General features: G+C 42.6%; 7 protein-coding genes across 18 annotated transcripts; 6 read left to right on the forward strand and 1 right to left on the reverse strand.

Moving 5' to 3' along the window:
• Window positions 1–1,312: 1,312 nt before the first annotated feature.
• On the forward strand, window positions 1,313–11,520 carry ewsr1a (EWS RNA-binding protein 1a). Of its 3 annotated transcripts, none has more exons than XM_052521081.1 (16): window positions 1,313–1,434; window positions 2,015–2,051; window positions 2,207–2,261; window positions 2,419–2,545; window positions 2,769–2,970; window positions 3,328–3,638; window positions 3,728–3,914; window positions 8,254–8,291; window positions 8,862–8,879; window positions 8,954–9,087; window positions 9,198–9,327; window positions 9,475–9,594; window positions 10,225–10,393; window positions 10,484–10,578; window positions 10,682–10,919; window positions 11,150–11,520. In XM_052521081.1, exons 1-16 carry the CDS (start codon window positions 1,419–1,421, stop codon window positions 11,187–11,189), a joined length of 1,917 nt encoding a protein of 638 aa, XP_052377041.1. In that variant the 5' UTR covers window positions 1,313–1,418; the 3' UTR covers window positions 11,190–11,520. The 3 variants fall into 3 exon arrangements, with proteins under 3 accessions (XP_052377041.1, XP_052377042.1, XP_035627998.1); XM_052521082.1 differs by having other exon boundaries at window positions 3,328–3,611; XM_035772105.2 differs by having other exon boundaries at window positions 1,314–1,434; window positions 8,972–9,087.
• A 4,100-nt stretch (window positions 11,521–15,620) lies between these two features.
• Window positions 15,621–34,112, forward strand: LOC118385189 (oxysterol-binding protein 2-like). Of its 4 annotated transcripts, XM_052521083.1 has the most exons (15): window positions 16,146–16,289; window positions 17,245–17,371; window positions 17,591–18,446; window positions 26,324–26,574; window positions 26,835–27,003; window positions 27,315–27,438; window positions 27,698–27,767; window positions 28,217–28,351; window positions 28,452–28,697; window positions 28,810–28,930; window positions 29,081–29,184; window positions 30,866–30,961; window positions 31,044–31,228; window positions 31,426–31,646; window positions 31,808–34,112. In XM_052521083.1, exons 3-15 carry the CDS (start codon window positions 18,125–18,127, stop codon window positions 31,948–31,950), a joined length of 2,187 nt encoding a protein of 728 aa, XP_052377043.1. In that variant the 5' UTR covers window positions 16,146–16,289; window positions 17,245–17,371; window positions 17,591–18,124; the 3' UTR covers window positions 31,951–34,112. The 4 variants fall into 4 exon arrangements, with proteins under 4 accessions (XP_035628001.1, XP_035628004.1, XP_052377043.1 ...); XM_035772108.2 differs by lacking the exon at window positions 17,245–17,371 and having other exon boundaries at window positions 15,621–16,289; window positions 18,241–18,446; XM_035772111.2 differs by lacking the exon at window positions 17,245–17,371 and having other exon boundaries at window positions 16,140–16,289; window positions 18,162–18,446.
• A 4,213-nt stretch (window positions 34,113–38,325) lies between these two features.
• Window positions 38,326–49,004, forward strand: LOC118385190 (solute carrier family 35 member E4-like). 6 transcript variants are annotated; one of them, XM_035772116.2, is made up of 4 exons: window positions 38,330–38,527; window positions 39,017–39,143; window positions 41,032–41,645; window positions 46,483–49,004. In XM_035772116.2, exons 3-4 carry the CDS (start codon window positions 41,051–41,053, stop codon window positions 47,001–47,003), a joined length of 1,116 nt encoding a protein of 371 aa, XP_035628009.1. In that variant the 5' UTR covers window positions 38,330–38,527; window positions 39,017–39,143; window positions 41,032–41,050; the 3' UTR covers window positions 47,004–49,004. The 6 variants fall into 6 exon arrangements, with proteins under 6 accessions (XP_035628006.1, XP_035628009.1, XP_035628005.1 ...); XM_035772113.2 differs by lacking the exon at window positions 39,017–39,143 and having other exon boundaries at window positions 38,326–38,527; XM_035772112.2 differs by lacking the exons at window positions 38,330–38,527; window positions 39,017–39,143 and adding an exon at window positions 40,210–40,512.
• A 2,155-nt stretch (window positions 49,005–51,159) lies between these two features.
• LOC118385192 (smoothelin-like) lies at window positions 51,160–63,146 on the forward strand. Its single transcript, XM_035772119.2, has 8 exons — window positions 51,160–51,442; window positions 54,932–55,098; window positions 60,690–60,765; window positions 60,921–61,046; window positions 61,415–61,469; window positions 61,585–61,705; window positions 61,878–62,029; window positions 62,332–63,146. The coding sequence occupies exons 2-8, from the start codon at window positions 54,955–54,957 to the stop codon at window positions 62,477–62,479; spliced, it is 822 nt and encodes a 273-aa protein (XP_035628012.1). The 5' UTR covers window positions 51,160–51,442; window positions 54,932–54,954; the 3' UTR covers window positions 62,480–63,146.
• Window positions 63,147–63,614: 468 nt separating this feature from the next.
• Window positions 63,615–73,738, forward strand: LOC118385193 (inositol polyphosphate 5-phosphatase K-like). Of its 2 annotated transcripts, none has more exons than XM_052521085.1 (13): window positions 63,615–64,521; window positions 66,297–66,899; window positions 67,393–67,500; window positions 67,685–67,793; window positions 68,054–68,170; window positions 68,668–68,843; window positions 69,305–69,416; window positions 69,714–69,823; window positions 69,940–70,150; window positions 70,355–70,492; window positions 72,136–72,201; window positions 72,343–72,447; window positions 72,560–73,738. In XM_052521085.1, exons 1-13 carry the CDS (start codon window positions 64,442–64,444, stop codon window positions 73,028–73,030), a joined length of 2,406 nt encoding a protein of 801 aa, XP_052377045.1. In that variant the 5' UTR covers window positions 63,615–64,441; the 3' UTR covers window positions 73,031–73,738. The 2 variants fall into 2 exon arrangements, with proteins under 2 accessions (XP_052377045.1, XP_035628015.1); XM_035772122.2 differs by having other exon boundaries at window positions 63,616–64,278.
• A 17,747-nt stretch (window positions 73,739–91,485) lies between these two features.
• LOC118385194 (S-adenosylmethionine synthase-like) lies at window positions 91,486–98,080 on the forward strand. Its single transcript, XM_035772123.2, has 9 exons — window positions 91,486–91,783; window positions 94,376–94,453; window positions 94,659–94,781; window positions 94,916–95,028; window positions 95,143–95,286; window positions 95,485–95,703; window positions 95,885–96,067; window positions 96,263–96,396; window positions 96,579–98,080. The coding sequence occupies exons 1-9, from the start codon at window positions 91,693–91,695 to the stop codon at window positions 96,679–96,681; spliced, it is 1,188 nt and encodes a 395-aa protein (XP_035628016.1). The 5' UTR covers window positions 91,486–91,692; the 3' UTR covers window positions 96,682–98,080.
• A 203-nt stretch (window positions 98,081–98,283) lies between these two features.
• On the reverse strand, window positions 98,284–113,960 carry LOC118385195 (prosaposin-like). The gene is made up of 12 exons (XM_035772124.2): window positions 113,805–113,960; window positions 113,479–113,534; window positions 110,445–110,519; window positions 108,102–108,227; window positions 107,884–108,003; window positions 107,659–107,739; window positions 104,034–104,217; window positions 103,767–103,909; window positions 103,595–103,675; window positions 102,753–102,863; window positions 102,455–102,525; window positions 98,284–98,761 (listed from the first exon to the last, which is right to left on the reverse strand). The coding sequence occupies exons 1-11, from the start codon at window positions 113,857–113,859 to the stop codon at window positions 102,490–102,492; spliced, it is 1,068 nt and encodes a 355-aa protein (XP_035628017.1). The 5' UTR covers window positions 113,860–113,960; the 3' UTR covers window positions 98,284–98,761; window positions 102,455–102,489.
• Between the last annotated feature and the right edge of the window lie 19,491 nt (window positions 113,961–133,451).

Consider the following 133,451-nt stretch of genomic DNA (forward strand, 5'->3'; position numbering starts at 1 on the left):
GATTGGCTATTATGTTATGATTTTTTTTATCAAGGGAGGCCAAATGCTCGCTGGCTTCCCTTGCAATCAATGCTACGGGCGGCAACAATGTCATACTCTTTTGGACCAGACAGCATCAGATAGTTGTTGTCAATCATGATCAGTGACGTTTACTCTCAGACATTGGGCGGTCATTATTTGCAGATGATGGGGCCTTATGGGAGAGGGGAAGAACTGCTGTACATAGTCAGGAAGGTACAGGAAGTAATTTGATGAGGTAGAGCTGCGGGGATTCAGATTCTCTGTCGAGAAAACTCAGACAGTGTTCTCTACCAGGAGGAGGGTGTGAGATGAGGTACGCTTGAGGTTATATGGGAGAAACTTGTAGAAGGTGGGGTCCTTCAGGTTCCTTGGGGTATACTTTAACACTGGACTAACACAGTGAGAGAGTGGTGGGAAAGTGTAAAAAGGTGCTAAATGTGACGGGAAAGGAGTGGGGGGCTGGGCGTTCCTCATTGAGGACCTTGTAAAGTGCATTCAGGAAAGTATTCAGATCCCTTTTCCTTTTTGTTATGTTACAGCCTTATTCTAAAATTGAATCAATTGTTTTTTTCCCTCACCAATCTACACACAATACACCATAATGATAAAGTACAAACATGTTTTTAGAAATGTTTGCTAATTTATCAAATTAAATATCACATTTACAAAAGTATTCAGACCCTTTACTCAGTACTGTGTTGAAGCATCTTTGGCAGCGATTAAAGCAGTGAGTCTTCTTGGGTATGACGCTACAAGCTTGGCACACCTGTATTTGTGGAGTTTCTCCCATTTTTCTCTGCAGATCCTCTCAAGCTCTGTCAGGTTGTATGGGAAGCGTTGCTGCACACTTATTTTCAGGTCTCTCCACAAATATTCCAGAAGTCCGGGCTTTGGCTTTGCCACTCAAGGATGTTCAGAGACTTGTCCTGAAGACACATCTGAGACTTTAAATGTGATAGGAAAGCATCCAACAGGAAAGTGTGATTATTTCCAGGAAACAGAGACTGTGGAGCATGTATTGCTACAGTGTGGGTAGTATCCGAGGGAAAGAGAGAGACTGAGATCTAGTATGAAGTAGAACGGGATACAGGAAATTAGTTTAAAGAGTATATTAAGTAGAACCTCGTTAGATATCGTCTCAAATATTGTATTATCTTTTTTAAGAGTAACGGGGCTGGCAGGTAGGATTCATTATCTCCCTGTCTCTGTCCCACACTCCAGTGCAATAGGTGGCGGTAATGCACCATATTGTTGTATGCCAACCGCCGATAAACCCCCCCCACAACGAACAAGAAGAAGACCGTCCCTTTCAGTTTAGGTCCGCCTTCGTTTAAAACCAGGCCAGCTGCGCGTGCCTGAATAGAGAGAAGAACATTCTGTGAAGACCAGACATTGAAATGGCATCAGCAGCGGGTAAGGATTGTGAAACCGTATTAATTCGTCTACATATCAGTTTATCAATTTCAATATTAGGTATTAGACATGTAGGCAGCAGTTAAGTACCGTTATGTGCAGTGGGAGCCATTTATCTACATTACCTTCTATGGGGGAGGGGTTATTTCGCTAGCTTTTAATGCTAGCTAACTAGCTATAACTGCTATTGCATTTTGGAATTACATTTTCAAACCCCCAAGCCTATAACTGTTTTTGAACAGGTTGGGAGTTATTTTCCCGTGAAACTTGCATCTCATTCCTCTAGTTTGCTAGTTCTAACTATAGTATTGTCCGATGGCTCTTACTAGTTAACGTTCGCTAGCTAGCTTTTTCGTTAGCTGAGCGAATGCGCGCCTGTTCTAACGTTAGTTGGTAAAACAAGCTGATAAAGGCGGCCATTTCTTGAATTGAGCTTTGTTTGTCAACTAATAGCCAGGTTTTGGAGACTGCATTTAGTAATCACTTAGTAATCTTGACATGGTAAAGAATGAAAAACATGTTCATGATGCCATTTATTATCAAAATGGAACTGTCCTCATGGTTATGTTGTATTTTGCAGACTACAGCTCCTATGGACAGGCAGGAGGCCAACCGGGGTAAGTGTATTCTTGCACTGAAAAGCTAATGTATATAATTTAACTGTTTATCGCGTTGATAATCCCCGAACATTTGTCTGACTCGACGACAATTGTTGTATTGACGAGTCAATGAAGATGGTGGAGTAGAGGCTAAGGCTGTTTTATTTTTGTAGGTATGGCTCCTATGTGGCTCCGCCCTCTCAGGCTGGCTATGGACAAAACACACAGGTAGGCTACTTTTGTTCTGACCAAAGCCCCTTTCCATAGCCCCTAGGTTTTTAGGGTTCAATGATCTGAACGGACTCAATGAATTAACACAATCTGAAGCTTCTCTCCTGAGTTTGGGGGGTTGGATTATCGATAGTTGACATCTGTTGTTTTTCAGCCGAGTTATGGCCAACCGCAGGGATATGGGTCATACAGCCAGCCGACTGAGTCAACCTATCCCCAAGGTGGTAGCATCTCAAGTGGCTACGCTCAACAGGGTTACAGTCAGCAGCCACCCACTGCAGGTGGTAACTTCTGTCTATTCTGATAAAAACATGAAATTAAATGAAATGAATGATTAGGTGTTTTTTTTTAATTAGTCCGATGTGTTAGCTGGGGCAAAACTGACACCAATCAGGCCCTCGGGGACTGGAATTGCCCACCCCCTGCATTAGCCCCTAGTTTGTTGTGGGGCAGCTGGGGCTTGTGTACACAGTTTAACACTGACTTTTGCTTTTCTCCTCTCAGCTGGTTATGCCACCACTCCTGCTGCCCCCCAGGGTTACAGCCAGCCAACCCAGGGGTATGGAGCTGCAGGGTATGCTGCAGCCCCTGCTGCTGCCACCACCACCAGCAGCAGCCAGGGCTCTTATGGGGTCCAGGGTGGATATGGAGCCCAGACTGCATACCAGGGATATGGGCAGCAGCCGACCGCTGGAGCACCACCCGGGTGTGTCTTTGAGCCCTCAAATTTCACTCTTAAACATTTGCTTAACTGTCAGCTCAAGCTCCTTTATCATATTAACCAGTATTCTGGTATGTGCAATTTGGCAGGTACTTTAATCCAAAGTAACTTGGTCACGCATGTACTGGGAATCTAACTTAATGATCCTTGGCGGGGGAGTTGGTAGTATCCCACCCATCAAATAAGATGTTACTGATCATACACATTTAGCGAGTTATTAACATATGTAATTGCGAGTGAAGCCAAATGCCATTTATTTACTAATCTGAGAAAGACCAAGCTGCATTATGCCATCTGGAGGTTTGACCCAATTTCTCTTGTCCTCATCTCCTGTCCCCACAGCTACAGCACCAGCAGCCAGCCACCCACCAGCTATGAGCAGAACTCCTACTCTCAGGCACCCCAGCAGGGCTCATTCTCCCAGCCGCCACAAGGTGGTGGATACCAGAGCCAGCAGAGTGGCTACACCCAACAGGGTGTCGGTTACCAGGCGCCACAGGCCCCTCCACCCCAGCAACAGGCCCCACCTTCCAGCTATGCTCCCACATCCGGGGGGTCCTACAGTCAGCCACCTGCCAGCCAGTATGGACAACAGGGTGGACCAGGAGGCAGCTATGGTCAGCAGGGTGAATATAGAACACCTAGCCAGTACAGTAAGTCTTATGGCATTGTGTGATTTTATACTGGTTTATCTTCATAGTTCTTAATTGTGGTGGGTCCTAACTGTCTGCTCTCTCCCCAGGCAACTACAGGCAGGATCATTCCAACGGACGGGGCTACCCGGGGCCAGAGCCGGGTGGATATAGGGGCCGCGGTGAGGGCCGAGGCATGGGTGGGGGGGAGAGCCGGGGCCGCGGCCGTGGAGGGTTTGACCGCGGTGGGATGATGCGTGGTGGCGGCATGCGTGGTGGAATGAGCAGAGGCATGGGGTAAGTGCTCGCCCATCCTCTCACTTCATCAAACCTTTTCTTCTACAGGAGCAGAGTGAGGCCTGCACAGGGCTGAGAGTGGCACATCACCCCTCACTGGATAGGGCAGTTAGTCAAATTAACCTCGGCAGAAAGGCATGATATCTGCTGTTGGAATTATGTGGGGAGTTGAGGCATAGGATGTAGGTTACATTTTATACTACACTGAACAAAAATATAAATGCTGCTTGTGAAGTGATGGTCCCATATTTCATGAGTTACTATAAAAGATCCCAGAAATGTTCCATATGTACAAAAGGTTTATTTCTTTCAAATGTGCATACATTTGTTAACATCCCTATTTAGCATTTCTCCATTGCCATGCAATTGGCCTGCTGACTGCAGGAATGTCCACGAGCTGTTGCCAGATAAATATTAAATTATGTCCATGTTAAGAGTGCCCCATAGTGGGGTGATGGTATGGGCAGGCATAAGCTGTGGACAACAAACACTAAGTTATCTGAGACCAACAGATGGATATCTGTATTCCCAGTCATGTGAAATACATAGATTAGGGCTTAACACATTTATTTCAATTGACTGATTTCCTTATGAACTAACTCCTTTTGACTTTTTTGCGTGTTGTGTTATTTTTGTTCAGTATAGCTTGATGACCACATCCTTTAAAATATAATGTGAAATCAGTCATCACCCTTGTAGATGTATGTTGTGCTACTGGTTGCTGCTCTCAGCCCTCCCACTGTATGGCCAAAGGTAAGAAGGTATCCACGAGCTAAAGACCATCAGCAAATATCTCCCCTTTGGCCCCCTAGTCTAGGGGTGTCAGTCATTCCACGGACGACATAGTATCTGCTGGTTTTCATTTTTCCTTCAATTAAGACCGAGACAACCAGGTGAGGGGAGTTCCTTACTAATTGGTGACCTTAATTCTTCAATTGAGTTAAAAGGAGTGTAAATCCGCTGACACTCTGCCATCTGTGGAATTAGTTTGAGATGTGACCTAGACCCTCCCAACTGAACTTTGTCACGCAAGTGCCAGTTGGCCATCTTCTGGGTAGCCAATGTTGAGAGATTTTCCTGTGTAAATTATTTTCAATCACAGGAGCACACAAGAGCCAAAGTCAGTTGGGATAATAAGTGGCAGGCATGTTTATTCTACAAGGATGCCAGTAGGCCTTTTTGAATGAGGGCACTTCTGGTCACATTCAAATGAATGGTCATGAAGGAGTGCATTTTGGATAGGCTATTCAACCACATGTTTTTATAATGGGACTATGAGTGGAATTAATTCAATCTTTCTGGTCTTTTATTTTTTTAAATTCAGGAAATACTTTTCTATAGATTTAGCCATGTCTCATTTTGAAGGTATTTAGTTTGTGTGCAGACTTTGGCACTCTTTTAGGTATACCATGCTACAATTGTTTGAGCTGGACATACACTTGGGAACTTATACAGTGGGGCAAAAAAGTATTTAGTCAGCCACCAATTGTGCAAGTTCTCCCACTTATAAAGATGAGAGGCCTGTAATTTTCATCATAGGTACACTTCAACTATGACAGACAAAATGAGAAATCCAGAAAATCACATTAAGAATCCTAAAATGAATTTATTAGCAAATTATGGTGGAAAATAATTATTTGGTCACCTACAAACAAGCAAGATTTCTGGCTCTCACAGACCTGTGACTTCTTCTTTAAGAGGCTCCTCTGTCCTCTACTTGTTACCTGTATTAATGGCACCTGTTTGAACTTGTTATCAGTATAAAAGACACCTGTCCAACCTTAAACAGTCACACTCCAAACTCTACTATGGCCAAGACCAAAGAGCTGTCAAAGGACACCAGAAACAAAATTGTAGACCTGCACCAGGCTAGGAAGACTGAATCTGCAATGGGTAAGCAGCTTGGTTTGAAGAAATCAACTGTGGGAGCAATTATTAGGAAATGGAAGACATGGAAGACATACAAGACCACTGATAATCTCCCTCGATCTGGGGCTCCACGCAAGATCTCACCCCGTGGGGTCAAAATGATCACAAGAACAGTGAGCAAAAATCCCAGAAACACCCTGGAGTACCAAGTGAATGACCTGCAGAGAGCTGGGACCAAAGTAACAAAGCCTACCATCAGTAACGCACTACGCTGCCAGGGACTCAAATCCTGCAGTGCCAGACGTGTCCCCCTGCTTAAGCCAGTACATGTCCAGGCCCGTCTGAAGTTTGCTAGAGAGCATTTGGATGATCTAGAAGAAGATTGGGAGAATGTCAGATTAAACCAAAATATAACTTTTTGGTAACTCAACTCGTCGTGTTTGGAGGACAAATGCCGAGTTGCATCCAAAGAACACCATACCTACTGTGAAGCATGGGGGTGGAAACATCATGCTTTGGGGCTGTTTTTCTGCAAAGGGACCAGGACGACTGATCCATGTAAAGGAAAGAATGAATGGGGCCATGTATTGTGAGATTGAGTGTCAACCTCCTTCCATCAGCAAGGGCATTGAAGATGTAACGTGGCTGGGTCTTTCAGCATGACAAGGATCCCAAACACACCGCCCGGGCAATGAAGGAGTGGCTTCGTAAGAAGCATTTCAAGGTCCTGGAGTGGCCTAGCCAGTCTCTCGATCTCAACCCCGTAGAACATTTTTGGAGGGAGTTGAAAGTCTGTGTTGCCCAGCAACAGCCCCAAAACATCACTGTTCTAGAGGAGATCTGCATGGAGGAATGGGCCAATATACCAGCAACAGTGTGTGAACCTTGTGAAGACTTACAGAAAACACTTGACCTCTGTCATTGCCAACAAAGGGTATATAAAAAAGTATTGAGAAACTTTTGTTGTTGACCAAATACTTATTTTCCACCATAATTTGCAAATAAATTCATTAAATTCTACAATGTGACTTTCTGGATTTTTTTCCTTCTCATTTTGTCTGTCATACATAGTTGAAGTGTACCTATGATGTAAATTACAGGCCTCGTCTTTTTAAATAGGAGAACTTGCACAATCGGTGGCTGACTAAATACTTTTTTGCCCCACTGTAGCTCAACCTGTATACATAAAGTACAGTTATGCATTTAGCCATGTTAGGTTTTGATGTTAGTCGTTCAGTATGTCAACATTTTAGTGAAATGGTCTAAAGCATACACCTCTGAATATATTTGTTCAGTGTTGGGGGGGGGGTGTGTATTTGTTTGTTTTTTTTTAATTAAAAAAAGGTGAATGCATTGCTTTGTCACTTCAAGGCTATCTATTTATATCACTATCGTCTACCAGTGCTTATTGTATTGGTCAAATCCAAAGGTTAAAAATCAGAGGCACCTTTACCTTAGTTTGCACTGAACATACTTAATGTTACCCCAATAATCACAAATGCAATTCATTCACCTTTCTTACACACAGGTAAGAAACAAATAAGTGTAAAAATGGTATGACTTCAAATGTATTGCTGAAGTGCACTTTTCTTTAACATGCTTTGTCGCATTTATATGCTACAGGTAACAAAGTGAGATCCATGTAAACACACCAATACTTTTACAGTACCACAACTCAGTTCTGGGTCTGTGCCAGCAGCCTTTTGAAAAGGGGACAATATCGGTGGTGTCAACAAGAGGTGGCCAAAAATGTCCCCCAAAAAAGTCAATGTCATCAAGGGGGGAAAAAAACGTTTTTAGAAAGCAAACTGTTATTTAGTGACAATTATTGGTTGCATTTTTTTGCTTTGTGTAATCAAATATTGTGTAAAACAATGTGTTTATTGGCTGAAATTTTACTTAATGATTGAATGTACCATACGTTATTTGTAACAATTGTCTCAGGTACAGCTCTGAATAGTAAAGGCTCCCATGTTACGGCATTTTATGAGGGGGGGGGGTTAGTTTTTATAATGACCTTATCCTCTAAGCCTGAAGTCTATGAACAAATTATGGTTGTATAGTACTTTTCAAATCCAACTAGATCACTGGTCTGTAACTTGAGCTGCATCTGAAACAATTCAAATATATCCTGTTGTGTAAAATACAAGGGTTTTCAACCCCAGAGGTAATAAAGATTAAAGCCACTCCATTATGCCAAACATTGATACTCGTAGAAAGTTATGCCGGTTGAGTTAATATATTGTATTCAGCAAGGGAACCCATAGATCACAAACGTTGTATAGACCCCTACCCCTGTCAAGATTCTATAGTTCCTTTAAAGATTTTGGGGGGTTAATGGCTAAGTTAGTTTCTTGGGCATTTTATAAATAAGAGCTAGTCAGAACTGTGCCAAATCTCCCCCATCCCTATGTGGTACAAAGTGGCTGTTAAAGGGATATCGTCTTCATATCTCCGCTTATTCCCCCAGCATCACTGGAGACAGAGGTGGCTTCAGTAAGCCTGGTGGTAAGTTTAATGACAATTACAAGACGATAATACACTAGACCACCTAACACATGTATACATTTGTATCTACTTGTTGTGTTGTATTTTCTAGCCAAAGGGGAAAACAAAAAATATATGGCTGGTTCATTAGGGTTTTTCTCACACACTGCTTTGAGGGTTTTTTCAATATCAAGCGTCCACTTGATTACTTTTTTAAAGTGTTCCCACTGATATTTTTTTTATATGCTGCCCCAAGCCAATGAAGCCATTAGGCTTTTCACCACTTTTCTAAATATTTATTTTGCGAATGTGGTCTTTTGATTATTTAACTTTCAAAGTAGGTTAATTTTCAGCCTTAGGTGTTTTGGGTGTTCAGTTCATTTGAAAACACTTTTTATATATTTGCCCAAATTGGGTTTCAATAATCTAATTTCTAAGGTTGCAACACCATGTTTATTTTTATACAAAGGGAAATGCTCAGAGGAGCATGTGTGCCAGGGTAAAGTCAACCTGCAGCATGTGGGATAGATCAGGCAAATGTGCTTACTAACGTTTGGTCTCTTGTCTTCTCTCTTTGTGGATGGGCAATAGGACCAGACTCAGACACAGGTGAGTTCATCATGCCATGTATCAAACCCAGCAATGTTTGTGCGTCAATTTTATAAATGTTTCCTTTTAAACAGACCTTACTCTGTCCACAGGACGCCCAGAGGAACAGGATGACTCTGAGAATAACACTATTTACATCACTGGCCTGACGGAGAATGCAACGCTGCCCGAAGTCGCTGACTTTTTCAAGCACAGTGGAATAATCAGGGTTGGTACTGGACTCTGATGCAGTTTGGAGGCCTTTCCTAAATGTTATCGCAGGCTTTTGAAAAGTACTGACTGAATAATTGGGTGATTTAACTGTTTTCCGTCTTTCAGATCAACAAGCGCACAGGTCTGCCTGCTATCAACATTTACACAGACAAAGATTCGGGGAAACCAAAGGGTGATTGTACTTTGTCTTATGATGAGCCCCCATGCGCCAAAGCTGCAGTTGAGTGGTTTGATGGTGAGTGTCTTTTTGGGGGGGGGGGTACTAACAAGAGGCCCTCTGATTGCTCCTTGATCATTTTTAGGGCTTCATGCATAATCTTAGCAGAGTTCTTTCAGTAGATGTTGGTATTGAATATGTACCTCTCTTCCCCCTTCTACCTAGGCAAAGACTTTCAGGGGAAGAAGCTAAAGGTGTCGATGGCTCGCCGTAAGCCCATGATGGGGATGATGCGAGGAGGCATGTCCATGAGGGGTGACCGGGGAGGCATGATGAACCGTGGAGGTATGTTCTGCCAAATAATGCATCAGTGATTCATGTTTCCTGCCACTTTCAGAAGTATAACACATTTCTGTGCACCTGTGTTGTGTAGCCACTAAGCATGCCTAAACAGTCATTTTTAAAGGTTTTCCCAAAAATCTTCCCTATGAAATATTGACTGCAAAGTAGGCCTACCTGGCAGAATGATATGATGATTTGTATCAATCGGGTGGGCATTTGCTTTTACAAACTCTCCCATCACATGAAACACTATTAGCCACCCTGGAAAAAATAATGGGGAAATCCAAAACCAGGAAACTAAAGAGTATCTTAATGAATCTTAAACCCAGACCAACGAGTCTGACTTCCCCACCCCAGGGCACTATTTTCTGTTTGTGCTTTAGAAAGTTGGGAGTATTGAGATGAATCATGTTTATAATATACTTGTTCTCTGAAAGTAGACACTTTCTTGACTTGCTTTTCTGTTTCCGTGTGAATTGTTTGTTGGGCCCTTACCAATTTGCATCTTGGTAGATAGAAAATATATGAGATGTAATGTATATTTGACAATTAGTAGATGGTGGTAAAAGTTGATCTCAAACTCAGTGTAACATTCTGAACACTGACTGTTTGTTATCCATTGGTCACTCTTAGGGCCAGGAATGATGAGCCGTGGTGGTCCAATGGGACGCGGTGGGGAGCGTGGTGGATTTATCCCCAGGGGTGGTCCCCGTGGCATGGGCAGTCCTCATGGCATGGGTAGAGGTGGTCCCTCAGGGGGCAACATGCAGCAGAGAGCAGGAGACTGGGAGTGCCCTAAAGAGTGAGTACTAACAAAAAAGTAAATTGTTCAGTTTTTAACTGCCTTTCTCTGTGGTTTGGGGTAGTCCTGACCTGAGGCTTATGATTGCAGGGGCTGCGGTAACCAGAACTTTGCCTGGAGAATGGAGTGTAACCAGTGCAAATCACCAAAACCAGAAGGCTTTGGACCACCTTTCTCCCCTTCAGGTAATGCTTTGCTTAAAAATATCTACTTCATGAAGGATACATTTTAGTAGGGGAAAAGCTATACATTGTCTTCCTTCCAACCAACACATTGTCTTGTTTCTAGGTGGCGATCGTGGTAGGGGTGGCCCAGGAATGCGTGGGCGTGGAGGGATGGACCGTGGTGGTCCAGGGGGCCCTGGAGGCTTCCGTGGAGGCAGGGGTGGTGATCGTGGATTCAGAGGACGTGGTGGCATGGAAAGAGGAAGTTTCGGCGGCAGGGGCCGTGGTGGCCCTCCCATGGATGACATGGGCGGCCGAGGCAGGAGGGGTATGGGCCCCCCCGGCAAGATGATGGAAATGAAGTGAGTATGAAGTGTTATTCACATTCAGCCAGCTCCCATCAAACAAGCTTCTAATGCCCACTTGGGGTGCTCACATTTAAACCCCAACATAGTTTCACATTTTGGTAACAGAAGTTACTTGATTGCATTGTAAGCCTGAATTAATGGAAAGGGAAAGTCTCCAAAAAATTCTGAAAGCTGTTTTGAATAAATCTGTCAAGGTTGTTAAAGGAAATGTTTATTCCCTCCAGGGGAGACCATCGCCAGGACCGCAGAGGTCGTCCCTACTGAAGGATACAACGCTTGAATAAATTCCCATGTTATACAGGATTTATTTTTAAATGAACATTTTAAACTTGTATCTCCATATTTATAAATGGTTAATGGTGGGAATTTGTGGTTCTTTAGTTGACTTCGGTGACCTTTTTATTTTAATTGTATTTTTTTACCAGTGTTTTTTTTGTTCCTGTCTGGTTGAACATTTGTGAACCTGTGGCAAACGCATGCTGTTGTGTACAGATAAATTGTATTTGTGAAACCTTTGTGATAAGCAAAACATTTTTTTAACCTGTTCTGCCCTCCCCTCTCTGACCATGTTGAATTAAAAAAATGTGAAAATGTAGTCTGTCTTTCCTGGAAAGGGTGCTTGTCTACTGATTCAGTAATGGAATGATCATCGTTTCACTACAGATTTAAGGAAATGTTGACGTCTCATTGTGGACGGCTGAATAGTTACGCAGACTGTTACCATGACATTTGAGAGATGGGCCCAAGATGTATGCTTGCTCAAAGGAGTTGTACATATTGATTATGCTTATCCTATGGTGACATCATGCTTCAAGTGATGGAATTACAATGCCCCTTGGTAATTTTACCAGTAAGCCTATGGGCTCATGAGTCTTCTCAGGTACAGAAGCTAGTGTGGTCAATTTACTGTAAATAAACCACTAAAGAACACCAATAATAAGAGCCATGCTTTGGCCAAGAAACATGAGCAATTGACATTAGACCGGTGGAAATCTGTCCTTTGGTCTAAGCCCAAATTTGAGATTTTTGCCTTAGTGAGATGCAGAGTAGGTGACTGGATCTTCTCTGTGTGTGATTCCCACTGTGAAGCATGGATGTGTGATGGTGTGGGGATGCTTTGCTGGTGACACTGATGTAGTGGGAATTCAAGGCACACTCAACCAGCATGTCTACCACACATTCTGCAGTGATACGCCATCCCAAATAGTTAGTGCATAGTTTAGAGCTGTGCTTTGGGACATTGTCCTGTTGTAGGAGGAAATTGGCTCCAATTAAGCACCGTCCACAGGGTATGGCGTTGCAAAATGGAGTGATAGCCTTCTTTAAGATCCCTTTTACCCTGTACAAATATCCCACTTTCCCACCACCAAAGCACTCCCGGACCATCACATTGCCTCCACCATGCTTGACAGATGGCGTCAAGCACTCCTCTTTTCATTTTTTCTGCGTCTCACAAATGTTCTTCTTTGTGATCCGAACACCTCAAACTTGTCTATCCATAACACATTTTTCTAATCTTTCTCTATCCGGTGTCTGTGTTCATTTGCCCATCTTAATCTTTTCTGTTTATTGACCAGTCTGAGATAGGGCTTTTTCTTTGCAACTCTGCCTAGAAGGCCAGCATCCCGGAATCGCCTCTTCACTGTTGATGTTGAGACTGGTGTTTTGCGGTACTATTTAATGAAGCTGCCAGTTGAGGACTTGTGAGCCATCTGTTTCTCAAACTAGACACTCTAATGTACTTGTCCACTTGCTCAGTTGTGCACCGGGGCCTCCCACTCTTTCTATTCTGGTTAGAGCCCGTTTGTGCTGTTTCTGTGAAAAGAGTAGTACACAGCATTGTACGAGATCTTCAGTTTCTTGGCAATTTCTCGCATGGAATAGCCTTAATTTCTCAGAACAAGAATAGACTGACGAGTTTCAGAAGGAAGTTATTTGTTTTTGGTCATTTTGAGCCTGTAATCTAACCCATAAATGCTGATGCTCCAGATACTCATCTAGTCTGAAGAAGGCCATTTTTATTGCTTCTTTAATCAGGGCAACAGTTTTCAGCTGTGCTGATGTAACAGTATAGCTTCCGTCCCTCTCCTCGCTCTAACCAGGGACCCTCTGCACACATAGACAACAGCCACCCTCGAAGCATCATTACCCATAGCTCCACAAAAGCCGTGGCCCTTCAGAGCAAGGGGAACTACTTCTAGGTCTCAGAGCGAGTGACGTCACCGATTGAAACGCTATTAGCGCGCACCCTGCTAACCATTTCACATCGGTTACACTGACATAATTGCAAAAGGGTTTTCTATTGATCAATTAGGTTTTTAAAATTATAAAGTTGGATTAGCTACCACAACGTGCCATTGGAACATAGAAGTGATGGTTGCTGATAATGAGCCTCTGTACGCTTATGTAGATATTCCATTAAAAATCAGCCATTTCCAGCTACAATAGTCATTTACAACATTAACAATGTCTACACTGTATTTCTGATACATTTTATGTCATCTTAGTGGACAAAAAAAAAGCTTTTCTTTCAAAACAAGGACATTCCTTAAAGTGACCCAAACTTTTAAACAGTAGTGGATTTTGATTTGTTAAACACTTTTTTTGGTTACTACATGATTTCATATGTGTTATTTCATAGTGTTGATGTCTTCACCATTATTTTACAATGTAGAAAAATAGCAAAAATTAAGAAAAACCCTTGAATGAGTAGGTTGTGTCCAAACCTTTGACTGGTACTGTATATATATTTTTTTTATCGTGATAAAAAATGATTTTGCCTGACTATCCTGAAAATATAGCTTTGTTGTTTAAATTTGACACTTCGTGGCCACCATTGTTTGACAGGTGATTGCAGTTTGGATTGAATTGTGGGTCTTATCAACCCCACAAGTGATCAAAGTTTTTCACTCGCTCCCTCGAGCTAAATCAAAGGCCGAGGGGGTAACTTTATTTCTATTTTTTATTAACAACAAAACAATACATAAAGCACATGGGGGAACACAAGAATACATAGATTACAAACAATGGACAATCGAGCTAGGGGATACAATATCACATCACAATTACACAAGGACATTAAGGGACATATATATATATATACTTACAATTCAAACAGGTTTTTTGTTAGTAGAGCATTTAACCGTCTTAAAATAAAGTTCAATTTATTTTTGTAGGGTAAGAAAATGTGGTTGTCTGTTTGTAAATTTACATTTGTGTCTATGAAATTTGGCCTAAAGAATAATTAAATGAAATACATAAAAATGTTTCAGCTTATTTCTAACGTATGTTAAGAATCCAAACAGTACATCTCTCCACAATAGTGTAAAATCTCCATAAATGTGTTCAGTTATAAACCTACTGATGCCTTGCCACAGTTTTCTTACATGCATACAATGCCAAAAAAGATGCAACACTGTTTCTGGGTAGTCATTACAAAAGGAGCAATTTGAGTTGATGTTTTCCTTAAACTTCTTCATATAGTGGTTGGCAGGATAATATTTATGAATAATTTAAAATTAAACTTCCTTAATTTTGCTAACAAGTAGGTATGTGTGTGGCAAAATCCAAACTTTTTTCCAACAGAAAAAAATCCATTCCAATAAGGCATGGCATAAGGTATAGATACAACATCCTGCTGAAACAAGGATCGTATCGCTCTGTTGTTGAATGGACCAAAAGAGAAACAAATCTTTCCTACTGATGAGTCAACGGGGTCAATAGAAGGTAGGCTCTGAGGGTCAGGTCTTGACACGTTCCTGAATAACATAGCAACGCCTGAGGGAATGGCATCTAAAACAATTGCAAAATCTTTAGGTGTTACAGGGACCTTGTAAAGTGATAAGAATTCCTTATAACTGAGTAAAAGACCCTCTGCATTTACCAGTTGGCTCACCAATAGGATATTATTTTGGAACCAATATTCTAAAAACAAAGAAGTATTTTTATACAATATATCCCGATTATTCCATATATAATATCTGTGTGGAGAAAAATTGTGTTTATAAATTAAGGACCATGATAAGAAAACCTACCGATGAAAAGCAGAAAGTTTCACTGGAACTTTGTCAATATTATAATTGAAAAACAACATGAAGTTAAGGCCACCAAAAGTAGAGAAGACATGATGAGGAATAACATTCCAGATAGAAGTGGGTCTTCTTAGGAATTGTTTTATCCAATTGATCTTAAAAGTATTATTTAAAGTAGTAAAGTCCAGAAAATTCAGTCCACCATTCTCAAGTGTTCATTACAAGTTTTCCTAATGTAATGGGTACGGTTTCTCCAAAGAAAGTTGAAAAGCATCTGGTCAATCTCCTTGCTTATTTTACTGTGAAGATATAAAGATAGAGCACCATATGTTTGTCGAGAGATACCTTCAACCTTGGTTATTAGGACTCTCTACCTTTTAAAGATAAGTCCCTCTGTAGCCCTTGATTTAGCTTCTTCTGTTTTTTTAATAAGAGGGTTAATAATTTAGTAAGCCTCTAGACTTCTGATCCTTTCTAATGGTTATGCCTAAATATGTAAGTTCTTCTTTTACTGGAATACCGTAATATGAAGGTGTCACACAATATTTGACAGCTATGAGTTCACATTTATTAATGTTAAGATATAGACCAGACACTTTGGGGGTAACGTTCGTGAATTGGACCTCCACTTAAAATGGCAATTAAACTGCATCCGGTTTCGACGGGAATTCCCGGAGGGAAAGTGGTGAGGTTTGAGGGGTAAAAAATAACGTGTTTGGACCGCAGACTGATCTCGCTTCCTCCCATCTTTGAGGACATGTATTTCCTTTGCTTAAGCGGTTACTCGAATATCTTGTCAATATAATAGACAGTCTTTGTCATAAACCAGTGTTGGACTTGGCCGAGCATCTACGCCATACATGTTTCTTTCCCTATTCGCACCAGGATCAGTGCTGAACGCTCGGCTCGGGAGAATCAAGCGAGCTAAACACGGCTTTCATTGCCGTGGTAGCCCCACTCCGTCGAGCTGAACTACTAGTAAATAACTACAGTGGGTTACCTCTTCGGCGTTACTTCATGGGTACGGTGTCGCGGTCGTTCATAGGCAAGCTAGCGAGCAGTATCATCCCTCCAGCGCTAGCTAGTAGCCTGCTAACGTTAGCAGCTCAGTGTTGATTCCTTTGCAGTGTTGATTCTTTTGACTCCATCTACCGCTGACACTGGTGCAAATGAGTGAACCGGGGAAGAGTTTGCTTTCTTCCCCTACTTCTTCAGGGGGGCAACCTGTGGGGTCTGACACCTACAAAGGCTGGCTGTATAAATGGACTAACTACTTGAAGGGCTACCAACGCCGGTGGTTTGTCCTTAGCAACGGCCTTCTGTCATATTACAGGTAATTGCTAGCAGCTAGCTATGCTACCGTTAGAAAGCTAGTTAGATAGCTAGCTGCGTTAATGCAAGCAAAGTCAAGTGCAGTTTAGAACCAATCCCATAGTGACTGTAATTTCAGATGAATCATGTAGTTGACAGTCTATAGACTGCTTGGCGTGCATAATTAATATAAATGCAGCAACATTAACAGGTGACTTTAGAACTGCTGTAGTTGGACCAATATTAATCACCAAAACAAGTCTGTTAAGATATTTGGCAATTGAGAATAGCATGCCATGATGAGCATCATCCCACAGTAAGGCATTTCTCTAGTCAGTCATTGACTGGGCATAAATGCAGAATGTGTGGGAGACAATTAGGCAAAAGCATTTTTAAAAAAATGTATCAGACTCTAAATGAATGAATATACACTCAGTGGACAGTTTATTAGGTACACCCATCTAGTACTTGGTCGGACCCCCCTTAGCCCCGAATAATTCAGGCCGTTATGGAGGCAATGTTCAGGTGCACTGTGACGTTCAAACTTTGCTCAATTGGTATCAAGGGACTCCCCCACACCATTACACCACTGCCACCAACCTGTACTGTTGACACTAGGCAGGATGGTGCCATCGACTCATGCTGCTGATTCCAAATCCTGACTCTACCATCAGCATGAGGCAGTAGGGACCGGGATTCGTCGGACCAGGCAATGTTTTTCCACTCCTCAATTGTCCAATGTTGGTGATCACATGCCCACTGGAGCCACGTCTTCTTGTTTTTAGCTGATAGGAGTGGAACTTGGTGTGGTCATCTGCGCCAATAACCCATCCATGATAAGGACCGACGAGTTGTGTGTTCCGAGATGCCGTTCTGCACACCAGTGTTGTACTGCGCCGTTATTTGCATGTTTGTGGCCAGCCTGTTAGCTTGCACAATTCTTGCAATTCTTTCTCAACAGCTGTTTTCGCCCACAGGACTGCCGCTGACTGGATGACGTTTGTTTGTCGCACACTGCCGTGCGTGAAAAGCACAGCGGCCGTTTCTGAGATACTGGAATCAGCGCGCATGGCACCGACGATCATACCACGCTCTGTCGCTTAGGTCACTCGTTTTGCCCATTCTAGCCATACTGTTCACATTTTTGTGAACAGGATGGTGTAACTAATAAACTGACCAATGAGTCTATATTTATGGTTGCATATATGATGACATTTGCACATTTCATGTAGATAATTGTTATAGATGAAGCTTTGAATAATATTTTAGGTGAGATTCACATTGGAAGAGCTTTTCTCTTGTGGGTGGGGGGTTATTTTACAGGAATGACTGTCAGCGCGTATGACACTGCATATCTATGTAGCAACCTACGAGACCCACCTAGGTCGTTACATTTCTTTATGATGTATAAGATGTCTGACATGTTTTATCTGATGCTTTTAGAACGTGTGGTCCTCTAATTCAGTAACGACCTTCACAGTTCCCTAAAACCAGTTAAGAGGGCTGTCAGCCAGACTGTTAGGCACTCATTGTGAGGTATTTGTCAGAGGTGTGTGTAGACACACTTGGACATCACCACTTTCCCCGGCTGCCCTACAGTGTTTGATGGGAATGCATGACTGCTCTGCCATGTGTGTTTATGTCACTGAACTCTTGAGTACCAGCACAGAATAAAGAGTTAAATGCCCTGGCATAACCAACGCATGCACATTGCACTGACATGCACACACAAATACACTGCCAAGCACTCACATCGGCTATGCTCAAGTAGGTGCAGGTGTAACAAACCATGAGATACTGTACTCTTATGAAATATAAATAATTGCATGTGTGTGTGGCTGGATTTGTGTGGTGTGCATGTGTGTGTGCCGTGTTGTGACATTTCTGTCTGTAGAACTAGATTTAGTCAGCAGACTCTTCCCTTGTCTCTGTGTGTGTACGTGTGTTGGTGTGTGTGCGTCTCTGTGCATTAGGACTCAGGCAGAGATGGCCCACACTTGCCGTGGCACCATCTCCCTGACCACGGCACACATTGAAGTGGGTGACGCGTGCCACCTGGTGCTAACCAGCGGAGGGCGGAGCTACCACCTGAAGGCCACCTCAGATGGGGAGAGTCAGCGCTGGGTCTCTGCCCTCCAACAGGCTAAGGCCAACGCCAGTCACATGATGCACCAATCAGGTGAGAGACAGTGGAAAATTATATGTTTGAGTGGATTGGGATGTTTTTAAATGGTAGAGTGGGTGAAGAATGTTTAGCTTACATTCAAAATAAATTATGACAAAACTGTATGATTTGTGGCTTTACTGCTGTACATGACACAGTGATTTGGGATCCTTTTGAAAGGAATTAGAATTTACATTATGAAAAAGTTATGCCGAAGTATTGAGACTAGGATATTTGACCTTTTACCTACCCTTTACCTTGTCTCATTGGAGGTGAAAATGTATATTGGGACATTAACTGCAGGTTCTGGTTTTGGAATTTAAGGTTAGGCACCCGAGGTAAACAAATCTTATAATATAGCGTTCCGTGTCAAGGTTACCAGCGTCATTCATGCAATCAACCACAAGGTGGCTTGCTCAATAAATGTTGACCGTTTGGGACAAGTGTTCCTGTTTTCTAAATTTTTTATTTTAGCTTTATTTAACTAGGCAAGTCAGTTAAGAACAAATTCTTATTTTCAATGACGGCCTAGGAACAGTGGGTTAACTGCCTTGTTCAGGGGCAGAACAACAGATTTGTACTGTGTCAGCTCAGGGATTCGAACTTGCAACCTTTCAGTTACTACTCCAACGCTCTAACCAACCACTAGGCTACCCTGCCGCCCCACTAGGCTACCTTGCCGCCCCACTAGGCTACCCTGCCGCCCCACTAGGCTACCCTGCCGCCCCACTAGGCTACCCTGCCGCCCCACTAGGCTACCCTGCCGACCCACTAGGCTACCCTGCCGACCCACTAGGCTACCCTGCCGTATAATGCAAAATTTGAATATAATTGTTGTGGTGGTTGGTTCTGTTCCATTAAAAACCTCCAATGGAGACTGTCACTTATCAGTCATTTCAACAAGCTATCGTGTGGCTTTTTTGCTAATTGCATTGCTAAGAGTGGGCACTGCTCTGGTGTCCTTGAGAATTCATTTTCTTGATTGAACTGTAGTTTTGAGCTGTCTCCACCGATTGCTGGTTTAAGTCCAGTTCTCTGATATGCACTTAGTGAGCTTGTGGAAAAGAGGGTGACTGCGAAGGATGGTGCAAGGGCACAGCTTGTAATGACATCTCTTTCTCTTCTCTCTCTGCTCTACATCTAATTTCTATCTTCCCTCACACACTTGCTCTCTCTTTCTCTCCATACCCCTCCCTTTTTGAGTATGACGACAGCCGGAGTTGAATGAAGTGACCTTCCAGCATTTATACTCCTCCTCCCACTGCTATGGGGAGAGAGAGATGCTTCATATTTCCATTAAGACTATTTTCTCTCTATCTGCACTGTAGAGAAAGAGATTCAGTGCAGCCTCCTAATGAGTTTTCCTCTGTAAGTATTTATTACCTGCAATAACTATATTGAGGAAATAATTGTCAATTTAGCTATAGTGGAGGGGTTGGTGTGTGTATTTGTGAGTGGATTCATTCCCTGTGTGGTACTGTGTCCTCATGGTAATTCACTTTGACAGTCAGTGGGGTAGACTTCATTTATCAGCTGCACACTGGAACAAATGTGAGTACCTGATTATTACATGTTATTTGGCATCTTTAATGTGTCCGCTTCTCTTTGAGGCAATGCTCAGTCAGAGATCTATCTTTAGCTCCTTACTGATTTGAACTGACCTAGATATGACAGATGGTGGTAATACATGTAATGCACGTTTTTCTACAGATTGGATTTATGACTGATTTTCTCAGGGATCTGCATTCATTCATAGGAGAGGGGTTGTGCCTCTGCTTCATTCCACAGTACTCTTAGCCTCTGAAGGGTTTGTCTGTGTATGCTCGTGTTTATGGACATGGGTTTAAACTTTAAAGTCATCTGTTTGTTTACTTAACCTTTATTTAATGGGTCAGTTCAGAACAAATTATTACATCCTGGTGAGTCAGGGAAGTCAGTTGAGAAAATATTCTTATTTACAATAACAACCTGGCAAGTGGCTATGGTCAATGCGGCCAAACAGATGTAGTGAATGAAGCTACGCTAAGTAACTGAACAGCATTTGTAGGATCTGAACCCATTTAGATGATTCTCCATTCGCCCATGGCCCAGAAACTGCTGAAACTTCAGTAATATAGGACAATGGACACTTGTGGTGCAATAATAGTAAAGATCATTCCTCTTGCAGAGCTGTGGATTTTAATTGGGTATTAGCCTCATGATCTCTGCTTTAATTCCCTGGTCACTGAGATTGGGCACCGTTGAAGAGTTGCCCCCATATTTAGGAGCTGTTATTGTTGTTGTGGTATTGTTTTGTACCAGGGGAAGTTAATCCGATTGGTGTTTACTGAAGGTGTGTGTGTGTGTGATCTGATGATTATAACAGAGGTCTTCACTAATTAGATTCTAGATGATGATAGATGGACACACCAGTTGTCTTAGATGATTGCAGCAGAGCAAGACGTTTTGCTGGCAACTTTAACATGCCGCCAGATTTTTGCCGACTTTCCTTTATATCTGAAAGGTATTGCCGGCAACAAAGCCTGTACTTTTATTTCCGCCAACCGACCTGGTCATAATTTTGGTAAGATGTTTAAAAGTCCCGCCAACCCATCAATATAAAGTATTCATACCCCTTGATTTACAGTGCCTTCAGAAAGTATTCATACCCCTTGATTTATCTATTGAAAATTAAATACAGATGTGTAATTTACATAAGTATTCACACTGCTGAATCAATACTTTGTAGAAGCACCTTCTTTTAGGGTCTTTTAGGGTAAGTCTCTTTCCACACCTGGATTATTATTTTCAGATTTCTTCAAGCTCTGTCGAATTGGTTGTTGATCATTGCTACACTACCATTTTCAGGTCTTGCCATATATTTTCAATTAGATTCAGTGGTGGAAAAAGTACAGAATTGTCATACTTGAGTAAAAGTAAAGATGCCTTATAAGAAAATGACTCAAGTAAAAGTGAAAGTCACCCAGTAAAATACTACTTCAGTAAGTAATATACAAGTATTTGGATTTAAATATACTTAAGTATCAAAAGTAAAAGTAATTGCTAAACTATACTATAAGTATAAATCATTTCAAATGTCTTATATTAAGCAAACCAAACTATTCTATTTTTTAAAATGTATTTATGGATAGCCAGGGTCACACTCCAACGCTCAGACTATAGGTCGACCGATTAATCGGAATGGCCGATTTAATTAGGGCCAATTTCGGCCTCCAGGGTGGCGCAGTGGTCTAAGGCAGTGCTAGCTGTGCCACCAGAGACTCTGGGTTCGAGCCCAGGCTCTGTCGCAGCCAGCCACGACCGGGAGGTCCATGGGGCGACGCACAATTGGCCTAGCGTCGTCCCGAGTTAGGGAGGGTTTAGCCGGTAGGGATATCCTTGTCTCATCGCGCACTAGCGACTCCTGTGGCGGACCGGGTGCAGTGCACGCTGACCAGGTCGCTAGGGGCACGGTGTTTCCTCCGACACATTGGTGTGGCTGGCTTCCGGGCTTGGATGTGCGCTGTGTTAAGAAGCAGTGCGGCTTGGTTGGGTTGTGTTTCGGAGGACGCATGGCTTTCGACCTTCGTCTCTCTCGAGCCCGTACGAGTAATCGTAATTTTTGGACACCAATTATGACCGATTACATTGCACGAAACGAGGAGACTGTGTGGCAGGCTAACTACCTGTTATGCGAGTGCAACAAGGAGTAAGGCGCTTGCTAGCATTAAACTTATCTTATATAAAAACAATCATTCTTAACATAATCAAGTTAACTACACATGGTTGATGATATTACTAGTTCATCTAGCTTGTCCTGCGTTGCATATAATTGAAGCGGTGCCTATTCATTTGTCATTGAATCACAGCGTACTTTGCCAAACGGGTGATTTAACAAGAGCATTCACGAAAAAAGCACTGTCGTTGCACCAATGTGTACCTAACCATAAACATCAATGCCTTTCTTAAAGTCAATACACAAGTATATATTTTTAAACCTGCATATTTAGTTAATATTGCCTGCTAACATGAATGTCTTTTAACTCGGGAAATCGTCACTTTTCTTCCGTTCTGTACAAGCAGAGTCGGGGTAAATGCAGCAGTTTGGGCCGCCTGGCTCGTTGCGAACTGTGTGAAGACCATTTCTTCCTAACAAAGACCATAATTAATTTTCCAGAATTTTACATAATTATGACATAACATTGAAGGTTGTGCAATGTAACAGCAATATTTAGACTTATGGATGTCACCTGATAGATAAAATACGGAACGGTTCTGTATTTCACTGAAAGAATAAACGTTTTGTTTTCGAAATGATAGTTTACGGATTTGACCACATTAGTGACCTAAGGCTCGTATTTCTGTGTGTTATTATATTATAATTTAGTCTATGATTTGATAGAGCAGTCTGACTGAGCGGTGGCAGGCAGCAGCAGGCTCGTAAGTATTCATTCAAATAGCACTTTCGTGCATTTGCCAGCAGCTCTTCGCTGTGCTTCAAGCATTGAGCTGTTTATGACTTCAAGCCTATCATCTCCCAAGATTAGGTTGGCAATACTAAAGTACCTATTAGAACATCCAATATTCAAAGGTATATGAACTACAAATGGTATAGAGAGAAATAGTCCTATAATAACTACAACCTAAAACTTCTTACCTGGGAATATTGAAGACTCATGTTAAAATGAACTACCAGCTTTCATATGTTCTCATGTTCTGAGCAAGGAACTTAAACATGACCTTTTTTTACATGGCACATATTGGACTTTTACTTTCTTCTCCAACACTGTGTTTTTGCATTATTTAAACCAAATTGAACATGTTTCATTATTTATTTGAGACTAAATTGATTTTATTAATGTATTATATTAAGTTAAAATAAGTGTTCATTCAGTGTTGTTGTAATTGTTATTATATATACAGTATATATATATATATATATATATATATATATATATATATATAATTAATCGGTATCGGCTTTTTTTTGGTCGTCCAATAATCGGTATCGGCGTTGAAAAATCATACTCGGTTGACCTCTAACTCAGACGTCATTTACAAATGAAGCATTTGTGTTTAGTGAGTCCGCAAGATCCGAGCCAGTAGAGATAACCAGGGATGTTCTCATGATAAGTGTGTGAATTGGACCATTTTCATGTCCTGCTAAGTCTTAAAAATGTACTTTTGGGTGTCAGGGATAATATATGGAGTAAAAAGTAAATAATTGTCTTTAGAAAGTTGTCATAAATAGTAAAGTACAGATACCCCCAAAAACTATTTAAGTAGTACTTTTTGAAGTATTTTTACTTAAGTACTTTACAGCACTGAGTAAATTTAAGTCAGACCTATAACTCTGCCACTCAGGAACATTCACTGCCTTCTTGGTAAGCAACTCCAGTGTAGATTTGGCCTTGTGTTTTAGGTTATTGTCCTGCTGAAAGGTGAATTAATCTCCCAGTGTCTGGTGGAAAACATACTAAATCAGGTTTTCCTCTAGGATTTTGCCCATGCTTAGCTCCATTCTGTTTCTTTTTTCATCCTGACAAACTCCCCAGTCCTTAATGATTACAAGCATACGCATAACATGATGCAGCCACCACTATGCTTGAAAATATGGAGACCCCAGGCGTCCTTCTTTTCACTCTGTCAATTAGGTTAGTATTGTGGAGTAACTACAATGTTGTTGATCCATCTTCAGTTTCCTCATCACGACCACTAAACTCTGTAACTGTTTTAAAATTACCATTGGCCTAATGGTGAAATCCCTGAGCAGTTTCCTTCTTCTCCTGAAACTGAGTTAGGAAGGACGCCTGACTGGGTGCGTTGATACACCATCCAAAGCCTAATTAATAACATTATGGGGTATTGTGTGTAGATCAGTGATACAGAGTCTCAATTGAATCCATTTGAAATTGAGGCTGTAACACAACAACATTTGGTAAAGTGAAGGGGTGGGAATACTTTCTGAAGGCACTAAGTGTCCACTCGTAACACCTTACAGTAGCTCACACCACCTGTCTCTCCTCTTTCCTTACTCCTTCTCCTGGCATCTTTCCTTTGCCCATCCCCATTGTGGGGTTCCCTCTCCATCACCTGTAGGGGCGGATCACTGTCACACATGAGTCATTCAGATGTATGAGTCATGGCCATCTCTATCAATTATCTGCTGACATGTTTTCCTCTGACTCCCACACATGACAGATGATGATGTGTACTTAACGATCGCACAGACATGCCATGCAGCCCTCCTCATCTCCTTCTACTGTGTAGCAGATATTACTCACAGTTAATTTAGACTACATTATCACAATCCATTTAGACTACATTGTCACCGTGCATTTAGGCTACATTATCACAGACATTTCCTAGGATGGGTGTGCTTCTATTCAGAGTCACAGGTTTGGTGACTATGCTAAAACAATTGTGCACTGGTAGAGCAGCTGTCAGAGGAGAGAGAGAGAGAGATCTCTCCTGGGTGCTCTTATCTGTCTCTCTCCCCATGTGTTGTATATGTTTCATCAGACCACTGCAGATGTCTGAAGGAGTTTTCACTCTCATTTTAATCTTCCCCTGAGAGCGCATAAATCCACTTTCCATTATTTTGTTTTTTCTCTAATAACAGCATGGGAGTCATTCACTGTTGTCTGGCGATCCAAGGATGCTCTGCCTGACACTGGCCTTGAGTCAGACAACCTGCCTGGGAGATGGTAGCTTATATATGCATGCATGTCACATGAAGCAGGCAAATGCAGAAGCTGATGGATTTGGCCCAGATCTGTGTTTTTACGGTAGGATCTATTGTAGGTATTTGTGATATTTACATGGTTTATTCTGACATTTACTTACAACCACTGGATTCACGCTACAGTAGTGTTTGAGTTTGGCAAAGTTCTGTCGATATGGAGATGAGTAGCCTAGCTTTTATTTCTAGACAGCAAGGGTTGTTTATAATTTGAGTTGTTCTGATTTGGGGCTTTTTGATGCCTCTGGCACCATGTAAAGTGTAAGGGTCTTACAATGTTGTTTTCTCTAGCGTTCCATCTTGTCCAATGTCCTAGACTACCAGTGAACAGTAGGATTCAAGTTATGAGGTGTCAACAATCTAGTCTACAGGGTAGGACTCCAGAGGACTTTGTTGTTGTAGGATGCAGATGGCAGAGTTGTGGAGATCTAGGCGACCGTGGAGGGTGTCTCAGACACCAGGCTCCTGCTGCTCTGAGATGTCTGTAACACTGCTGCTCTCACTGAGAGACTTGTCTGTCCGTTCTGCCTGTCCTCTCTCTCTGAGCTCATTAAAATCCACATAATGATTGCACCCCAGGAATATGTCTGCCTCTGCTGGTACTGGTCGATTTATTTCCTCTTGCTGCCTGTGACTGATGGTACCAACACGGGCGAGGAGCGGAGGGAAGTGAAGTGCGTCGTCGTTTTTCTCCCTCCACTGCTAAAAATAACTCAGTCCTCCAATTGCTTGGACCTGTGTTTCCACAGCGACCATAGAAATGTAATTCATAGCTACCTGTCGGGGGGGTCACAACGGTTGATCTCTCTTTCCGTCTCACACTCTCAATCTATTCCCATAACTTCACATCTCTGTAGAATCTCTCCATCTTTGTTTCCATATCTCTTTGTCAGTGATAAGTTATTTTATCTCTGCCTGCATCACAACTATAAATGTCTACAGTATCTCTACCTCATCTTCTCGTCCATAATGGAAACTGTATGACCGTCCGAGGGCACGAAAGGAAAGAACACATTCCGCCCTTCAAATCAGTCATCATGTCTTCTCCACTTGCAGATTTATAGAGTCAATGCTATTTTATGAATATGGCTTTGTAAGCAAATGCCTGAATGAATGGAACAAATTCAGTGCTGCTCCCTCTAACCATCCCTACCACCCTCTGTCTGTACAGATGACTCTGGAGACGAGGCCCCAGTGCCCCAGCCTGACCGAGCCCTGACCCAGGGGGCTCTGAAGACCCTTGCCAGTAAGCTGGACGACCTGAGCACCTGCAACGAGCTAATCGGCAAGCACGGCGCCGCCCTGCAGCGATCCCTCAGCGAGCTCGAGGACCTGCGCACGGCCACTGACGGCACCGACAAACTCAAGACTGTCAACGAGCGTGCCACACTCTTCCGCATCACCTCCAATGCTATGATCAATGTGAGGACCGACTCACTTTGCTAACACTTTGCCAACATTTCAGTACAGCACCTACTGGCTACTTCAATCGATTTCTCAGTATAACCAATGCTAGTAGTCATCCTACTGCTTTGATCAATACAACAATAAGAACTCTTAATGCCATGATCAATAGGAGTGTTTATTATATTGGACTGTGTGTTGTACCTATGCTCTAACTTTAGAGGTGTCATTGATATACTGTCACCTCTGTGGCTGCCTTCTCCTCTGTATGGTCTCAGGCCTGTAGGGACTTCCTGGACGTAGCAGAGACACACAGCCGGAGGTGGCAGAGAGCCCTGCAGTATGAGAGAGAACAGCGCCACCACCTGGAGGAGACTATTGAACAGCTAGCCAAGCAGCACAACAGCCTGGAGAGGGCCTGGAGAGAGGCTCCCAGCACACACCCAGGTCAGAGGTGCGCACACACACACACACACACCAGTCTGTTCTCTCATATTTGATTAAGATTAGAAAACACTCAATGGTTTAAGCTCCTACCGTGAAGGTAGTTTGCAGTTTATTGCTTGGTATGGATTGGAATCTCACAAGTAACTGTCCCTCCTCTGGTCATCCCTGGCACTGCATTCATAGTGGGATGTCGCTGGTTTATCTTTCAGAATTTCATTTATTGTAGCATAAATGCACTCCGGTTTGAGAAATAAGATCTACACAAACAAAACACCCTAACTCAAACTGTAATTATCCTGTGTACCTGGCAGACGGAGGTGAGAGAACGCAGGAGGGTGACGCCAGTGATGAGAATGAAGACACAGAGTTCTTTGATGCCATGGAGGACTCCCCTGCCTTCATCACAGTGACTGCCTCTGACCACACCCAGCACAGGTCAGTCAGGGTCACTGGGATGAAACCCTGATGAAGGAAGCTTGCTGTTGAAACATGAGTTATTACATGTGTTGCATCGGATTCAGAACCAGTCCGGGTCACTGACCTGATCTCTACTGATCATGGGGCCAAGTAGAGTTCATTCATATAGCTATGTAATATGACGATGCTAGCATAATTCATTAGGCTTTAAAATGTATAATGAATTCATTTGACTGTGTTTTGTGTATATGGTAGTTGTAGTGTGTTTGTGTTTCAGACGCTCCGGCAGTGACCAGAGTATCATGGGTGGAGGATTACCCAATAGTGAATGGAGCCACAATGAGAATGTGAGTCTGCAGTCTTAAGCTTTACCACCTCTTTACATACAGAGGTTTAGTAATTCATAGGCAAGGTTATCTTACCTTAGGGCAGGGATCATCAACTAGATTCAGCTGCGGGCCAATTTGTTTTAATGAGTATATGGTCGGGGGGCCGGAACCTAATTACAAATTATTTGTATTACTGTAAATTAACTGTAAATTAAAACCTATTAAATTTAAACCTTGCTTACATTTGTATACGGTCACATGTGTCTCTATTATGTGTGGGAATACGTGTTTTTTCCCTGAAAACTTGGGGGGCCAAATAAAAGTGCCTGTGGGACACCAGTTGGGGAACCCTGCCTCAGGGATTGTATGATACAATACTTTAGGGTGAAATAATATTTGTTGAGGTCTATCCTGTAATACCTCTGCTTACCTGATTAACTGTGGTTGACCATGCATGTGTTCCTCAGGACTCTGGCTCCAACAACGTCCAGCTGCGTAGAGTTAGACGGAGCCGCATCCCAAACAAACCCAACTACTCCCTTAACCTGTGGAGCATCATGAAGAACTGCATCGGCAAGGAGCTGTCCAAGATTCCCATGCCTGTAAGAGAAACGAGAAGTGATTATACGGTCTTTACTAGTGTTTGTGTATTAAACGCAGGACGCAACTCCAATGTGTGTCTGCCTGCAATTGTGACCTCAGGTAAACTTCAACGAGCCCCTGTCGATGCTGCAGCGTCTAACTGAGGATCTAGAGTACAGTGACCTGCTGGACCGGGCGTCTCGCTGCGAATCGTCCCTGGAGCAGATGTGCCTGGTGGCAGCCTTCTCTGTGTCCTCCTACTCCACCACCATCCACCGCACTGCCAAGCCCTTCAACCCCCTGCTGGGGGAGACCTACGAGCTGGACCGGCTGGATGACTTCGGCTACCGCTCCATCTGCGAACAGGTCAGACACAACGAGCACGCTCTCTCTCTGAAGCATGTCTAAGATGCACAGAGACAAACAGAATGACCCACGCACTACTGACAATGTCACCCTCCTCCTCCTGCTCTCTCAGGTCAGTCACCACCCCCCAGCCGCCGCCCACCATGTGACGTCACAACGAGGCTGGACCCTGTGGCAGGAGATTACTATCGACAGCAAGTTCAGAGGGAAATACATCTCTGTAATGCCATTAGGTGAGCCGTGCATACCCAGTATGTACATTGTCCTCCAATATGCACTAAATACTGGTTACATATACAGAATCATGTCACATAGCTATTTCAAATCCATATTAATTAGACATTTTGTATGACGTTGTTTATTTGAATTATCTTTCTCTCTAGGCTGCATCCACCTGCAGTTCCACTCCAGTGGGAATCACTATGTGTGGGGAAAAGTCACCTCCACAGTGCACAACATCATAGTGGGCAAACTGTGGATTGACCAGGTGAGTGTCTCACATATTTAATGTGTGTTTGTATATTTGTATACAGTCCGTTTGTCCCTAGTGTTTATATACAGATGTAGGATGAAAAATGAAGGGGAAAAAATACCTATATTGTCACAGCTATGTAATCCTGCAGCAACAGGATTTGAACATTTAGTCCTTAATGGTGCTTGATTGGTGGTTGGGCTATTGGCTGGCCAAAAGTAGGCTGCATGAAAAGTGCAATACTCTTAATGTAACTGTGGGTCTTCAGTGAATGTATGTAAAACACAAAGTTGTTCTGCATTTCCTGCGGCGCATGACAATTTTCAGCAACAAAAGAGTGATCAAATGAAGTGCGGCACAGGAGGTTGAGGCAGCTTCATTGAGGAGGACGGGGTCACAGTAATGACTGGGGTGGAATGGTATCGAATACATCAAACAAATCAAATCAAATGTATTTATAAAGCCCTTCTTACATCAGCTGATGTCTCAAAGTGCTGTACAGAAACCCAGCCTAAAACCCCAAACAACAAGCAATGCAGGTCTAGAAGCACGGTGGCCGATCATAGCCGATCATTCAGAGTATCTCTAACGCACCTGCTGTCTCGAGAGAGTTGAACACAGCAGGTCTGGGACAGGTAGCACGTCCGGTGAACAGGTCTGGGTTCCATAGCCGCAGGCAGAACAGTTGAAACTGGACAGCAGTAGGGCCAGGTGGACTGGGGACAGCAATGAGTCATCAGGCCAGGTAGTCCTGAAGCATGGTCCTCGGGCTCAGGTCCTCCGATAGAGAGAGAAAGCAAGAAAGAGAGAAAATTAGAGAGAGCATACTTAAATTCACACACGGCACTGGATAACACAGTAGAAATACTCCAGATATAACAGACTGGCCCTAGCCCTCCGACACAAACTACTTCAGCATTAATTCTGGAGGCTGAGACACTGTGGCCCCATCCGATGATACCCCCGGACAGGGCCAAACAGGAAGGATATAACCCCACCCACTTTGCCAAAGCACAGCCCCCACACCACTAGAGGGATATCTTCAACCACCAATTTACCATCCTGAGACAAGGCTGAGTATAGCCCACAAGGATCTCTGCCACGGCACAACCCAAGGGGGAGCACCAACCCAGACAGGAAGATCACGTCAGTGACTCAACCCACTCAAGTGACGCACCCCTCCTAGGGACGGCATGGAAGAGCACCAGTAAGCCAGTGACTCAGCCCCTGTAATAGGGTTAGAGGAAAATCATCCCAGTGGAGAGAGGGGAACCGGCCAGGCAGAGACAACGACATGATTTCCATGTGTTTGATTCCGGACATAATTATGAGCTGTCCTCCCCTCAGCAGCCTCCTGTGGTGGGTGGTGTTGTAGAGAATCTGCCTCACTCTGCTCTCTCTCATTATGTCTGCATGAATCATCAGGTCTCCATGTTTGCCAAAAACACAATCCAATCTGTTTTTTCCCATCTATTCATCCCTCCCTGTCCTGCTTTGCTGTCCTCACTCTCAACATTGTCCCTCATGATTAATGACACCAATAGTAATGATTATGATATATTGCTAACATTGATAAACCAGAAGTATTTTGTAATAATATTGTTGACCGTGTGTCGATAATGCTCAAGCTAATTTCCACCAGGAGAATCATCAGCCTGTGGCATGGGATAAATAGCCTGTGTTTTTCTCTTTGTAGTCTGGGGACATTGAAATAGTCAACCACAGGACCAAGGACACCTGCCACCTCAAGTTTGTCCCTTACAGTTATTTCTCCAGAGACCTCTCACGCAAGGTAAATCTATGGTTTTAGAAACAGAGGCAGTCCTTCCCACATCCTCAATGTCTCCTCCCTCCCTCTGATGTTGTGACTCCAGGTGACAGGTGTGGTAGCAGATAGCGAGGGCACGGCTCATCACATTATGTCTGGTACCTGGGACGACAAGATGGAGAGCGCCAAGATAGTGGAGAGTAGCCGGGGATGTGGAGGGTCAGAGGGCAAACAGAAGACCCTCTATCAGACCCTCCAGCCCAAAGTGCTGTGGAAGAAATACACTCTCCCGTAAGATCAGTCTGCCTGCATATTATCAAGTCAGCCTTAAGCACGTAAACCTATTTATACAACCATGTCGATTCCTCTCCTCTTGCATCCTTGCGACACTTCTTACTCCCACATCACTACCCGTCGCTCCTCGCCCTCTCCCTCTCTGTCCATCCTATCTATCTGTTTCACCTCAGTGTTTTCTCTCCACTCCCCAGGGAAAATTCTGAGAACATGCACTTCTTCTCCTCCCTGGCCCTGACACTGAACGAGCCTGAGGAGGGCGTGGCTCCGACTGACAGCCGCCTGAGGCCCGATCAACGGCTGATGGAGGCGGGGCTTTGGGACGAGGCCAACGCCCACAAACAGCGTCTGGAGGAACGACAAAGGCTGGAAAGGAGGAAGAGGGAGGCACAAGCAACACAGGTCCTGGAAGAAGGTGAGGAGGGTAGTGGAAGGACTTGATAAAGGACATCTCAAGAGAGATTATAGTATAGAAACTAGGAAGCAAAGGTGTGACAATTGCAATACAGTGTATGTCAGCAAGATGTTACCCATATTGAGTTACATATGTGTATGTTTGTGTCTCTGACTCCTTAGGCCAAGACATCGAGGGCTTCCAGCCACTGTGGTTTGAGAGGAGGACAGATGATTCAACGGGGGAGAGCACTTACGTGTACAGGGGTGGATACTGGGAGGCCAAAGACAAACAGGACTGGAGCCAATGCCCTGAGATCTTCTAAGGCTACACCCCTGGGACTGTGACATCACTGGAGGGCAGAGCTGAGGGACTGATGGACAAGCAGAGGGAGGGGTCCACATGCTGCAAACACATTGACACGTGGCCAACTCTTTGTCCATGTGTGTGTATTTGTGTGTGTTCCAGAAAGACGGAGCCCTCCATGCCAAACTTCAAGAACATTCTCTGTCCCCATCACTGACCAGTGTGTTTCGTGTGTGTGTGTGTGTGTGTGTGTGTGTGTGTGTGTGTGTGTGTGTGTGTGTGTGTGTGTGTGTGCGTGGCGCAACAGAGTAAGTTAGAGAGACAACCTATTTGAGATATTTTGATTAAGAGTTACAAAATAGACCTATTGCATGGAAACCCATATTTATTTGAGGTGGTATGTCTAGTGGTGCCTGGTGCCCCATTGATCTGGTAATAAGGTAATAGCTACCGTAAGTGTATAATATTATAGAATAATATTGGGACAATTGAATGGATAAGTAGGGAGGAAAGGGGGGAAAGTGAAAGAGGTTGTGTTTTGGTTCTAGGATGTCCTGTTCCAGTCTGAGCAACTATCGCCAATATATACCAAGGGTACAAAACATTAGGAACACCTTCCTAATATTGAGTTGCACCACCTGCTGCCCTCAGAACAGCGTCAATTCGTTGGGGCATGGACTACAATGTGTCAAGCGTTCCACAGGGATGCTGGCTCATGTTGATTCCAATGCTTCCCACAGTTGAGTCAAGTTGGCTGTATGTCCTTTGGGTGGTGGACCATTCTTGATACACACAGGAAACTGTTAAGCATGAAAAACCCAGCAGCTTTGCAGTTCTTGACACACGCAAACCGGTGTGACTGGCACCTACTACCATACCCTGTTCAAAGATGCTTACATATTTTGTCTTGCATAATCACCCTCTGAATGGCACACATACACAAACCGTGTCTCAAGGCTTGAAAATCCTCCTTTAACCTGTCTCCTCTCTTCCAGCTACACTGATTTGAAGCAGATCTTTTTTAGGTGACAGCAATAAGGGATCAAAGCTTTCACCTGGATGCCGTGTCATGGAAAGAGCTGGTGTTCTTAATGTTTTGAATACTTTACATATCTATATGTAACTATGCATATCTATATGTAACTATGCATATCTATATGTAACTATGCATATCTATATGTAACATTGTGCAGTGCCAGTGTTTCCTTCCGTTGCAACAGCTAGGCACTCCCCAGATTTGTATTTCTGCAGTGCATGAAAACACCCATGTAGTGGACGCTGATATCACTGAATACTTTTGATCTGTACAGACCTCATCTCAGAAACCAAGAACTAAAGTCTTTACCAGTTATGTTACATGCGTCTTTCCATGAGCGATTAGTACAGACCAAAAACTGTAGGGGAATTTTGAGTATGTAAGAAGCTACCGACGATTATGATCATTCGTAAACGATATTGATTGTGTTCTAATGTCTTGATTTCTCAAATGTTGATGAGGGTGCATTATGAACAGACAAAATGTTAAATCTTAACAAATGATTCCACCCTGTGCAATGAAATGTTTCAATGTCTTATATATTTTTTTAAATATTAAGAAATCGTCTGAATTATACTATAGGATGTGTAATGTCGAGTTGCACAGTGCAAAGGAGGTGTGTACTCCAATTATTACACATCTTTGTGTTTGACTGCAGGCATTTAAACATGCACCATCAATGAACTCAGACCAGTGTTGTGGCACCACTTGTAGCTAATGCATGGTTTAATGTGCTCATGCACTGCTGCCTAGTATTAATTAGGCATTAGCCTCAATAGTCGTTTCTAGACTTCACTCGCAGAAGAACATTGTGTGAATTCACCTCTTGTGCCCTAGGTCTTCGAAAATTGACTTTTTTTGCTTGAACAAACAAATTGTCTCAATGTGGTCTTTGTAAACATCCACAGTGTTATCAGAGATGGTCTATAATGTAGTAACCAGCTTTGGTGTCATGCAGTTCTCAACTCAAGACATAGATGAAAAATAAATTAGACAAGTTGAAGACTTGGAGATTTCCCCTGGGACAGTCGGTCTGATCTGGGCTAGCCGGTCTGATGGGGCTGCACACTCCACATTACTCGTTTGACGTTATCTTGAGCACACATGTATTCAAGGTACCACTCAATAAAAGCAATTCAATCTAATTATGTGCACTTTATTGGCTTGCCAGATTTGTAATCATGATAAATGTTCATCTTCAACTGACCTCAACCTGAGAATGAAAAATATTTTTTCTGTTTTTAATGTTGCTGTAGTTGCACTTACATCCAGCAGGTGCCACTATAGCCTACATTTTTATATTGCTGATGTCATGCCATGTTCACTTAAAGTTTAAAAAAAGCTTCATTCTGACATCGGGCTTGAATTTTCAAATGCCATTTAAGTATTCAAGCATAGTATGGCTTAAAAGCAGATTGGTGTGGCTACAAGTGGTATTCAGGTGGTCTAATAATTCAAATACAATTGTTCATGTGTTAGGCTATAGATATGATTAGAAAAATGAAAATGCAATTGCATTGCAAACAGTGAATAGGTAATTGCCTTGTTCACATGATACCATGATTTGAAATATCCTGGATGTACATACACAACCATAAAATGTTATATGCTTAATATGGCACAGAATTTAATTTAGGATTACATAACCTAGGATAACCTTAGAGAATGGAATATCCTAGTGTTCCTGTGTCTTCTTATAAAATATGATTTTGTAATTAAGCATTACAGTAATTATATCTGAACAAATGTGAAAGTTTGGACAGTTTGTTGCTGATCAGTCAACATACAGTCCTTTTGGCTTTTTTAAGGCGGTGGTGTAGTGCTCACTGGCTAGATAACATCTGTATTGTATTCTACACTGAGAACAGAATGTTCCAAACTAAGGCAGAGTATCATGCATTCTGTTTTTCACATACAACTCCTCACTAGGGGTGGGAATGCAAGGTGGTGTGGTAAAGGGGGGAACAATCTCACTGCGATTTCTGTCCCATGTGCTATATTTGCATTGGTGGATTGTTTGTTTTTTAATACAGTCAGTAGATCAACATTTGTTCACTGTGCACATTGAGTGCTCTGTTTAGGTTCATTCATATTTGTGCAGACATGTTTTATTAAGTGTTATATAAAAACGCCTTTAGAGGAAGTGCGCTGTATATGCTGACACATAATAAAGTAACGCTTCTTATTCCTCTCAGTTGCATTTCAGTATGTGTTTCACTCTGCAGCTCCTCCGTACTTCTCTATCGGCAGGTTTCTAGGTGAGGCCTATTTCTATCTAGACATGTAGCCATATGGCCATAGACTGATATTTTATACTGTTCAGGGACCAACGTGGGCAACGCATAAGTGTCAAAGATATAAGTTGGATAGTAAGCTGTGAGTGTGTGATGTTTTCTGTAGTTTTTACCTAAGCTTAGCCCACTGTAAAAGTTATAGGCATGAGCTCTTGTCCAGGCTGAGGCAAACTTTTCTTTGTTACTGTCCCAGTAAACAAAGAGAGGGGGATTGTTTTATCAGACAGTGGCTCCTGGTGTGGACATGAGGTGGGGGGTAGGAAAAAAAGGATAAAAGTGGAACATGTTCTGAGTGAATATGGAGTGGAGGATCACACAGAACTTTTGGAAGAGCTACAGAAGAAAATTGAATGTGAGGAGAGTGAGGATGAATTAACTGCGGTGGAAGGTGCGGTGAAGACCGTCGAATTTGAGCCTTGTCCTGATAATGGCAAAGATGATTCTGGCCCAGTGGGAGTAAGATTTTTGGAGAGCATGGATCCATGCCTTCAGGGAGATACATATGTGGTGTAAGGTTGGGTGGAGAAGAAGTTGGGGGATGTTCGGTCGGTGAAAGTGACTCAAAGTGGAATTGTGTACATTTTTTGTGTTTCTGCCATCCAGAGGGAGTGTGTGCTCCACACCACGTGACTGGGGACAAGAACTGTGACTTGCTTTCCTCTCCGGAGCAGGGCAGAAGTGATAACTGGAGTGCCGTTACGTGTTGTGGAGGATCAATTCAAGTTGAAGATGCCCAGTGTCTGACAGCCACCGCTAGGTGCAACGCAGACCTGGTGGAGAGCGTGGTGAAACAGATAAGACACTGTCTGTACTACTGAGTTATGATGCAGAGTCTTTACCAGATGAAGTCAAGTTAGAATGTGTCAGTTAACCCATGAGAGCTTTTGTCCCGAATCCGTTACGGTGTTTTAGGTATCAAGCTTATGGTCATGTGGCAGCAGTGGGAGGAGGGAGATTCCTAGATGTGAGTGCAGGAGGACAGGAGACAAAGGAGTGTGTAGTATTGGTGGAAAATGTTGTGTTTGTAAACTAGCGGTACCCATGGTACTGGAGATCAGAGGTGTCCAGTGAGAGAAAACCCTGTGAGTAGGTCAAGGCTAATAGAGAGTGATAGGAATAACATGTGCTTCATTAAGGTTGTTTTTTTGGTGTTCATGGCCATGGTTGTCAATTGTACAGCAGGAATGGAACGTTAATCACAGAGGATAGATGTTGTGGTGGCAGCTGCAGAGAAGTACTTGGGCATACGCGATTTTACTGCAAAATAGTTACCAGACGTTTTGAACTATAGTGTCCCGTCCTCCCAGGCTGCAGGCCTGGAGTAGGATCAAATAGGGCCAAAGTAGTGGAATAGTGGTGAAGTTGTAATGGGTGCAGGGGTAGTTGGTAGGGCAATTGTTTCACAAAGTGTAATGAATTCATACTACAGAATAGTAGGCTGATGCACAGTCAATACTGTAAGTGGCAGCAGAAGATGTTTTTTTTTTACCTTTATTTAACAAGGCAAGTCAGTTAAGAACAAATTCGTATTTACAATGACGGCCTACCAAAAGGTAAAAAACCTCCTGCGGGAATGGGGGCTGGGATTAAAAATGTAAATATTGGACAAAACACACATCACGACAAGAGTTACTCCACAAAACTACATAAAGAGAAACCAAAGACAACAACATAGCATGGCAGCAACACATGACAACACAGCATGGTAGCAACACAACATGGCAGCAGCACAAGATAGTAGCAGCACAAAACATGGTACAAATATTATTGAGCACAGACAACAGCACAAAGCAAAAAGGTAGAAATAACAATACATCACGCGAAGCAGCCACAACTGTCAGTAAGAGTGTCCATGATTAAGTCTTTGAATGAAGAGATGGAGGTAAAACTGTCCAGTTTAAGTGTTTTTTTGCAGCTCGTTCCAGTCGCTAGCTGCAGCGAACTGAAAAGAGAATCGACCCAGGGATGTGTGTACTTTGGGGACCTTTAACAGAATGTGACTGGCAGAACAGGTGTTGTATGTGGAGGATGAGGGCTGCAGTAGGTATCTCAGATAGGGGGGAGTGAGGCATAATATTTTTTAAATAAATAAGCATCAACCAGTGGGTCTTGTGACAGGTACACAGAGATGACCAGTTTACAGAGGAGTATAGAGTGCAGTGATGTGTCCTATAAGGAGCATTGGTGGCAAATCTAAAGGCCGAATGGTAAAGAACATCTAGCCGCTCGAGAGCACTTTTACCTGCCGATCTATAAATTATTTCTCCGTAATCTAACATAGGTAGGATGGTCATCTGAATCAGGGTTAGTTTGGCAGCTGGGGTGAAAGAGGAGCGATTACGTTAGAGGAAACCAAGTCTAGATTTAACCTTAGCCTGCAGCTTTGATATGTGCTGAGAGAAGAAAAGTGTACCCTCTAGCCATACTCCCAAATACTTGCATGAGGTGACAACCTCAAGCTCTGAACCTTCAGAGGTAGTAATCACACTTGTGGGGAGAGGGACATTCTTCTTACCAAACCACATGACCTTTGTCTTGGAGGTGTTCAGAACAAGGTTAAGGGCATAAAAAGCTTGTTGGACACTAAGAAAGCTTTGTTGTAGCGTTTAACACAAAACCCGGAGAAGGGCCAGCTGAGTATAAGACTGTATCATATGAATATAAATGTATAAGAGAGCGTCCTACTGCCTGACCTGTTGTTTATGTAAATTGAGAAGAGCGTGGGGACTAGGATCGAGCCTTGAGGAACTTCCTTGGTGACAGGCAGAGGCTGAGACAGCAGATGTTCTGACTATACACTGCACTCTTTCAGAGAGGTAATTAGCAAACCAGCCCAGACACCTCAGAGAAACCAATACTCCTTAGCCAGCCCACAAGAATGGAATGGCCTACCGTATCAAAAGCTTTGGCCAAGTCAATAAAAATAGCAGCACCAGATTGCATACCAGGGAATACTAGACATCAAGAAAGCCAGTCAGTTGATTATTGAGAAGTTTTTCCAACACTTTTGATAATTAGGGCAAAATAAAAAATAATAATAATAAGAGGGTGATTGTAGCATAAATACTTTTGAGGAGATGAGAAACCCCATTGGAATCGTATTTACGCACGTCGTGTGTAAATTTGCACATACGTTGTCAATTGGCCGCGCGGTGCATTCTGGGTGATTCAGGGACAGGGAGATCGCTCCATCAAGGAGTAAATGGGAGTTATTTGGGCGTTAGCTCAACAAAAAAAAACATTAACATGACTTACGTGAACAAGAGGTATAACGTTACAAATCTTTTCCGATATATGTGATGATGAACTTGTTCTCTGCAATATCGTAAAGCTTTGAAATCGTGACATTGCGTTCTTTCGAAGAAAATGAGCACGTTTCTCGACTCATACCCTGGCTTTTAGAAGGGATTAGTTTAGCAACCGCGTGACACAGCATGATAACGTGAACGCGATTGGTCAACAGTCTGTTGGGCGGAGCGTTATGTTTCTCCATTCATTTCCCGCAGGGATTCTTATCTCTTCCTTTAATTAAGAAATATATATGCAATTCAAGAGGCTTTATTTGCATGGGTTATATGTTAACATTGCCAAAGCAAGTGAAATTGATAAACAAAAGTGAAATAAACAAAGTGAACAGTAAATATTACACTCACAAGTTTCAAAAGAATAAAGACATTTCATATGTCATATTATGTCTATATACAGTGTTGTAATATCTCTGATTGCAGAGTTGTAACAATATCTATTGGTTGCAGTTAGAGAGCAGTGACGTGAGCGGTACAGCTGATCGGGCGATAACCGGGCACTGAGGCAGTCAGCTCAGCTCGTTCGCCTGGGATGTTTTTTGTGATGTTACCAAGACAAAGATACACAACTACAGAGGTAAATGTAACCAAAAGGCACAACTAATAGTCATTAATGCCGTTATGCTGCCGCGTGATGTGACATTTGGGGAACATGGTTCACGTTCGCTATTTTAGCTGGTCAATTGTTGCAGTGGGCAACATTAGCTGTCGATTCTGTGATCGTTTATCAGGCCTTTCGGGTCTGACTGTACGTTTGAATCGGACTTGTTTAGGTATACGGGTAGTTTATATAATAAATTAAGCTGATAGAATAGGCAGAGTTTCTAAACCCAGAGACGCAACATCGCGAGACTTCCTGGAACGCTTGTCAAGCAGACCAGACCGGGGTTTGAGAAGTTAAAAAAATGTATATCATTAGCTGTTCATTTTCGCAATCTAAAGGCACAACCTCGATTGGAGCCAATGTCTTAATAAGTAGTTGAACATGTTATTACTCCAACCTCGTGAAAGTCACACCTTTGTGTTGATGGCGTGCACACGCGCAGTTCGGCGCTAGACGACCGTTTGACCCGATGACTTATTTCTGCGCATGAGTTTAGCGAGCCAACATCGCCAAGACATATTCGATATTTGGTGGATATTGATTTTCTCATCAATACCTATTGAACCAAGCATGCCATTGCTATGAAGATGGTATATTCTGAATCAGGGGTGGATGGAGATAAATCATCACCTTTTTATTTACTTTTATTGTTATTTTTAAATAATACGATTTGGGATTTCAATCTTCAATACCTCTTACACCTAGTGTGCCATGATCATGATAATTATATATTTATTGAAAAAGTGTTTTAGGAGAAAAATGTGTCCATCATTCCCGGATTCAGAATATATAATTTTAATAGTCAGGGCACGCTTTGTGTAAGTGCTATTGAAGCTTGAAAGCAAATAAAAAATAAATACATTTCAACAACAACAAAAGACGGTGGATTTTTTGTCCACTCCCTCACTCACTATGTATTTTATATATATATTTTATATATATATATATGTTTATATATTTTTTTAAAGTGTGGATTTTCTCCATCCATCCAATTCAGAATATACCATCTTCATAGTCATCGCATGTTTTGACGAGAGAACCTAATATCCAATATAAACTACTTTTACCTCCGTACTTCACGGATGACGCAAAGCATGTGAAATAGGACGTAATGATGACGCTGGGTCCGTGCACTCATTTCGCTGTGTAGGACCTTGCGGGGCCTCATCTTTTCAATGTGTGAACAATGTATGTATAGGAATTGCCGTAGTTCTGCTGATAGGACGAGACACCTCGCATGAAGTAAGTTTCTATATATGGGCATTACTTGCAACTGGAGCCGCTGCAAGAGCGAGTGGCCGTTTGATTTCCGGGCCGGCGACGTAATTCATGGCAAACAACGGTAGGATAAATATAGCCAGCTGAATGTAGCCAATATAATACCATTTGAAAACTTTTCTGTGTCATCATTTGGGGATTTTAAATTGTAAACAATCACGGACGCACCAGTAGAGGATGTAGGAGAGTCCGCAGTTCTCCAAGGAAGAACAATCTCCTGCTACCCACCACTTCGCACTTGTCTTGCTCTCTAGCTAGCATCTGTCACTACTATTTGGTTACACAACCATCTCCTATGCAAAACAGTAACACGTGTCTCAGCATGGTGTAAAAAAAAGCCGTGTTTACCTCAGCAAAACAACACAGAACACTATGGATATGTAATCGACAGAATCGTCTCAAGTAAGTTAGTTAGGTTAGATCTATTTTGTGAGACGATTATCAGGATGAGAGACATTTTATACAGCTGAAAACGGCTAGCTAACGCCGACCATATCGAAAAGGGTTACGCAATCGGGACAGTTTGTGCAGACACGAATGTGATGTTCTTGCATTACGAAGTCAAGATGTGTTTGTCTTACAGAAAAGAGGATGAAAAGAACATGATTACCACCGATGGCCTCTCTAAATGCGAGGCGACACGGCGCAAGACGGGGAAAAGGCCACTGGGGGAGATGCTGCACCTTCTGTCCGCTGTCATTGTCTGGCTTGTGACGGGGACAACTATCTCCAGTCTTAACAAATGGATATTTGCAGTGTACAACTTCAGGTACCCCTTACTGCTATCGGCCCTGCACATGTTGACAGCAATAGTGGTGGACTTTTGGCTTATTAAACTTCGAATGCTCCAGCACAAAGGCGGTGTTGACAAGCATAAGGACCTTACCAACAGCGCCAAATGGAAGGTGTTTCTATTGAGCTTGACATTTTGTGCCAGCATTGCGTTTGGTAACGTGGGTCTGAACTATGTCCAGCTGTCATTTGCCCAAATTATCTACACCACCACGCCAATCTTCACCCTGGCGATTTCCACCCTTATCTTGGGCAAGCAGCATCACATCCTCAAATACACGGCCATGATGCCCATCTGTCTGGGGGCCTCGTTCAGCATCATGGGCGAGGTCCAGTATGACCAGACTGGTTGCTTCTTCGTTTTTGCTGCAACAATGTTGAGAGGTGTCAAAACCATCCAGCAAAGTGAGTAAAGTCCCAGCTGCTAACTTTTTTATTATGCTTTTATAATAGTTATTATGTTGCATTTCTGATGGGTGTTGACACATTGTCTGTATAACTGTGGTAGGCCTAAGCAATTAACGTATGGGTGTTAATGTTGGAATAAATCAGAATGGCCCTGTGTACTTTAATAGTTTCCCTTCAAGAGAGTGGAAAATAATGCCCCTAACTGAAATACTCTATCAGTGTAGTTTTGGTGTTCCCTTCAATCCTATGTTTATATTAAACTTCCCACACTGCAGTTAGGGTTGGAACATTTCACTGATGCTCTGAGTCACTCCTCAAGTGACACACCCAGTCTAGCTAGAGATGTTGTGTTGCCTGTTGCTAAGGAAACTTTCAAAACTACTGACAAGAGTTTACCCATGGAAAATGTATCAAAAAGGACTAGTCCCTGCCTGGTAAACTGGTTTGAGCCTATGTTTCCTCTAATTCTTTTCACCACTGAGCAAATTTCAGGTCTGCTGAGTGCAAACTTTCTGTGCAACTTCCGGCTCACGTTTACTGTGAACACTGAGGCTGTACTCGCTTTAAGTTAGTTTTAACGGTGGTCAAGTAGTCTACTGTGGCTATTTGATCATAATGTAGGCCTTACCATCAAAAACTATGGAGACATTAACATTTTAACATGGAAATAGCTGTTCTATCGTTCAACCTTCAGTAGCAACCAATGTGGTGTTCAATGTAGGCCTACATTCCATGAGACTTTTGAAGAAAAAAACATGCAGGGCTTGACATTAACCTGTTTATCCACTTGTCCATCAGACAAGGAGGTGACTGAAAATGTTGTTGTGGTGTTTGATGCAAGAAACTACTTTACAAAATAAAATGTATAATTATTCCCATACAACTTCCCCTTTTAGGACAAAAATAATCTATTTACCTGACTGGCTTTTCAAGGATGTCTAGAAATGCACAAGTTTGGTGCTCTTGTAGGAACCAATCACTCTCCCATTGCCGCCTACAAATGATCTATAACTGGGCTAATAACTTACTAACTAGCAAAGGATATAAACAACAGTTCAGGATATATGTAACAGTCCAGTAAGAGCACCTACTCCCATCTGCCCACTGCACTGAGGCTAGGAAACACTGTCACCACCGATAAATCCACGATAATTGAGAATTTCATTAAGCAATTCTCTGGCCATGCTTTCCACCTGGCTACCCCTACCCCGGTCAACAGCCCTGCACCCCCACAACAACTCCCCCCATTTCTCCTTCACCCAAATCCAGATAGCTGATGTTTGTTGTGGAGAATCGTTACAAAATAGAACACTTACAATAACTTGTGAATTCAATATAGGCTTTTAATACAAACATATCAGAAGCCTAGATGGTCTGCGGAACACACCCTTTTCCAGAGCAATGGCTCTGTATTTATACACATACAACATATGAGTCCATCCCACATGCAAATGAAGTTACTTCCCTCAGTCCATCTGCCACCATTATCTTTCAATCTGTGCTTCCTGCTTGTTCACGCCCAATAATGCTCATATCTGCTTTCAGTTAAGTTATAATGGTGGCGGGACCTCTTCATGTCCCAAAAATAATACATGCCCATCTTATCCTATGGGCCCCTTATGTTTAGCTTGGTGTGTTCTTTGGTATGTCTGTCCTTATTAGGACTAGTAGACTATGTCTCTTCTCTTCATGTCCTAAAAATATATGTCCTATGTCTATAGTCCATCTGTTGGTCATTTGGCTGACCCCCTCCTTTGTGTGTCCCTCTGACCTTGATATGTCCAGCTGTCCTATGCTCTCATGGCCTTACTTTGGTTTCCTGTCCTATACAATAGACAATGCATTTTACCCTAAACATTTATGCATTTTATGGCACATTTATGCATTTTATGGCTTTGGCCATTACCTCTGTTATTTCTTGGTTTCCTGTTTTTACCAGAATGGCAAATGCACTCTAAGTGTATCTTCCTCTTGTGGTCTAATGTACACCTTTGCTCTACAGTATTATGTTTGTCCCTATATGTACAGCTTGCTCCACCCACATGTTCTGAAAGAGCGGCAAAATCTGGACTCCTATAAATCAGCCGGGCTAGACAATCTGGGCCCTCTCTTTCTAAAATGCCCCTATTACTAGCATGTTCAACCTCTCTTTCGTATCGTCTGAGATTGGAAAGCTGCCGCGGTTATCCCCCTCTTCAAAGGGGGAGATACTCTAGACCCAAACTGCTACAGACCTATATCTATCCTACCTTGCCTTTTCTAAGGTCTTCGAAAGCCAAGTTAACAGATCACTGACCATTTCGAATCCCACCGTACCATCTCCGCTATGCAATCTGGTTTCCGAGCTGGTCATGGGTGCACCTCAGCCACGCTCAAGGTCCTAAACGATATCATAACCGCCATCGATAAGAGACGATACTGTGCAGCTTTATTCATCAACCTGGCCAAGGCTTTCTACTCTGTCAATCAATACATTCTTATCGCCAGACTCAAATGCCTTGGTTTCTCAAATGACTGCCTCGCCTGGTTCATCTACTTCTCAGACAGAGTTCAGTGTGTCAAATCACAGGGCCTGTAGTCCGGACCACTGGCAGTCTCTATGGGGGGTGCCACAGGGTTCAATTCTCGGGCTGACTCACTTCTCTGTATACATCAATAATGTCGCTCTTGCTGCTGGTGATTCTCTGATCCACCTCTATGCAGACGACACCATTCTGGATACTTCTGGCCCTTCTTTGGACACTGTGTTAACTAACCTCAAGACGAGCTTCAATGCCATACAGCTCTCCTTCCGTGGCCTCCAACTGCTCTTAAATGCAAGTAAAACTAAATGCATGCTCTTCAACCGATCACTGCCCACGCCTTGCCGCCCGTCCAGTATCACTACTCTGGAAGGTTCTGACTTAGAATATGTGGACCACTACAAATACCTAGGTGTCTGGTTAGACTTTAAACTCTCCTTTCAGACTCACATTAAGCATCTCCAATCCAAAATCAAATCTAGACTTGGCTTCCTATTTCACAACAAAGCATCCTTCACTCATGCTGCCAAACATACCCTCGTAAAACTGATTATTCTACCAATCCTTGACTTCAATGTAATTTACAAAATAGCCTCCAACACTCTTCTCAGCAAAGTTGATGTAGTCTATCACAGTGTCATCCGTTTTGTCACCAAAGCCCCATATACTACCCACCACTGTGACCTGTATGCTCTTGTTGGCTGGGCCTCGCTTCATATTAATCGCCAAACCCACTGGCTCCAGGTCATCAAGAAGTCTTTGCTAGGTAAAGCCCTGCCTTGTCTCAGCTCACTGGTCACCATAGCAGAACCCACCGGTAGCACACACTCCAGCAGGTATATTTCTCTTGTCACCCCCAAAGTCAATTCCCCCTTTGGCTGCCCTTCCTTCCAGTTTTCTGCTGCCAATGACTGGAACGAACTGCAAAAATCGCTGAAGCTGGAGACTCCTATCTCCCTCACTAACTTTAAGCACCATCTGTCAGAGCAGCTCACAGATCACTGCACCTGTACACAGCCCATCTGTAAATAGCCCATCCAACGAACTCATCCCCATAATGTATTTATTTATTTTTGCTCCTTTGCACCCCAGTATCTACTTGCCCATTCATCTTCTGCACCTATCACTCCAGTGTTCAATTGCTATATTGTAATTATTTCGCCACTATGGCCTATTTATTGCCTCAACTCTCTTATCCTACCTCATTTGCACACACTGTATATATATATATATATATATACTTTTTTTTCTATTGTATTATTGACTGTATGTTTGTTTATTCCATGTGTAACTAACTCTGTGTTGCTGTTTGTCGCTTTGCTTTATCTTGGCCAGGTCGCAGTTGTAAATGCGAACTTGTTCTCAACTAGCCTACCTGGTTAAATAAAGGTGAAATGAATAAAAAAGTTAAGTGAATGGCACAGATCTATATATGGTAATGGTCTGTTTTGGATATAGGCCTACTACAGCTCTGATTGCTTATGGTGCACCGGTCTGTGTAGAATACGGGCCTAAGTAGTGCCTGTCAATGCATCTGAGTAGGACTATTGCATTCTGCCTACAACAAAATCTCTTGCATAGTTATTTTTGCATGCTAAGTACTGCATAGTTCATTTTGTATTGGCCTGTTGCATTGAAAGTGGCTAGTATTGCATTGATTCGATCACAATTCCCACAGTAAAGTGAAACGTTGATAGTGTTAACGGGGGAAACTCTAGCTTCTATCCGCACGCTTATTTCTTCTGTGCGCAGGTAGCTGCACACACCCTCGCAGGCCCGCAACTTAGAGGGAACATTGGTTGGAGCACTCAAAAAAACAGGCAGAGAGCTCCAACCTGTTTACCGTAATTAAGTCCTATCACTACATTACACACTGTCAAGCGCAGAATGTCCATCCACTTATGAATACCGAACGTAGGTAAGGAATCATCGATGTGTTCTGTTTCCCCTAGGAATTGATGTCAGCTGGAGGTTTATGTTGGCTTAATTGGTGTCCTAGTTAAAATCATCTGACCAATGTGTCATTTGAATCCTGGTTCTGTATTTGACCAGTATGAACTTGTTCATATATTTGCTGTTGACCTACTTGTTTTGTCAGTGTACAGCGTGTACTGTACAGAGCTGTAATGATAATGAGCTTGCTCGTCTCATGATGTCAAATCCACTCCCGAGTTAACAAACCGCTGACATTTTGATGTTCTGAACATGGCAGACTTTGCATTTGACCACTGCGTGTTAAGCCTACTTTTGTGTGTGTGTTCTGTCTCTATGTAGGTTATATTTAAATGGTTTTCCTTGTGTGTCTCTCTCAGGTATCTTGCTCCAGGAGGAGAAGATCAACTCTGTGTTCCTGCTCTACCTGATGTCCATCCCCAGTTTCTGCATCCTGGCCGTAGCTGCTCTGGCCCTGGAGAACTGGGCCGTGCTAGAGTCTCCAATGCATTATGACCACAACTTGTGGCTCTTCATCCTGCTCAGCTGCCTGGGCTCTGTCATGTACAACCTGGCCAGCTGCTGCGTCATAACCCTCACCTCCGCCGTCACCCTGCACATCCTCGGCAACCTGAGCGTGGTGGGCAACCTGCTGCTCTCCCAGCTGCTGTTCGGCAACGAGATGTCAGCGCTCAGCTGCGTCGGCGTGGCACTCACACTCTCCGGCATGCTCATCTACCAGAACTCTGAATTTATCTCAGACTACATGGACGCACGGCGAGACAAAGCCAGGGCGCTCATTCGTGGGAGGGAGGAGGACATCGCTGGCCCATCACAACCCCCCCAAGACCAGCAGGGGAGCAGGGATGCTGAAGGCAAGCGAGAGGACAAGAGAGACTGAGAGAGGAGGAGGATAGGAGTTGGACTGTTTACAGCAACCCTGTTGCTTAGTTAAGTCAGGTGGTTCTGTGGAGAGGATCAGGAGATGGGCTTCAACCTCATGAGGTCATAGTTGATGATGACATGAGTGACAGAACTTGTTTGTTGGGTCGTTTTTACCTCTTCACTGTGCCAATGTATTTATTTCTGCCATGGTCTCATAGAAGTCAGTCTAGGCCAGCTGACACAAAATCTGATGCCTTTCTGAAAGTGACAGTTGAGTTTTCACTGTTCTAATACCCATACGTGCACACATCCTGGTATATGCATGCATGAGCACACAATGTGATATATCTCATGAGGTGTCGCTCTCACTACTCCACTGTGAAAATGTTCAACATGAGTGAGTGCTCAATGGGATGTTGGGAGGGAAGGACTAGGAACACCTATAGATGGGCACAAATAAAATAAAAATAAGCATGGTACTGTTACCTATCCTTCCCCTGGTCTTGTATCAGTGTGAATGAGGTTTCCTGGCAGCTTTTTATGTGGTGGATCTTAATATGGGGGGGTGTAGCATTTGTTCTAGTGCTATAGCTTTTGTCTAGATGACGTTTACATTGGTGGAGACATGCAAGCTAACAGGGTCGGCATATAATTTCTGTTGGCTGTTTGTAGGCATGGAGGTCAGTGAGCCACACTGTTAATCTACTGCATGGTGAAGCGCAGATCTGAGGCAAGCACTTTGTCCTGCTCAGCGACCTCTTATTGCATTTCCTCTTAATAAAAGGAACCTATTATAATCAGTTTAATAACCTCCAACCTGAACAGCAGTTATCACTGCAGAAAACCTCTATTATTAGGCCCATTCACTCTAAGGAGTCTCACTCATCTTTAGTACAGTTCTTTTCTTCTGGGAGAGATCATAAAAAGGATTTCATGATCCTCCTTCCTGCCGCTCCTGGGCCGAACAGAAATGAAACCTGGCAGAGTAGACATGTCTCCACTCAGAGGGTGCCTCTATTTTTAACCTTTTACGTTTAGTCTCCCTTAACCTCTGCTGGACAGTGTTATTGTAACTCCCATTACAATACATTTTAATATTTATTAAGACATTTTAGTTTTGTTTATTTTTCTTCTGCTTTTTGAAGTGGGTAAGGGACATTGCTGTTTTATAGGTCTTAGAAAGGACAACGGATGTTTTAGTTTTGCCATCTACGTAAAAAAAAAAAAAACATGTAATTTGAAGTTTGAAAGCACTTACGGTATCTTGTCTATAGCAGGGTTTCCCAAAGTTGGTAATTGACTTCTTGGTTTAGCTTCTGTTCAGCCTCGGATAGACACTGGACAACAAAGTTGCTCTCTAATGGGAAATGGTTATATATATTTTGTTACCCACCTGTTCTTTTTTCCCCTAATATGTTGCCATATGCACAGCAGTAGAGACAGAATGATTTGTTGCCAGCCTCGACCTGATAACAGACGTTGGAATGAAGATCAGATTCATGCCAGTCACCCATTTGTTTTAACATTCAAGAGGGTCTTGTTATTGATGTTAGTTTAAATACCTCAGTCTTCAACATGGCTTGTTAAAGACCATTTGTTTAATGACTTATGTAAGTTAGCAGTTGAAGAGAGATCAAGCAGCTGAAAGCATGTCTGCCCACAACCACGGTTTGTCAACTGTTTATAATCTGTTAAATTGCCTACTGTTTTTAAAAGCCAATTTGGTTTAGTACCTTTGGATTGACAATGAGGGCTTTTCAATCACACAGCCCTTAGAATATATATATATGACTATACCAGCTTCACAGATCGTAGTTTGATTTGTTCATACGGAGTTATCTTTGAGGGTGGGGCAAAGCTCATATTGCACTGCCGAGTTTTGGAGATGCTGCCTTTACAGCATCGGGCTCATGTGTATGTACTGTTTTTGATGTCTGCAAAAGTTAAATGTAAATCATTGTATTATATTAATGTATTTTACAATCATGGCTGGCTCAAATATATACTGGTTCAAGAACATATGTCTCCTGTCTTTAGATTAACAAAAAGCTTAATGGCATGTCTAGACACACTAAGCAAACACACAAAGTACAGTTTGCTAACTAACTGAAAACACTGGTAAAGTAGCTGGCCACACTACTGGTATGGTGAAGGTAAGGGTAGGGATGTCCCAAGGTTCCCGTATAGCACTAACCTATGTACTACTCTGTATGTATTTAGTTGAGCTCACCACGTGGTGGAGGCATTTCCCAGTTACTGATATGTTTGACCTCAAATCCCCCAGTCTCAACTTGGACTGGGAGTTGCCAGTGAGCTCACGATATTCGGTACCAACATGCGATATAGCGATTCAATGTTCCAAATGTATTGCTCACCAAATGTCTACTGTAGAGGGACATGGAAATAAAAGTGCTCCCTATTTTAAGAGGATTTAGAACAAGCTATGAAGGAGAAATACTGGAGTTGTGGGGCAGGTACAGCCAACTAGCGCAAAATAATATTGTGATATTGTCAAAACGATACAGTGCATTCGGACCGTGTTCAGACCCCTTGACTTTAGCATTTTGTTACGTTACAGCCTTATTCTAAAATTGATTTAAAAAATTATTTGTCCCTCAATCTACACACTAACTCATAATGACAAAGTAAAACAGGTTTTTAGACATTTTTGCAGACTGATCTCCTGCATTGTCTTGGCAGTGTGCTTAGTGTCATTGTCCTGTTGGAAGGTGAAACTTCGCCCCCGTGTCTGAGGTTCTGAGCGCTCTGGAGCAGGTTTTCATCAAGGATCTCTATACTTTGTTCTGTTAATCTTTCCCTCGATCCTGACTAGTCTCCCAGTCCCTGCCTCTGGAAAAACATCCACACAGTTTGATACTGTCACCACCATGCTTCAACGTAGGGATGTTGCCAGGTTTCCTCCAGACGTGATTCTTGGCATTCAGGCCAAAGAGTTCAATCTTGGTTTTATTAGACCAGAGAATCTTGTTTCTCATGGTTTGAGAGTCCTTTAGGTGCCTTTTGGCAAACTCCAAGTGGGCTGTCATGCCTTTCACTGAGGAGGGGCTTACATCTGGCCACTCTACCATAAAGGCCTGATTGGTGGAGAGCTGCAGAGGTGGTTGTCCTTCTGGAAGTTTCTGCCATCTCCACAGAGGAACTCTTGAGCTCTGTTAGAGGGACCATTGGGTTCTTGGTCACCTCCTTGATCAAGGCCCTTCTCCTGATTTTCAGCTTGGCCAGGCCGCCAGCTCTAGGAAGAATCTTGGTGGTTCCAAACTTTTTCCATTTAAGAATGATGGAGGCCACTGTGTTCATGGAGACCTTCAACGCTGCAGAAATCTTTTGCAACCCTTCCTCAGATCTGTGCCTTGACATAACCCTTTCTCGGAGCTCGACGGACAATTCTTTGTCCTCGTGGCTTGTTTTTTTTCTGACATGCACTGTCACAGTGGGGCCTTATATAGACAGCTGTGTGCCAATCCAATTCATGTCCAATCAATTGAATTTACCACAGGTGGACTCCAATCAAGGATAATCAATGGACACAGGATGCACCTGAGCTCAATTTTGAGTCTCATGGCAAAGGGTCTGAATACTTATGTAAATAAGGTATTTCTGTGTTTTTTAAAATACATTTACTAAAATGTCTACAAACATGTTTTTGCTTTTCATTGTATGTAGATTGAGGATGTTTTTTTATTTAATCCATTTTAGAGTAAGGCTGTAAAGTAACAAAATGTGGAAAAAGGTAAGGGGTCTGAATCATTTCGGAATGCACTGTATATCGTCAAATATCTCTATGTAATTGTATCAACCCCCCCCCCCCCATCACTAGTCTCAACCTTAAGAAAATAACATACTGAAAGTAGATTGGATTTGTTATCCATCTTCTGCCAAATGTGTGTGTGTTCTGTCTTTCCATACAGGGATGTCTTGGCTCTCTGTAAACAGTGAACAGTCGCTTTTTTGCCTGAATAAGGCAGTGTTGTTGCTCCCCTTCTTCCCTTGTATTTAACCCTTTCACTTCCTTTCCAATTATTTGTATATAGGGCTCTCTAAACAACTCTTCACTCACCCGCTGAGTTGATTAAGAGCTTTTTGTCAAAATGGTGTCATTACAAAGACATGGTACTCTCTCTAGTTATGCCTCTTAAAGTTTTGCATGACATAAGAGTCAATTGAGGAGAAGAGTTTTGAAGGAAGTAGTGAGGGAGGAGAGGACCGACAGTCCCATGATTCATTCTGTTCTTCCTCCTCCTCCATCCTGGTCCAACTCTGAGGCAGGGAATGTGGTGTTAAAGGGCTGAGCACTCTCCTGTGCAAGTCTGAGGAAGAGGAGAAAGTGGGACAGGGGTACTGAACTGAACATCACGGTAAAACTGAAGTCTCCATCCCCTGTCGCAAACAGCTGCTGCGTTGTCCCCCAAGACACAGACAGAACCCACAAAACAGGTAGGTGTGTGACTATCACTCTGACTCTCCTGTTGTCTCAATTCCTATAACAGCTTTTAGCTTCCTCTATATGAATTGATGTTACACTTCATGTACTGTATGTTTAGTTACTGTGTGTGTAGTAATATCAGTCTGTCTGTCATCTGTCTTTCTATCCATCTATTGTCCTCTGTGCAAATTTCATGGATGATTGGTGTTACAATGTGCGAAGCTAGATTACTATATTTGTACATGTTTTATACTGTTTGTGTGCTGGTCTAGGCTGGTTGCAGAGAGAATGAGGGCACTTCAGTGTTAACACAAACAGTTCTCTAGAGTAGCATGGTTTATGTCAGTTTAGACCCACTCACTGTTTATATTCAGATTACTGGACAGACTACAAGTCGAACAGATGGTGTTATGCGTTTACATTATGAGAACGCTGCTATAAAGATGATTCTGAGATAATTGTCTTTAAATTTACGAACCCTAATTGGTATGAATGGTGTCAGCAATTTGTTTTGTATCTAGTATTATTTTGACCTTAATATAAATTGTGGTATTTCTAGTGCTAAAGAGGTAGAGAGCCTTGAACAGAACAAGGCTACATCAATAACTTCATTTAGACAAAAGTGCAGATAGAACCTTATAGTCCCAAGCGCTCTAAATGTCAATGCTGCCTAACCCTGTTAGCTTTATGAATGTAATTATATAACTAGCTTACATTAATGATGGTGTGTACTTATAATGATTCATGTAGACAGGGCTAGTCCTCTCATCTCCACACACCAAAAACATTATTTTATCTCTAGCACGCAAATACTGCACACACACACACACACACACACACACACACACACACACACACACACACACACTTGTCTTGCTCTGTCAGTCTGCCGTTCTTCAGATCTATCTCTGGTTCAGCGAAAAGAGAGAGATGGTTGAAGATGATCATATGTTTAATGTAGGCCTATGTGCAGGTAACTGCCAAAATAAATCAAACCCCAGCATAGTGTCTTGATGGGGCATCAACAGGGCGTTGGGTCTTGGCATAGATTCGACAAGTGTCTGGAGTGATGTGACACCAATTCTCCATCATTTGGTGTTTTGTTGGTGGTGGAGGAAAATGCTGTCTCAGGCGCCGCTCCAGAATCTCCCATAAATGTTCAATAGTGAAGGTGCATAAAGACTTACCACAAATGCCTCGTTTGCTAAATTCTACGTATTGTACATTGTCCTCCGTTACTCTTCTTTTGTATCGGCATTAACACAGTATACATGATCCCAATTCTAGTTCAATGATGGCGGCAATTAGACAAAACGAAAAAGTTGTTTGTGCTGATGAACCGGCACGTTGGACCATGTTGCACGCCGTAGTTTAAGAACTCCGTGGGTAGTGCTAATAACAATGACGTCATATTTGAATTCCTCCACCTTCATGCACCTTCACCATTACGTTAAGATCTGGTGACCGAGACACACACACTTTAAACCCCTTATGCACACTTGAGACCCCTCTTCAAATTCACTGAGATCTCTTCAAGCCATGGTATCTAAAATAATGGGAAACTGGGCATTTTTATACATGTTGTTGCTTAGGGAATTAATGTTATTTATAATAAGGTTTACATGGAGAAAATTGGACCTCTTTGAAATGAAAGTGGATGGCCCTCCCTTCAGCAAAGTATACTTTGACCTAAACCCTCCCTGAACCCTTCACTATACCCCAAAATATAATTACAACAAAGTGGATAGCAGAGAACATGTCTACCATTTACCCTCACTTCTTGGACAGACCAGAGCCTTAGATATGCAGTTATAGAAACTGTTCTTTGTCCTGTCAGCATTACATGGCAACTCGACTTTGCCTACTTTCAGCACAATGAGCTTCCATTTCTGACTGATTGTGCCTTGGCTGCTGCTTCAAGTTTCAGCACAACAATGTTACTCAAATCGGGTTTATTGTGAGGTCAATAACTCTGATAAATACATCATGGGCAACAAACATATTGTTTTTAATCAATTCTATTACAGTAGTAGCAAGCTATCAAAGTTGACCTCTGGTCCTCTTTATCTTCACGCTCTCCTTCTCAAACTGAACAGAACACAGGCTATAGGCTAGTCCGTGCGCAAGATAAAGCATTTTTTGGACTAGGCCTAATCAAAAACTATTTACAGAAGTAACCTTTGACTCTCCTCCTGAACTCCCACTGTAGGACTACACAGCAAAGCTATTGGTTAGGCAGTACACTAAAATGTTTTTGATCAGCAAGAGCAGAACAGGCCGGGGCTCAGGGTTGGAATGTCCCTTGCAGTGTGCAATGCAGCGTAGATATATTTACACCATCCCTGCAGCTATCTTAGAAATATAACTTTGCTCTGTGCTTCTCTGAGCATGCACTTCATAGCCTATAGGCTGTGGATAATTTGATTGAGACCACACTAAATAGCCGATAGGCACACTTGATATAGCCCCAGCTGAGAATCAGAGATGAGGGGTGGCATCGGGCACACATCGATATATAGGCTAATAAGCAACTAATTATAAAACACTGAGAAATATTGAAATTTCATCCATTACAAATTACATGACCCTCCCCTGGACTAGATACAAAAAATTACTAAAACCTCCCCTTGACTGAAATTGAAAAAGCATGACCCTCCCCCATTTTCCTTCAGATACCCATTATGTAAATGTTGATCTGTCCCTTAATTAACTCAGGAACCACATCTGCGTGGAAGCACCAGCTTACAATATATTTTGTATCCCTCATTTAGTCAAGTGTTTCCTTTATTTTGGCAGTTACCTGTATGTCTGCTAGCTATGCAACTGCTTGCCATGGATCCATCAACGACATATAATATTAAAATGCATGTCAATCTCTCCTTGCTCAAAGTAGAGGCGAGATTGCTTTCATCACGACTTGTATTTGTGAGAACTATTGATATGTTGAATGCACCGAGCTGTCTGTTCAAACGACTAGCACGCAGATCAGACACCATGCACACCCCACAAGACATGCCACCAGTCTCTTCACAGTCCCCAGGTCAAAAACACACGATGGGAGGTGCACAGTACTACATAGAGCCATGACTACATGGAACTCTATTCCACATCAAGTAACTTGTGAAAGTGGAAAAATCTGATAAAAATACACCTTATAGGGAACAGCAGGGACTGTGAAGGGTCACAGGCATAGACACATGCATACACACCCACATGTACACATGGATGTTGTGTTGTAGATATGTGGTAGTAGAGTAGTGGCCTGAGGGCACACACTTAATGTGTTGTGAAATCTGTTTTGAAATGTAATAGTTTTGAATGATGTATATAACTGCCTTCATTTTGCTGGACCCCAGGAAGAGGGCCTTGGCAGCAACTAATGGGGATCTAAAATACATACAAATTCAAACTAATGATGTTATTTGTTCTGGCTCTTTGGATATTTGTGTAGGAGTTCTTGCCATTGGAGCCCCCTTATCTCTGTTCTTTACCTTATTTAGAAGTCCCATACAGTGCGTTGGACATGGAGGCGGGACCTCATGAGGGAGTGGCGGGGGCTGTGTTTGCAAACGAGACCTCCGAGACGAACCCCAGTGACACACCGTCAAGCATACTGAACAGTCAGCAGTTATCTGCTATTGAGGATGAGGAAGTCCTGAATAAACTGGTGAGGCAGTAGTAGTGCATACTTCACATAAACTGTTTCCATTATCTTGTCCAATTACTTTTTTGTCGACGTTTAGAAAATAGATGTGACAATTGCCTGCTAAGGTATGTTTCTATTTATCTTGGGTTGATAAAAACAGCTGGACGTAATGACATCACACACACACACACACACACACACACACACACACACACACACACACACACACACACACACACACACACACACACACACACACACACACACACACACACACACACACACACACACACACACACACACACACACACACACACACACACACACACACACACACACACACACACACACACACACACACACACACACACACACACACACACACACACAGAGACAGACATATATATACAGTGGGGAGAACAAGTATTTGATACACTGCCGATTTTGCACCTTTTCCTACTTACAAAGCATGTAGAGGTCTGTAATTTTTTTTAAATCATAGGTACACTTCAACTGTGAGAGACGGAATCTAAAACAAAAATCCAGAAAATCACATTGTATGATTTTTAAGTAATTAATTTGCATTTCATTGCATGACATAAGTATTTGATACATCAGAAAAGCAGAACTTAATATTTTGGTACAGAAACCTTTGTTTGCAATTATAGAGATCATACGTTTCCTGTCGTTCTGGACCAGGTTTGCACACACTGCAGCAGGGATTTTGGCCCACTCCTCCATACAGACCTTCTCTAGATCCTTCAGGTTTCGGGGCTGTCGCTGGGCAATACGGACTTTCAGCTCCCTCCAAAGATTTTCTATTGGGTTCAGGTCTGGAGACTGGCTAGGCCGCTCCAGGACCTTGAGATGCTTCTTATGGAGCCACTCCTTAGTTGCCCTGGCTGTGTGTTTCGGGTCGTTGTCATGCTGGAAGACCCAGCCACGACCCATCTTCAATGCTCTTACTGAGGGAAGGGGGGGAAGATCTCGCGATACATGGCCCCATCCATCCTCCCCTCAATACGGTGCAGTCGTCCTGTCCGCTTTGCAGAAAAGCTTTCCCAAAGAATTATGTTTCTACCTCCAAGCTTCACGGTTGGGATGGTGTTCTTGGGGTTGTACTCATCCTTCTTCTTCCTCCAAACATGGCGAGTGGAGTTTAGACCAAAAAGCTCTATTTTTGTCTCATCAGACCACATGACCTTCTCCCATTCCTCCTCTGGATCCAGATGGTCATTGGCAAACTTCAGACAGGCCTGGACATGCGCTGGCTTGAGCAGGGGGACCTTGCGTGCGCTGCAGGATTTTAATCCATGATGGCGTAGTATGTTACTAATGGTTTTCTTTGAGACTGTGGTCCCAGCTCTCTTCAGGTCATTGTCCAGGTCCTGCCGTGTAGTTCTGGGCTGATCCTTCACCTTCCTCATGATCATTGATGCCACACGAGGTGAGATCTTGCATGGAGCCCCAGACCGAGGGTGATTGACCGTCATCTTGAACTTCTTTCATTTTCTAATAATTGCGCAAACAGTTGTTGCCTTCTCACGAAGCTGCTTGCCTATTGTCATGTAGCCCATCCCAGCCTTGTGCAGGTCTACAATTTTATCCCTGATGTCCTTACACAGCTCTCTGGTCTTGGCCATTGTGGAGAGGTTGGAGTCTGTTTGATTGAGTGTGTGGACAGGTGTCTTTTATACAGGTAATGAGTGGAGAACAGGAGGGCTTCTTAAAGAAAAACTAACAGGTCTGTGAGAGCCGGAATTCTTACTGGTTGGTAGGTGATCAAATACTTATTTCATGCAATAAAATGCAAATTAATTACTTAAAAATCATAAAATGTGATTTTCTGGATTTTTGTTTTAGATTCCGTCTCTCACAGTTGAAGTGTACCTATGATAAAAATTAGACCTCTACATGCCTTGTAAGTAGGAAAACCTGCAACATCGGCAGTGTATCAAATACTTGTTCTCCCCACTATGTGTGTGTGTGTGTGTAAAATAAAAACATATGCCTTTTGCTAGCTAGCATTAACTAGCGCTAATTGGCTGTACCTGTGCCAAAACTTCTCATCCTATAGCTTATTCTCAATCTTTTTAAAATTATGAGCCAACATGTTTTCAGCACTTATGTCCATGACTGATCAAAACTAATTTTCTCATGTGCTCTCGTCTCTCTGCCGCAGACATATAGGTAACAATATATGTTTGGAACAAAATATTAAGTTCTGATTTTCTGATGTATCAAATACTTATGTCATGCAATAAAATGCAAATGAATTACTTAAAAATCATACAATGTGATTTTCTGGATTTCTGTTTTAGATTCCGTCTCTCGCAGTTGAAGTGTACCTATGATTTAAAAAAAATTACAGACCTCTACATGCTTTGTAAGTAGGAAAACCTGCAAAATCGGCAGTGTATCAAATACTTGTTCTCCCCACTGTATATACAGTCATGGCCAACATTTTTGAGAATGACACAAATATGAGTTTTCAAGTCTGCTGCCTCTGTTTGTATGATGGCAATTTGCATATACTCCAGAATGTTATGAAGAGTGATCAGATGAATTGCAATTAATTGCAAAGTCCCTCTTTGCCATACCAAATTAACTGAATCCCCCAAAAACATTTCCACTGCATTTCAGCCCTGCCACAAAAGGACCAGCTGACATCATGTCAGTGATTCTCTCGTTAACACAGGTGTGAGTGATGACGAGGACAAGGCTGGAGATCACTCTGTCATGCTGATTGAGTTTGAATAACAAACTGAAGCTTCAAAAGGAGGGTGGTGCTTGGAATCATTGTTCTTCCTCTGTCAACCATGGTTACCTGCAAGGAAACACGTGCCGTCATCATTGCTTTGCACAAAAAGTGCTTCATAGACAAGGATATTGCTGCCAGTAAGATTGCACCTAAATCAACCATTTATCGGATCATCAAGAACTTCAAGGAGAGCGGTTCAATTGTTGTGAAGAAGGCATCAGGGCGACCAAGATAGTTCAGCATGCGCCAGGACCGTCTTCTAAAGTTGATTCAGCTGCGGGATCGGGGCACCACCAGTATAGAGCTTGCTCAGGAATGGCAGCAGGCAGGTGTGAGTGCATCTACATGCACAGTGAGGTGAAGACTTTTGGAGGATGGCCTGGTGTCAAGAAGGGCAGCAAAGAAGCCAATTTACTAGTATTTGCCATATTCTAATAATTATCATGTGCCAATGTATCTCCACGGTCCGTGCCATGGTGAGACTTGCACTCCTGTAGATCTGTAATAATTGGATGGTGAAACTTGCATCCAGCCAACCAGAAAAGCAAGGTGAAACAATTCAGGCATTCTTGAAAGTCAGGGCAATCCTTGTCCTGCAAAGAAGCATTATTTGTTTACAGTTGAAAAAAAAACATTTGCAAGCAGTAGGCATTTAGAATGAAATGTGGAGTGAAGGGTATAGTAAGGCCACATGATGACATCACGTGCTCTGCCTACCTGCAAGAGTATTCGCCAATGATTTCTTATTCGGAAAAACACTTGTTTCCATCAACATTTGTCATAATAAAGAAAATCCAGTGTAGGCTATCTTTAGATAATTTATCCTATATCTGCCATTTCCATGACATATTTTGTAGAGTAAAGCTGGGTCAATGACACCTGCCAATAGACAGCAGGTGACCTTTTTTTGTTGTTTCGCACACCAAGTAAGGAGTTTTTAGCATGGAGGTTAATGAGTGTCGAATTTGGTCAACAACCCCTTTTCGAATATTCAAATAAGGATTACAATAATGAGATGTATCCGCCAATCCAAAGAAAGGTGAGAGATAGACAGCCTGCCATGCCGCTTTGTACACAACGACTCCCATTGTTAGGGCGGGGAGACATGTATCTTGCCAGTATTTCCATAAACTTTGCTGTAAATCTCGCCAGCTTGTAGTCCTAAAAACGGAAATGATTTACCTCTAGTTCGTTCAGCCATTCCGATGGGCAAAATGAATGGAGAAAGGATAGGCTTATGAGATCTTATACGTTTTGATCTATGAGATGATATCAGTCAGTTAACATGACCTTTATTAATTAGGAAGCCTGTATGTGCGTTATGGGTTTTTTAATGACATAAATGCTTCAAAATTCACAAAAAGTGACATTAGCTGATGTAATTGTATAAGATCTCCTCTGCCTTGGTTTACCACAGACCTTATTTTCTGCATTTATCCAAAAACCCTACAAAAACCATGCTGAAGAGGAAGGAAACCGCTTAGGGATTTCACCATGAGGCCAATGGTGACTTTAAAACAGAGTTTAATGGCTGCGAGAGGAGAAAACTGAGGATGGGTCAACAACATTGTAGTTACTCCACAATACTAACATAATTGACAGGGTTAAAAGAAGGAAGCCTGTACAAAATATAAATATTCCAAAACATGCATCCTGTTTACTAAAGTAACACAGTGAAATATTTGGCAAAGCAATTCACTTTTTGTCCTGAATACAAAGTGGTATGTTTGGGGCAAATCCAATACAACACATTACTGAGTAGCACTCTCCATATTTCAAGCATAATGGTGGCTGCATCATGCTATGGGTATGTTTGTAATTATTAAGGACTGGGGAGTTTTTCAGGATAAAAATGAAACAAAGCTAATCACAGACAAAATCCTAGAGGAAGACCTTGTTCAGTCTGCTTTCCAATAGACACTGGGAGATGAATTCACCTTTCAGCAGGACAATAAACTAAAACACAATCAATCATATTTCAATCAAATGTATTTATAAAGCCGTTTTTTACATCAGCCTATGTCACAAGGTGCTATACAGAAACCCAGCCGACAATGCAGATGTAGAGGCACGGTGGCTAGGAACAACTCTCTAGAAAGGCCAGAACCTAGGAAGAAACCGAGAGAGGAACCAGGCTATGAGGGGTGGCCAGTCCTCTTCTGGCTGTGCCGGGTGGAGATTATAACATGGCCAAGATGTTCAAGCGCTCATAGATGACCAACAGGGTCAAATAATAATAATAATAATAAGCGGTTGTAGAGGGTGCAACACCTCAGGAGTAAATGTCAGTTGGCTTTTCATAGCCGAGCATTCAGAGTTATTCAAGGCTAAATCTACATTGGAGTTGCTTACCAAGCAGACAGTGAATGTTCCTGAGTGGCTCAGTTACAGTTTTGACCTAAATCTACTTGGAAATATATTGCAAGACCTGCAAATGGTTGTCTAGCAATGACCAACAGCCAATTTGACAGAGCTTGAAGAATTGTTTTAATAATAATGGCCAAATGTTGCACAATCCAGATGTGGAAAGCTCTTAAAGACTTATACAGAAAGACTCCCAGCTGTAATCACTGTCAAAGGTGCTTCTACAAACTATTGACTCAGGGGTGTGAATACTTATGTAAATGAGATATTTCTGTATTTATTTTCAATAAATTTGCTAACATTTTTAAAAACAACAATATTGGGGTACTGTGTGTAGATGGGTGAGAAAATATATTTAATAATTTAGAATTCAGGCTACAACACAACAAACCATGGTGGAGTTATTGCCTACAAAAGACGCCATTACTATTGAGTTTGGCCTTGGTCTCCTCATCTTTTGGTTTCTACATGGGTTTATCTCTGACAGTTGGATAAAGCTGTGGATTTTGATGAAAGGCGAATGATCCGCGCTGCATTGAGGGACTTGCTCAAGAAGAAGAGAGGTAAGATCAGAGAGCTTATATTTTTTTCAACGTGAAATGTGACAGGATTGCATCTCTGCTATCACTCCTGACAACCCCTTTGAATGTCCACTCGCTGACCTACTTCCAATTTTAATACTACAATTCTCTTTTTCTCCCTCTACTTCTCTCTAAAGAGAAGCGAGAGAAAGAGCGGGGGTCCAGGCAAGATGACCTGAGGCAGCAGGCTTCGAGTAAAGCAGGCACAGGACGGATGGGAATGAACAGAGGCCAGACCAGCAACCACCAGCAAAGATCCCACAGTTAGTATCATATCCCTGCGAAGGACACAACACACACATATTTTTACATTTTAGTCATTTGGTAGATGCTCTTAACTAGAGCGAATTACAGTTAGTGCATGCATCTGAAGATAGATAGGTTGAATAACCACATATCACATATCAGGCATAGAAAGTAAAGTTTTTCCTCAATAAAGTAGCTATCAGTAGAGGCAGACCAAGTGCTGGTTCTCTCTCTCTCTCTCTCTCGCTCTCTCTTGCTCTCTCTCGCTCTCTCTCGCTCTCACACTCTCTATCTCTCTCCAAGCTTTCAAGTCAAAGTGGGATTGTGAGAGATGACCTGCTTCCCTACTCAAAATCACTACATGCCCCCTTCTGTTTCTCTACAGTGCACAGCCAACTCTCTGCATCAACCACCAACTCCTTCACTAAAACAACTGGCAGGTGAGTCATTGAGCTAACAGCCAGCCATGCTTCACGTGTGATCGATCAAATTCTGCATTGTCTAAGTTGTGATACTAGGAGTGTGTTAAATAACGTGTTTATCCTCTCTCCCCAGCATGGCCAACCCAGCTATGGCACCAGCCCATCAGTGTTCCCCTGTCGTTGCAGAACCCAACATGAAAAATGTCAAGCAGATGTTACTGGATTGGTGCAGGGCCAAAACCGAACCATATGAGGTAAGCATTTGAGGACTCACTATCTTATGAATATATTCTTGTTTTCTACCCACAGTATCCCCAGCATACCAATAACCTTACTTCACTTGATCAATGTCTTTGTAAATCCACTCCCTCTCCTCGCTCTCTTTGGTGTTCCCTTTTATGTCCCCTCCTCCCTTACCATGTGCAGGGGGTGGACATCCGCAACTTCTCCTCCAGTTGGAGTGATGGCATAGCATTCTGTGCACTGGTGCACAGGTTCTTCCCAGATGCATTTGAGTACTCCATACTCAACCCCAACGCACGCAAAGACAACTTTGAGCTGGCCTTCAGCACTGCAGAGTGAGTTTCCTATGTATCTATTCTAAACAAACATTGAAACACACACACACACACACACACACACACCCTCAGCCACAGAAAACCTACTCTGACAAAAGTCACTTTCTACTCATAGATGCACAAGAAGGCCCCAAGGGCTGTGCAGTGATCGATTGAACTTGACAAAAATACCTTCTCTCAGGAAAAAAAGAAAATCTGTATTGTCTACTAGCTCAGCTGCCAGTGGATCCTGCCTGGGGACAATGATTGTGATTGCTCAGGCATGTGTCTCTCTCCTCTCCTCTCCTCTCTTTTGGCTGTAGAAGGCTGGCAGATTGCCCCCCTCTGCTGGACGTTGAAGACTTGCTGCGGATGCGTGAGCCTGACTGGAAGTGTGTGTACACATACATCCAGGAGTTCTATCGATGCCTGGTGGAGAAAGGCCTAGTTAAAACCAAAAAGAAACTCTAGAAACGGATGTTTCGCAATATGGGGATGGGGAGGGCATATAAGAGTTTGTAGTTTGCTGCAGTGCCTTTTAAGCACATAGCTGGGATTTTGTATTAACTGTGTGTATCTTTGTATTGGTTTGTGTGTATTAGCTGACACTTTCTGTGTATGTGTTGAGAGGACAGCTGGCACGTAGGATCAGTACATTCCACTGAGATTACACATCTGATATAATCTCAGTCAGAGCCATGGAGAATCTGGGAATGGCTTTTTATGGTGCTGCTGTGCCCTGACTACAAAGCCTTTTTGTGGATAGGCTATGTATGGGTTAAAGATACATGAGGTCAAATGTAATGTGAACGATGTGGTTTGATTTGTGAACATGTATTTTGTTCTGATCACATTATAGAGTACTACTGCATTTATATTACGGGGAACCCACACCATTTTCAGCCTGAATGAGGATTGTTGCCAAGTCATTACTGTATTTGGTCACTATTTAAAAATGGAAAATATGCCTGAAGTCTACTCCATCAAAGTTTAGACCCAAAGGAATCTTGATCCAGGGCAAATAAAATGCAGTGACTGGCTCGCAGTAACACTGACTTATTATTGGCTAAGCTACTCAGGACCACCATGTGCTCAGAGACAGACTATAATCATACTATATAAACACAGAGTTGCCATACCCTGTCCTGCATTTGTATTTTCATCTTGAATGGTTTGGATGTTTTTCCCTCCACTATTGATAGTGCACTATGTTAGTCACATAGCCTACATTATGTAGCCTAAAATGCATACAGTTTGGAAGTGATTCTTCAAAATATTGGCACTCTACTCTAGCTCACCAGACTGTGAAGGCTAATGTATATCAGTGGATAACAGTTAAATAAACAAACCAAGCCTACTCATCCAATAGAGTGCCCTGTATGTGTGTCAATTTGGACTGATATATACACAATAAATAGGCAATAAAATAACATAACATAGCTCGCACCTCTGACGTGGTGGTGTGTCTTCTTATTGGCCATGTGCATGATTGACAGATGGTCACATCATCAATCAATCAATCAAAGTGCTAAACAGAAACCCAGCCTAAAACCATTAATAGCAAGACATGCAGATGTAGAAGCATTGTGGCTAGGAAAACTCCCTAGAAAGGCAGGAACCTAGGAAGAAACCTAGAGAGGAACCAGGCTCTGAGGGGTGGCCAGTCCTCTTCTGGCTGTGCTGGTGGAGATTACAACAGTACATGGCCAAGATGTTCAAACGTTCATAGACAATAATAATAATAATAATCACAGTGGTTGTCCAGGGTGCAACAGGTCAGCCAGCACCTTATGAGTAAACGTCAGTTGGCTTTTCATAGCCAAGCATTCAGACTTAGAGACAGCAGGTGCGGGCATCTTTCACTACATTTTACGCTTTCAACGGACAATCATAGTTCGCAAAACGGTTAAAGCAATAATTTCACAAGTAAGATAACTCTGACAGCAGAGATAACATCATTTAAAAGCGCTCAAGCATAGTGGTCACGCGGGGCCCCAACTCCGGGTGCTCTTGCGCAGTGTCCTGTAGAATAACAGCTAGGCTACACGGCTGTGCACGTTAAGATAGCCTACCAGCCTGACATTTTCATTCTGCGCAGTTCATTTATAGAAAACCTAGTCACAACGCCTGCTGAATTTGGATGTTGTGATTTCTTGGGTGCATTTATTACGGTCTCACTCTGACTCTATTCTCAATCAGATATTATTAGGGCGCTGTGTGAGTGATGTGGGTTCCTCTCTAGGAAAACAGTTGCACCCGTCAGGCAGCAGGTAAGCAGGATCGAGACGCAGGCAGCTGTCCCGTTAACTGGGCAGTCTGCATCACGCGTACAGATGCTCTTCTAGTAGCCTATTTATGTAAATGAGCTAAACACACATCTCAAGGATATGTTTACTGGAAATAAGGCACTAGGTTACTGTCTTTTCACGTTTTATGCCGCTAAACTCGCGTACCGGGACCGGCGCCAGGTTTATTACCTTTGACAGCGTCACTGACTGCTGTCATTCTCCACGGTATGTACTTGTCTCTCTACGGTATCTATTTGTCATTCCCCGAGGCGTAGTATATATTTCAGACGCGTCGAAGAAAACCGTATACCGTGAAGTCCTGTCTTTTTGAGGATTGAAAGACAGCGTAGATGTTTCTGTCCGTATCCTGGACCGATTCAATTGGATAAGTCAATTTTACCATGCCCTGCCTTGCGCCAGTTTGAGACCGATTCCTTGTACACCTTTTCAGATAAAAGGTCATGTATTTGTCTGTGTGCGCAACCATACAGCAGGCATCTGTCTATAGGCTATGTGATTATTATTGTATGTTGATTGATGATCATGCATTCTTGTTTTTTTTATTTTCTATGATGTCAGTGTGCCCCAGCAGAGAGGTGCATGGCTGAGGAGAGCTGTATTAAGTGATGTTATAGATCTGTTATAAACTTTGATGTGTGACTGATGGGTAGAATAGAATCCCCAGGCCATTACACTCTTAATCCACCTATTTGACTCCACCTCTGCTGAAATAGCCATTATCAACAACATTTGTGGTGGCTTTTCACTTTCCAATATATTGATGTATTGACACACCTTCAATGACCACAACCACAATCTATTATGTTTAGGCTACCCTTGCACAGGCAAGTGGTCACATGTGCCCTTCAATTTTCAGAGCCACTCTGATTGTCATAAATAAATTAAGGGGGTCAGGGCCAGCTCTAGCATTTTGGGGGCCCAAAGCGAGATTTGGTTGTGACTGTCAGTGACTGACAAAACAAAACCATTTTTGCCTGGAGCCGGCCCTGAGGAGGGTATTTTTTTCTTCTTCTGTAGGTCAGAGGACAAACAATGTGGTTGGTAAGTGAGCTGTCACACCGGCCACTGGCCTATAGGCTACTTCTCATAGAGAGGGGGACTATGTAGACCACTATGTGGCTCATCTGTTGACATTTGTGTTGTGCGCTGTGTCCCTCTATATCTGCTGCTGCAGTGGGTTAGTGTTGCATCTCTAAACACACACTCTCGCTGCTGTGTTAGAGTGTATTAGAGAGAGGACCTAGCTAGTTCTACCTGAGGCAGAGGAGCATGATATATTGGTTTCATGCACAGAAAGCCAATCTTCCCCCCTCCATCTCCAAAACATACAGTAGTTGAAAGGGAAGACACAAGGAGGGAATGGGGTAGAAAGGGGGTTGGGGGACTGAAATATGTTGCTAAGCAACAGGGAAGTAGACCAGGATGGGGGAGAAAGATGGTACCCACCAGCTTGCCTGTGGTTCAGTATGGTGATGATGTCAGCAGTGGTGTCGGAGGACTAGGGGGCAGGAGGTGGACAGGTACACAATGTGAGCCAGCTCCCCCCACCCGCTTCTGGCTCCATGCCTATCCCTCCTCTTGTCGGGCCACAGGGCTCTGTGATAGATGGAGAGATGGTCTGTGACCAGAGGGAGGACGTTGTGAAGGACAAACAAACACAGGTCACTTATCTTCTCATTCTACATTGGTATCAGTTACACAACAGAGGAGTCTGGTGGGAGGGGCTATAGGAGGACAGGCTCATTGTAATGGCTGGAATGGATTCAATGGAACAGAGTTAAGCACGTTGTTTCCATGTGTTGAATGTGTTTGGTACCATTCCATCGATTCATTTTCAGCCATTAAAATTAACCTGTCCTTCCATAGCTTGTCTCACCAGCCTCCTCTATTACACACCCAGCCCAGCAGACTGCACATTCCTCTCTCTTTCTCACAATCGCTCTCCCATCCCTTCACCATGATTTGTGGTTACTAACCAGGTTGATGGATCAAATGCAGCATAAACAAAGCAGCACAGATCCAGCCAGACCTTCTGGACAACCTGGGAGGAATACTTTTCCAGCACCTGCTCTACCCCGGCGACCAACAGCTCAGGACACCTCTATCCCCAGTCCCACAGGGGGGTCTGGGAAACTCCCAGGACTGGCCTCAGGTGTACGTCAGATGCCAGACCAGGTGAGGCTGGAGCATGTACAACCTGGGTCCAGTCCTGCAGTTCCAGTCTATTTCAGCCGTCCCAGACCTACTGCACTAAATTCCTCCAGAGATTCAGAGGCTGATATGAAGGATAAGGCCTCTATTCCAAACCGCATTCCTGGACCACACAGCTCCATCTCCCTGTCCCAGTCCCCTACAGAGTCTTCCCTGTTGTCCCACAGCCCTCAGAGTCCTCACAGCACTCAGCCTTACACCGGCCAGCCTTACCTCAGCCCCCAGCCTAACCTGCCTCAGCCCTGCCTCACCCCACCATCCAGCCTCAGCCCCAAACCAGGCTCCAGTCCACAGTCCCAGAGGAGCAGCTCCCCTCTGGGCGCTATGGAAAATCAGCCACAGACTGAAGGAGAAACGGATCATGGTTTCAGGTGAGACAGATCACGACTGATGATGCCAAGTACTATTTCAGTAGCATGCCCACTGAATGACATTTGTTCTAAAGTTTCTACTCCCTCACCTAAATATAGTAACATGTTGTCTCCATGGAGATAGTTTTCTCTTTCTTGGCAGACCAGCTAGGCAGAACTCAGCCTCAGTGATTGAATCCATTTGCAACATGATGGGTTGATTTGAGCCAGTGTGTCACATGAATCAAATGTCATACATCTCAGTAAGAGCTGTCTGAAGTGGACAGAATGGATGCAGGCTGTACATTTCCTTGACAGAGGTCCCAGAACCCCCACTGGTCATTGTACAGTATGGGTTCAACACTTAACATTGAGCTATACATTATTACATAATAATTACATTGGGACTACACAGTTATGATTGCAAATCACTGTAACGGGAAAGTAATGCATGTGTTTGCATAACTAGTGATAATGTAGGATGTGCATGCCCACCTGTGTTGTCCTCTAATAGGGTGCACATTGTCACATGGAATGTGGGCTCTGCTGTTCCCCCTGATGACGTCACATCTCTGTTTGGGCCGCATGCTGGCGATGGGAGTACAGACATGTTTATCATTGGGTGAGCTTCTGCTCCAATCACAACGGTGCCAGGGAGACAGCCTTGAATGTCTCTTCTCCATAATATCTCTATCACTGTTCTGATCTCTCCTCTACTACCTCATCTATCCATCCAAACATTTTCTCATTGCTCTTCTGCTCCCACTGAGTTATGAGTTGTTCTTCCTCTCTTCCTCCCCACTCAGGCTTCAGGAAATGAATTCTATGATCAACAAGCGGCTGAAGGACGCTCTCTTCCACGACCAGTGGAGTGAGCTTTGCATGGACACACTCAGTCGCTTTGGATATGTGCTGGTCAGTAAGGAGTTAGCGCGCTATGATGTCACTGTCTCAATCTCTATAGGGACAGTTACTCACGACAGTCGTGACAGACAGAGTATAATGTCAAACATCTTATCTAATGGTTTGTCTTCTTAATGTAAGATTATTTCTTCTTTCTCCTCCCTCTTTATCTCTCTATCTCACTCTTTATCTCTCTCTTTATCTCCCTTTATCTCTCCTTATCTCTCTCTCTCTCTCTACCCTTCTCTTCTCATCCTCCTTAATCACTATAGGTGGCGTCCCAGCGTATGCAGGGGGTTCTGTTGCTGGTGTTCTCTAAATTCTGCCATCTTCCATTCCTGAGGGGGGTGCAGACAGAGAAAACACGCACAGGCCTCGGGGGCTACTGGGTGAGTGTCACCCATGGCAACCCCTGCTCTAAAATAGGAGCTTGTCAGTAAATGCACAGTCCAAAAACCCTTGTACACAAATAGTTTTTAGATTGCATAAAAATATGATAATATGCCAGGGAGAGTGTGTGTGTGTGTGTGTGTGTGTGTGTGTGTGTGTGTGTGTGTGTGTGTGTGTGTGTGTGTGTGTGTGTGTGTGTGTGTGTGTGTGTGTGTGTGTGTGTGTGTGTGTGTGTGTGTGTGTGTGTGTGTGTGTGACCTTCCTGTGCATGTTGATGTCAGCATGACTACTGGCTGCTGGTGCAGTCTCCTTTTCTCTGAGGTCAGTGCAGCACGACTGTCAGGCTGTCTGGTTCTCTGATACCATGCCATCTGTCCTTTCATGCTTATCACAGTAGATGTTTGATTACAGAGACCTGGAGAGCATCCATGTTTAATCCATCAATGTGTGTGACATTTTCACATTCTCTCTCTATCGCTCTCTTCCCTGCCCCCAGGGTAATAAAGGGGGTGTAAGTGCGAGGATGACGATGTTCGGCCACCCCGTGTGTTTCCTGAACTGTCACCTGCCGGCTCACATGCGGAACCTGGAGCAGCGCATGGAGGACTTTGAGAGCATCCTGCAGCAACAGCAGTTTGATGGCGCGACCGCCTCGGGTGTGCTGGACCACGAGTGGGTCATTTGGATGGGGGAGGGCTGATGTAAACAGTATGTCTAGGGCCACAAGTTTTTCCCACCTGTCCACCGGGCGGCAGTTAGCCTAGTGGTTAGATCCTTGGACCAGTAACCGAAAGTTTGCTAGTTTGAATCCCTGAACCGACTAAGTAAAACAAAACTGTCGCTCTGTTCTTGATAAAGGCACTTAACCCTAATTTCTCCCGGGTTGCTGTCAATAATGGCTGATACCATGCCGTGACTCCACTCTCTGAGGTAGTTGGGATATGTAAAAAACACAATTCCATTTCACCACACATGTACATGTGTGAAACATAACAAATATAAGACCCCCTTATTTGACCTTTGGGAGTTTTTCCTTGGTCATATGGTCACGAAATACTCCTAATTATGTGGTCTAATGATCAGTCGTTGGCTCATGGAGTGGTCGATGAAATGGTTATTTGTTCTTCTCCCAGCGTGGTGTTCTGGTTTGGGGATCTTAATTTCCGCATCGAGAACTATGACATTCATGTGGTGAAGAGTGCCATTGACAGCAATAAGCTCCCTTTGCTGTGGGAGCGAGACCAGGTGAGAAAGCTGTAGAATCTACTTATTTGACATAAAAAAAAGTCCAAATGGAATTTTCTGGAAGTCATGATTAACTTTGGAAACAAAGACTGTTGATTCATTACCAACAGAGGGAGCTATAGCACCACAAAAATGAACCTACGCCCAATAATATTTATTCACTCAGTGACTACATCAAGTCAAACGAGCTACTTTGATGATTCATTGGTATATTTTTTTTTTTCTTCTCTCTCTCCCTTTCTCTCTCTATTTCCATCTCTCTCTCTTTTCTCTTTCTCTCTCTCATTTGTTTTGCAGCTCAACATAGCTAAAAACAGTGAGTCCATTTTAGATGGCTTCTTGGAAGGCCCTCTTAAATTCCCCCCCACATATAAGTTTGACGTGGGGACACACACATACGACACCAGGTATGTGATTCTGTGTAGAGAAATCCACGGTTTGTGATTGATGTGATGCTCCCTCCATTAACTGATTCACTGACCTCTAGTTCCTACTATTATCTCTCTCTCTGTACCTCTCACAGCAGTAAGAAGCGAAAGCCAGCATGGACAGACCGTATCTTGTGGCGTCTGCGTTGTACGGGCTCCCCTGTTCCTACCCACAATGCCGCTCTGCAGCGTGGCCTAACCTCGTGGCTGGGTGGGGCAACCAAGGTGGTGCAACACTCCTACCGCAGTCACATGGGCTACACCTGCAGTGACCACAAACCGGTCTCTGCTGTCTTCTCATTACATGTAAGTCCAACCTCCCTGTGACCCCCGAACTCTCACCCCAGCAGTCACACTGAATGATGTTTATCCAGATATGGTGAAAACCTTCACAGTTACTGACACATTATAACACTAGTATGACCTCACATCATTAGAATCAGCCTCAGAAATGATCTTCCTTTCCATCTGTCTCTGTGTCTGTTTTCACTATCATACTTTCTCCCCCAGTTCCCATTCAAAGTGGACCTTCCTCTTGTAACGTTAGAGTATGAGAAGGAGTGGACTAAAGTTTCTGACGCTACAGTCAGATTCACTGTGAGGTCCAACTTCCAGCGCAGCTCATGGGACTGGGTTGCAATATACAAGGTAACTGTGACTTCAACTTTAAACCAGTGAGAGTTCATATTTGCTCTCACACATACCTACAGTACCTTCAGAAAGTATTCACACTTAACTTTTTCAAAAAATGTTGTTATAGCCTGAATTTTTTGGTTGATAAAATGTAGATTTTTTTTATCACTGGCTTCCACAATATACCCAAAAATGTCAAAAAGAATTGTGTTTTTAGACATTTTTATAAATTAATCAAAAAAATTAAAAGCTGAAATGTCTTGAGTCAGTAAGGAAAAGAGAAAGGGGGATACCTAGTCAGTTGTACAACTGAATGCATTCAACTGAAATGTGTCTTCCGCATTTTACCCAAACCCTCTGAATCAGAGAGGTGCGGGGGGGCTGCCTTAATCGATATCCACGTCTTCGGCACCCGAGGAACAGTGGGTTAACTGCTTTGCTCAGGGGCAGAATGACCGATTTTTACCTGGTCAGCTCTGGGATTTTATCCGGCATCCTTTCGATTACGTGCCAAATAAGTATTTTCAAGCCTTTGTTATAGTAAGCCTAAATAAATTCAGGAGTAAAAAGGTGCTGAACAAGTCACATAATAAGTTGCATGGACTCACATGAGTACTCTGTGTGCAATAATAACAATAACATCATTTTTAAATCTACCTCATCTCTGTACCCCACACATACAATCTCTGTACCCCACACATACAATTATCTGTAAGGTCCCTGAGACCATGGAGATTTCCCAATGCCTCGTAAAGAAGGGCAACTATTGGTAGTTGAGTAAAAAAAAAATGAAAAGCAGACATTGAATATTCCTTTGAGCATGGTGAAGTTATTAATTATACTTTGGATGGTGTGTCAATACACCCAGTCACTACAAAGATGCAGGCGTCCTTCCTAACTCAGTTGTCGGAGAGGAAGGAAACCGCTCATGGATTTCACCATAAGGCCAATGGTGACTTTCAAACAGTAACAGAGTTTAATGGCTGGGAGAGGAGAAAACTGAGGATGGATCAACAACATTGTAGTTACTCCACAATACTAACATAATTGACAGGGTTAAAAGAAGGAAACCTGTTCAGAATACAAATATTAGGAAACATACATCCATTTGGCAAAGCAATTAACTTTTTGTCCTGAATGCAAGGTGTTATGTTTGGGGCAAATCCAAAGGAGCTAATCACAGTCAAAAACCTTGTTCAGTCTGCCCTCCACCAGACACTGGGAGATGAATTCACCTTTCAGCAGGACAGAAACCTAAAACAGGCCAAATCTACACTGGAGTTGCTTACCAAGAAGACTGTGAATGTTCCTGAGTGGTTGAGTTACAGTTTTGACTTAAATCTACTTGAAAATCTAAGACCTGAAAACAGTTGTCAAGCAATGAACAACAACCAATTTGACAGAGCTTGAAACATTTTGAAAAGAATAATGGCCAAATGTTGCACAATCCAGATGTGGAAAGCTCTTAAAGACTTATACAGAAAGACTCCCAGCTCACTGCCAAAGGTGCTTCTACAAATTATTGACTCAGGGGTGTGAATACTTATGTAAATTAGATATTTGTGTATTTCAGTTTCAATACATTTCTAACATTTCTAAAAACATTTTTCCACTTTGTCAATATGGGCTTAATTGATATCTGCGGTTTTTCTTCACAGGTTGGGTTCAAACATCACAAGGACTATGTAGCATATGTGTGGGCCAAGGCAGATCATGGGTCACAGGTATGATACAAAGCTTAACAAACATACTCTCACAACCAACCTCAGAGATCCATTGAGATAATAACATTACACACACACACACTCACTTGCTATCTTTCCATTTTCTCTATTTTGTTCTTCTCTCTCTTTTTCTCTTCTCAGGTGACATTTACAGAGGAGGATTTACCCAGGGATGCAGGGGAATACATTTTGGGTTTCTATAGCAACAACATGAATACTATTATCGGAGTGACATTGCCCTTTCAGGTCAGGACCCTTCCTGCAGTTTTCCTTCCTGTGTTGTTCAATGAACAGATAATAAAGCAATTGCTTCCCACCCTTTCCTCTACTCTCTTCAACAACCCTCCATCTCCCATAGATCCATGTTCCTGTGCGCAGCCCGACAGCCCCACCAGTATGCCGCTCGGACAGTTCTGACGTCAGCTCGGAGGATGACAGCACACTGGTCCTGCTGGCCCCTGCTAGCTCCCGCAGCCCAAGCCCTGGAAAAAGCAAACACCACCATCGCCACCGCCGCAGCCGCAGTCCTGCTCACTCCAACACCCCCATGCCCTCCCTGCAGGGCCTCAGCCTGCACCCTCGTCCCCTAGAGGGCCTACCAAGCAACCGCTCGCCCTGCTCTGCGGCTAAGAAGGAGCGCCTGGTCTCTCCCCAGGACACACTGCCGTCGCCCATCAGCCCACTCACGCCCCGCAGCCCTGTGTCACCCGGGGGTGGGGTCTCAGCCCCAGAGGCTCTGATTGCTGCCATCCTGGGGGAACACAGGCCAACTCAGGTCACCCCGACAGGGGGCAGGTCACCAGGCAAGACTGGAGAGACAAGTTTATGAGAAGCCCAAGCAACAATCTCTGTGGGGTCATGAATGTGCACAGACATTAAGATAAGACTGTTGAAATGAGGCCAGTAAAGACTATATGATGATAGAGGGCTGATATGGTCTATTATTCTGATGCTGATCTGACCCCACACTGTCACTGCGCTCATAAAAGCAGTGCATTGTATGACTTGTAGTTTGCAACATTCCACATGGTAGTGAACCAGTTGTCTCTGTTTCTTAATCTACTTATCAGTGACTTCATCCCATACATACACTGTGTGTACTTTGGAGTCAGGAGCTAGTCCAAATCGATAACAGTCTAAGTCTTACCCCAAGAAGTGCTTTTGCAGACTCATATCAATACTCTATGTACACAATAAATGTAAAGCCAAAGCAAGAGTAAATCTGCAATGTACAGTACTGCTGTTGTTATGGTAAGTTTAAAGGATGTCTATATGCCCTACCCATATGGGCCGGATCACTTGGTGTGGTATGATATCCATCTTTCCATGCCCCTAAGCGCCAACTGATATTATACCACTTCAACCGGTTTGTTTCTGAATCTCCCCATCTTGTGTATATGTGTGTAGAATTGTACATGTTTGAGAGAAAAAAACATTCCTGTCTTATTTTCAGAGTGATAAGGATTCCAATGATTTAGTGGTTTGTTTTGGTTGTGGACATATTGGTTGTGTGAGGAAAATAAAATGATAATCCTGAGAAAAATACTTTTGATTTTTGATATCATGCACAGAACATTCAATGGGACAGCTCGTAATTATAACGTGCAGAGTCCACACAGGCTAATGGCCAATCCTCAAACAGGGCTTTAGTTTTTTGAGATATCCCTACCCAAGGTAGAACAAAACATAGCCATAGCCATCTCTTGTCTCCCATTAATGAAATGGATGGGTGTGTAAAAATATTTTACTGCAAAAGCAGTTAAATTGATAGAAAATATGACACACATCCTAAACTCCAAAAGTGCAGAATAATGGAGAGGTGATCGGCTGCATAAGTTCACAGAACCCAATATTGCATGTTTTAATACTGATAAAATGTGGAATACACTGCCCTACATACACAAACATCATAAGTATATTTTGGAAGTATAGACCTTTAAACATTACCAACTAAAAATATTTATGATGAATGGAAGCTTTTGTTTTTGGGTAGCTGATTAATAGACAACTTTCCAAGTAAAATAAGCTCTTATTCAGTTCTATATGGTCCTGCCTGAAAGAAATATATGAAGTGCCTTCATAAATTATTCATACCTCTTGGCTTATTCCACATTTTGTTGTTTTACAACCTAAATTCAAAACGGATTAATTGAAAGTAAAAACATATTTTTAGAGTTTCTTTCAATTCCAAAAAAAAAGAAGATATACAGAAATATCACACCATTGGCAGCGATTACAGCTTTGAGTCTTTCTGGGTAAGACTCTAAGCTTTGCACATCTGGATTGTACAATATTTGCACATGATTATTTTTTACAATTCTTCAAGTCTTGCCGTAGATTTTACAGCCGATTTAAGTCAAAACTCTAACTAGGCCACTCAGGAACATCCAATATCATCTTGGTTGGCAACTCCAGTGTGAATTTGGCCTTGTGTTTCAGGTAATTGCCCTGCTGAAAGCTACATTTGTGTGTTGTGAAGCAGACTAAACCAGGTTTTGTCTAGGATTTTGCTTGTGCTTAGCTTTATTCAGTTTCTGCATTATCCTAAAAAACGCCCTAGTCCTTGCCAAGCACACCCATAACATGACTGTCACGTCCTGACCATAGAGAGTCCTTATTTTCTATGGTGGAGTAGGTCAGGGCGTGACTGGGGGGTTAGTCTAGTTTATTATTTCTATGTGGGTGTTCTAGTTTTCATGTTTCTATGTTGGTGATTTGTATGATTCCCAATTAGAGCTGGTAATCGTTGTCTCTAATTGGGGATCATATTTAAGTAGTGTTTGTTCCCACCTGTGTTTGTGGGATATTGTATTTTGAGTAACGTTTCACAGTCCGGAACCTCCAACAACGTTTCTCAGTCCGGAACCTCCAACGACGTTTCACAGTCCGGAACCTCCAACGACGTTTCACAGTCCGGAACCTCCAACAACGTTTCACAGTCCGGAACCTCCAACAACGTTTCACAGTCCGGAACCTCCAACGACGGTCCACGGCCCGGAACCCCCTGAGACGGTCCACGGCCCGGAACCCCCAACGACGGTCCACAGCCCGGAACCCCCTGAGAAGTTCCACGGCCCGGAACCTACGGCGACGGGCCATGGTCCGGAACCTTCGGCGAGGGTCAACAGTCTGGAGCTTCCAAACATGTCCAGTCCAGATCCATGACAGGGGCCTTCCTCTGCGCCAATGCCCAGTCCAGACACATCGTCCAGTCCTGCTCCATGCCAGGAGCCTTCCTCTGCCCCGATGTCCAGTCCAAACACTGCGTCCGGTCCTGCTCCATGGCAGGAGCCTTCCTCTGCCCCGATGTCAAGTCCAAACACGGTGTCCAGTCCAGCTGCATGGCAGGAGCCCTCCTCTGCGCTGATGCCCAGTCCAGACACGGCGTCCAGTCCTGCTCCATGGCAGGAGTCTTCCTCTGCGCCGGTGTCCAGTCCCGCTACATGGCAGGAGCCTTCCTCAACATCTTGGTCCAGTCCAGGCACAGTGTTCAGCCTGGGTCCATGGCTGGATCCGTGGGATGAGCGGGTTCTTCGTCCTGCACCAGAGCCGCCACCGGCACTAGACACCCCCCTAACCCTCCCTTTCGGTGGGGGGGTGGTACTGTCACGTCCTGACCATAGAGAGTCCTTATTTTCTATGGTGGAGTAGGTCAGGGCGTGACTGGGGGGTTAGTCTAGTTTATTATTTCTATGTGGGTGTTCTAGTTCATGTTTCTATGTTGGTGATTTGTATGATTCCCAATTAGAGCTGGTAATCGTTGTCTCTAATTGGGGATCATATTTAAGTAGTGTTTGTTCCCACCTGTGTTTGTGGGATATTGTATTTTGAGTAAGTGTATGTAGCACCTCTGTAGTCACGGTTCGTTGTTAGTTTATTGTTTATTGTTTTTGCTAGGTTTCACTATTAATAAATTACGTGGAACTCAACATTCGCTGCGTTTGGTCCGTTTCTACAAGCGATCGTGACAGAATATCCCACCACAATGGGACCAAGCAGCGTGCCCGGGAGGAAATGGCATCCTGGTCTTTGGAGGAGATCAGGGAGAAAATAAGTTGGGCCTGGGAGGAAATAATGGAAGGACAGGTGATCCTTCCTTGGCAGGAGTCACAGCAGACGCAAGGAGAGAAGGGAGAACAGCGACGACGCCGGGATTCAGGGCCACAGAGAAAGCCAAAAGACAGCCCAACATTTTTGGGGGGTGGGGCACATGGACTGGTCGGCGGAGCCGAGGAGTGAACCAGAGCCAGTCTGGGAGAAGAGGGAGAAACTGGAGGAGAGTGAAAGGAAAGAGCCAGAGACTGTCCGGGAGGCAATGGCGAAGTTGGGAGAGAGTGAGATGAGAGAGATGTTGTGCAAGTGTGTTCTGCTCAACGTCCGACCAGAGGATCCGGTTAGCAGTCTGGTGCAACCTGTGCCGGTTCAACACTTCTGGCCTCAAGTGCGCCTCTCCAGTCCGGTACGTCATGTGTCTCCTCCTCGCACTCTCCCTGAAGTGCGTGTCCCCAGTCCGGTACGTCCTGTGCTTGCTCCTCGCACTCTCCCTGAAGTGCGTGTACCCAGTCAGGTACATCCTGTGCCTGCTCCTCGCACTCGCCCTGAGGTGTGTGTCACCGTTCCGGTACAATTTGTGCCGGCTCTACGAGCCAGGTCTCCAGTGCGCCTCCACAGCCCAGTGCGTCCTGTTCTTTCTCCCCGCACTCACCCTGAAGTGCGTGTCACCAATCCGGTGCCACCTGTACCGGCCCCACGCATCAGGCCTCCAGTGCGCCTCCCCAGTCCAGTACGTCTTGTGCCTGCTCCCCACACTCGCCCTGAAGTGCGTCACCAGACCGGTACCATCAGTTTCGGCCCCACGCACAAGGCTTCCTGCGACGGTTCCCAGTCCAGAGCTTCCGGCGACGGTTCCCAGTCCAGAGCTTCCGGCGACGGTTCCCAGTCCGGAGCTTCCGGCGACGTTTCACAATCCGGAACCTCCAACAACGTTTCCCAGTCCGGAACCTCCAACGACGTTTCTCAGTCCGGAACCTCCAACAACGTTTCTCAGTCCGGAACCTCCAAAGACGTTTCTCAGTCCGGAACCTCCAACAACGTTTCTCAGTCCGGAACCTCCAAAGACGTTTCTCAGTCCGGAACCTGCAACAACGTTTCACAGTCCGGAACCTCCAACAACGTTTCTCAGTCCGGGAACCTCCAACAACGTTTCACAGTCCGGAACCTCCAACGACGTATCTCAGTCCGGAACCTCCAACAACGTTTCACAGTCCGGAACCTCCAACAACGTTTCACAGTCCGGAACCTCCAACAACGTTTCACAGTCCGGAACCTCCAACGACGGTCCACGGCCCGGAACCCCCTGAGACGGTCCACGGCCCGGAACCCCCTGAGACGGTCCACGGCCCGGAACCTACGGCGACGGGCCATGGTCCGGAACCTTCGGCGAGGGTCAATGGTCTGGAGCTTCCAAACACGTCCAGTCCAGCTCCATGACAGGGGCCTTCCTCTGCGCCAATGCCCAGTCCAGACACATCGTCCAGTCCTGCTCCATGCAAGGAGCCTTCCTCTGCCCCGATGTCCAGTCCAAACACTGCGTCCGGTCCTGCTCCATGGCAGGAGCCTTCCTCTGACCCGATGTCAAGTCCAAACACGGCGTCCAGTCCAGCTCCATGGCAGGAGCCCTCCTCTGCGCTGATGCCCAGTCCAGACACGGCGTCCAGTCCTGCTCCATGGCAGGAGTCTTCCTCTGCGCCGGTGTCCAGTCCCGCTACATGGCAGGAGCCTTCCTCAACATCTTGGTCCAGTCCAGGCACAGTGTTCAGCCTGGGTCCATGGCTGGATCCGCGAGCTGAGTGGGTTCTCCGTCCCGCACCAGAGCCGCTCCCGATGCTGGCGGATCCGTGGGATGAGCGGGTTCTTCGTCCTGCACCAGAGCCGCCACCAGCACTAGACACCCCCCTAACCCTCCCTTTCGGTTTCAGGTTTTGCGGCCGGAGTCCGCACCTTTGGTGGGGGGGTGGTACTGTCACGTCCTGACCATAGAGAGTCCTTATTTTCTATGGTGGAGTAGGTCAGGGCGTGACTGGGGGGTTAGTCTAGTTTATTATTTCTATGTGGCTGTTCTAGTTTTCATGTTTCTATGTTGGTGATTTGTATGATTCCCAATTAGAGCTGGTAATCGTTGTCTCTAATTGGGGATCATATTTAAGTAGTGTTTGTTCCCACCTGTGTTTGTGGAATATTGTATTTTGAGCAAGTGTATGTAGCACCTCTGTTGTCACAGTTCGTTGTTAGTTTATTGTTTTTATTAATAAATGATGTGGAACTCAACATTCGCTGCGCCTTGGTCCGTTTCTACAAATGATCGTGACAATGACGCAGTCACCACCATGCTTGAAAATATGAAGAGTGGTACTCAGTGATGTGTTGTGTTGTATTTGCCCCAAACATAACGCTTTCTATTCAGGACATAAAGTTCCTTTCTTTATCAAATTTTTACTTTAGTGCCTTATTGCAAACAGAATGCATGTTTCTTTTCACTCTGTCATTTAGGTTAGTATTAGAATGTTGGAGTAACTAGAATGTTGTGGATCCTCAGTTTTCTCCTATCACAGCCAATAAACTCTGTAACTGTTTTAAAGTCACCATTGGCTTCATGGTGAAATCCCTGAGCGGTTTCCTTCCTCTCCTGCAACTGAGTTAGGAAGGACACCTGCATCTTTGTAGTGACTGGGTGTACTGATAAACCACCCAAAGTGTAATTAATAACACCATGCTCAAAGGGATATTCAATGCCTACTTTTTTATTTTTACCTATCTAACAATAGGTGCCCTTCTTTGCGAGGCATTGGAAAACCTCCCTGGTCTTGTGGTTGACTCTGTGTTTGAAATTCACTGCTTAACTGAGGAATCTTACAGATAATTGCATGTGTGGGGTAGAGAGACGAGGTAGTGATTTAAAAATAATGTTTTATTATACACAGAATGAGTCCATGCTATTTATTATGTGACTTGTTAAGAAAATGTGTACTCCTACACTTATTTAGTGTAGGAGTACACATTTGGTAATTCAGTCATTGAGGATCAATGAGACAACTCAGAGGGTCCAACGAAAGGAAAGAGAATCCAACTCTGGACTCTTGACACCCTCTCCCTAACTTGCCATAACAAAGGGGTTGAATACATATTGATTCAAGACATTTCAGCTTTTCATTTTTTATTAAGAATGTCTGAAAACTTAATTCCACTTTGACATTGTGGGGTATTGTGTGTAGGCCAGTGACACAACATCTCAATTGAATCCATTTTAAATTCAGGCTGTAACACAACAAAAATGTGGGAGAAGTCAACGGGTGTGAATACTTTCTGAAGGCGCTGTACCGTTTACATGTTTCTTTAAAAAAAATGTTGTGGCTATTGTAATCTGCTCTGAAGAAAACACCCCTTGAACTCAAAAAGTGCTGAATAATTCCTGGCTGGAGGGGGGATGGGCCACATAAGCTCATGTAACTCAATATTGAAGCTCTGATGTTGCTAGACCTTGATATACGAGTAGTCAGTTGTCTGCGCTACATACACAAATAAACAGCGTCAGGATATCTTCATGCATCTTGGAATTACAGTCCTGTAGACACAGAGAGACAATAGGTAGAAATGTCAACTATGAATATTTATGATGAATGTAAGCTTTACTTTTTGGTAGCTGATTAATAGACAACTTTCCAAGTCAAATGTGCTCTCATTCAGTGCTCTGTGGTCCTGTCTGACAAGAATACATACAGTTACATATGTTTTTTGATGTTGTGGCTATTGTAATCTAATCGGCTCTAAGAGAAACAAGTTGGGTCAGACACAAAAAAAAAACAGTTTCCTCTGTGGGTTTTGTTTGTTCAAACCCCTACTCTTGCAATTACATTAGGAGGCCCAACTAAATTTGAAACTAAATCCAATATGGCATCCAAAATCCGACACGGCTGCCACAATACCATTAAATTGTGATTAAATCACATGTAAATCTTTCAGATGTCTGTACTTGAAAAAGCGCCCCTGGCCTTTTCTACAGTACTGTTCTTATGACCTGTACTCTATACTATTTTTGTGCAATTCAACTTTGTTCCAATATACCTGCCATAATTACACTTGTCTGGATATAGAAAAGGCAGCAGCCTGCTTGACATGGCAACACTAAGTAGTCATTGAGGATCAATGAGACAACTCAGAGGGTCCAACGAAAGGAAAGAGAATCCAACTCTGGACTCTTGACACCCTCTCCCTAACTCTACATCTTGCACTCACTGTGTAATAACTTCTGCCTCCAGAATTGGGCTCTTAAGTCACCTTGCTATCATTTAGAAATTAACTTTGTTTCATGGCTAGTCCAATACGACTACCAACATGACCTTCCTCTGGCTCACTACATTGTAATGCGCATTGGGATATTCCAGTGCACTCCTATGCTGTTCAGGTTGAGCTAACACTACTTTATCCAGAAAACCGTGTCTACCATCCTGGCTGTCTGTCCTGGAGATCCCATAGATGTTGACTTGGTGACATGATGGTGTCTGGGTAGGATACAACCACACATAATTACAAGCGCATAAGGCAGGTATGTGTTCACTACAATGAACCAACACAACCTGACAATCATTGACAAGAAATGCAATTAACTTACTGGGCCTTCGCATATGATAAGAATTGAACCTCTCCAATGTCAATGCCATCCCGAATCTCCCAGAACTGTCCTCAATAGGCCCAATCCGACCATCAGTCCTCCACTCGGGCAGTTACTACAACCAGAGACACCTTAAAACTGGACTGCCACAGGTCAGAGGGCCATTCAACAGCCAAAATACCATCTAGAAAGTGCTGGCGTGCGTTGCCCTCTTATGTACCTATTTTGCTACCAACCATGGCTGGCCAACCCATGTGAAACCTGAACTGGACTCACATGTAAATAATGACTTATCATGTTGGGGTGACTCATGCATTGGTCTGGGGAACTGTGCAGTAATCCCTTTAATAAATGGATCACTAGTCACTTAAAAAATGCCACTTTAATAATGTTTACATATCTTACATTACTCATCTCATATGTATACTGTATTTTATACCATCTATTGCATCTTGCCCATGCCGCTCGGCCATCGCTCATCCATATATTCATATGTACATATTCTTATTCCATCACTTTACATGTGCGTGTATGAGGTAGTTGTTGTGAAATTGTTCGATTTCTTGTTAGATATTGCTGCACTGTGGGAACTAGACTGGGAGACCAGTCAGGATCGAGAGAAAGCTGAACGGAGCAAAGTACAGACAAGAAAATCTGCTCCAGTGCTCATGACCTCAGACTGGGGCGAAGGTTCACCTTCCAACAGGACAATGACTGTAAGCACACAGCAAAGACAACACAGGAGTGGCTTCAGGACAAATCTCTGAATGTCTTTGAGTGGCCCAGCCAGAACCTGGACTTGAACCCGATCGAACATCTCTGGAGAGACCTGAAATAGCTGTGCAGCTACGCTCCCCTTCCAACCTGATAGAGCTGAGAGGATCTGCAGAGAATAATGTGAGAAACTCAGGTGTGCCAAGCTTGTAGCGTCATACCCAAGAAGACTCGAGGCTGTAATCGCTGCCAGAGGTGCTTCAACAAAGTACTTTTGAAGTAAAATATTTTTACACAACCATTTCTTTCATGAATGGGAGACATTATGAATGTGAAACAACATGGTTGTGTTTGTTCTACCTCGGGTAGTTATCTAAAAAATGTGGGGGCCTTGCCACTAGCTTAACAGGTTTTGTAACAAAGATGTGCACATACCTGACATTTCCCCTCAAGGAGGCCATTAAATATTTACATATTGTGTATATTGGTACTTGTAGTATGGTGATTGGACTGTTTTGAGATTACCTACTTGTTATAGTGATGAAGACAGAACAAGAGAATCAACTAGAACAAGAGAATCAAGACTAGAACAAGAGAATCAAGAGCACCTGAGGCCTAACAGAAAGCGATGGAATTTATGCTATGTGGATTACAAGATGTAGTTTGCTACATGGGTGATGTTGTTGTCTTCGCTGAAAGAGAAAGTGAACCAAAGATTCCAAGACAGAGGGCTGACACTTAACAACATCCTTGGACTAAAGCAGATTGAAATCATTGAACTTGTAGTCACAGCAAAAGGGATAAAACCAGACACACAGAGTGGTTGAGTTGAGTGATCGAGTGGTTCTCAATCAGAGGCAGCTGTCTATCGTTGTCTCTGATTGAGAACCATACTTAGGTAGCCCTTTCCTACCTGTGTTTTGTGGGTAGTTATTTTCTGTTTTGTGTGTTTCTGCACCAGACAGAACTGTTTCGTTTGTTCCTCTTTGTTCTTTTTTTGTTCTGGTGTTCAGTTTTATTAAAAATCATGAACACGTACTACGCTGCACCTTGGTCCTCTTCTTTAAACAGCCGTTACACAGCCTGAATTCAAAATGGGAAAAAAATATTTGTTTTCTCATCAACACACAATAACTCCATAATGACAAAGTGAAAACATGTTTTTAGAAAAGTTTGCTAATGTGTTGAAAATTAAATATAGAAATAAGTATTCACACTCCCGAGTCAATACTTTGTAGAAGTAGCTTTGGCAGTGACTACAGCTGTGAGTCTTTCTGGGTAAGTCTCTTAGAGCTTTCCACAGCTGGACTGTGCAACATTTGACTATTATTTAAAAATTCTTCAAGCTCTGTCAAATTGGATGTTGGTCATTGATAGACAACCATTTGCAGGTCTTGCCATCAATTTCAAAGTAGATTTAAGTCAAAACTGTAACTTGGCCACTCAGGAACAGTCAATGTCTTCTTGGTAAGCAACTCCAGTGTAGATATTTGATTTTCTTGGTGCTTAGCTCCATTCTGTTTATTTTTATAATGAAAAAGTCCCTAGTCCTTAACGATACAAGCATCCCCATAACATGATGTAGCCACCACAGAGTGATACTCAGTAATGTGTTGTACTGGATTTGCCCCAAACATAACACTTTGTATTCAGGACAAAAAGTTGTTTTCTTTTCCACATTTTTTTGCAGTATTACTTCAGTGCCTTGTTGCAAACAGGATGCATGTTTTGGAATATGTGTATTATGTACAGTCTTCATTTTTTTCACTCTGTCAAATAGGTTAGTATTGTGGAGTAACTACAATGTTGATCCATCAGTTTTTTCCTATCACAGCCATTAAACTCGGTAACTGTTTTAAATTCACCATCGGCCTCATGGTGAAATCCCTGAGAGGTTTCCTTCCTTTCTGGCAACTGAGTTAGGAAGGACACCTGTATCTTTGTAGTGACTGGGTGTATTGATACACCATCCAAAGTGTAATTAATAACTTCACCATGCTCAAAAGGATATTTAATGTCTGCTTTATTAAAATGTTTTGCCCATCTACCAATAGGTGCCCTTTTTTGCGAGGCATTGGAAAAACCTCCCTGGTCTTTGTGGTTCAATCTGTGTTTGAAATTCAATGATTGACTAAGGGATCTTAAAGATACTTGTATGTGTGGGGTACAGAGATGAGTTAGTAAATGAAAAAATGTTAAACATTACTATTGCACACAGACTGAGTCCATGCAACTTATTGTGTGAGTTGTTAAGCACATTTTTACTCCTGAACGTATTTAGGCTTGCTATAACAAAAGTGTTGAATACTTAATGACTCAAGACATTTCAGCTTTTCATTTCTAATTCATTAGTAAAAAAAAATGACATTATGGGGTATTGTGTGTAGGCCAGTGACCAAAAACATCTAAATTTAATCCATTTTAAATTCAGGCTGTAACACAACAAAATGTGGGAAAAGTCAAGGGTTGAAAATTCTTTCTGAAGGCGCTGTATGTTAAAAATGGTTCAAAAGTTATTTGGATTTATCGGCTGCCTTATCTCCTTGCCTGCATCATGAGTAATATTTGGACTCATAAGTATCAAGTTTGACTCTGTCTCCATCCTGGGAGTTTTGTGCATTGTGTGCATCTCATGGTCTTGAATCATCTTATAAAACAATGAAAGAAACTGGTGTCTGTCAACTCAAATGAATAAAACGGAATCAATGGAATCAAGAACTGTGATAGAGAACAATAGAACCGGTGGAAAAGCACCAAACATTTCATTTAGATCAGTGGCCTTTACGTGTCACTCGGTTCAAGTCACTGTATCCAATTGAATCATTTGTTTCAATTATAAGAGGATTGCCTTTTGTATCTGTCTAATGCTGTTAGACACATATACATGTATACGTGTGTGTGTGTGTGTGTGTGTGCGTGCGTGCATTGAGAGTGTTGTGAGGCAAGGAAAGGGGTATTTAGATCTGTCAGTGAGAGGGGGCTTTGAGACAGAGGCTAATGGAAAGCAGCTTATCCCGTCGTAAATCCCTGAATATGCTGAGAAGTCTCCTCACACAAACACACACACTTTCTCCCAATACAAAAGCTACTGTAGGCAGCACAGTCACACCTTGGCATGGCAGACACTCAAAATGAATCTGACAGTTGATTTAAGCAGCCCCAGCTGTTGTGGTGTAGCAGAGATAGGAGTCACTGCCATGACTTCATGACTGAGAGAAACATGCACACATGTTGTGTGGTAGCTGTAGTCTCCCCTGTTCTTTAGCAATCAGAATAATTACTCTAAGGATTAGAAAGAGGATAATCTGAGACTAAAGCTCTGTAGCAGCATGAGACATCACAGGGTGTACAGTACAGAGTCACATGGGGTACCACAACTTGAGGAATGTGTGTGTTTGTGTGACTTTTCAAGTGTTTGCCTATAAGCTCATCTTGGTTTGTGTGTGTGTGTGTGTGTGTGTGTGTGTGTGTGTGTGTGTGTGTGTGTGTGTGTGTGTGTGTGTGTGTGTGTGTGTGTGTGTGTGTGTGTGTGTGTGTGTGTGTGTGTGAGAGAGAGAGAGAGAGGAGAGAGAGAAGGGGAGAAGAAGAGAGCTATTTAGCCTACGTTTTGTTACATTTACAAAGTAAAGCATTATTGGTTATAAAGATATGATAAAACACATTTTCATACTCTGATGTTACAAACCTCACTATAGATTAGAACTGGATTATAAATCTTGTCCTGGGCAACTACAGTATAACATTGTAAAACAATGTTTCTGTAAAAATTACATTGGTTTTAATTTTATAAGTAAAAAATACAAAACATATCTAAATATATTAATATCTACAGTCGTTGTCGGAAGTTTACATGCACGTAGGTTGGAGTCATTAAAACTTGTTTTTCAACCACTCCACAAATGTCTTGTTAACAAACTCTAGTTTTGGCAATTCGGTTAGGACATCCACTTTGTGCATGACACAAGTCATTTTTCCAACAATTGTTTACAGACAGATGATTTCACTTATAATTCACTGTATCACAATTCCAGTGGGTCAGAAGTTTACATACACTAAGTTGACTGTGCTTATAAACAGCTTGGAAAATTCCAGAAAATTATGTTATGGCTTTAGAAGCTTCCGATAGGCTAATTGACATAATTTGAGTCAACTGGAGGTGTACCTGTGGATGTATTTCAAGGCTTACCTTCAAACCCACTGCCACTTTGCTTGACATCATGGGAATATCAAAATAACTCAGCCAAGACTTCAGAAAAAAATTGCAGACCTCCACAAGTCTGGTTCATCCTTGGGAGCAATTTCCAAATGCCTGAAGGTACCACGTTCATCTGTACAAACAATCGTACGCAAGTATAAACACTATGGGACCATGCAGCCGTCATACCGCTCAGGAAGGAAACACGTTCTGTCTCCAAGAGATGAACGTACTTTGGTGAGAAACGTGCAAATCAATCCCAGAACAACAACAGAGGACCTTGTGAAGATGCTGGAGGAAACAGGTACAAAGGTATCTATATCCACAGTAAAACGAGTCCTATATCGACATAACCTGAAAGGCCACTCAGCAAGGAAGAAGCCACTGCTCCAAAACCACCATAAAAAAAGCCAGACTATGGTTTGCAACTGCACGTGGGGACAAGGATCATACTTTTCGTAGAAATGTCCTATGGTCTGATGAAACAAAAATAGAATTGTTTGGCCATAATGACCATCGTTATGTTTGGAGGAAAAAGGGGGAAGCTTGCAAGCCAAAGAACACCATCCCAACCATGAAGCACGGGGGTGGCAGCATCATTTTGTGGAGGTGCTTTGCTGCGGGAGGGACTGGTACACTTCACAAAATTGATGGCATTATGAGGCAGGAAAAGTATGTGGATATATTGAAGCAACATCTCAAGAGCTTGGTCGCAAATGGGTCTTCCAAATGGACAATGACTCGAAGCATACTTCCAAAGTTGTGGCAAAATGGCTTAAAGACAACAAAGTCAAGGTATTGGAGTGGCCATCACAAAGCCCTGACCTCAATCTAATAGAACATTTGTGGGCAGAACTGAAAAAGCGTGTGCGAGCAAGGCCTACAAACCTTGCTCAGTTACACCAGCTCTGTCAGGAGGAATGGGCCAAAAGTCACCCTACTTATCGTGGGAAGGTTGTGAAAGGCTACCTGAAACGTTTGACCCAAGTTAAACAATTTAAAGGCAATGCTACCAAATACTAAATACCAAATACTTGAGTGTATGTAAACTTCTGACCCACTGGGAATGTGAGGAAAGAAATAAAAGCTTAAATAAATCCTTCTCTACTATTATTCTGACTATTATTCTGACAATACCCCACATTTCACATTCTTAAAATAAAGTGGTGATCCTAACTTTTAGTAGGATTAAATGCCAGGAATTGTGAAAAATGTAGTTGAAATGTATTTGGCTAAGGTGTATTTAAACTTCCGACTTCAACTGTATATAATCTTTAAAATGGTCTGCTACAAAAATAAGCACATTCTTCAGTATAAATAGAGCACGGACAGTATGTCCTCAAACTCTAAATATTTATAGTGCCACTAGATTTGATGACAATCCTGTTCTTGAATGCAGGCCAGAACTACACTATATGTACAAAAGTATGTTGACACCACTTCAAATGAGTGGATTCCTCTATTTCGAGCAACAACAAAAAAAAAATCGAGCACACAGCCATGCAATCTCCATAGACAAACAGTGGCAGTAGAATTGCCTTAGTGAAGAGCTCAGTGACTTTCAAAGTGGCACCGTCATAGGATGCCACCTTTCCAACAAGTCAGTTAGTCATATTTCTGCCCTGCTAGAGCTGCCCTAATCAACTGTAAGTGCTATTATTGTGAAGTGGAAAGGTGTAGGAGCAAAAAGTGGTAGGCCACACAAGCTCACAGAACAGGACCGCCGAGTGCTGAAGAGCAACACTCACTACCGAGTTCTAAACTGCTTCTGGAAGCAATGTCAGCACAAGAACTGTTCGTCGGGAGCTTCATTAAATGCCAAGCATTGGCTGGAGTGGTGTAAACCTCGCCGCCATTGGACTCTGGAGCAGTGGAAATACGTTCTCTGGAGTACAGCATACAATGACATTCTAGACGATTCCGTGCTTCCAACTTTGTGGCAACAGTTTGGGGAAGGCCCTTTCCTGTTTCAGCATGATAATGCCCCTGTGCATAATGCGAGGTCCATACAGAAATGGTTTGTAGAGATCGGTGTGGAAAAACTTGACTTATCTGCACAGAGCATTGACCTCAACCCCATCTTTGGGTTGAAATGCAACTCCGACTGCAAGCCAGGACTAATCGCCCAACATCAGTGCCCGACCTCATTAATTCTCTTGTGGCTGAATGGAATCAAGTCCCTGTAGCAATGTTCCAACATCTAGTGGAAATCCTTCCTAGAAGACTGGAGGCCGTTATAGCAGCACAGGGGTAACCAACTCCATATTAATGCCCCTGATTTTGGAATGAGATTTTCGACGAGCAGGTGTCCACATACTTTTGGTCATGTATTGTATTGTATGTTTGACTAAATACATGAAAGCCTCTGTTTCTCCATGCCACAGCAATCTTCTGAGTGTGCGCCAGACAGTGGAATTAACGGCAACACACTGTGGCATTAGTTTGTTGTCATCTTATAAAATGCCCTCCCTGGCACTCAATGACCTCTTTCATTCTTTTTTTTTATTTGCATGTATTGTTAGGTATTACTGCACTGTTGGAGCTAGGAGCATAAGCACGTCGCTACACCCACAATAACATCTGTGTATGCGACCAATACAATTTTATTTGGCTAGCACCGTAAACATCTTAAAGGAAGGACATCAGAAGATATTGATGAAAACAGGATGATTGATTATGACGCACAATAACAAAGGTTATGGAGGACTAGGCAAAATAACACCACAGTTTTGTGTAGGCCTTCTACCCCAGCCAATTGGTGTCTGGACTCTGGACCTTTTATAGCACAGGACAGGAGGTAGTGCTCCCTCTCATTCAGTGCATTAGAGGCTTTCCTCAATTGGCCTAGACAACGCTGCATGTAACTGGTTTAAAAATGACTTGACAGATAGAATTCAATGTTTATCAACTGATGGTGTCCTGCAAGGGTCGATTCTGGGTCCTGTACTTTTGACTGTTTACATTAACAATATCTACTTGCCTGTAAAAAAATGTAACCTGCACTTGTATGCCAATGATACTGTTGTGTATACTATTGCCCCAACGGTTGACCAGGCTCTACAGTCTGCCTTCATTGTATTACAGAAACAGATTATTGATCTGAAATTATTGTTGAATGCAGGTAAAACTAAATATATGTTGTTCTCTAGATTGCATTAAACTAACTCTGGTGATTTAATCTTATGTCCATATTGATCGTGTCTAGCTTATAAATATCTGGGCATCTGGATATATGAAGAACTGTCTTAAAAAGTGGGCTTATTCTATAGAAATAGGTCCTCCCTCTGGCTAAGTAGTAGAAAGCAGATTATTCAGTCGAAGTTCCTATCGGTCCTAGACTATGGCGACATCATCTATTGAAAGCAGCTGCCACCTCATTAAAGCCGTTAGATGCAGTTTATCGTAGTGCTCTGCGCTTTATTACGGGCTTCAATTTTAGTGCATATCACTACGTTCTCGACCAGAAAGTTGGTTGGCCATCTTTGATGTCCTGTCAGTTGATACATTGCTATTTTCATTTATAAAGTACATTTACAAAAAGTCCCAATGTACAGTGCCTTTGAAAGGTATTCAGACTCCTTGACTTTTTCCACATTTTGTTACGTTACAGCCTTATTCTAAAATTGATTAAATAAAAAAATTGTCCGTAGAGCTCCGAGACAGGATTGTGTCAAGGCACAGATCTAGGGAAGCGTACCAAAAAAAAAAACCTGCTCCAGAGAGCTCAGGACCTCAGACTAGGGCGAAGGTTCATCTTCCAAAAGGACACCGATCCTAGCACACAGCCAAGACAACACAGGAGTGGCTTGGGGACAAGTCTCTGAATGTCCTTGAGTGGCCCCAGCCAGAGCCTGGACTTGAACCTGATCGAACATCTCTGGAGAGACCTGAAAATAGCTGTTCAGCAACGCTCCCCATCCAACCTGACAGAGTTTGAGAGGATGTGCAGAGAAGAATGGGAGAAACTCACCAAATACAGATGTGCCAAGCTTGTCGTGTCACACCCAATAAGACTAGAGGCTGTAATCACTGCCAAAGATGCTTCAACAAAGTACTGAGTAAAGGGTCTGAATACTTACGCAAATGTAATATTTCAGCTTTACATATACCATACATTTGCTAAAATTTCTACAAACCTGTTTTTGCATTGGCATTATGGGGTATTGTGTGTAGATTGATGAGGGGGAAAAAACTATTTAATCCATTTTAGAATAAGGCTGAAATGTAACAAAATGTGGGAAAAGTCAAGGGGTCTGAATACATTCCAAATGCATTCTACCTAACATCTTTACTAAACTTTAGAAGAGAACTCATCTGTAAAAGAGACCTTGGTCTCAGTATGACTCCATGATAAAATAAAGGTTAAATTAAAAAAAAAAAATATTCGGGCATTATTTCCACTAAGTTCAAGTCAATTCAATAAGACATCTTTAGACTTAATCATCTCAAGGGACATTTATACTTTATCACTCATCCAGCATTACATAAGCCCATTACATACAGTACCAGAGAAAAGTTTGGACACACCTACCCATTTAAGGGTTTTTCTTTATTTTCACTATTTTCTACATTGCGGAATAATAGGGAAGACATCAAAACTATGAAATAACACATATGGAATCATGTAATAACCAAACAAGTTTTAAACTAATCAAAATATAGCCACTGGGATTTTTGCCCATTCTTCAAGGCAAAACCGCTTCAGCTCCTTCAAGTTGGATGGGTTCTGCTGGTGTACAGCAATCTTTAAGTTATACCACAGATTCTCAATTGGATTGAGGTCTGGGCTTTGACTAGGCCATTCCAAGACATTTAAATGTTCCCCCCTAACCACTCGAGTGTTGCTTTAGCAGTATGCTTAGGGTCATTGTCCTGCTGAAAGGTGAAGCTCTGTCCCAGTCTCAAATCGCTGGAAGAGTGAAACAGGTTTCCCTCAAGAATTTCCCTGTATTTAGAGCCATCCATCATTCCTTCAATTCTGACCATTCCCAGTCCCTGCCGATGAAACACATCCCCACAGCATGATGCTGCCACCACCATGCTTCACTGTGGGGATGATGTTCTCGGGGTGATGAGAGGTGTTGGGTTTGCGCCAGACATATTGTTTTCCTTGATGCCAAAAAGCTACATTTTAGTCTCATCTGACCAGAGGACCTTCTTCCATATGTTTGGGGAGTCCCCGACATGCCTTTTGGCAAACACCAAACATGTTTGCTTATTTTTTTCTTTAAGCAATGGCTTTTTTTCTGGCCACTCTTCTGTAAAGCCCAGCTCTGTGGAGTGTACGGCTTAAAGTGGTCCTATGGACAGAGACCTACTAACTTCTATCAAACCCTACCACAGCCCCTCCATCGCCTTACAACCACAATAACCCTATAAGCCAATCTTTCCCTCTCTTCCACATACTGGTACTTACAACATAAATCAACACATGCTTCACCGTGGTACTACTGTTGTACTGTGTTGTTGTATGTGTCGAACTGCTTCGCTTTATCTAGGCCAGGTCGCAGTTGCAAATGAGTACTTGTTCTCAGCTAGCCTACCTGGTTAAATAAAGGTGAAATAAAAAATACATTTTAAAAGAACTACCTGGTGGGTGCACTGTGTACACGATCATCACTACCCCCCCCCCCCGACAAAAAGACTACCTGGAACGTGTCCTTAGTCAACAGCCCCTCCTATACGTGGCAATTGGCTAAACAGACAGGACACGGGGACGCCCCTCACTGACGCGATTGAAGAATAAATATCAACGCCACCAGATTGTTTCAAGAACACCGGTGAAATAGCTAAGTCTACAGAAACACTCATTTTTAAATTGGGCAATATAGTTAGTATCAGATACATCATTTTTTGTAAACTACAGTTGACTGAGTTTAGCTAGATATACTCTACAAATAACAATTCCTTTAAAATGAACGGGCAACTGAACGGTTTCCATAACTCACTCATTGATGAAGAATGCTTTTTGTTCACCTCTGAATCTGTTGGAGAAGGACACCCAGGTGAGTTTGCGTCTGTCTTATTTTAGCTAGCTACTTTCCAACATACGGAAAGGTTATGTGGTAGATTCAGCGAACTAGCAGCAAAGTGCTGCCAAATGCCTGCCAGTCCTTTTTACGAACACGCATAAATGTTAGCTAACATATTGTTCGTTTGCCCCAGTCAGCTAGCTATTTGACTTATTTTTCCACATTTGCTGGTCTTTGAGTCATATTATGAATGGGGAACACGAGCCAGACAGGCCACGCGGGTTGCCTTCACCATGGGATCGGGTGCTAGCTAACGTTAGCTAGAAGCTCATGCTAATCCAGAAAAGTGTGACCCTAAAATACTTGTCTGGATGGTCAAGTCGTGGTGCGTTTATTTAAAAACGTAACATATATGCCATATTTTTATATATTCGTTTTTTCCTTTCATTGAATTTATTAGCACATTTTGGGCGAGTCGAACAACGGTATTACATCAGTAGACTGCGAGCTCGTGCACGTAATGCAACTGCGAGCGCGGACCAAGTAGGTTTAGTTGTTATCTGGTCACTGGGTTAACGGAGTTCTCTAGCAGTGGTGTATTTTAGTTCATTTCAATGCGTGTATAGTAACAATTGTCGGTGATTTATTTTGACTTGACTGAAGCATGAGACCACCGTGTACTCATTTCACCTCAAATCACCATTGTTTCATGAGCTGAAATAAAATATCCCATAAATGTTCCATACGCACGACGAGTTTATTTCTCTTAAATGTTGTGCACAAATTTGTTTACATCACCGTTAGTGAGCATTTCTCCTTTACCAAGATAATCCATCCAGGTGATGATTAAACAGCATGTTCATTACAGGGGACAATTAAAAAGCCACTCGAAAATGTGCTGTTTTGTCACACAATACAATGCCACAGATGTCTCAAGTTTGAGTGTGCAATTGGCATTGTGACTGCAGGAATGTCGACCAGGGCTGTTGCCAGAGAATTGTTGTTAATTTCTCTACCATAAGCCACCTCCGGTGTCTTTTTAGAGTTTTTCAGTAATTCCAACTGGCCTCGATGGCAGACCACATGTATGCCATCGTGTGGGCGACTGGTTTGCTGATGTCAACATTGTGAACAGAATGCCCCACCTCTACCGACAACAAACAATTGCATTTTATCGATGGCAATTTGAATGCACAGAGAGTGTGACGAGATCCTGAGTTCTATTGTCATGCCATTCATCCATTTTATTTACTTTTCTGCTCTTTTGCACACCAATATCTCTTCTCTACCTGTACATGCCCATCTGATCATTTATCACTCCAGTGTTAATCTGCAAAATTGTATTATTCGCCTACCTCCTCATGCCTTTTGCACACATTGTATATAGACTGCCCATTTTTTTCTACTGTGTTATTGACTTGCTAATTGTTTACTCCATGTGTAACTCTGTGTTGTCTGTTCACACTGCTATGCTTTATATTGGCCAGGTCGCAGTTGCAAATGAGAACTTGTTCTCAACTAGCCTACCTGGTTAAATAAAGGTGAAATAAAAAAATAAAAAATAAATCCACCGCCATCACCTCATGTTTCAGCATGTTAATGCACAGCCCCATAATGCACAGTCCCAAGGATGTGTACACGATTCCTGGAAGCTGAAAATGTCCCAGTTGTTCCATGGCCCGCATACCCACCAGATGTCATGCATTGAGCATGTTTGGGATGCTCTGGATCAATGTTTATGACAGCTGTTTCCAGTTCCCCCCAATACCCAGCTTCTTTGTACAGCCATTGATGAGTGGGACAATATTCCACTGTCCACAATCAACGTCCTGATCAACTCTGCGAAGGTGATGTCGAGCTGCATGAGGCAAATGGTGGTCACACCAGATACTTACTGGTGTTCTGATGACCAGCCTGTGACCAACAGATGCATGTCTGTATTCCCAGTCATGTGAAATTCATAGATTAGAGCCTAATGAATTTATTTCCTTATGAGGTAAAATCTTTAAAATGGTTTCATGTTTTTATATTTTTGTTCACAGTTACATTACAGTAGCTAGCCAGGTTTTCTGGCTACAGTCCTCATGTACAGGTTTAAGTGCAATGCTCACTCGACATTTGGGGGAGGGAGACAGCTCCATTGCAGCTGATTATCTAGGCTTACCTCCACCCTAAATATAGGCCAAGGCCTCTTCTCCAGGGACTGCAGAGCCTGTCGCATTATGTACCTTTTGTCACAAGAAGCTGCTTTAAGCAAGTAGTCACTGTTGTAACAATTCAGTGCATATGATAATCTTTTGAATTAAAAGCCAACATGGTGCTATTGGTGAGAGTCTTGTAGAGACTGGTTTTGAAGGCTGCCCCCCTTCCTTGCAGGGCTGGGGGGTGCCAGCCATGGTATGAATGGGCTGTGGTTAGGAATGTGGCTACTGTGGTGCTTTGCAGCTGTCGCTCATGTACATGGCAATGGCTGCTGAGTGGCTCGTTGCAAGTTTGGTCCATTAAAGGTTATTGGTTTTGCATTTGCAGGGATAAACTGCCTGGGGGAAGTGTTCAAGCGGGATCTTAAAAAAAAAAAAAATGTAAGCAGGATACACCCCATAACTCCCATTTCTTGTTTGACAGATAAGATTTGTGACCAGATCAGCGACGCTGTGCTTGATGCCCATCTCAAGCAGGACCCTGATGCCAAAGTGGCATGTGGTAATGATCAAGCACCCATTTAAAAACATTTCTATAGATTTATCCATTTTGCACTAACATGACCGTGCTTCTGTCCCCCCTTTATCACCCTGAATAGCTAATGCTCATGTTTACCTCACTCTCTCACTTTCCTTCACTTGATTTTCTTCTGTTTGTCCCATTCTTTCTCTCACATGCTTTCTCTTTCTGTCTGCATTTTCTTCAGAGACTGTAGCTAAGACTGGGATGATCCTGCTGGCAGGGGAGGTCACCTCCAGGGCCAACGTCGATTACCAGAAGGTCGTCAGGGACACGATCAAGTACATTGGCTATGACGACTCCTCCAAGGGTATTATAGCGAATTTGCTCTTATGAGAGATTAAATCGCTCACTTCCATTGAAAACATGGTTTTAAGAGGTCACAGGGTTTGCTTTAGTAGGTACAGAAAGTAACACTGAGGTTTGACTATTCCCTTCCTACAGGCTTTGACTATAAGACCTGCAATGTCCTGGTGGCTCTGGAGCAGCAATCCCCTGACATTGCTCAGGGTGTTCACCTGGACCGCAAAGAGGAGGATGTGGGAGCTGGAGACCAGGTTAGAAGGTTCCTGTCTTTGAGTGTTTGTGTGAGGAAGTGACTGGGCCTTGACAGTATGATAGTGTTTGTTTTTGTCCCCACTCCAAGTGTTTGACTGTGTTTTGTATTACAGGGTCTGATGTTTGGTTATGCCACTGATGAGACTGAGGAGTGTATGCCCCTCACCATCGTCCTCGCCCACAAGCTCAATGCCAAGATGGCTGAATTGCGCCGCAACGGAACCCTCCCCTGGCTGAGGCCAGACTCCAAAACTCAGGTTAGATTCAGCACTGTAGCCCATGAACACACATGCACCAAATATGGCAATGAAGTCATGTCAATCCCTTGTCCAGATCTTCGTAATGAAGCCGGCTTTTCAGATGCACTCCAATCACATGCAGGTATCCTAGTACCTTGCCTTACCTTGTCAGATGTGTGTACTCATTGAATGACAATACCTTGTCTCCCTCTCTAGGTGACTGTTCAGTACAGGCAGGACCGTGGGGCCATGCTCCCAGTGCGTGTGCACACTGTTGTGGTGTCCGTGCAGCATGATGAAGTAATTTGCCTGGATGAGATGCGTGACGCCCTTAAGGAGCAGGTTGTGAAAGCTGTGGTGCCCACCGTGTACCTGGACGACGACACCATCTACCACCTGCAGCCCAGCGGCCGCTTCGTCATCGGAGGTCCTCAGGTGAGACTGAGAGATGTATTGTACACCACTGTCCTCAATAGACTCTAGAAAATAACCATCCAGAGAGATGTGATCAAGTAGCTACATAGTCAGTCAGATTTGTTTTTTAAAGTAGGCTCTTGTCAACACGAGACATTTCTAACACTGTCCTGGGCTCCTTGGCTGACTCTCTCCCTCGCAGGGTGATGCTGGCCTGACTGGACGTAAGATCATTGTGGACACCTACGGTGGCTGGGGGGCCCACGGTGGAGGGGCCTTTTCAGGGAAAGACTACACTAAGGTGGACCGCTCTGCTGCCTACGCTGCCCGCTGGGTGGCCAAGTCCCTGGTGAAGGCTGAGCTCTGCAAGCGTGTGCTGGTCCAGGTCAGGATTGCGCTAATGGCTGCAACCTAACAGTTTTATTTGTCTTTTGTGGTCGTTTTCAGGTTTTAATTTGCCATAAAAGTCATTCACCTATGTATAACAATGAGATGAAAAGTATAAAAAATAGCATATTTTACAACCTGTCATGTGAGTCTTGATCATGTGTGTGTTAATAAGAAGTGGCTGTGTTGTCAGGTAGCCTATGCCATTGGAGTTGCCCATCCCCTATCCATCTCCATCTTCCACTATGGGACTTCTCAGAAGAGCGAGAGGGAGCTGCTGGACATCGTCAAGAAGAACTTTGACCTCCGCCCTGGTGTCATTGTTAGGTAGTGTGGAACAATGGTGGCTGCCAGTAACATATTTTGTTATCAGTGGTCCCATGGGGTCGGAGCTGGTCTTCATGGGTCTATAGGGGTTCTACATTTGAATGGCGACGGCTTGGTTTGCCCTCTAGTAATCTGTGCATTTATTTACCCGATTCAACACTATTGTGCTTTCTGTGTTCCAGGGAGCTCGACTTGAAAAAGCCTATCTACCAGCGGACTGCTGCCTATGGCCACTTTGGGCGGGAGGCCTTCCCCTGGGAGGTCCCCAAAAAGCTCAAATACTGAAGCCCTCACCCTGAGCTATGGGTGTACTACAGAAAAACCTACAAGCTCTTGGGAGAGATGAATGTCCACAATCACCCCCAAACTCTCATCCCTAAAGGAAACATTTTACACTCCTGTACCCTCTCTACCCATCTGCAATTGCTTGCACACCCCCTGAAATCCATTTCCTGTCTTTCCCTCTGACAGTTGTTTTATCTTAAAAGAAATGTATTTTCTCTCTTCTCCCTCCTGTTTCCGTACCTATCCCCCACCCAATGTTTCTCTGGTTGGAGAAATAATTGCTGGCACATTTTAGGGCTGAAGAATGCTAGGAGTTGCAATAGGTAATTAGGATGTCAATCTTGTCCCCTTAACTCTTTTCAATTAAAAGTTAAGTATTTGTCAGATGTAACCAAAAACCCATTTGTCAAAGTGGAACTGCAGAACTTGAGTTTTCTTGAACTATAGTACCTTGTTTGGAACAGTCATCCCTTCAGACCATGTTTTCTGACGTGTTACAGAGAAGTCAGAAACTTCTAATGAACTCTGGTTCTGTTGGGATGTACGTTGTATCTCTATTCCCTCTGTCACATCCTTTGTCAGATTAAGATTACATGTGAAAGTTCTAGAATGGTCTGATAGACTAAGGTAAAGGCAAGGCACTTCCCCTCTCGACAGTGACCACTGGGTGTCGCTAGAGAAACTGCTTCAGTCTGCTCTACCATTTGATAACTCAATACTTGAAAACAAACGTGAGTGCTTCATTTTTGACTGCCTTTGGGGACCTTTTTAACATGGATGCTGACAAGTGAGGAAGGTTAACTTAAAAAAAGAAACAACAATTAAAAATTATTAGCATGGTTTGACCCTCTGGTTCCTAAAGTGGTCCACAGAAACTTTGGGTTGCAGCCACTAGGTGGTGCTCTAAGCAGTTGCCAGTGTTATTTATATTTTAGCGACAAGGGTTTGGGAGATGACTGACTTCAGAAGTATTTTAACCTTTTTTCTCTTCCCACATGCCCACTGATAAAAGCAAAAGTCTGGCGGGTGTTGTACAGAGAAACCGGCCTTGTTTACAATGCTCTCTGTTGGGTATGTGCGGACTGCAGCATTTGCATTCTCTACATTTATTTGAAATCTTTCTTTTTTTAAAAACATTTTTGGTGGTGAGGCTCAGTCTGGTTACTGAAGGTGTAAAAGTGCCTTTTTAATGTTTTTACCTCACTACACACACCCTGCCTGCTACTATCTCCAACCCCTCACCTGTGATGCTTACAGACCCACCTCACTACACACACCCTTCCTGCTACTATCTCCAACCCCTCACCTGTGATGCTTACAGACCCCTCGGCTCAAATGTTCCATTTCCTAAAGACTTGAAATGCTCCGTGTGAAACCTTTGAATAAAAGTCTACCCTGATGTTCTGTACATAATTCCTTAATTTATTTTTAATTCTCAATATTCAACTTGCAGCACTAACCTCCATTGTTACTGAAACAAATACATTTAATTGGGAGTGGTAGACTCATGTCCCTAATGAGGACACTATCTAATGTACAATGTTTGGAATTTCACTACACAATTGCTTCTGTTTGTAGAAATGATTTCCATGAAAGGGTCAGTCAATGGGAAAAGTAATTTAATTCATGATGTGATTTGATAATGTCAGTAACCATAAAATAATGAGCATGAAGAACACAACTAATATTCATATGGGGATTGAGGTCACATGTAAAGCTAAAGTCACAAGCATGGTAATATGAACATTTTCCTAGTACATTTAGCTTCGTAGACCACCTTTTACTGCTAATATAATGTCTCTAAATAGTTTCAATGTCTCATGTTCTCTTAATCCCTAGCTAGCAGGAATGCAATCATTTAATATGGACTGCTGCCCACAAGTAAAAGTACAGAAGAGTTTTATAAAATCATATCCATTGGCAAAATATTCAGTGCAATGTTCATGTGTTAAAGAAGTGTTATCATCTAGAAAAAAATGTTGACACAGTAAATAGAATATTTGTAATTTGATGTTGAAAGCTTTGGGATCCTCCATTGCTGCAAAGGCCTCAGGCTCGCTCAAAGTCTTGGATTATCAATCTGAAAAGAGAGTGGGCGGAACATTGATTACAACCTGAGTCGTGTGTGTGTGAGACAACCAGTTCATCTGAAACCTAAATAGCATGCCTATCATAAGATTTATTCATATTTGTGTTACTAGGGTCAGTTTAACAAATCATAGGCCCCGTGTCTTTGTTTTATATAACCCCCCCTTCCTGACACATCCTAATGTTTTGTAAACCCAATCCGTGCACAAAAATGCAATTAGTTGTGTGATAAATGTACCCTTGAAGAAAAAGCCCCTTTGCCCCTCTGGCCCCCCAATGGTGGAACAAACTCCCTCACGACGCCAGGACAGCGGAGTCAATCACCACCTTCCGGAGACACCTGAAACCCCACCTCTTTAAGGAATACCTAGGATAGGATAAGTAATCCTTCTCACCCCCCTTTTAAGATCTAGATCCACTATTGTAAAGTGACTGTTCCACTGGATATCATAAGGTGAATGCACCAATTTGTAAGTCGCTCTGGATAAGAGCGTCTGCTAAATGACTTAAATGTAAATGCATAGGCTACAATTGAGTAGATTTCCACTTTTTTTATTGTTGCTGTGTCTGGAAAATGTTCCTTTTCATGCAATTCTACAAAACGTTACCAGAATCTCTTAATGCCAAGCAAATGACTGTGAGAGTGGCTACTCTGACAGTGTCAAATTTATCAATAAAAACAATCTGGCCTTGTGGCCTATGAAGCCTACAATATTAGGAGGAAATACACTGAGTATACAAAACATTACCAACACCTGCTCTTTCCATGACAGCCTGACCAGGTTAAATGTACAGTATATTATAGGCTACAGTTTGCTACTAAATAAGTGGCACACTGACTCACCCAATGATGAAGAAGCCTAGGCTAGTACTCACCGGTGATGGCCGATGCGCTGTTCGTGGCAATAGCATATCTCAAGATAAACTACTTTGAAAAATAGTGATACTGTTCGCTCAACAAACAAAAAAAATCTACAAACAGATTATTCTTCTCTTTTCAGCAGTAGGCATTTGCTTTCCAAACTGTTTTTCCTGTGATTGTATTTTTAAATTAGCAAAAGGCAAATTAACAGCCAACAACAGAAATATAATCCATAGATGGCTGTTCCATTCAAATCAGGACTGGCAGCCATTTCTAGTTTAGCCATGAGTTTAACAGTCAAATTTCTAGGGTAAGAGGCTTCAAAACCCTTTTGTGGAAATGTGTCTATGGCCATAATGCAACAAACTGTTCTGTATTTGGCGAGCATGCTGCCCAAATTGTAAGGCATACCTGTAACTGCCAAAATAAAAAAAAACACTTGAGGAAATTAGGGATACAAAGTATATGGTATGGTGTGTGGGGTGCATTATCCTGGCATGGTTTAGATCCACTAGTAGGATCTATGCAAAGGTGCATTGAAGCTGTTCTGGCAGCTCGTGGTGGCCCAACACCCTATTAAAACACTTTATGTTGGTGTTTCCTTTATTTTGGCAGTTACCTTGCAATAACATTTAATCCACAGTTATTCTCTGTGGCTACATTATGCTCTCTGGTGTATTGTGAACATTGAGAGCGGGCTCCTGTAAGCCCCTGCATTAAACCGGCCCTGTGTGTTAAAATGTGGAATTAAAATTGATTTAATTGTAACAATGAGAACTTGTTCTCAACTAGCCTACCTGGTTAAAGAAAGGTGAAATAAAATAAAAAATCAAATATATATATTTTGTCAGCGATTTACACAAAATACATAACAAAAATATAAACCAGCTGAAATTATATAAAAGCATTTTTTTTGCACACATTTGTTTCTATCCCTGTTAGTGAACATTTCTTCTTTGCCAAGATAATCCATCCACCTGACAGGTGTGGCATATCAATAATCTGATTAAACAGCATGATCATTACACAGGTGCACCTTGTGCAGGGGACAATAAAAGGCCACTCTTAAAATGTGCACAAACGCAGACCACGTGTATGGCGTTGTGGGCGAGCGGTTTGCTGATGTCACTGTTGTGAACAGAATGCCCCATGGTGGCAGTGTGGTTATGGTATGGGCAGGCATAAACTATGGACAACAAACATAATTTGTTACCCATTGAGCACGTTACCCATTGAGCATGTTTTGGATGCTCTGGATCGACGTCTACTACAGCGTGTTCCAGTTCCGGCCAATATCCAGCTTCTTCGCACAGCCATTGAAGAGGAGTGGGACAACATTCCACAGGCCACAATCAACAGCCTGATCAACTCTATGTGAAGATGTGTCATGCTGTATGAGGTAAATGGTGGTCACACCAGATACTGACTGGTAGTCTGATCCACGCCCGTAACTTTTAAGGTATCTGTGACCAACAGATGCATATCTGTATTACCAGTCATGTGAAATTCATAGATTAGGGCCTAATAAATGAATTTAAAATGACAGATTTTTTTATATGAACTGTAACTCAGTAAAATCTTAGAAATGGTTGCATGTTGCGTTGATATTTTTGTTCAGTGTATGTTGAATTTCATATTTGATTAGACATATCATTTTACCTGGTTTCAATGTTGATAGTAAAATGGTATGTTTGAATGCCAAGAGTGTGCAAAGCTGTCATCAACTAAAAGGGTGGCTATTTTGAAGAATATAAAATATATTTTGATTTGTTTAACACTTTTTGGGTTACCACATGATTCCATATGTGTTATTTCAAAGTACAAAGTTGAAAATAGTAAAAATAAAGAAAAACCCTTGAATGAGTAAATGTGTCCAAACTTTTGACTGGTACTGTATGTATACACTATCCAAGCAGAAGATACATCTCCTTCAAATGTTGATATGTGGTTGTGTTCACAATTCAATATCCAGTTTGTCTACAAAATAATGATTGATATGTTGGATTTACGTCTCTCAGTAAATGAATAGCACTAAATCAAATCCAACTTAAATGCACTTCAAATATAGTTTTATTTGATTTAGTCTTATTCTTCAACTTAGAATTTTGGTTGAGATAGAGACATAAATCCAACATATTACTAACTTGTAGATCAACCCACCATCCTTCATAAAAAATAAAATATCCAAAGGTTAAAGTGTATTATTAATATCACTAAGCTACTTCTAAACTTCCAAAGATCTGTTCAACCATGAATGAATGATAATACTGTATGAAAAGATGATCTCTTCCTAAATATTTAGTCAAATTATACATTTTGTGTATGGTTTCTTAGAAACAAGGGGTGGCTTAACTAACACTTTCCCTCAATTTACCCCTCTCCCTTACTGGTTGATGACCCTCTTCAAATCCAATGTATTTCCATGTTGATTTTACGTCACAATACATTGACAAATGACATTGAAACAACTATTAAACCAGTGTGTGTGTCCAGTGGGTTGTCATTCAAGTCATGTCAACCCCTATTAATTCATGTGATTTGTTATGCCAATTTGTACTCCTGAACTAATGTAGGCTTGCCAAAACAAAGGGGATGAATATTTATGCAACAACTGTATTTTAGTTATTTAATTTGCATACATTTGTAAAAATGTACAGGATTTTTTTTCACCTTGACATTATGGAGTATTTTGTGTAGATCAATGGCAAAATGTCATAGTTAAATCCATTTCAATCCCACTTTGTAAAGCAACAAATGTGAAAGAAATCCAAGACGGGTGAATACTTTTAATAGGCGCTGTATGTACATCAAGAGTCAACTTACCGTCCACTTTGAGAGTAGGTACTGGGCAGAGGTTCTTACTTCCACACAAACTTCTGGCAGATTGACACCATCTGTATAAGACAAATTGCATGCAAAGATTTAAACACCTTTGTTCTGTTATGAAATGTCTACTATACTTTTTTGTATTTTCTTGATGTATTTCCTATTGTGTAATTTCTTGTGTGATTGTGTGATGCAGGGCTCCCTTAGTCTTAAGAGACATTAGTCTCAATGAGACTCCCTGATAAAATAAAGGTCAAATAAAATAAAACTTTGTTGGTGCGTTCAGTGGCCTTACCCCGCATTCCAGGGCAGTCTTGAGGTCTCTGCAACTGTAACTGGTGCCCAGAGTGCATGGGTCCCCTCCCTGTTCTCCTGCCTCTATCACTCCCCCACACAGGCCCACTCTCTGAGAAACAAACAAACTTAAATTACATCCCCACCCCATAGAAATTTGGATTTAACATCTACGGGATCGGTGTCCCCCCGCGGGACGGTTGAGCTAATAACAAAGTAACAAAAGAAATTCCCAGGATATAGACATGTCTGATATGGGCAGAAAACTTAAATTCCTGTTAATCTAACTGCACTGTCCAATTCACAGTAGCTATTACAGTGAAATAATACTATGCTATTGTTTGAGGTCGAGTGCACAATTATGAACTTGAAAATGTATTAATAAACCAATTAGTCACATTTGGGCAGTCTTGATACAACATTTTGAACAGATATGCAAAGGTTCATTGGATCAGTCTAAAACGTTGCACATACACTGCTGCCAACTAGTGGCCAAAATTTGAATAGCACCTATGCTGGAATAATACATTATTGCCTTTCTCTTGCATTTCAAAGATGATGGTATAAAAAAATACAAAAAAACGCATGTTTTGTTCTTTGTATGATCCTTTACCAGATCTAATGTGTTATATTCTCTTACATTAATTTCACATTTCCACAAACTTCAAAGTGTTTCCTTTCAAATTGTATCAAAAATATGCATATCCTTGCTTCAGGTCCTGAGCTACAGACAGTTAGATTTGGGTATGTCTTTTTAGGCGATAATTGAAAAAAGGGTCAGATCCTTAGTGACTTTCATGTTACGTTACAGTGTGTAGTCGAGTGAATCTAAACATGACATACCTCACATACATCAAGGGCTGACTCTGGTTTACCCAGAACCCCCTTCAGCTGGTGCCCATGAAGCTGGGTAAAGCCATCACACTGAAAAGAGAGAAATAAGACATGAGCCCAGAGGCTCCTATAAGGCTCCTATGTGAGATGAGGGAGATGTAGACCAGGGGGCAGGGCTGACCTTGGGCAGGGCCTTGGGGTGGAGCTGGCAGACAGAGGCCAGGAAGGAGGAGGTCTGGGGCTCTGAAGCATTGGAGCCCAGCTGTAGATGAGTCAGAACCGCCAGGGTCAGACAGGAGTCACAGTCAGACAGAGGAGCACTCTCTGAGAGGGAGAGAAAGAGGGAGAGGAGACATATCAAAACAGGGGATAATATAGAAGAGGAATGATAGAGAGAAAAGTGATTATATGGTGGTGATGCAAAGCAGGGCAGGAGGGATGAACTCACCCAGGACAGGCGTATCCATGCCATGACAGGCTTCGACGAGGGTGCATATGACCTCAGGGGTGGCGTAGGTCAGGAGCATGTCCATCAGCATCTTACCATACTTCTCTATCAGGTTCTCACACTGCTTCCTGTAGGACATGGGTAGAATACCACACACCTTCCCCAGCAGATCAATCACAGCCATCTGGGAGGGGAAACAGATACAGGGCATTGGGGAAATGATTGTTTGTGTGTACGCACATGTAGGGTGGCAGGTAGCCTAGCGGTTAAGTGTGTTAGGCCAGTAACCAAAAGGTTGCTCGTTCAAATCCCCAAGCTGTCTAGATGAAAAATCTGTCAATGTGACCTTGAGCAAGGCACTTAACCCTAGTTTCTTTGGATACAAATGTGTGTGTTAGTGCACAGCAAACTCTGATTGGTAAGCTTAACACTGTGGGTGTACAATTTAATGTTTTTTAAGTGTTCACATGAGAACCACCAGAACGTATTTTTCTAAAGACTTTTCAAAGTGTTGCCCTTTTAACAGTGTTACAGTGTATATTTCCTAACACCAGCGATGTAGGTATTGAACACTATATTGAGTGAAGACAACACTTTTTTAGTGTGTTCCAACTGTTTCTAACACCAGTGGCATTAAAATGTTACACTAACTCAGTGTGTAAGGTACTCTCCTATGGTTTTCACTGATACAGTGTATTTTGGAATTTGAATTTTACTCTAACAGTTAACTAGTTTATAAACTGGCTACATCACATTATGCTGGCTTGCAAAATGATGTGTAAATCCTATTGAATTCTAGCCAGATTGAGGATATCCAACAATTGTAACTTTTCACCTGCAACCTGCATTTAGAATGACTGGCAAGGTAGGGCTCGAAAAAATGTAGACTACCTAAACTATCTAAACTGGAACGACCATCTCAGCAACGGGTGCAATAAATCTAACTACTAACAGATTGGATTAGTTTAGAAAAATGTCATGTTATTTACATGTGTGTAGCATTAAAATCAATGTCCATGCAAAAAAATCTAAGAATCTACCTGCAATGTTTACAACTATTAGTAAAAAAACATCAAAAAGGCAGCTGTTTCAAAACTCCAAACACATTTTCAAATGACTAATTACAAAACACAAAATCATACAGTCACCTTTTCATCAAACTTAATCATCTAGAAATACATTTCACATTGCAGTACATGTTCATATAAAAGCAATTGCTTTTCACAATGCAATGCTCACATGACTTTTGATATGATTCTCTCCTCTTTTGTTCAAATGCATTTACTATAACTTAATCCGACTGCTCTGAATTGATGATCACTTAAACGTTTGGTAAACCTATAGATTTGACATGTCAACTGTTTTGTCTACTACAGATTTTGAGAACTACATACTTAAAATATGTCTGTAAAGTAGAAACATAAAAAGTATGATTTCCTGTATACTCAAATGTACAACTATGATGATGACTATGATGATTTTACTTCACAGTACATAAAAAAAATCTGACATTGACAAGATCAGATATATACTGTACGTAACAAATTTATTGGTCGCATCCACAGATTAGCAGATGTTACAGCAGGTGCAGTGAAATGCTTGTATTTGTAACTCTAACAGTGCAGTGATAGAATATCAATACAATACCAACATGCAAATCATCCAGAAAGTCCAAAACAAGAAAGAAATGCATCCCCCAGTACAGTAATACATGCCATTTACATAGCAGACACTTTAATCCAAAGTGACAACAGTCTACATATTTTGGTATGTGACCCTAGTGGGAAGCAAACCCACAACTCTGGTGTTGCTCGTGCTGTGTTCTAATGAACTAAGCCACGTACAGGACCAATACAATACAGAAAGAAGTACAATACAATACTGTAAAATACAATACATGATTACAATACAGGTGGAAGATGTATGATTGCCATCCCGTAAGTGTACCACCCTCCTCCAGGCCATGGATGAGGCATGCAATGATTTCAAACCAGACCTAAATCAGACTTTGATTTGCAATGCTAAAAGGTGCATGAACAATAAGGATATTTATTTTGATATCGATGAGAACCTATGTCCAAATGCTCAAGACAGGCTTGATGCAATTTAGTGCCTGCTAAACGATGTTTCCTTCATTTGATCACACCTTTGATCACACATGGGATAGTGTACCTAATATGAAAACAGTGTAATGTACTGTAATTTATTTATTTGTTGTTAACAATACAAATAATTAGACAATAATTAGACAATCACTTAATCAAACTGTTCAAAACTGGTAACTACTGAACCAAAATGATGTAGTGCTTGTAGTTAGCATATACAGTATAGTTTGATAACTGCTGAACACTGTAAATGTATATATGTTTGCCTCATAAATGTATCAATCTGACATCAATTTATGATGGAAGGTAAACCAAATCATATACAGTGCCTTGAGAAAGTATTCGTCCCCTTGAACTTTGCAACCTTTTGCCACATTTCAGGCTTCAAACATAAAGATATAAAACTGTATTTTTTTGTGAAGAATCAAGTGGGACACAATCATGAAGTGGAACGACATTTATTGGATATTTCAAACTTTTTTAACAAATCAAAAACTGAAAAATTGGGCGTGCAAAATTATTCAGCCCCTTTACTTTCAGTGCAGCGATACTGTATCATTTGACAAATCCCATAGATAAGGTGATCTTGCTAAATGTAGCATGGGGCATAAATAACATACAACACCGCGCTACGTTTCTACAGTAGCCAACTCCTTTACAATACCCCCATTTCTGATGATTTGTCCACCTATTTACAATATAAGATATATATAATATAATATATATATATATAATAATAATATATATATAATAATATATAATAAAATGTAAATCTGACAGACATATTTCTCAACATGCTCACAATCTGCCATTGGATACAAATTATATATTTTTTTGCAAGTTATAGTCAAATACTGTATGGAAAATGATATTTACCATCTACTACCTTCTGTAGCTCAGTTGGTAGAGCATGGCGCTTGTAACGCCAGGGTAGTGGGTTCGATCCCCGGGACCACCCATACGTAGAATGTATGCACACATGACTGTAAGTCGCTTTGGATAAAAGCGTCTGCTAAATGGCATATATTATTATATATATTACTATTCTTTCTATTCAGCATTTCAAAAAGAATAGTTTTGAAATGTGTGTCTTGTATTTTTTGGTATTGGACTAAATGGTAGTTAAAATGACTAAATGGTGAGCCTGTTCAAAACCTGATATATTGGTGACTAAATTGAATGTTCTCATGGCATTTCATTAATTTTGCATGAATGACTCAGGGGTGAACCCTAACCCGAACCCTAACCTCTATGAATACACAATCAAAGGTTCTGAACCTAACAAGTGTTATCAGTTATAGTTTTCTTCTAAGAGTTTTGAAAATATACAACTTACATCTGAAAAATGTGCCAAAGTGATTGAAAAAAAAAGATGGCACTAACACAGGCAACCCCTCGATTGAGTAACAGTATTTTAAAGATATGAACAACAGCTGGGGTGTGTGTGTTCCTGTGTGCATGCCTTGGCTGAATCTAGTTGATGATCCCTGCACTAATTATATTTCTATGGCATGCCTTACCTCAGTCCTTATTTTCGGCAGCATACTCTCCAGTGACTTGATAAGATAAATGCAGAAGGTACATTCGGGCGAGAACTGCACCTAGTAGACAAAACAGAAAGAAAACAGAGGGAGAAAGAGAACAAGATAAAGACAGACAAACAGTCAGGTACAGACAAAAAGTCAGCGGGACACAGAGTAGAGGTCAGAGAGAGAGTGCATTTAGTCCTGTTCTTTCTGTCTCACCTTTGTCATTGTCATGGCTGACTTCAGACCCGCTTGAATGTGATCGGTCAGCAGGCTCTGCTGCTGGCTGTCTGACTGGGAGCCACACAGTCCCAACACGGTACACACCTCAGTGGGTTTCTGTGGGAGAGGAGAGAGGCTCAATTCAGGCTCATTCAGTCAGAATTATATAACAAATGACAAACCAGGATCTTTCTCAACCTCCCATCAGCACGTACGAAGAAGCTGGTCAAGAAGGTGATGACCAGGGGGAGGTTCTTATCCACTTGCTCCCGGCACAGTTTGGGGGACGCAGGACCTGGCATGAGGTCACATAGTTTCTCCAATTCGCCCCTGATCTCGGTCTGGGGATGGAGGAGTGGGAGGCATCAGTTGAAATAATTTTGAGGCACATTAAGTAAATGATGTGTTTTACAATCATTAAGACATATTAGAATATGTATTAAAAGCTACAGTGAAGTACATTTCTTTTTGCATACCACTGGTTTGTTGGGCAACTGATTGTGTTTAAGAAGAATTAACTATTCAGGGGTGAGATTACACCGTCCGAAGTGCCTGATCAGCCTCAGAGGAAAGGGGAACTTAGAAGTCAGAAATACACTGTGAACTGCTTTTATAGTTACTTTTATATAGAAAAGAGGAAGTGGCTTTCTAACTCTCCAAAACAGCAAAGTAGAACAGAAACACAAACTGTACCACTTGTGTTGAGTGAGGGTTTGTGGGAAAAAAACAGGTGAAAACCATTTCAGGAACTGAAAGTGGCTGTTTTTCATTGTTTGCGGAAAAGAAACCTGAATGCTCTATCTGCAGCCACAAATAGGAAGAAAAACTGACCCAGGTGAATGAGCATCATATGCACATACATGTAGTACTGATGTGATGGTTATACAGTGGGGTAAAAAAGTATTTAGTCAGCCACCAATTGTGCAAGTTCTCCCACTTAAAAAGATGAGAGAGGCCTGTAATTTTCATCATAGGTACACTTCAACTATGACAGACAAAATGAGAGAAAAAATCCAGAAAATCACATTGTAGGATTTTTAATGAATTTATTTGCAAATTATGGTGGAAAATAAATATTTGGTCAATAACAAAAGTTTATCTCAATACTTTGTTATAAACCCTTTGTTGGCAATGACAGAGGTCAAACGTTTTCTGTAAGTCTTCACAAGGTTCACACACACTGTTGCTGGTATTTTGGCCCATTCCTCCATGCATATCTCCTCTAGAGCAGTGATGTTTTGGGGCTGTTGCTGGGCAACACAGACTTTCAACTCCCTCCAAAGATTTTCTACGGGGTTGAGATCTAGAGACTGCCTAGGCCACTCCAGGACCTTGAAATGCTTCTTACGAAGCCACTCCTTCGTTGCTCGGGCGGTGTGTTTGGGATCATTGTCATGCTGAAAGACTCAGCCACGTTTCATCTTCAATGCCCTTGCTGATGGAAGGAGGTTTTCACTCAAAATCTCACGATACATGGCCCCATTCATTCTTTCCTTTACACGGATCAGCGTCCTGGTCCCTTTGCAGAAAAACAGCCCCAAAGAATGATGTTTCCACCCCCATGCTTCACAGTAGGTATGGTGTTTTTTGGATGCAACTCAGCATTCTTTGTCCTCCAAACACGACGAGTTGAGTTTTTACCAAAAAGTTATATTTTGGTTTCATCTGACCATATAATATTCTCCCAATCTTCTTCTGGATCATCCAAATGCTCTCTAGCAAACTTCAGACGGGCCTGGACATGTACTGGCTTAAGCAGGGGGACACGTCTGGCACTGCAGGATTTGAGTCCCTGGCAGCGTAGTGTGTTACTGATGGTAGGTTTTCTTACTTTGGTCCCAGCTCTCTGCAGCTCATTCACTAGGTCTGGATTTTTGCTCACCGTTCTTGTGATCATTTTGACCCCACGGGGTGAGATCTTGCGTGGAGCCCCAGATCGAGGGAGATTATCAGTGGTCTTGTATGTCTTCCATTTCCTAATAATTGCTCCCACAGTTGATTTCTTCAAACCAAGCTGCTTACTTATTGCAGACTCAGTCTTCCCAGCCTGGTGCAGGTCTACAATTTTGTTTCTGGTGTCATTTCACAGCTCTTTGCTCTTGGCCATAGTGGAGTTTGGAGTGTGACTGTTTGAGGTTGTGGACTGGTGTCTTTTATACTGATAACAAGTTCAAACAGGTGCCATTACTACAGGTAACGAGTGGAGGACAGAGGAGCCTCTTAAAGAAGAAGTTACAGGTCTGGGAGAGCCAGAAATCTTGCTTGTTTGTAGGTGACCAAATACTTATTTTCCACCATAATTTGCAAATAAATTCATAAAAAATCCTACAATGTGATTTTCCTGATTTGTTTTCTTCTAATTTTGTCTGTCATAGTTGAAGTGTACCTATGATGAAAATTACAGGCCTCTCTCATCTTTTTAAGTGGGAGAACTTGTACAATTGGTGGCTGACTAAATACTTTTTTGCCCCACTGTATGTTTCTGGGTGTTATTATGAATGATTCAAATGTATGGTATGTATGGTTCAGGGGTGCATGTTCTGTCGATGCATATTCACCTGTATGTCCGGGTTGGAGATAAGGTCTTTAAGGAGTTCAATTATTTGGGTACAGTCCTGGCAGCTGTCCCCTTTCTGAGAGGAAGAGAGGGAAAGAGAACAATGCCAACTCAAAGCTGTGGCGGGATACTGAGGCAAAGACATCCTTTTATTCTAGTTGACATTATTCCTGAAGGTCCCTGACAAGCAGTGCTGGATTTCTGTGAAATATTATTTTGTGTTGCAAAACATGTCTCCTCTCATTTATACCTGCTTCTATAGTCTATAGTCTGAAAATCTGTTTTAAAGAAAACAGAAGTGAAATTGACTCGGTTCTTATTAAGACACAAAATATTATGACCCCATCACTGAAAGATAACATTCTCAAGAACATGTATGTGTCTTCTGTTTCCCTATACAATGCCCACAAGCGTCATTAGAACAGGGTCAGTGGAGGTTCCTCATAGGAGGAAGGGGAGGACCATCCTCCTCAGTGAATTCCATAAAAATACAAATAATGAAACATTTCAAAAGTTATCCTGCCTACAACTCCCGTACGGGCTCGGGAGAGACGAAGGTTGAAAGTCATGCACAACCCAACCAAGCCACACTTCTTCTTAACACAGCACGCATCCAACCCGGAAGCCAGCCGCACCAATGTGTCGGAGGAAACACTGTGCACCTGGCAACCTTGGTTAGCGTGCACTGCGCCCAGCCCGCCACAGGAGTCACTGGTACACGATGAGACAAGGATATCCCTACCGGCCACACCCTCACAGCACTAGGCCAATTGTGGTTCGCCCCACAGACCTCCCGGTCGGGGCCAGTTACGACAGAGCCTGGGAGCGAACCCAGAGTCTCTGGTGGAGTACAGCACTCTTAACCACTGTGCCACCCGGGAGGCCAGGGAAGGGAAATCTTAACGCTACAGCATACAATGACATTCTAGATGATTCTGTGCTTCCAACTTTGTGGCAACAGTTTGGTGAAGGCCCTTTCCTGTTTCAGCATGACATTGTCCACATGCACAAAGCGGGGTCCATACAGAAATGGTTTGTAGAGATCGGTGTGGAAGAACTTGACTGCACAGATTCCAACCTCATTGCCCGACCTCACTAATGTTTTGTGGCTGAATGGAAGCAAGTCCCTGCAGCAATGTTCCAACATCTCGTGGAAAGCCTTCGCGGAAGTGTGGAGGCTGTTATAGCAGCAAAGGGGGACCAACTTTATATTAATGCCCATGATTTTGGAATGAGATGCTTGACGAGCAGGTGTCCACATACTTTTGGTCATGTTGTGTATGTTGACTATGAGGTGACAATGATGGTTAACAGTCATGATATGAAGGTTTGACTTGGGAAGGTTGCGAGAAGGAATTATATATTCAAGGAGCAAAGTGATCATGCTGTTTTTATATGGTTGCTATGAAAGTCAACTGTGCATGTGTGTTATCTGGGGTGTATTCATTCCACCAATTCTGTTGAAAAACGTTTCTTAAAACGGGAGCAAATGGAACAAAACGGGGATAAACATACCTGAATTATTCCAATAGAAACTCTCATTTGCAACTGTTGGACTAATGATTACATCCTAGATCAGCTAGATGCAAGCAAGACAGTGCAAGGCGGTATTGAATGTGTTACTGTGTGTCACCTTGATTACTTAGTTATCTCAACCTGTACAGCACCTACATTATAAACTTTCATTCATAGGCGAGGTTGTAGCAACCTCATGATGGGAACAGGGACATTTTGAGTATCATGTAGTAGCATAAACCTATCGCTGTTACATTGAACAGGGTGAACGGAATATGAATGACAGTCATCCAAAATGCTCTAATAAAAATAAGACCATACTCATAAAATATACAATTATCCTCCCTCATTTTAAACGGCACCGACCCCCACTGAACAGAGAAGACAAGACCAGGCACTAAATCAGACTGGGAGAAAAGTTTCCATCTACAGTTTTTATGCATGTAAAGTTATACTGTATGAGAAAAAAATCAAGACAGCTGTGATGGAAATAGGACGTTTCGGTACAATTTTATAAATGCCAACAGATCATTTGTTAGTTATTTTTTTCTGTCGGTAAAATTAATTATTCGAGAAAAGGCGTTGGAAACGAGTTTATGTGCAAATATTGAAATAATAACCATCATATCGAAGTAAACTTGGAATCACGCGATGACATGTTGTGTGGTCCTCCCACTACTATGCCTACTCGGGAAACCATGCCGTTTTTAAACTACATATTAAATCGTTTATGATGAACTTCAGAGGGTGGTGAAAGTGCACGGCGATGAGTTTGATGCTCCTTTCCAATAACTATTTAGGGTCTTAATCTGGTGACATGATGATCGATGCTTGACTGCCGTTTGACAAATACAAATATTCTGGCTGTTATCCATAATAATCTCATAATGTGACCAGCCTACCCACACAGTCTACCCGCTCTGTATTTGCGTGTTTTTGGCTAGAGCGCACGTGCCAATCACAGAGTAGGCACATTTGCTATTTTACGCAATCATTGAACATGCGATTGAAACCCACTGAACTCTAGATTTGTATTTGATACATGAAAACTTGAGCGAAAAAACATACTTCATTCAACTTGAAATACTGTCAAAGGTATTGTCAGACTGATTTGTAATAGACCGCCATAGCCCCAATTAAAATATTAAAGAAAAATTGGCCGTTGATTACATCACCTTTAGTGAGAACACAAAAAATGTATTAATTAATCAAAATGGGATCATGGGCCCAAAAAGTTTGGGAACCCCTGGGAACTAATCTGAATGATAATGCTATTGATATTTATACTTATATTTGATTTATATACTGTAGTAATTATATTAATTATGGAGCTCATTATCTGGTAATTTTCTCTTAGTAAAACACAATAATATTTCTCTATTTTTTCTCTATATTCTTTTGCTTTTTGAATCCTGCCAGGTGGTTGTTAGTATGCAGCACAATGTTGCATACACTGGTATTCCTATGTTTTGTGGGTTAAAGGGGGGAATCATTGTTTTCAAAATAAAAATAGTACTTACTTTCAGCTTGTCCCAGGCGTTTTGTGTTCCCTCCCCACCGACAACCCTTGCCAAAGCTGTGGGAAAGATAAAAATATGAAGAAAAAGAAAATCTGTTCTAAAAATGTGTCTCCATAAACACCTTTTTCCATTTGTGGTTCTAAATATCTAATGAACAAGATTATATATTGTAATTACATGTTTAGGGTTAAAACATGAATGTATATGTCAATGTACAACCCTAACCCAATGTATATGTCAATAATGTACATTGAATTAAATATACTATAACATCATATTCATATGTTATAGTATTAACCGAAACTGTGTGCAATTGTATAGCATACCTGTGGTCTGGTAAGAAATTAAGACAACGAGTGCAAGCTTGAAAGAGGCCATCATAAGTCAGTCTCTTTCAAAGACTACTTGGAAAATGAATAACCACTCAATGTAGGATTGGGGTATAGACAGGGTCCAGCTGCCGCAGAAAGCCCTCGCCAATCAGAGCTTGACAGAAAACCACAGGTTGAAGTGTGATAAGCTATTTGTATTCTCTTTGGTATTGCGGAACTGAGTTGTACAAAAGTAATGAGGGTCCCAATTCAATATAAGCTGTAACTTTAGTTTCAGTATCTTGGATGCTATAACAAAACCCATGTTTTATTTATTTTATTTCACCTTTATTTAACCAGGTAGGCTAGTTGAGAACAAGTTCTCATTTACAATTGCAACCTGGCCAAGATAAAGCAAAGCAGTGCGTCACAAACAATAACACAGAGTTACACATGGAATACACAAACATACAGTCAATAAGACAATAGAGAAAGTCTATATACAGCGCGGGCAAATGAGGTGAGATAAGGGGGGTGTGCCAATAAATAGGTCATAGTGGTGAAATTATTACAGTATGGCAAATTAAAAGTTTGGGGTGATTGATGTGCAGAAGATGAGTGCAAGCAGCGGTACTGGGTTGCAAAGGAGCAAAATAAATCAAATAAATAACAATATGGTGATGAGGTAGTTGGATGGGCTATTTACAGATGGGCTATGTACAGGTGCAGTGATCTGTGAGCTGCTCTGACAGCTGGTGCTTAAAGCCAGTGAGGGAGATATGAGTCTCCAGCTTCAGTGATTTTTGCAGTTCGTTCCAGTCATTGGCAGCAGAGAACTGGAAGGAAAGGCGGCCAAATGAGGAATTGGCTTTGGGGGTGACCAGTGAAATATACCTGCTGGAGCGCGTGCTACGTGTGGGTGCTGCTATGGTGACCAGTGAGCTGAGATAAGGCGGGGCTTTACCTAGCAAAGACTTATAGATGACCTGGAGCCAGTGGATTTGGTGACGAATATGAAGCGAGGGCCAGCCAACAAGAGCATACAGGTCGCAGTGGTGGGTAGTATATGGGGCTTTGGTGACAAAACGGATGGCACTGTGATAGACTGCATCCAATTTGCTGAGTAGAGTGTTGGAGGCTATTTTGTAATAGCCTCCATAAACTGCATGCTTTCCCAACGATTAGTAGTGGGAGGACCACATATCACATGACTACAAATGTACTTGATATGATGGTAATATTTGCACATAAAAGGGTTTCCACTGAATTTTCGCACATAATTCATTTTACCAACACAAAAAGATTTCACCTTGTCTAGGTATTTTGTTTTGTGGACATTTGGAAAGTTGACATTTCTTATCCAACATGTACTTTATTGCATAAAAAGGTTGGATGGAAACATGGTTTGAATCATGGAAAGAGCAGGTGTGCCTAATGTTTTGTACACTCAGTGTATATACTGTGTTATAATCCGGGTGGTTCGAGCGCTGAATAATGGGATGAAAGCCGTGGTATAGCCTGTACTTTATACTTTGTGTTGGACAAAACATTTATTTTGACTGTTCTTGTGTTTGCAAGAAAGGCATTTCACTGCACTTGTGCATGTGACATTAAAATTTGAAACGTCTAATTCCGTTGGTAACCATTTTATAATAGCAATAAGTAACCTCAGGGGTTTGTGGTATACGGCCAATATACCACGGATAAGGGATGTATCCAGACACTCCTCATTACGTCAAGCGTAAGAACAGCCCTTAGCCCTGGTATGTTGGCCATATACTACACCTTATCGGGCCTTATTGCTTAATTCGAGTCAAGGTTGATCCTATAAACTACTGCTGAATACACCTTTTCTGTTCAATAATATAAAATAAAATTGTATATGTCACATACGCCGAATACAACTGAGGTAGACTTTACAGTGAAATGCTTGCTCACGAGCCCTTCCCAACAAAGCATACTTTAAAAATACAAATAAATACAAATATATTGAACAAAAATATAAATGTAACATGCAACATTTTTAAAGATTTGACTGAGTTACAGTTCATATAAGGAAATTGAAATCAATTCATTAGGCCCTAATCTGAGTATTTCACGACTGGGAAGAGAGATATGCATCTGTTGGTCACAGATACCCACTCCTCTTCAATGGCTGTGTGAAGTTGCTGGATATTGGCGGGAACTGGAAGACACTGTCATACACGTCGACCCAGAACATCGCGAACATGCTCAATTGGTGACATGTCTGGTGAGTATGCAGGCCATAGAAAACTGGGACATTTACAACTTCCAGGGGCTGTGCTTTATCATGCTGAAACATAGGGTGATACTGGTGAACTAATGGTACGACAATGAACCTCAGGATCTCGTCACGGTATTTCTGTGCATTCAAATTGCCATCGATAAAATGTAGCTTATGCCTGCCCATACCATAAATCCACTGCCACCATGAGGCAGTCCGTTCTCAGCTTCTTGATATGCCACACCTGTCAGGTGGATGGATTAACATGGCAAAGTGGAAATGCTCACAAAATATGAGAGAAATAAATAAAGATTGCGTATGGATGTCACGCCCTGACCTTATGGAGAGCTTTTTATGTCTCTATTTTGATTTGGTCAGGGTGTGATTTGGGTCATGAAAATCATGAACACTTACCACGCTGCGCTTTGGTCCGATCCTTCTTCATCAGACGACTGTGTCACGGCTGTTTGAAGAACTGGACCAAGGTGCAGCGTGGTGAGCGTACATTTTCTTTAATGAATCAAAATGACGCCGACAAACCAATAAACAATTCCAAAATGTGAAGCTTCGTGCCATATCTCGCCACTGGAGGCTTCTTGCCATGGATCATCACTGGAGGCTTCTTGCCATGGATCATCACTGGAGGCTTCGTGCCATGGATCATCACTGGAGTGGAGAGACACACAGGAGGCCTGGCTCTGGGAGCAGGCACAGGACTCACCAGGCTGGGGAGACATGCAGGAGGCCTTGTCCTTGACCGAGGCACCGAATACACTGGGCGGTGGAGGCGCACTGGAGGTCTCGAGCTAAGAGCCTGCACAACCAGTCCTGGCTGGATGGTGACTTTCACCCGGCACATGCGGAGCGCAGGCACAAGATGCACTGGGCTGTGCAGACGCAGGCACAAGATGCACTGGGCTGTGCAGACGCAGGCACAAGATGCACTGGGCTGTGCAGACGCAGGCACAAGATGCACTGGGCTGGAGACACAGTGCGCAGAACCAGCGCAGGATATCCTGGCCCGAGGAGGCGCACTGGAGGTCTGGAGAGCAGGGCTGGCACAATCCGTCCTGGCTGGATGCCCACCCTAGCCCAGCAGATGCGGGGAGCTGGGATGTAGCACCAGGCTGAGAAAGCGTACCGCATAACATGGTGCCTGATTGGGACCAACACTTTACATGTTGTGTTTATGTTTGTTCAATGTAAAATAGTAACAAAAGAGGAATAAAATAAAATACACTAGAATGGAGCTATATACAGTGAGTACCAGTACCAGATACATGTGCAGTGATACAAGATATTTGAGGTAGATAAGTACATGAAGGCAGGGTAAAGTGACTAGGCATCAGGATGGATAATATTAAGATTAAAATTAAGAATAAAGTAGCAGCAGCAAATGGAGTGTAAAAGCGTGTGAGTGTGTGTGTGATGTGTATATATGTGTGTTTATGTTTTGTCGGTATGCGTGTGTATGTGAATGGGTGTGGGTTTTGTGTGGGAGAGTCAATGTAGTGTGTTTGAGTGAGTGAGTGTATATAAGGTGTATACAATGCCTTCTGAAAGTATTCAGACCCCTTGACTTTTCTCACATTTTGTTACGTTACAGCCTTATTCTAAAATTGATCAAATAAAACAAAATCCTCAGCAATCTACACACAATACCCTATAATGACAAAGTGAAAAGAGGTTTTTAGAATTTCTTGTATGTATAAAATGTATTAAAAAATGTAGAACAGAAATACCTTATTTACATAAGTATTCAGACCCTTTGCTATGAGAATCGAAATTGAGCACAGGCACATCCTGTTTCCATTGATCATCCTTGAGAACTTTCTATAACTTGATTGGAGTCCACCTGTCGTAAATTCAATTGATTGGACATGATTTGGAAAGACACACACCTGTCTCTATAAAGGTCCCACAGTTGACAGAGCATGTCAGAGCAAAAACCAAGCCATGAGGTTGAAGGTATTTGCCGTTAAAGCTCCGAGACAGGATTGTGTCGATGCACAGATCTGGGGAAGGGTACCAAAAACATTCTGCAGCATTGAAGGTTCCCTAGAACACAGAGAAGGGCCCTGGTCAGAGAGGTGACCAAGAATCTAATCAAATCAAAGTTGATTTGTCATGTGCACTAAATACAACAGGTGGAGTAGACCTTACAGTGAAATGCTTACTTACAGGCTCTAAACAATAGTGCAAAAAAGGTGTTAGGTGAACAATAGGTAAGAAAATAAATAAAACAACAGTAAAAAGACAGGCTATATACAGTAGCAAGGCTATAAAAGTAGCGAGGCTACATACAGTAACCGATTAGTCAGGCTGATTGAGGTAGTATGTACATGTAGATATGGTTAAAGTGACTATGCATATATGATGAACAGAGAGTAGCAGTAGCGTAAAAGAGGGGTTGGCGGGTGGTGGGTGGTGGGTGTGACACAATGCAGCTAGCCCGGTTAGCCAATGTACGGGAGCACTGGTTGGTCGGCCCAATTAGGTAGTATGTACAGAATGTATAGTTAAAGCGACTATGCATATATGATAAACAGAGAGTAGCAGTAGCGTACAAAGAGTGTTTGGGGGGAGCTCAAGAGTTTCTCTGGAGAGATGGGAGAACCTTCCAGAAGGTCAACCATCTCTGCAGCACTTTATGGTAGAGTGGCCAGACCGAAGCCACTCCTCATGACAGCCCGCTTGAAGTTTGCCAAAAGGCACCTAAAGACTCTTAGACAATAAGAAAAAAGATTCTCTGGTCTGATGAAACCAAGATTAAACTCTTTGGCCTGAATGCCAAGCGTCACATCTGGAGGAAACCTGGCACCATCCCTATGGTGAAGCATGGTGATGGCAGAATCATGCTGTGGGAATGTTTTTTCAGAGATGAAAAAGAGATGGATGGAGCAAAGTACAGATGAATGGAGCAAAGTACAGAGAGATCAGGACCTCAGACTGAGGTGAAGGTTCACCTTCCAACAGGACAACGACCCTAAGCACACAGCCATGACAATGCAGGAGTAACTTGTAATGTCCTTGAGTGACCCAGCCATAGCACAGACTTAAACCTGATCGAACATCTCTGGAGAAACATAAAAATAGTTATGCAGCAACGCTCCCCATCCAACCTGACAGAGCTTGAGAGGATCTGCAGATAAGAATGGGAGAAACTCCCCAAATACAGGTTTGCCAAGCTTGTAACGTCATACCCAAGAAGATTTGAGGCTGTAATCGCTGCCAAAGGTACTTCAACAAAGTACTGAGTAAAGGGTCTGAATACTTCTGTAAATATGATATTTCAGTTTTTTCATTATGGGGTATTGTTTGAAGAATGATAAGGAAAGAAACAATTTAATCCATTTTAGAATAAGGCTGTAACCTAACAAAATGTGGGAAATGTCAAGTGAAAGAAGGGATACTGGTCTGTAGTTGTTGACATCGGAGGGATTGAGTGTAGGTTTTTTCAGAAGGGGTGCAACTCTCGCTCTCTTGAGGACGGAAGGGACGTAGCCAGCGGTCAGGGATGAGTTGATGAGCGAGGTGAGGTAAGGGAGGAGGTCTCCGGAAATGGTCTGGAGAAGAGAGGAGGGGATAGGGTCAAGCGGGCAGGTTGTTAAGGCCGGCCGTCACAAGACGCGAGATTTCATCTGAGAGAGAGGGGAGAAAGAGGTCAGAGCACAGGGTAGGGCAGTGTGAGCAGAACCAGCGGTGCCGTTTGACTTAGCAAACGAGGATCGGATGTCGTCGACCTTCTTTTCAAAATGGTTGACGAAGTCATCTGCAGAGAGGGAGGAGGGGGGAGGGGGAGGAGGATTCAGGAGTGAGGAGAAGGTGGCAAAGAGCTTCCTAGGGTTAGAGGCAGATGCTTGGAATTTAGAGTGGTAGAAAATGGCTTTAGCAGCAGAGACAGAGGAGGAAAATGTAGAGAGGAGGGAGTGAAAGGATGCCAGGTCCGCAGGGAGGCGAGTTTTCCTCCATTTCCGCTCAGCTGCCCGGAGCCCTGTTCTGTGAGCTCGCAATGAGTCGTCGAGCCACGGGGCGGGGAGGGAGGACCGCGCCGGCCTGGAGGATAGGGGACATAGAGAGTCAAAGGATGCAGAAAGGGGAGGAGAGGAGGGTTGAGGAGGCAGAATCAGGAGATAGGTTGGAGAAGGTTTGAGCAGAGGGAAGAGATGATAGGATGGAAGAGGAGAGAGTAGCGGGGGAGAGGGAGCGAAGGTTGGGACGGCGCGATACCATCCGAGTAGGGGCAGTGTGGGAGGTGTTAGATGAGAGCGAGAGGGAAAAGGATACAAGGTAGTGGTCGGAGACTTGGAGGGGAGTTGCAATGAGGTTAGTGGAAGAACAGCATCTAGTAAAGAAGAGGTTTAATGAACAAGATTCTTGAAATATGCTGTTTAGTGCAGTCAACAATATTCATGTATTGGCAATATCAGAGACTCACTTTGACTCTTCTTTTGAGGATGCTGAGATCTCTATACATGGATGCAATTTGTTCAGGAGCAACAGAAACAGATATGGGGTGGAGTTGCAGTTTACATGCAGAGTCATATTCCAGCAAAACATTGTAAGGACTTAATGTTGAATGGATTAGAGGCACTATGGGTACAGGTGCATTTACCACATTTGAAACCTATACTAGTTGGTTGCTGCTATAGGCCAACCAGTGCTGATGTGAAATATATTGATGTCATTTGTGAAATATTGGATATGGTATCTGATGAAAATAGGGAAATATATTTTTGGGGAGATATGAATATAGATTTTTTAACACCAACTGTCCAATGAGAAATAAACGTATTTCTGTTGCAAATGTATGTAACCTGACCCAAGTTATGACATTACCAACCAGAACGTTCACTAATAGGTCCGGTATCACATCATCAACTTGTATCGATCACATTTTCACTAACATGGCTGAACATTGTTCTAAAGCTGTATCAGTGGCACTAGGTTGTAGTGATCATGACTTGGTCGCACTCACTAGGCCCGAAGGTAATCTACCGAGGGTCCTACAGAGGGTTCAATCAGGACTCACTCACTAGAGAAAACTAAAATACCAAAGGCTGGCCCGAAGGTAATCTACCGAAGGTCCTACAGAGGGTTCAATCAGGACTCACTCACTAGGAAAACTAGTTATTGTAAATTAAGAAATCTGGTAACCATGCTAAACAAAGGAAATAAGAAGGGTTTCTATCAGCACAAAATTGATGAAGTAAAGGGTGTTTGGGAAAAAACTGTGGAGAACGTTGAACGCTATTATGGGTAGGAATTCGAACATGTCTGCCTCTTTTGTTGAAATAGAGGGTATATTTATTACAAAACCACATGACATTGAAACTACTTTAATTCATATTTTATAGGCAATGTAGACAAGTTGAGGAATGCTTTGATTCCAACTGATGGCTCCATGTCATATACCCTTATAAAAGATGATGTCATGAAGGAGAAGCAATGCATGTTTGAATTTCACCAAGTAGAAAGGTAAAAGGTAGAAAGGATGCTGTTGTCTCTTTCGGATGACAAGTCACCTGGTGCAGCTAATCTTGACGCCAAATTGCTTAGAGTTACAGCTAACAAAATGTCTCCCCCAATCTCTCATATTTTAATAAGTGCTTGATGTATGGGGTGTTCCCAGAAGTCTGGAAAGAGTTAAAGGTTATTCCATTACCTAAAGATAAAGAAATCTGCATTCACTGGTCCTAATAGTCATCCTATAAGCTTGCTGCCTCTGTTAAGTAAATGACTGGTAAAAATTGTGTCTGTACAAATGAAGGATTATTTCTCATGTAATGGTCTGCATACAAAGAAGGGCATTCTATGAGTACGGCCTTAGCACAAATGACAGATGATTGGTTAAAGTGTATGGATGACAGGAAGTTAGGTGGTGCAGTGTTGCTTTTGATGTAATTGATCATGAACTGTTAATATGTACAGTTGAAGTCGGAAGTTATGGTTTTAAGTCTGCAGCTCTATCCAGGATGGAAAGCTATCTATCCAGGAGAAGGCAAAAGGTGTCCTATAATAGCTTTTCAAACAGTGAAGATATACACTGTGGTGTTCCTCAAGGAAGTTGCCTAGGCCCACTTCTCTACTCCATCTTTACTAATGATTTACCTTCAGTAATGAACAAAGCAAGAGGGGTAATGTATGCTGATGACTCTACAATGTGTAGCACAGCACCAAATGTAATGAGCTGACAGATGTACTGAGTAGTGAACTAAGAATGGTGTCTGAGTGGGTTGATATGAACAAATTGGTGTTGAACACTTCTAAAACGAAATGTTTTGTATTTGGTTGAAGATATATGCTTGCTGATGATCCCCAATTGAATTTGTCGATGACCAGAATGCACGTAGTGAAAACAACAACTACTAGCCCTTATTGTGGATGCATCTTTATCATGTTCAGAACACATAAAAAATATTGTTATTTTAGATGGGTATGGGAATTGCTGTTACAAGAACATGTTCAGAGTATGCAACATCTAGCACTCTGAATCAGGTGATTCAATCCCTACCACACTTTGAGTACTGTCCGGTTATATGGTCATCTGCAGCAAAGAAAGATAGAACAAAAGTTCCAAATGGCTCAAAACAGGGCTACCAGATTAGCTCTTCATTGCTCTCGCTGTACCTTTATTTAACTAGGCAAGTCAGTTAAGAACACATTCTTATTTACAATGATGGCCTAGGAACAGTGCGTTGACTGCCTTGTTCAGGGGCAAAAAGACAGATTTTTTTACCTTGGGGATTAGATCTAGCAACCTTTCGATTACTGGCCCAACGCTCTAATCACTAGGCTACCTGCCAACCCACAATGAATGTTATTCAAATGCATTAGAATCTCTCATCAAATCAAATCAAATCAAATGTATTTATATAGCCCTTCGTACATCAGCTGATATCTCAAAGTGCTGTACAGAAACCCAGCCTAAAACCCCAAAACAGCAAGCAATGCAAGTGTAGAAGCACGGTGGCTAGGAAAAACACCCTAGAAAGGCCAAAACCTAGGAAGAAAACCTAGGAAGAAACCTAGAGAGGAACCAGGCTATGTGGGGTGGCCAGTCCTCTTCTGGCTGTGCCGGGTGGAGATTATAACAGAACATGGCCAAGATGTTCAAGTGTTCATAAATGACCAGCATGGTCAAATAATAATAATCACAGGCAGCAGCACGGCCAGGTGGACTGGGGACAGCAAGGAGTCATCATGTCAGGTAGTCCTGAGGCATGGTCCGAGGGCTCAGGTCCTCAGAGAGAGAGAAAGAAAGAGAGAATTAGAGAGAGCATACTTAAATTCACACAGGACACCGGATAGGACAGGAGAAGTACTCCAGATATAACAAACTGACCCTAGCCCCCCGACACATAAACTACTGCAGCATAAAAACTGGAGGCTAAGACAGGAGGGGTCAGGAGACACTGTGGCCTCATCCGATGACACCCCCGGACAGGGCCAAACAGGAAGGATATAACCCCACCCACTTTGCCAAAGCACAGCCCCCACACCACTAGAGGGATATCTTCAACCACCAACTTACCATCCTGAGACAAGGCCGAGTATAGCCCATGTCTTCACGTTGAAAACAAATTACCATCTAGTCTTCTGATTTTCTTTAGGAATGTTTTTATTTTATTTTTAAACACAGTACTTTTCAGGCCAGTTAGTCATACTAGCAACATGCATAACCACCAAACCAAACAGGTAAATTCAGGGCATCTAAAACAACACAAGCCAAGGACAAATCACCTTAAATCTATAGTTTTATATAGAGCCATAGCTGAATGGAACTCTTTACCAATCCATATTTCTCAGGCAAAAAGTAAATCTACCTTCAAGAAAAAGAAAAAAAACATCTAATGTGATATACCAAATGACTGGACAGGAAATAGAAAGAACATCTAATGTGATAGACCAAATGACTGGACAGGAAATAGAAAGAACATCTAATGTGATAGACCAAATGACTGGACAGGAAATAGAAAGCATCAACTGAATGTTAAATGTGTTTCCTGTCAGGTTTTTTAATTGTCTGTATTGTCTACTTGTTAAATGTTTGTAAAGTCTTAATTTGGAATTGTTTGTAATGTCTTATTATTTGGTGTTGGACACCAAGAAGATTAGCTAACTGTGGGGTGTTGGGTTGGATGTGCAGAGATTAACACAGAAACAGGGAGGTTCTAGTCAGCAAACACGACTTTACGCGTCAATAAAATTAACATAATGAAATCACGTAGGGTTGAATCAGTGCTTCTGCTCTGGTTTGGTCTCTCTGTTCTCTCACACGGTGTGCCACAGTGATCCTTCATGTGGCCTCCACGGCTGATTGGTACTTTCCCCTAATTGCCTCTACTTGGAGTCATGCGCATCGTGGTGCCCAGCTCATGCACTCTCAGCAGAGGGAGCCAACATTGTGGCATGTACCTCCCCTCTATCTGTACCTCCCCTCTATCTGTGCAGATGAAGGGGAGGAGACAGGTTAAAGAAGGATTTTTAAGCCTTTTTTTTAAAGACAATTGAGATATGGATTGTGTATGTGTGTCATTCAGAAGGTGAATGGGCAAGACAAAATATTTAAATGCCTTTGATTGACGTCTGTGTGGAGTAAAGGTAATAGGATGTCATGTCAGATAACAATGGCTTAATACCAGGATGTTCTTGCTTTTTCTCTTAATTCATATTGAGGTAAAGGCAAAGTGAGATTCAACTTTGAAGGACATTAAATATTTCATTCAATTATCATTACTTCTACTTTCTATCTATCTATCTATCTATCTATCTATCTGGATCTTGTACTTCCTGACGGGCAGACCACAGGCTGTGAGGATTGGCAACAACTCCTCCTCCACACAGACTCTTAACACAGGTGCCCCAGGGGTGTGTCCTCAGCCCTCTGCTGTACTCCCTATTCACCCACTACTGCGTGGCTTTGCACGACACCAACTCCATCATCAGGTTTGTCGACGACACCACGACGAGGCATTGTGGTGCCAGGACAACAACCTCTCCCTCAAATTCAGCAAAACAAAGGAGTTGATTGTTGACTTCAGGAAGCAGACAAGGGAACATGCCTCAATCCACATAAACAGAACTTGTCGTGGTAATTTCCTGTATTACTAAACATTGAGAGAGCAAACCACACACAAGTCAGAGGTATATTATAAAGTCCATCTTTAATTATATATGAGCTTCACCATAGCCCTGTTTGACTCTCAGATCAATTCACAGTGTCTATAAATGAATTCTCTGAGAGTGCTTACAAAATAATTCTTAGTATCATTTATAGCCAAGACAAACCCATCTCAACTCACATGACGAAACACAGATCTCAGGAACAGTTCTCAAAGAACCTTTTACTTGAAAGAGGAGGAGTATCCCATAGCCAGATAGTATTAGCTATAAATTATTAAATACTTATTTTCCACCATCATTTGCAAATAAATTCATAAAAAATCCTACAATGTGATTTTCTGGATTTTTTTCCCTCATTTTGTCTGTCATAGTTTAAGTGTACCTATGATGAAAATTACAGGCCTCTCTCATCTTTTTAAATGGGAGAACTTGCACCATTGCTGGATGACTAAATACTTTTTTGCTCCACTGTAGTACCAAACCATTACCTCATCCAATGGCATATATCAATTGTCAATTCTAGATACTACCATCTCAAATACACCCCCTCCTGGACAAGATCAGAAAAGACAGTGAGCCTCTTAGGTCATATACTAAATCAAGATAAGGGCAACCTCAGAGGGGACATGAAATAGTTACAGACACATCCACATAAGAAGAAAAGCCTCCATTCTGTCCTCCTCCCCTTCTGATATTCTTCATAGCATCACATGGTTTAACAGATATATTGACATATGAAGACAAGCCTGACCTCTCCCCTCTCTGGGCCCCTAGTGACTAAGCCCTAGCAGAGAAGGGATAACTGCAAACTGCAAACAGTATTATCCAAAAGAAGACATACTAATGACTAATATCTCACATAAGCATTATTATGTAAATAAAGCATCTTATTTATCAATGTTACCTAACTAATTCTGATTCTGCTACCACAAACTGCAGTAGAGAGAGACAGGTGTCTTAAGTGCCTCGGCACCCACATCTCAGAGGACTTGACATAGACTAACAACACCACCACTCTTGTCAAGATGGCGCAACAGCGTCTCCACTTCCTAAGGTGGCTGAAGAAATTTGGCATGCCTCCCAGTGTCTTCTCCAAATAATACAGCTGCACCATTGAGAGCATCATGACCTAAATAAATAAATAAAACCGTACAGCAGACAGAAAGTACAGCAGTAGTGACATCAACATGACACCAGGCTTGTGCAAACTACCATCTTCCTGGTACACAAATTGCTCCGTCCACGATAGCGGGACTATCATTTGTTTTTCAATAGGACAATGACACAACACATCACCAGGCTGTGTAAAGGCTATTTGACCAAGAAGAAGAGTGATGGAGTGCTGCATCAGATGACCTGGCCTCCACAATCACCTGACCTCAACCCAATTGAGATTATTTGGAATGAGTTGGATCGTAGAGTGAAGGAACAGCAGCCAACAAGTGCTCAGCATTTGTGGGAGCTACTTCAAGACTGTTGGAAAAGCATTGCATGTGAAGCTGGTTGAGAGAATGCCAAGAGTGTGCGAAGCTGTTATCAAGGTGGCTACTTTGAAGAATCTCAAATATGAAATGTATTTTGATTTGTTTAACACTTTTAGTTACTATATATACACCAATTTGTAAGTCGCTCTGGATAAGAGCGTCTGCTAAATGACTTAAATGTAAATGTAAATGTATATGATTCAATATGTGTTTTTTCATAGTTTGAATGTCTTCACAATTATTCTACAATGTAGAGAATAGTAAAAAAATAATAAAAAGCCTTGAAAGAGTAAGTGTATACAAACTTTTGACTGGTACTGTATTTTGTGTGTTTTCTTGTGATGATCGTAACTTGTTTCCCCCATCATTTCCTATTATCGAAAAGAGCTTCTGGATATTAGAACAGAGATCACTAACCTCAAAAATTGGATGAAGAATTCTACTTCAATGACTCATCCTTGCAAGACATAATGCTCACCCGGGACCAGACCCTAATCCCAGACAATCGGAAAGGAAGGAGGCGGCGATATAGAGGCAAACGTGGGGGCAGCCTCATGAAACTACAGTGAGTAGTAAATAAACCGCCTCTGCCCTCTATTCTATTGGCAAATGTACAATCACTGGAGAACAAACTAGACGAGCTCCATTGGAGACTATCCTATCATCAGGACCTGAAGAACTGTAATATCCTATGCTTCAAGGAGTCGTGGCTGAACGAGGACATGGTTAATACAAATCTTGCTGGATTTTCTATTCATCAGCAGGACAGAACGGCAGTGTGTTGTTAACTCAAGGGCGGGGGCATGTGTGTCTTTGTTGACAACAGCTGGTGTGTGATCTCTAATATTAAGGAAGTCTCAAGGTTCAGCTTGGCTGAGTAAGAATACCTCATGATAAGGTGTAGATCATACTATTTATCATGAGACTTTTCATCTACATTTTTTGCAGCTGTCTATTTAGCACCAGAAACCAATGCTGGCAGTAAGACTGCACTCAAAGAGCTAAATAGGGTTATAAACCAACAAGAAAATGCTCATCCAGAGGCAGCGTTCCTAGCGGCCAGTGATTTAATGCAGGAAAATTGAAATCCATTTTACAGAATTTCTACCAGCACGTCACCTGTGCAACTAGAGGGGGAAAAAACTCTAGATCACCTTTACTCCACACAGAGAAGCATACAAAGCTCTCCCTCACCATTCGTTTGGCAAATCTGACCATAACTCTATCTTCCTGATTCCTGCTTACAATCAAAAACTCAGGAACAGGCAGTATCAGTGACACGCTCAATTCGGAGGTGGTCCGGTAAAGTGGATGCTAAATGCCTTCTATACTCGCTTCGAGACAAGCAACACTGAACCATGCGTGAGAGCACCAGCTGTTCTGGACGACTGTGTGATCACGCTCGCCATAGCCGATGTGAAGAAGACCTTTAAACAGGATAACATTCACAAGGCCCTAGGACCAGACGGATTAACAGGATGCATACTCAGAGCATCCGCTGATCAGCTGGCAAGTGTCTTCACTGAAATGTTTTACCTCTCCCTGACCCAATCAGTAATACCTGTATATGTTTCAAGCAGGCCAGCATTGTCCCTGTGCCCAAGAACGCAGAGGAGACCTGTCAAAATGACTCGCGCTACATAGCACTCACATCTGTAGCCATGGAATTCTTTGAAAGGCTGGTCATGGCTCACATCAACACCAGTTTGCATATCACCCCAACAGATCTACAGATGACGCAAGCTCTATTGCACTCCATACTACACTTTCCTACTTGGACAAAAGGAATACCTACATGACAATGCTGTTCATTGACTACAGCTCAGAGTTCAACACCATAGCGCCCTCAAAGCTACTCGGGCAACAACACATCCGCCACGCTGACCCTCAACACGGGGACCCTTCAGGGATGCATGCTTAGTCCTGTATTCCCTGTTCATCCACGACTGCGTAACCATGCTTGACTCCAACGCCATCATTAAGATTGCACCATCACCATCACCAAGATGCTTTGTCCTTGTCAAAGAGAGCATCTTGACTGGCAGCATCACTGCTTGGTATGGCAACTGCTTGGCATCTGACCGCAAGGAGCTACAGAGGGTAGTACGTATGACCCAGTACATCACTTGGGCCGAGCTCCCTGCCATCAAGACATTCTATACCAGGCAGTGTCAGAGGAAGGCCCAAGAATTGTCAAACACTCCAGCCACCCAAGCCACAAACTGTTCTCTCTGCTACCGCACGGCAAGCGGTACCAGTGCACCAAGTCTGGAACCAACAGGACCCTAAACAACTTCTACCCCCAAGCCATAAGATTTCTAAACAAAACTGCTGAAGAATGTTAATCAAATGGCTATCCGGACTACCTCCATTGACCCTTTTTTTAAACTAACTCTCTTCCACTGACTCCATGAACACACACTGGACTCTACCCACACACTCACACATACTTACACTGAGACCCCAACACACACATACACACACACACACTACATTCGTCCACACACACACTCACATACACACACGCACTTTCTCACTCACCACATACATTGCGTCTACTGTCTCTTATCTATCATGTTGCCTAGTCACTTTATCCCTACCGATATTTACATACAGTAACAAACTCAATTACCTCGTACCCCTGCACATCGACTCGGTACTGGTACTCCCTATATATAGCCATGTTATGTTTTACTCGTTATTGCTATTCATTGTGTATGTATTCCTCGTGTCACATTTTTATTTATTTTTTATTTTTAACTTTATCTCAGCATTGTTGGAAATGGACCCGTAAGTAAGCTTTTCACTGTTAGTCTAAACCTGTTGTTTACGAAGCATTGACAAATAAGATGTTATTTGATCAATTGTTTATGACCTTACTGGAACTCATTATGGCTTTATTGTATACACAATAACTTGTTTAGCGGGTGAGCTACCATCAGTGATCACCAAAGGGAGCAGACCATTCATCAGACCTGCAGAGAGCATCAATTTGGCCCTCTGCAGACAACCTCAACCTGAGACAACATGCTCTCCTAGCTGTGTGAATCACGTCATATGGCACTGAGGTGCTGTTGAACTAAATTTACCCTAATTCAACCACCAGCTTTTGTCAATGATGCTCCCATGGATCTGTTGTAATACTTTTTATAAAATCATTTCAAATACAATTGTGTTAGTTGCATACACATATTGTGCAGATGTTATCGCAGGTGCAGCGAAATACTTGTGTTTCTAGCTCCAGCAGTGCAGAAATATAAAACAATATACAATATACACAAGTCCCCAAAAATAGAAATAAAGAAATAAAGCAATATCAGGACAAGCAAAGTCAGAGTCTGGAATATATACTGAGGAGACAAGGGACAGCTTGACTGGGGAAGGATGTGGGTAGTACCATCCACACCCATTGATTTGCTGTGGATCCATTCAACTTATGGAAGAAGCCCAGGTTCCCACTGGGAATGGATCACTGAATGTCAACTTGATGAAATTCAAACGAGCGTCCCCACCTGTCGCGGTTGCACTCAAATCACTTGTTCGGCGACTATGACCACCTCATGTCAAAGTGAGGAATATCGATGAAGTGCTGGTTAAGGTGGCTCCTATGGCTCTGTCCCGGAGGGCTGACTGGGCAAAAGCAAATGATTGAAAGGGGATGATTATTTTCTGTTGCTTCTTCCGAAACCCGGTCGATGGTGCCGCTAGATACAGCGAGGGATATTTGCTTCTCAAGCCTGTAAGTATTGCGCTGGCACTTGATGTCGATTGGGTGTAAAAACCCAGTTGAAGTCCCCTGAAGGTTAATAGCAAATTATTTCCAGTTTGTAAGACAGAAAAGCCTCTGATGATACCACCGGGTGTGACTCTATGGATGTCAATTTGAAGATATCTGACCGTAGCATGCAACCCTTCGCGGCTGCACTCAGACCACCTTCGGGGTGGCTGTGACCCCCTTATGTCAAAGTGAGGAAATTCGATGAAGCGGGGGGTAAACGGCGGGACATAATTTAGAGTCTCTTGAGGTAGCCAAATACCTCGTCATCTAATTAGTGATGCACAGTCCTCTGGTGGGACTGTGAGTCAGGTTGGGACTCGCTGTGGAAGTCAAAATGTCACCAGGTGTACGAAGAGGCCTCCCCCAAGGCAGTGGGCACTCAGAGTCCGAGCAGGGGCGGCCGGACTCAGGGGCTGGGGCCAGCACTCAGGCCATGTTGGTTGGGTTGGGGACTTAGTCTCTGAGCGGATAAAAGCGGGTGGGTCACCAGGTGCACAGAGCCTGTTTCGAGTTACCAGGTGCACAAGGAGGCCTCCGTCAAGGGGAGCACTCCGAGTCCAAGCAGCGCGGCCGGACTCTGGGGCTGGGGGCAGCACCATGGATGTTGGAGTGGGGACTTGGGTCACCAGGCGATGGGTCACCAGGAGCACAGAGTCTGTTTCGGGTTAGCAGGTGCACAGATCCTGTTTCAAATTGCCACGTGCACAGAGCCTGTTATGGGTTACAAGGTGCATGTGGTTCCTGACAGCGGGACTATAGACATTTTAGTAATTCCAGGAAGTAAGCTATACTCTAAGGCCAAGGGAGAGGGGTGTTGACCAGGTAGGGGGAGTAGGTGTGGAGGCCTGGAGGTCTGTAGTTCCAGGAAGTAAGCTATACTCTAAGGCCAAGGGAGAGGGGTGTTGACCAGGTAGGGGGAGTAGGTGTGGAGGCCTGGAGGTCTGTAGTTCCATGAAGTAAGCTATACTCTAAGGCCAAGGGAGAGGGGTGTTGACCAGGTAGGGGGAGTAGGTGTGGAGGCCTGGAGGTCTGTAGTTCCAGGGAGTAAGCTATACACTCTCAGACCCAGGGAGAGGGCAGGCAGGCGGGCAGGGAGTGTAGGCCTAGAGACCAGGAGTCAGAGGTCACCAGGTCAATGGGGGCCTGCCTGGAGGTCAGGAAGGCCCAAGGGAGAAGTCCCAAGTGAATAGGTGTGTGAGTGACACTGTCCTTAACGGGGGCATAGCAGGCAAATTAATGTAAAATTCTGTGCTATGAAAATGGACAAACAAAAGATTGTGAAATGTGTAGGCCCACTGAGTGTACATTCTGAACCATGTTTGAAGTCAGTAGGCCGCATGACCAAGGAGCTATTGAAATGTGAAAGTTTGAAAAATGTATATAAAAATGTGTGAGATGAAAATGAACAAACTAAAGGGTGTGACTTTTTTATATTTGAATTTCAATAGCTCCTTGGTCATGTGACCTACTGACTACCCTTCTATATTACACACTCTTTAGTTTGTCTGTTTTCATTTCACATGATTTTACATGCATTTCTCAAACTTTTAAATCTCAATAGCTCCTTGGTCATGTGACCTACTGACTTCAAACAGGGTTCAGAATGTATACTCAGTGGGCCTACACATACCCACTGTATACCTTGACAGCCCAATTTGCCTGAATCATGCTTTCCACCCTGCATTGGATGATATGGTGTTTTCACAGTGGAGGGAGAAGGGGCTCACAACAATTGTTAACTTATACAGTGATTTTCAGTTAGCTTCATTTCAACAATTACAGGGTAAGTTTAACATGCCAACAACACATTTTTTCGAATACCTCCAAATCAGGAATTTCTTAAGGACACATATCCTACAGTGTGGCATTAAGCCAAATAACCCTACATTAAATAGCATAATCCTTGTCAAACCCCATTCAAAAGGATCGGTCTCTAGACTGTATAGCTTGGGAGCAGGAACTTGGTTCAGAAATCTCAGATGAGGACTGGGTAGAAGCTCTCAGGAATATAAACCACAGTTCAGTGAATGCCAGACACAACCTTGTTCAGTTTAAGGTGATACACAAGTTACATTACGCAAAAGTGAAACTGCATAAGATATTCCCAGACACCTCACCACCATGTGAGAGGAACAATTAGGATGAGAAGACGTTGACCCACTTATTTTGGACATGTCCTAAGTTACATGCTTACTGGGCTCTCATTTTTGATTACTTACAGTATCTAAAGCCATTGGATAGAGTTACAGCCCCAGACCCATTGATCGCTCCGTTTGGTACTGTTGATGGGAATAACCAGGAAGGGAAGGCTGTGTCTCTTTGTACTCTATTAGCCAAAAGGATCATATTGCAATTTTGGAAATTGGAGATTGTACCTACCTTTGAAATATGGTTACGGGATTTAGGGAATGTAAAACATATGGAAAAGATTCGATACAATACCTCCAGTTGAAGTCCAATGTTTTACAAAATATGGCAGTCGATACTGGATTAATGGTCGAGTGCCGCTTCATAACTGGGTTGATGGTCTGCTGGTACTCTGTGCTGTACTCCACTCAATATTTATTTTTAGCTTAACTACACTGCTTGTAATGACTATATGCTGTCTTCTTATATATGTACCACCCAATAGAATTTGTTTTATTTTTTGTATGTGTGAGTTAAGTTTTGTTTTGTCCTCTAAATTTGACATCCCATTCAACAGTACAATGAATGTCAATGTTTGTATCTCTGTCCTTTTTGTTGATTTTTTATTGGAAAATTCTAAACATATTATTAAAAAAAATATATATATATTTCCTTTCACTGGAACTGAGGGGTCTAGCCCAAACCATGAAAAACAGCCCCACCAAACTTGACAGTTGTCACCATGCATCAATATTAGTTATTTATTGTGTAGGCTGCTATCCAACTTGAAATAAAATCACGTGAGAAAAGAAATGAAGGCAACACGACTGTTATATCCAGTAAGAAGCACTTCAAGTCAGCAGGCACGTTAACACGAAAAGAAAACTGTAAAATAAGACCAC

The sequence above is a fragment of the Oncorhynchus keta genome, chromosome 6, assembly GCF_023373465.1.
Source record: "Oncorhynchus keta strain PuntledgeMale-10-30-2019 chromosome 6, Oket_V2, whole genome shotgun sequence".
NCBI classification, from domain to species: Eukaryota; Metazoa; Chordata; class Actinopteri; order Salmoniformes; family Salmonidae; genus Oncorhynchus; species Oncorhynchus keta.

What these genes read in the sequence shown, in the direction of transcription:
- LOC118385189 (XM_035772108.2), top strand. Translation starts at nt 16,126, where the DNA reads ATGAGTGAACCGGGGAAGAGTTTGCTTTCTTCCCCTACTTCTTCAGGG. An exon ending in GGCTCCCAGCACACACCCAG is followed by an intron (nt 27,004 to 27,314) that starts GTCAGAGGTGCG and finishes TGTACCTGGCAG; the next exon opens with ACGGAGGTGAGAGAACGCAG. An exon ending in GCAAACTGTGGATTGACCAG is followed by an intron (nt 29,185 to 30,865) that starts GTGAGTGTCTCA and finishes TTCTCTTTGTAG; the next exon opens with TCTGGGGACATTGAAATAGT.
- LOC118385194 (XM_035772123.2), top strand. Translation starts at nt 91,693, where the DNA reads ATGAACGGGCAACTGAACGGTTTCCATAACTCACTCATTGATGAAGAA. An exon ending in ATGTGGGAGCTGGAGACCAG is followed by an intron (nt 95,029 to 95,142) that starts GTTAGAAGGTTC and finishes TTTGTATTACAG; the next exon opens with GGTCTGATGTTTGGTTATGC. An exon ending in GCAAGCGTGTGCTGGTCCAG is followed by an intron (nt 96,068 to 96,262) that starts GTCAGGATTGCG and finishes CTGTGTTGTCAG; the next exon opens with GTAGCCTATGCCATTGGAGT.
- LOC118385190 (XM_035772112.2), top strand. Translation starts at nt 40,427, where the DNA reads ATGGGCATTACTTGCAACTGGAGCCGCTGCAAGAGCGAGTGGCCGTTT. An exon ending in GTAATTCATGGCAAACAACG is followed by an intron (nt 40,513 to 41,031) that starts GTAGGATAAATA and finishes TTTGTCTTACAG; the next exon opens with AAAAGAGGATGAAAAGAACA. An exon ending in TGTCAAAACCATCCAGCAAA is followed by an intron (nt 41,646 to 46,482) that starts GTGAGTAAAGTC and finishes TGTCTCTCTCAG; the next exon opens with GTATCTTGCTCCAGGAGGAG.
- LOC118385195 (XM_035772124.2), bottom strand. Translation starts at nt 113,859, where the DNA reads ATGATGGCCTCTTTCAAGCTTGCACTCGTTGTCTTAATTTCTTACCAG. An exon ending in TCTCCAACCCGGACATACAG is followed by an intron (nt 108,228 to 110,444) that starts GTGAATATGCAT and finishes CTCCATCCCCAG; the next exon opens with ACCGAGATCAGGGGCGAATT. An exon ending in CCTTCTTGACCAGCTTCTTC is followed by an intron (nt 108,004 to 108,101) that starts GTACGTGCTGAT and finishes CCTCTCCCACAG; the next exon opens with AAACCCACTGAGGTGTGTAC.
- LOC118385193 (XM_052521085.1), top strand. Translation starts at nt 64,442, where the DNA reads ATGCCGCTAAACTCGCGTACCGGGACCGGCGCCAGGTTTATTACCTTT. An exon ending in TCGGGTGTGCTGGACCACGA is followed by an intron (nt 68,844 to 69,304) that starts GTGGGTCATTTG and finishes TTCTTCTCCCAG; the next exon opens with CGTGGTGTTCTGGTTTGGGG. An exon ending in TGCTGTGGGAGCGAGACCAG is followed by an intron (nt 69,417 to 69,713) that starts GTGAGAAAGCTG and finishes TTTGTTTTGCAG; the next exon opens with CTCAACATAGCTAAAAACAG.
- LOC118385192 (XM_035772119.2), top strand. Translation starts at nt 54,955, where the DNA reads ATGGAGGCGGGACCTCATGAGGGAGTGGCGGGGGCTGTGTTTGCAAAC. An exon ending in CTTGCTCAAGAAGAAGAGAG is followed by an intron (nt 60,766 to 60,920) that starts GTAAGATCAGAG and finishes TTCTCTCTAAAG; the next exon opens with AGAAGCGAGAGAAAGAGCGG. An exon ending in CTGGCCTTCAGCACTGCAGA is followed by an intron (nt 62,030 to 62,331) that starts GTGAGTTTCCTA and finishes TTTTGGCTGTAG; the next exon opens with AAGGCTGGCAGATTGCCCCC.
- ewsr1a (XM_052521081.1), top strand. An exon ending in GGAATGAGCAGAGGCATGGG is followed by an intron (nt 3,915 to 8,253) that starts GTAAGTGCTCGC and finishes TTATTCCCCCAG; the next exon opens with CATCACTGGAGACAGAGGTG. An exon ending in ACCACCTTTCTCCCCTTCAG is followed by an intron (nt 10,579 to 10,681) that starts GTAATGCTTTGC and finishes TCTTGTTTCTAG; the next exon opens with GTGGCGATCGTGGTAGGGGT.